The sequence below is a fragment of the Ailuropoda melanoleuca genome, unplaced genomic scaffold, assembly GCF_002007445.2.
Source record: "Ailuropoda melanoleuca isolate Jingjing unplaced genomic scaffold, ASM200744v2 unplaced-scaffold11384, whole genome shotgun sequence".
Taxonomy (NCBI): domain Eukaryota; kingdom Metazoa; phylum Chordata; class Mammalia; order Carnivora; family Ursidae; genus Ailuropoda; species Ailuropoda melanoleuca.
In genome coordinates, this window is record NW_023179820.1 from 5,409,657 (window position 1) to 5,553,835 (window position 144,179).

General features: G+C 36.7%; 1 protein-coding gene across 3 annotated transcripts; it reads right to left on the reverse strand.

Annotated features, from left to right (window-relative positions):
- Window positions 1–20,990: 20,990 nt before the first annotated feature.
- Window positions 20,991–115,144, reverse strand: RB1CC1 (RB1 inducible coiled-coil 1). Of its 3 annotated transcripts, none has more exons than XM_034650174.1 (24): window positions 115,016–115,144; window positions 90,354–90,468; window positions 89,097–89,218; window positions 87,707–87,833; window positions 87,363–87,533; window positions 81,616–81,818; window positions 79,839–80,265; window positions 73,972–74,142; window positions 65,225–65,409; window positions 64,870–65,056; window positions 64,704–64,785; window positions 64,399–64,460; window positions 63,161–63,264; window positions 62,593–62,719; window positions 60,605–62,505; window positions 48,294–48,438; window positions 45,756–45,864; window positions 45,416–45,656; window positions 36,448–36,502; window positions 35,398–35,445; window positions 30,949–31,007; window positions 28,806–28,942; window positions 23,034–23,104; window positions 20,991–22,232 (listed from the first exon to the last, which is right to left on the reverse strand). In XM_034650174.1, the coding sequence occupies exons 3-24, from the start codon at window positions 89,165–89,167 to the stop codon at window positions 22,155–22,157; spliced, it is 4,761 nt and encodes a 1,586-aa protein (XP_034506065.1). In that variant the 5' UTR covers window positions 89,168–89,218; window positions 90,354–90,468; window positions 115,016–115,144; the 3' UTR covers window positions 20,991–22,154. The 3 variants fall into 3 exon arrangements, with proteins under 3 accessions (XP_034506065.1, XP_034506063.1, XP_034506064.1); XM_034650172.1 differs by having other exon boundaries at window positions 48,294–48,459; XM_034650173.1 differs by having other exon boundaries at window positions 22,155–22,232; window positions 28,815–28,942; window positions 48,294–48,459.
- Between the last annotated feature and the right edge of the window lie 29,035 nt (window positions 115,145–144,179).

Genomic DNA, 144,179 nt, shown 5'->3' on the forward strand with positions numbered 1-144,179 from the left:
AAGGCATTGTCGAGAATGTGGAGAAATTGGAATCCTTATGCATTGCTGGTGGGAATATAAAATGGTATAGCCACCAGGGGAGACAGTATGGTAGTTCCTCAAAACAAAACAAAACAAAACAACAAAACAAAACAAAACATAGAATCCAAGGACTCAGATACATATACGCTAATGTTCATAGCAGCATTCTTCATAAATGGCAGAGGTGGGAACAACCCAAGTGTTGACAACAGATGAATAATATACAAATAATGGAATATTATTCAGAGATAAAAAAGAGTGGATGGGGAGTCACATGATACAGTTTGAGGTTTTTTGTTTTATTTATGGGGGAGATAAGTTTGATTGGTTCTACTTAACACTGACAGTTCAAAGTCATTCATTGTTTCATCATCTGCTGTTATAATTCATAAAAGCTCAGTTCAGAGCCCCATTGCTGTATGAGCTTATATTTTATCTATGCATTTCTTAAATTTAATAAGGAAGTTCTCAGGTAATTATTTTTATAATTACTTACTTCCAAAACACTCTTTTTAAAAATACTCTAGAATATCCTCAAGAGTTGGAAAAATTAAGAGTATCTGTCTATAAGCGTTGCCTCTTATCATCCAGTCAAGAGCCAAAGTGTGGGGGTAATCCCTTTACTCTTGTTGATGGGAGTTGAGTTGCTTCCCGACATGTTTGGCTTGAGTAGCATGATTTTATCTAATGTTTTCTGTCTTGCTAGGTTTCCCTTTTCTGATCCTTTTACTACATGGAACATGCTTGTCATAGCAGAACTTTTTGTCGTCTAAACTCCTTGGCATTTCTGGGTTGCTATCTTCTACAGCATGCATTTTGAGATGTGTAAGGCAAAACAGAATCACTTCTGTGTCCTGTGGCCCCTCATTGTTCTGCCTTCTCTCCACCTTTCAGGGCTTCCTATGTTTATTTTATCTATAATGCAAAGGGTTTCGAGCCATACTTTATGGTAGCAAAGAAGTGTGTTTACTCCACCTTATTCTGGAATGGAAAGTCTGTGTGGTATAATTTTAATCATGCTGTTGTCTTAATTATTTTTTTTCTTAAAGTAAATCATCAAGAGGGCTAATAATAGTATGGCTATAAGACCCTCTTCTGGATATGAAATTTTGTAATTTGATATCAAACAGGCAAAATAAGACAAAACTATTTTCCATTTGATCTGAAAGTTGCTCTAAATTTGGTTCTACTTATCACTAACACTTCAAAGTTACTCAGTTTCATCATCTTCTGGTGTAATTCATTAAGTTGATGACTAATTCAGAGCCCTGTTGTCCTATGAGCTCATATTTCACCATATTCTTAAATTTTAATAAATAAGTTCTCAAATAATTAGTCTTAAAAGTAGCTGCTTCCAAAACTCTCTTATATTTTAACTAACTTTTTTTTAAAAATTTTAAAAAGATTTTATTTATTTGAGAGAGAGAGAGAGTGAGCACAAGCCAGGGGAAAGGCAGAGGGAGAAGCAGATTCCCCACTGAGCAGGAAGCCTGATACAACACTCCATCCTAAGACTCTGGGATCATGACCTGAGCCAAAGGCAGATATTTAACCATCTGAGCTACCCAGGCACCCCTATTTTAACTAACTTTTGAGGTGCACATTAAGGTTTTCAGAATGGCCTAATATGCATTTTTTCAATTTTTCCTCAGTCCAGGAAATTAAGCCTCATAGAAAGTTAAATTATTTATCCAAATTAATGGTGAAGCTATGATGCGTAAGGTAGTTTGTGTCCATATTTGAAGGTTTTCATTATGGGACATTGTTCCACGAGAGAGAGGTATAAGCAAAACGACCTCCAACAGCAGAAGGAGTCACAAGACTGAAGAAAAAGTCCAGCAGGTCCAGCTTGTCAAGAAATACTTACTAAATGGATTTAGAAACAGAAGCATTCCTAGAGCAGCAGCGGGACAGATCTCCATAACCGCACCATCCTTAAGACCTGCTTTTATAACCCTAAAAACTGGAGTATACGCTGAGGGAGGAGGCCTGAGGCGACAGCTTGAGGGTAGGTTTGTGCTAGAGTCCTAGGTGCAGAGCAAAAGAGGATGCTGTGACCCAAAGGTGTATTTAAAGGTGTGGTTAAACAAAAGGAGAGAATGGGGGTGGGGCTGTGCTCTAGAAGGTTTCAGGTCACAGAACAGTCATCATTGCCAATTTGTCCAAGATGGCCTTGTTCTGGTTCACACAAAGGTGGGTCAGAGCTGCTCTATTTGCCTTCAAGAAGACCAGTGGATTGGTGTTACAAGGAGAATATTTAGGAATCAGAGATTATGCAAAGATAAGATGAAATGCCCTGAATGGCAGTAACTTTTTCCATTTCTGGAGCAATTCAAACATCACCTGGATATCTCTAGGGAATTCATATATATTGCAGATGAGATTTAAGCATTGCTTAAGTTTGGGTGACCATGGCCTTTATGGTTTCTGATATATTATGATTTTATACAACTCTGTTGGGGATTTAGAATACGTTTGAATTCTAGTATACCGAAGCCAAGGTCAATGTTTGAATTCATGCTTTGTATTTAAATCACAATGGAAAAGATCATATGCCATTCAAAGAAATCTTCGACTATATTTTTATTTTCCTGAGAAGTTGCCTACTAATTAAAAGAATAGATTTTAAGTCATTAATTGCAGAAAGACTCCATCAAATATTTATTGTATGAATAAAACCTGGATAATTAAACATGTACAAAAATTACATGTTTGTATTAGATTTTTCATTCATTATTCCTCAACTTACAGAGAGATTTGAGCTAGATGTATGATAAAGAGGCTTGCTGCGCTCTGCATGTGAATATTAGCCAATTTTAAGAAAATAGGGTTAATTTCATATGCTCTTTTGGTGCCCCAATTATTAAAGCAATTGCCACTTTTATAACTGGTACTCATAGATGTCAAGTACAAGAGAGGAAATAGAGTATCATAAACTTGATTACCAATAATTGAAACACCACACTTACTTTAGCAAGATAATTACTGTGGTTTTCAGTGGGACCATACTCTGACAATTGTGAGGTTTTGCCTAGTCTCACGTTCTGCCACTAGGAAACACGTCCAGGCATATTTTAGAGGAGCAGATGGGCAGTAATAATACATGTTTCCTAAGTAGATCCCTCAAAATCTAAATGCTCATTCACTTATTTATTTCCTTAGCATACTTTACAGGAGTTTAGACTACTTGGGTTTTGTGGATAGCTCTCTCAATTTCCTTTACTTTAGGCATCTCTTATCCATGAGATATTGTTTCAGTTGCTAATATGGGACCTATTTTTTTCTGACTCTCTCAGCAATTGGTGTTGGGACTTCTGGTGTACCTCTAGGTTAACATACTTTGGAATGTATATTTAAGGACTTTTTATGAATTGGTTTTATAAGAAATTAGAATGAAAGGAAAACAATCTTAAGCACTAAAGGTAATTTGGTGCGAAAATATCTTTCAATTGTGATTTATCCCTGTAAATAAGACATTTTGTCATCACTACTAGTAAACTAATTTTATTTAAGTATTATCTCTAAATTAAAAGAAAGCTTTAATAGAACCATTTAAGTATGTCTGTGAAAACTAGCTTGAGAAACACTGGCTTACTATAATTTATGTTTTAGAACATCTTTAGGACCATAAAGTACATCTTTTAATGAATAAACGGCTGTTGTTTAAATCATGTTTAACACAAACAGTTGTCAATATTAAGTTTGAGGAATCAAAATTGAATTTCTGAGACCATTTTCCATTGGTTACGAGTCATGATTTCTATTAAATCATATTTTTTTGAAGATTTTATTCATTTATTTATTTGAGAGATAGAGAAAGAGCATGAGGGTGAGGGGGCAGAGGGAGAAGCAGACTCCCCGCTGAGCAGGGAGCTAGATGTGGGGCTCGATCCCAGGACTCTGACATCAAGACCTGAGCCAAATGCAGACACTTAACCGACTGAGCCATCCAGGCACCCCCTATTAGTTCATGTTCTTAAAGTAATTGATAATCATCAGTAAAAAGTTATTAATACATCACTAAGAGGATTAAGCCACTAATACTATGTATGAATGCAGAGTAATCTTCCTAAAATATATCATAATTTATTCCTTTATTGTTAATATATATGAATTTGGGTGTAATGTGCTAATTATAGTTAAGATGAAGACATACCCAATATGTACCCGTGCTTGGATAAAGGAGGTGCATGTGGGCATACAGGGATTGTAGCTAACCACCTACCATGTAGATGATGCCAGCATCTTCCAAGCACTATGTATATAACAACTTTTTTTTTTTTTTTTTTTAAAGATTTTATTTATTTATTTATTTGACAGAGATAGAGACAGTCAGTGAGAGAGGGGACACAAGCAGGGGGAGTGGGAGAGGAAGAAGCAGGCTCCCAGCAGAGGAGCCTGACGTGGGGCTCGATCCCGTAACGCCGGGATCACGCCCTGAGCCGAAGGCAGACGCTTAACCGCTGTGCCACCCAGGCGCCCCTGTATATAACAACTTTAAACCTTACAGGCATGCTTTGAATTGTTGATACTACAACTATCCACATTTTCATCATGTAGAAGGAGAAAGTGAATCATGGAGAAGGTCACTGGTCCAAGGTCAGGCTCATACTTGGCAGAGGCAGGACTTGAACTGGGCAGTCTGCTCCAGACATCATGTTTTCAGCTTTCAGATGATACTGTTAGTTTCTTCATTCCGCATTAATTTATTTTCTGAACATAATCATCTAAACCAAATAAAATTTCACCAGTTTTGCATGTCAGGAGGCTTCTTTTTCCTGACACGTTTTAGGATGGTACTTGAGAGATTGTTATTAATTTGGCTTTCCTGTCTACAGACAGTACATTTACATCTCTGCAAAATTAGCAATTAGTTCCTTGGCTTGGCTGCAAGCATTTTTACATAACTGCTAAGATAATAAACAACTCCTACTTTTCCATAAGCAGAGTTATCTGTTGGAATGCAACTGCCACAAAAGGGCCAAAATGTTGAATGGCCAGTGATCATCTAAGAAGCAGTATTCACCTGCAAGGGCCCTCCCCCACATCCTGCAGGCAGGAAGGCAGTGGTCATTGTACACGGCCCCTGCACCACTGGGGCACATAGAGCCCCTTCTTCTGAAAGCCAGCATGCTTGCCAGGCTGCTGGGCAATCACATGGATGCTAAAGCATTTAATGAGTAGCTTCCACTTCTTTTGTTCCTGCCCTGAAGATGCTGACAAGGTAACATTTACTCATGACATGATTTTTTCATTTAAGGTCTTTTTCAAAATCTCAGTCTTCAATACATGTTAATTTAAAAATTGTTCGTAAACAGTATAGGACATATAGATAACAGGCATTCCTGCAGTGTTCTCAGTAGAATGTTCACACACAGCTCTCTTCAGTGATGCAGGAGGAACAGACATAGGCTTTGCTGATATTTAATGTGAGGACTAACTTGGACTTTTTGACACTCCTTTCTGGGCTGCTGCCTGTGGCCTCAGAGCTGGAGCAGGCCACCTTTGTTTTTTAGATCTTTTCCTCTGGAAGGTGGCAGTCATTTGCAAATGTAATTTCAGTGAGGCAAACTAGTCTGGAAGGGAAGTCTAGGACTGGATTTCCAAAGACAGAAAGCAATGAGGGTTCTGGGTTCGGCTCACCAGTTTGCTGGGAGCACTGCCGGAGGCCCAGGAATGTGAATCACTGGAATTCAGTTGAAGGGGCCCTAAGTGCTGGTACTCTCAGTTTTGATACTTGATAAAAGGCAGTTTCCCAAAACTCTTCAAGGATGATGGCCTAACAACTTGTACAGCACCAATTAATACAAGGTTGACGAGATTGCCAAAAGATTGTTGAATTTCTTAAGACACCTAATTATACTTTCTGCTATCCAAATCAAGGTTCAGAGCTCTGAGATTGCCCACAAGGAGTTGTGCATGATGTAACTGTGTAACAGTTGTGCTAATGAATCAGGTAGCTCAAAAACACTGAGTATGAAGCAGAAATGCATAGATTAGGAGAAGGAAAAAAAAAAAAAGAATGATAGGTGAACAGCAGGCTTGCATCTGTAGGTAATAAATCATGATTACTGAAGGTTTTTAAGTCACAAACAAGTAAAACTAAACATTTTGATGTAACAATTTTGATGCTACTGAAAAGTTAAATTTCTCCAGGAAGAAAAATTGAAACCTTCTGAGAAGTCAGTGTAATTAAAACCAGTAATGGAACCATCAGAGTAAATAGTCTGTGGTTTAGGCCCTGAAGAACCAACATTTTACAGCTTTAACTTTCTTTTTTGATGCATCCTTTTCAAAGATTAAAAAAATAAAATAAAATAAAACTGGTTCCAGTTTGTTTAGAGAATTTCCTGGCATCTTTTGAAGTAATTTGACCCATTCGTCTATTGTTCTTAGTAACTTTGTTATTAGCTTATATTTATTTTCAGTTGTATAAAATAGTGGACTTTTATCATATTTGTAGAAACAGCATTTCTTGGTAAGCTGCTGACCATTTTATTTTGGTTCTGACATTCACCGAAGATATTTTTATCAGCATGGGGCATAATCTACCCTTCTCTCTTTTCTTTATAATTTCTTCTCTCTGTAAGTGTACAAAGTCTTTCCCCTTTCAGGGTGGGGACAAGTGTTTAACTGTATCACTGATCTTGTTTTTAAATGGTGTCTACAGTTCTATAACTCATCTGGATGTTATTTTGGAACTAAGTTGATTTTTTTTTTTTAAGCAAGGACGATGTCTTCTCTGCCTTAATTTATGATGTGTTGGTTTGGCTAACCTGGCTTCTTTTCTCTGCTGCTGTATGAAAGGGCTCTGTGGACTCAGGTTCTCCACTTCTAAGGTGATGGTTTCAGTGATGGTTTGGCCGAGGGTAGAAAGAGGGGCCAGTGGGCTTGTCTGGGGACCAAGACCGAGGTATATACTGAGGTGCACTTGGGGTTTCATCCAGCACTAGGAGGCATCCAGACTGTGGCCTGGGGAGCCCCCCTGCAGTGTGGAGAGGTATAAGGGTGCTGAATTAAAGACCCAGAATAAATCACCCCACTCCTATTAACCTTTTACCTCATCAAAAATATGAAACTACCCTTCTTTTCATGCATACACCTTCTAGGCTACAAGCTACATCATGTAATTTGATTTAAGTTGAATTTCAAAAAAGGGCAGATCATTTGTTCTGAGAGCTGAATCATTTCTAAGGATGTTGTTAAGCACTGAAGCAATGTACTCTTTTAAAGTAAGATAATGAAAGCATGGCTTTCCCCCATTCTTTCACTTAAATTCCCCTTTTCTGCCATATTTATCCTGTGAACAGATATAAACGAAGGGTTCTGTTGTCTAAACTTGCATCAGGATGGATTTAGGCTAGATGTAAAGAACTCCAAGATGGCGACAAAGAAGTGAACTAGTTTTGGACATCTCTGCCAGGCACCTTCCTGGAATTCATAGTCTAGAGTGACAGGCGGAAAAACAGGGTAATAAATGCAAGATAAAGACACACAAAGACTTGGGGCACCTAGGTGGCTCCACTGGTTAAGTGTCTGCCTTTGGCTCAGGTCATGATGCCAGGGTCCCGAGATCAAGCCCCACACTGCACCGGGCTCCCTGCTCAGCAGGAAGCCCGCTTTTCGCTCTGCACCCCCCACCCTGTGCGCTCTCTCTCCCCGAAATAAATAAATTTAAAAAAGAGAGAGACACAGAGACAATAAGTTTAATAATCTCAAGGACATCTTCCATGTATATTGAATATCTTAAGGTACTGGTTCAATGTGATACTTACAGCTTTTGAATTTTGGAGACCAGAGGGAAGATGAGAACAGTCAGGAGGGACTGGAAAGAGGAAAGACTGGAAGCACAGCTTCTCCACACCTACCCATTGGCCCACAGTGACTTGCATATAGTAGATAATGAGTGAGGGTATGAATGAAACAACACTGCTTGTGGTTGGAACATGAAAAGCTAGGAATAGGTGTTAATTTGAGACAAGAGTATTTCCATCTGTCTGCAAAAGTTGTATTGGTAATGAATGGAAGTCATGGTCCTGATCCTGGGCTAGTCCACCCACCTCTCTAAGCATCAGTGTCCTTATGTTAGCTAGGGTGCAACGATGTTACTCAATCAGAGGGCTGAAAACCAGCCCCAGAGGGGAAGTGGGGGAAGGGACACAACTGGGAAAGAATGTGTTTTGTTTTGCAGAGCCAACATGTCCAGCCAAGGAGATACCCTGCTGTGTGTTTCACGGGAGAGCCCTGTGCTAGGTGTTTCTCACCTGAGAGCCCCTTATGTGAGCCAGCTTGAACCAGATTGTAGCTGAGGACCTGTGCAGAAGTCCCCCTGAGTTGTTCTGAAGTTACCTTTTGCTCATTAGAATACTAAGATCTCCTCCTCCGGGAGGAATTTTCAGGCATTGTTTGAGGGTACGGAGGTATGCACTAGCATATTGATATGCTGGGCATGTGCAATTCAACTGAAGTGCCTAACAGAGGTTCCTTAAGGGATGTGCAAGCTCCCTGCCCCCAGCCTAATACACCAAGTAGAAGCTTCCTGTACTAACCCGTAAGGAGACAGTGAGTGCTTTGAGAACTATTTCTGTCTTCTCCCAAGTAATTAAAAGTTCTTTGCTTTCAACATTTCCATGGGTTATGTTCAATTTAATGCACCTCAAGGATGTGGTTTTGGAATATAGGTGAGGTTCAGTGGGGTGAGGTCGGGAGCCATCAAGAAAGAATCCTTGAGACATCTTTGGTGCAAAAATGGTGGTTTATTAAAGCACGGGACTATAACCTGTGGGCAGAAAGAGCTGCTGCCCCGGGGTTATAGGGGTTATGGGGAGTGGCTGATTATATACTGGGAGTTGCGAGACAGAAGGGGAAGGGAGGTTTCAAAAGGGTTTTCATATGTTAAAGAAGACCCTCAGGATACTGGAGGCCTGGCTATATCAAGCTAAGGTTGTTATCCCTCTGGGAAGGCATTAACATTAAGATAGTCGGGAGATCCTGGAAGAATGTCACACGTATCCCACCCGGGAGTGGTGAGTGGGGGGGCGGGGAGGTTGCAGGGTGTCTGCTTGTGTTTTGTTTACAAGCTAGCCTCATCATCAAGCAATGAACCCCTTGAGTTTGGTTACACTTATGTAAAATCAGAGAGATTCAGTTCCACGTTGGAAGAGATGATGAAACTGGCTCTCTTGACTCAGTTTAATCCTTAAAATTCTAGGAAAGAAATAGGTTGTCAAATAATGTGGAAGTAAACCTCTGCACAAAAAATATGGGTAGTATCAAGAAAACAAAAGGATGTAGTTCCTTGCTTAGAGTTTATTCAGGGGAAAGGCTTTATTTAGGGAAAAGATGGATAGAAGTTTAAATAAATAAAGCTATCAACACATGGAAAAATGAAGCATACTTGTTGGTCTTGGAGATCATCACCAGAAACCTTTTTTTAGATGTACAAATTTAACCTAAGTAGAAATAAAAAGGAAGCAAGGTAAAATACTGATATCAAAAAAGAGAACTTAAGTCCTAAAAAAAATTTAAAGTAAATGTTTTTAAATAAATTCATCAATATATTTTTTATAAGAGACACTTAAAACTTAAGATGCAGGGGCGCCTGGGTGGCACAGCGGTTGAGCGTCTGCCTTCAGCTCAGGGTGTGATCCCTGCGTTGTGGGATCGAGCCCCACATCAGGCTCCTCCGCTATGAGCCTGCTTCTTCCTCTCCCACTCCCCCTGCTTGTGTTCCCTCTCTCGCTGGCTCTCTCTCTCTCTCTGTCGAATAAATAAATAAAATCTTTCAAAAAAAAAAAAAACAACCTAAGATGCAAGGATGAAAACGAAGAGATGGAAAAATGACATGTGACACAAGTGTGGATTAAAAGAATGCAAGGGTAGCAATTAAATATAAGACAAAAAAATAGTTTTAGAGCTAAAAGCATCATACTGTTAAAAATAAATAAATAAAAAGACTCAAATGGAGTTACCCGCCCCCAGGGCAGCAAACCAAGACTTCACTGTTGAAATGTGAACTTTAACCCATCCATCTGGGATTTCCTGATTGGCCATAGGGAGGTAACCTGCATGATAGACCCCCACCCTTCCCACAAATGAAGTTGACCTTCCCTGAAACAGTCTGTCCTTTTCTTTTGCTAATAACTTCCTTGTCCAGCTCTGTTTCTGCCCACACAAATCTTCCATTTTACACAGCCCTTCGGAGCTCCTTTCTGCTTGCTAGAGGGGATACTGCCCAATTCATGAATCATCGAATAAAGCCAATTAGATCTTTGAATTTACTCCACTGAATTTTGTTTTTTAATGATACAAAATAAAGAGGAATGTTGTATAGAAGGTAAAGGGACAATACATCAAGATGCAGTGATTGACACAGATCTACTTAATCATATAGTCTAAAAATACATACAGCAACATATGACAAAGTAATAAGAAATCTATAAATCAACCATAGTAGTTATTTTAAAAATTAATGAGATAAAGCAAATATCTATCTATAGATAGCCATTTAACCCCACCCTGATGAATATATAGACTATTTCTAGCACCCATTGCCCCCTTCTACAAAATTAACTTCTATCATCATTGTTCATCTGTCTATTCTTGAACTACATAAAAATGAATCATTCAGCACTTTATTAATAGCTTATTGGCCATTTGGTTTTCCTCATTAATGAAGAAACCGTTCAAGTTTTTTGCTCAGTTAAAAATTGGTTTCTTTGGTTTCGTTTGTCTTTTTTCCTATTGATTTGTAGTTCTTTATATGTTCTAGGTACTAGTCCTTTTAAAACTGAACGAACATGACTTTGCTCTCCCTCCTTGATGAATCACAGGTATACCAGGTGGAATTGTTCCACAAAGTAAACTTTATTTGCAGCAAATAAGGAGATCATGGGGAATAACTTCCAAACCCATGACTCTCTGAGGAAGGGTGAATGGGTACATTTTGCTTAGGGTGAGGATGAATATTTAGACAGGGCATACTTGTCATCATAGGCAGAGGCCAGCATAAGGTCACACAGATGCTCTAAGGAAACATGCCTATATATGCGTTGTATGTAAATGAGGCTGAGGCTCCTCCTTGTACAGAGATTTTAGTATTATAATGAGGTAAAGGTCATTGTTGGTCACGCCAGGCGTCACTCCATGGTCCATCCATGCAGGCCACAGTCGGGTTTAGCTCCACCCATCTGGGTTCTGGGCCAGCTGGAGGTCTCTTCAGGGCAAATGCTATCGCCTGAGGGGTGGTTTCCGGTTTCATTTGCCTGAGTTAAGAGGTAAGCCATAAAGAAGAGCTTAAGGAAAAATGTAAGACGGGGGTTGTGAATACAAGCAGTAAAGTGAGTACAGGAAGTAAAGGTCAGGTCTTGGGGTCTAGCTGGTAATACTCTGTTGGATATATGTATCTCAAATATCTTCTCCCAGTCTGTGACTTGCCTTTTTACTCTATTTGTGGGGTCTTTTGATGAACTGTAGTTCTTAGTTTTCAATGAAATGTAAGGTTTCAGTCTTTTAATTGCTTTTCTTGGTCCTATTTAAGAATTTTTTTGTTTTCCCCAGGGAAAGAATGGATATCTTCTGTTCAAAGAGTTTCATTACTATATCTTCCACATTTAATATCCTGATCATTTCAAATGTGCTTTCTGTGTTTCAAATACGTTTTGTGCATAGTATGCAGGCAAGGTCAAGGTTCATTTTATTTTCCATCCGGTAACTTTTATTAAGAAGCCCATCCTTTCCCTACTGAGTTGCAGTGGTACCTTTGTGGTAAATCAGGTGACTGTATATATGTGAGTTTATTTCTGGACTCTGTTTTCTTTTCCATTTTATTCTGTGAGCAGAAACCAGGACTGGATTTGTGAGGCTATAGATAGTAACTTCCCAACATGCTATTTTTAGGTTGAGATGGGAATGCTTTTGCCTTCATAGAGTTCCTTTGATTCTTTTCCCTGACTTAACTTTCCATCCCTTTATAAGGACAAAGATGGCAGTGAGCTCCAGGACATGCACCGGCAATGGTGATCCCAGAAATTTTTTACTATAAATTTTATTGCCTACTTTTTCTAATAGAAAAAAAAAATATTCCTTAACCTAATATTCAGAAAAAAGTAAAATTACATGAATGCTAAGGAGCCTTTATTTTGCATTATTCATAATTCATTTTCTATATTCTTGACTGTATATGAACACCTACTAGAAATAGTCTACAAATGTTTTTATTTTTTTTTATTTTTATTTATTTTTTTTTTTAAAGATTTTATTTATTTATTTGACAGAGATAGAGACAGCCAGTGAGAGAGGGAACACAAGCAGGCGGAGTGGGAGAGGAAGAAGCAGGCTCACAGCAGAGGAGCCTGATGTGGGGCCCGATCCCATAACGCTGGGATCACGCCCTGAGCCGAAGGCAGACGCTTAACCGCTGTGCCACCCAGGCGCCCCTACAAATGTTTTTAGATGTCAGAGAAATAACAGTGCTATAATCTGAGATTTTAACTGTTCCTGTTATGTGTAAAGAAAATTTTACATTGGTTTATCATTAATCTTGGCATTTAATATGGTAATCAGTATAGATACTGATGCAATCTCCGTATTTGCAATGTATATTTTAAATTATCTTTTAATTAGAAAGGTAAATGTTTAGTTCTTGCTTGTGAGTGAAAACATTAAGTACAGAAGCAATATTTATATGTACTCTGGCTATCATATTTCTATGAAATGAAATTCCATATATTCTTCATAAACTGACAATTAAAAAAAAAATCTCCTGATGATGAGGTCACGGAATACAAGTGAGGTTCAGTGGGGTGGAGTCCGGAGCCGACGACCAAGAAAGATTTCTTGAGGCGTCTTTGGTGCAAAATTGTTGGTTTATTAAAGCACGGGGACAGGACCTGTGGGCAGAAAGAGCTGCTGCCCCCGGTTGTGAAGGGTGGCTGATTATATACCATGGGTTTGGGGGAGGTAAAGAAAAAGGGAGGTTGAGAAAGTATTTCGTATGTTAAAGAAGACTCACAAGGTACCAGAGGCCTTGCCATTGTCAAGTTAAGGTTGTTTTTCCCTCTTGCAAGGCATTAACATGAAGATAGTTGGGAATTTCCTGGAGGTTGCAGATTATAAGGACATTTAATTTTAACTGCATTCCCTTCCGGAAGCTAGGTTAGTGATAGAAATGTTTTGTTCTTGTCAACTGCTAAGACATTTGTAAACTGAGGGACACTTAAGTCTTGCAGGATTGTGGTGTCTATAGGTTAACTATTTCTTTGTCCTTTAGGTCAGCCAGGAGTGCCTGAGGAATGTCACATACAACCCATGGTGGGGGGGAGGTGTTGCGGGGTGTCAGTGTCTGTGTTGTCCTCAGCTTGCCTTCTGTTCCCTCATCACTGATGTATTTATCACAGTTCTCTGATGCATCCAGTGGAACTAATATACAGATTCAATTCTCTGCAAGTCCTTGGTCACTGACCACTTAATGTCTTATGAAAATTTCTTAAGTCCATCTCACAATGCACCTGGCTCCAAAGACCTCAGTTTGTGAAGATAAGCCAAATAGCGCCAGAAGATACATATGTGAAACAAGTGATATAGCTGATCACTTTACCAGTTCAGTGATTTTTGAAGCATGTAAACTTGTGTAAGAAACATTTAAAAGGCAGTTTTGTATCAGTCCCGAAAGGGCTCGTTTAAATTTCAAGATAGTTAATGAACTTCTCTTGTTTGGAATGAAAAAAATAAATCTACACCTATACTTTAATCTGTTCACTGTGTAATGTGATTAGTTCTCTAACATTTTTAATTCCTATATCAAAAACAAATTTTCATAAATGTCATTTTTTTTATTATACTTCATTTAGAGAAAAACAGAATTGTTAAAATAAAAACGGCTGTTATCTAATGAATGTTTCAAACTGAAATAGGGATCAAAATGTTTAATTTGTTTTCTAAAATATTCTAGAAATATATATTCTAAAATTATTTTAATGTACAAAGTAAGGATATTAAGTAATCTTTTTTTTTTTTAAGATTTTATTTATTTATTTGACAGAGATAGAGACAGCCAGTGAGAGAGGGAACACAAGCAGGGGGAGTGGGAGAGGAAGAAGCAGGCTCATAGCGGAGGAGCCTGATGTGGGGGCTCGATCCCATAACGCCGGGATCACGCCCTGAGCTGAAGGCAGACGCTTAACCGCTGTGCCACCCAGGCGCCCCAGGATATTAAGTAATCTTTAAGTGCTGCTACACCTTTTTTTTCCCCAAGGTTTTATTTTTAAGTCATCTCTACACCCAATGCGGGACTCGAATCACAACTGTGACATCAAGAGTTCAAGCTCTATTGACTGAGCCAGCCAGGCACCCCAAGTGCTGCTACACCTTAAGTTTGGAATGGGAATTAAAAATTTTATTTGTAAGTCCTTGTGTTAAAACCTTTCTCCCAAGGAAAGATGGAAGAGAGCAGAGATAGTTTTTAGTGCTTCTTTGTATCCCTAAATACATCATAGATATCAGGGGCTACTCATGTCTGAGTCGCCACGGTTTAACTTTTGCAGGATTGTGCTGGTGGGCTGCCTTGTTTTTTTGTTTTTTGTTTTTTTTTTAAAGATTTTATTTATTTATTTGACAGAGAGAGAGCACAAGCAAGGGGAGTGGCAGGCAGAGGGAGAGGGAGAAGCAGGCTTCCCGCTGAGCAGGGAGCCCACTGCGGGGCTTGGTCCTAGGACCTTGGGATCATGACCTGAGCCAAAGGCAGCTGCTTAACTGGCTGTAGCCACCCAGGTGCCACACTTTTTTTTTTTTAACACTAAATAACAGCAGCATTGATGTAGAAACCTAGGAAGACCACCACCCTGCAACACTAGTTAGTGTTTTGAAAGCACATAGACTCTTCTTAAGTCTTTCTAGGAATGCATAAATATTTGTATGGCAGTTTTCAATATGCAAAATACTTTCACTTACTTTCTCTCATTGTGATCATCACAACAAACTGTAAGGTTTATTTCTTAAAGAAAACAGAAATTCCTACAGGGAAATTGAAGCTAAAAAAAGTTACATAGGTTAGCCAGTAATTTACTTTGGAGCCCATATTCGAACCCAGTTTTAAGAACTAGAAGCTCTCAGTCCCTGTCAGAATGTCACATTGTATCATACCCACAATTCTAAGCAGCATGATCTGCATAAAACATTGGAATTTTTCAGAGGAAACAAGTTCTCTAGATGCTTACATTTAAAAGACTTACCAAAAGAATAAGGATGGCTGTGTCAAGTCATGTGTTTTTGAGGTTCAACTGTGGATATTGATGATGTGGGGCTAGAGATAAACTTGGGCAAGGCACAGTCCTGAAATTCCAACACTAATAGAAAGTAGTTGATTGCAAGCACTGGACACAGGCAGCTTAGGGTACCCTCAGAGCGCACAGTCCCTGGAGTTTATCTTACTAGGCCTCAGCATCCCTGTGGCCTACTGGTTTCTCTGACTGGATAAGGTTCAGAATTTTTCCTTGGAGCAAAGGTGTATTTCTTTCAAGGACAAAGGCTAGATTCAGATAGAGTGACAAAGGTCAACCTTGCGAATCTTGGTTTCTTGAGCATTACCTATGAAAATGTGGACTACTTCCTGTGGTAGACAAGCAGTTCATACTATTTTAAGAGGCTTCCTGCAGAAGATAGTCAACACTCGCCTTGTCGCTAACCAACTATATCCTTGTGCTCTTAATTTGTAGAACTTTCTCCAACGGCCACAGGGACCGCTCATCACTTTCAGTGACATCCATCTTTGTTATTATAGTAACCTTGAGTATATGAGCTCCCCAAAAACTTTGAAAAGAACTTGTGGGAAAACACTGCGCAAAGTAACGGTAATAAATTCATTGATATTAGCCATCTTCCATTTCACAATTGGAGCCTTTTAAGGAATGCCACAAGTGCGTTAGGAAGCATTTTGCTTTGGCTCTTCAAACCCAAGTAAAACTTTTGGAGTTTACTGCTATGTGAATAGAATCATCTTGATGTCACATTTAATGGAGATTTTCTGAGCTTCATTCTAATCACAACCTTTTAAATACAACCTCTATAATTAACACAATTGGAAATAATACGGTAGTGAGCATTGAGGAGGTTTTTAGTATGTCTAAGTTGTTGGAATTCTCAAGATTTATATGAAAATCTGGGAATTTCCAATTCCAGGTTGGCTTATTCTAATAAACGCTACAAAGAACATATGCAGAAGGAAGTCAGATACCCCCTAAAACTTGAGTAAAATGAGGGAAGTTTAAAGAAATAATTCACTAATCATCTGGAGAAATAGTCCTACAGGCTGTGGGTGTGTAGCTGGGATTTTAAAACAATTAGTCCAGTCAAGACAAGGATTTGGTGATAGTCTCAGGGAGACACGACTAGAACTTAAATTGCACTTTTAAAAAAGCTAACACCTGAACAACTGTAAAAGCCAGCATTAACCATAGGGAGATAGGAAAGGGAAGCTAGGAAATGCAGCCGGGGGAGAAGGGTGAGCAGCGTTAAGGTGAGTCCCCCACCTTAGACTCCCTCCCACAGCCGAACTGCTACTGACAACCACAGTTTGCTCCAATTTCTGGCTCACTGTGCTGCATTTTGATAATTCCACTTCCAACAAGAGACAGAATTTCTCTGTTAGTATACTATATTCCCTTGGCAACCATATTACTGTCACAAATGACAATGGTTTTGGTTTATACTGGAATCACACCCCAGTGACATGGCCGGCCTTCATACAAGGACATGGAGTAGCACTACTGATTCATTTATGGGAAAACAGTTTGAGTGAAGATATTTAGAACACAAAGCAGCATGGGCATGCTTGTGAGGTTGTAAGTAGTTCAAATCCCCGGAAGTCAACTTTGATAAACTGTGAAAGCAGATTTCTTGACATTGCAGTTACATCCACAAGCCTATATCCACCTCTTAATGTTATGAGCTAGGAATTATCACTTAGCTTATGGTGTGAGATTTCAACTACCTTAACTGTGAATACTCTATTTATAATGGTAAATAGCCAGTTATTCAATAAATCAGAGAGGAGGGGCACCCGGGTGGCACAGCGGTTAAGCGTCTGCCTTCGGCTCAGGGCGTGATCCCGGTGTTGTGGGATCGAGCCCCACATCAGGCTCCTCCGCTATGAGCCTGCTTCTTCCTCTCCCACTCCCCCTGCTTGTGTTCCCTCTCTCACTGGCTGTATCTATCTCTGTCGAATAAATAAATTAAAAAAAAAAATAAATCAGAGAGGAAAAGCCTCTCTGATGTTTTAAGGAGTGCACAATTGTTCAATGCGGAGGTAGTTTGGGAAATCCCGGGTACCCAAGTTGGAAGGTGACTTGTCTGTTATCCCAGATCCCCATGGATAATCAGGATCAGAGTTATGACAGAATTCTTGTAGAATTTTTTTTTTAAGACTTTATTTGACAGATAGAGACAGCCAGCGAGAGAGGGAACAAGCGGGGGAGTGGGAGAGGAAGAAGCAGGCTCATAGTAGAGGAGCCTGATGTGGGGCTCGATCCCACAACGCCAGGATCACGCCCTGAGCGGAAGGCAGACGCTTAACCGCTGTGCCACCAGGTGCCCCTCTTGTAGAATTTTTGAATGCTCTTATTATATGATGACAGTATATTTGTAAGGCAACTCGAAATAGTTTAAATTATGCACAGTAGCTTTCAGGGCTGTTAAGAAGAGTCCTCTGCTAATTATTTCCAGGGTGTGAAATGGCCACAGTTGTAAACATTGCTCACTCATGTTTTCTTGCACTCTTCAATGCTACAGGCTGAAGTGTTACTTTTAAGGATCTAGTTATGTATATCGTGGTAAGAAAACATAAGGGCAGAGTATACATTTCTACCAGACCATGTATAACCTGTTTTAAAAGTTAATACCTGCATATATGGTGACAGCTCCAGAAATCATACTTCTAAGCAGGTCAGATGAAGAGATAAACTTGTAGTATGTAACTGAAATTGCTGAGAGAATTCAGGCATCATATATGCTTGGGAGATTAGGCCTTACATTTGTAGGAGTTAAGAACTCATTCTTTAAGAAACTAAGTAGTTGATGTTAGAAGCTTCAACTGGTGAAGCAGACACCCATGGGTACAGCGGAATTCCAAAGAGATTACAAGTGACACCCACATGAGCTATTCACTGAATATTATTACTGACTAGTGGAGGAATTAACTGGTGGCATTTCTAAATCAGTCTAAGAAAGGAGTATTACATCATCAACTGGAAATTAGACTGTCAGAAGCATTTTTGCTATTAGGTCCCACATCTTTCAGAACATTTGTAAAAATAGCCTCTAAAAGTACTGGAAATTCCTGACTTGCCCATATTGTAGTGATAGTTCAGTAAGAATAGAGGGATTCCTCCCTCTAGCAGGCCTAGCACCTGCTCTGAAAGAAAAAGAATGGGTGACATCTGTTAAAATGGCTGAATGGCACAGTATTTTAATGGGGGCGTAGACACTAAAGAGGCATTGCTGGGTCTATTTCTTCTGTGATGCTCACAATTATTGCTTTGATGAGGAGAGCACATGGAGAACTAATCTTGCATTTTGTAACACGGAGGCTTGCCACTTGTTTCCATTAACATGAGAACTGATATTGCTAGCAAGCCTTATTTAAGGTAGGAATGGAACAGGTGGAGCTTAAACAGAATGGTCTCCAAGTCTGAGACACCTAAGAAGTATGTAAACCAAATAGCTTACAGCTGACTGCACAGTCTCATTACCACTATGTTAAGAAGTGTTTGAAAGAATTTCCACCTTACTCACAAAGATTATAAATTATACAAAGCATTTTTAAAATTGGCCAAAGATGGCTTGTTCACATTCTGAGATTATGACTAATATCTGTAACTGTTTCTAAATATTAAAGGGCAATAGCTGTTTTGCACCTAACTTCAGAAAGAATTGTGATGTTAAAAAAGACAATTTTTATCCCCTGCTACTCCTTGGAATCTGAGTTGGTTCTGCTAGTTTGACCAAAACACAAGTGACAGAATTTGACCTCCAAGCCTCTGAGTTTTGCTGCCTTTTAGGAATGCTGCATTGCTTAGAAAGCCAGGGTATTATGACGGAGGCCACATAAGGAACCAAAGCATCCCTGAGGACAACGCTACTTAACCTTTAGACACTTGAGTGAAGGCATTATGGAGTATCCAGCCTAAGTTGAGTCAACAGGTGACTGCAGCCATGTGAGCAACTGTTTTAGAATGAATCCTTACACAACAATAAACACTCGATACAGAAACTGGTACCAAGACAGAGATGCTGCCGTAGCAAAAGGCCGGAACAAGCGAAGGAACTCTCTGTGAAGGTCGGAAAAGTAGAGAAACTGCAACTGGAAGCTGGAAAGATGATGACATATTTTGCGGTAGCCAAACAAATGGCAAAACTAACAAACGTGTGCTTCTGGCTAAAAAAAGTTTCTAAGAAATGTTCAAAGTGACAACTTACTCATTTTAGCTGTGTATAATGAAGCATGGGGAGAGATGGTTCCAAAATGCAGGTCTCTGGGAAATGTGGCTGGATGAAATAAAATATGAAGCAGCACTTAAAAAGATCGAGGCTCTGGCAACTACACAGTAGCAGCACAAGAAGAAAAAACAACAGAAAAGCTTCAAATAGACCATGGTCTGTACAAGGAAGGGACTGTAATCGTAGTTCAGGACCCTGCTCAGCAAACAGTAGAGTCCCGACAGTGTAAATGCTCATTGGAAAATAACAGTAAATTATTGGAAACAGAGCAGAAAGTTCTAATGAAATAACTAAAATTTCATATAAGAAAGTAAACTGATAAATTATCAAGTTAATTGCAGTGTAGTCATATGATTTGGCATATAAACTAAAAAAGGCTAAAAAATAAAATTTTACCTTCTAGGTGGTACAACTGGGAAACGGAACAGGGCCTTAGGAGTGTCTCAGTTTTTTTGAAAGCATGTACATGTCTTATACCACGGCAATTTTAAAAAATAAAAGTGAAGGTTTAGATAATTTTTGCTCATTCTGTTCTTAGCATATGCAGGGGTACCATTGCAAAAAAAATTATCCACATATTTCACGTGTGATGAAATTTTACTTGCAATAAAATGTGATTTAAACATTCATCCCTGGAATAAAGATACATTTCTACTAGAGTTTGAATCGTGAATTAACAGGTTTTGATTATGCAAAAAATCTTTCCAATATATATTTATTCAATATTTAATCTGTTTTTGAAATTGTTCCAAGTACTTTAATTTTCATCACTTAACCTTCAAAATAACCTGAAGAAGTAGGTCCTATTATTGCACCATTTTATACATGAGAAAACTGACATTCCGTTTGTGCAAATTGCCCCAAGTTAAGGTTAGATCTAGAAATGGAACTCAGGACTTCTGATGCCTAAAAGCACAGTACATTGACCATAACCATACGAAGGTAAGAATTCAATGAGTTTTGATTTCCAGGTTTCATTTTTCTTTTTAACTAAGAAAATTTCATTTTCTTTACATGTGTTTTATAAAGGGATATGTGAACACTGATAGGATGGATATAAAAGAGAAGAAAAACTATAAACAATAAAATCCAACATTAAAGAAGAGTATTAATGAGATGATGGCTTGCATGTGTCAGGCCACTGTGATTCCACAGCACAATGACCACATATTTGTATGTGTGAATGGCACCAAGTAAGTCAAAATGGTCCATCTGGCAGATTCATTTAGACCCAACCAAATCTGCTTAACAAAACCATTCTGTATATAAAGTAGTTTATTGCTTTGGTATTTTTTGCATTGAGATGTCATGGAAGGATTAAATAGAAACATGTGAAATCATTTGTTCATTTATTCATTAATATGTTGTCAAATTCAGTTTTCTATACACTATGGTGTTTATTCCATTTTCTGTACTATTAGATATACATATTTAAAAAAATATTTAACTTATTTTTAAGAAGAAATTAAATATTTTCTGAAAAAGAATTTTATTATTGTTCTCTAGCAACAAACCTGAAACAAGCCTCATCCAACTCAACTAACTCATTTAAATACCTTTGCTCCACAGCAATTTGTCTACATGTCTAGTTTACATAATTCTCTTCTACATAACACTGTTTAACCCTGTTACATAGTATATAGTTAAAGAACATTTTTGTAATAAACATGTTTCTCTTTTGATATGATACAGAACAAGTTTGTCATACTTCCCAGCAATCACTCAAATATATTAAAAATGTATCCTTCTTTAAAAGGCACACACATTTACAGGTTCAAATCTTTATTGTTTTAAAATTCTACATGTCTTTTACAATACAATATTTTGTTATTTAAATGACCTCTAAATGGTTAATGTACAATGAATATGCTTTTTCTGAAATCAAACCATGAATTACGATTTCATCAATATGATTATTCCAAACCAAATAATAAAGAGGTTGGGAAGGTTCCAGTGCTGCATTTGAAACTGTCAACAGCACAGACTCTTCCCTTTAGAACCCAGGTGACCACTGTTGAAAGTGCTTTCAAAGATAGATTATGGCTGATCTTAATATCAGTCTATCAAATTAAGAGTTTCTTTTTGTTTTGAAACATCAAAGGGCATTTAAAAAAATAAATGAAACAATTTGCTTTAGTAATCTACAGAGGCAAACTCAAAGTTATGATTATCTGCATGCAATAACACTCCTCTTTAAATAGTTTTGAAGAATTTATACATTTTATAAAGAATGTGTTTAAGAGTGCAAGTTTTCTGATACTGATTTCACAAAAGGACAAATGCTGGTAATAATAACTAACATTTAGTATCTAAGTTCAAGCTAATGTATATGTAACAAGCAATTAATATGGCTAACCATAAGCCACAATGCAGGGTATGCCCTTTGAGAAAATGAACTAGTTTGGTCCGCATTTCTAGTTATTTGGGTAAAAAAAACCAAAACCATTTTAATTCAGCCAAGGGTTTTGATGAATTTATTGTTCCTAAAACGTAGCCAGTTAAAAAGTAAATGGTATACACCAATGAAGTATATTGTCACGGTGACTTCTGTATAAAAAGATGGCCTGCTGTTTTGGAGTGATGAATAAGCACTGTAGGACAAATCAGAAAAATGTCACAGAACATTTAATTTCTTCCGTAAGTTATACTTTCTTATTCCACGACACAGCTTTCACTCTGTAAAACTTTGTCCCCAAAGGAACTTTAAATCTGTTTTGTGCCTAAGAAGAGAAGAAAAGGAATCACTTAAATGGTTAAAACCAAATTAAGGAGGTACTGTCCTATCATACTACTCAATGTGAGAGTACTCGGGGCTAAGAAGCATGGGTGAGGAAGTCTTTATAAACTACACAAGATCCAGCCCTTACATATGAGAGTACACTGAACCACTAACGATGGAAGAAAGAGCTGGTAATCACTGTTCAAGAATGTAGTACAAAGGGAGACATATGTCATGATTTTAAGTATCAAAGAATCAATATACAGTTTAAGTTTCATTAGCGTTTTGGAACAGAGGGGCCCCAAATTACAGTGAGTCAGGAAAAATGCTCATTAGATTCCACTGACTGCAGCAGTGACACTGCGGACGTTATAGTCAGGTACGTTTTTAGTCATCGCATATTCTGCATTATCCTTCTTCAATGGGGGTAGTATATGAAAATAGGAAACAACTCTACTACAAATAGATTCACTTTTAATCATCAGTTATGCTGTGTGTTCTTTCTTTTTTTGCACAAGAAAACACTAATAACTTGACAGTTATAGAACAGAAACTTGCACTTATTTTCATGTATAGGCTGATGAATTGTTGGTAATCTACCTACGTCTACTCTCTAAAGATAAGTAACAAATACTTATAAAATTGGTGGTTCACATTCACACTCATTAAATTCAAGATATTACTCAATCAAATGAGCTAAAGGACAAATGACTACCCTAGTAACAACTTCTATGTAAAGCAGTATGTGAATCTGAATCTTCTTGATAGTTCCTAGGTTTATATCATTTGATGTAGTTTTTACCTTTTTGGCTTGACAGTATTCCTTTTCCATTACTTTTCCAAGTACCCAGGGTCTTCTAGATGCACCTGAAGCTGTTGAATGAAATTGTTAATTTCTTTTTAAAAGTACAGGTATAATCACTCATGAAAACATAACTGCCAGAATCAAAACTAATAAAGTTCTCAAAAGTGAAAGAAGGTGTAAGACTTTTAAAACAAATCACTAAAACACAAAATGGTTTATAAATCAAAAATGAATTCATTTTACTTTTCAGCCAGTAATTTTGGCTTTACTCATTAAATATAGATGGTAAATCAAATCACAGAACTAACAGAGTTCAAGAAATACAAATAATCCAAGTACAAATCATGAACAAATAAACCTAGGAATTCTAAATTAGCTCAACAGTGCCATCTACTGAAAGTGGTAACGAAGAGGACCATGCCCATTTCTGAAAGTAGACAGTTATTCAGACAAATTTTATTTTCTAGGTTAAAGCAAAGTACTGCCCTTTTCTTTGGTTGCTTTTAACACCAGTGCTCAAGGGCAAGAGCTGAATCTGCCTCACATCTGTACTCCACAGTACCTGGAATGCAAGTGTTAACATCATCAGTGCACAAAAAATGACAGTTAAAGGGTTAAGCACAGCTATATGCCAAAAAACTAAGCAATCTGGAAGAGATGGAGGCCTTTCTGGAAACCTATAAACTACCAAGACTGAAACAGGAAGAAATAGATTTCTTAAATAGGCCAATTAACTATGAAGAAATTGAGTCAGTGATAAACAACCTTCCAAATAATAAAACTCCAGGCCCAGACGGTTTTCCTGGGGAATTCTACCAAACATTCAAAGAAGAAATAATACCTATTCTCCTAAAGCTATTTCAAAAAATAGAAACAGAAGGAAAGCTACCAAACTCATTCTATGAGGCTAATATTACCTTGATCCCCAAACCAGGCAAAGACCCCCTCAAAAAGGAGAATTACAGACCGATTTCTCTAATGAATATGGATGCCAAAATCCTCAACAAGATCCTTGCTAATAGAATCCAACAGTACATTAAAAGGATTATCCATCATGACCAAGTGGGATTCATACCTGGGATGCAAGCATGGTTCAACACTCGCAAATCAATCAATGTGATACATCATATCAACAAGAAAAGACTCAAGAACCATATGATCCTCTCAATTGATGCAGAAAAAGCATTTGACAAAATACAGCATCCTTTCCTGATTAAAACCCTTCAGAGTGTAGGAATAGAGGGTACATTTCTCAATCTCATAAAAGCCATCTATGAAAAGCCTACTGCAAGCATTATTCTCAATGGGGAAAAGCTGGAAGCCTTTCCCTTAAGATCAGGAACACGACAAGGATGCCCACTCTCGCCACTATTATTCAACATAGTACTAGAAGTCCTTGCAACAGCAATCAGAAGACAAAAAGGGATCAAAGGTATCCAAATCGGCAAAGAAGAAGTCAAACTGTCTCTCTTTGCAGATGACATGATACTCTATATGGAAAACCCAAAGGAATCCACTCCCAAACTATTAGAAGTTATAGAACAATTCAGTAAGGTGGCAGGATACAAAATCAATGCCCAGAAATCAGTTGCATTTCTATACACGAATAACGAGACTGAAGAAAGAGAAATTAGGGAATCCATCCCATTTACAATAACACCAAAAACCATACGTTACCTTGGAATTAACTTAACCAGAGACGTAAAGGACCTATATCCTAGAAACTATAGATCACTTTTGAAAGATATTGAGGAAGACATAAAAAGATGGAAAAATATTCCATGCTCATGGATTGGAAGAATTAACATAGTTAAAATGTCCATACTACCCAGAGCAATCTACACTTTCAATGCTATCCCGATCAAAATACCGAGGACATTTTTCAAAGAACTGGAACAAATAGTCCTTAAATTTGTATGGAAACAGAAAAGGCCCAGAATCTCCAAGGAACTGTTGAAAAGGAAAAACAAAGCTGGGGGCATCACAATGCCGGATTTCGAGCTGTACTACAAAGCTGTGATCACAAAGACAGCATGGTACTGGCACAAAAACAGACACATCGACCAATGGAACAGAATAGAGAACCCAGAAATGGACCCTCGGCTCTTTGGGCAACTAATCTTTGATAAAGCAGGAAAAAACATCCGGTGGAAAAAAGACAGTCTCTTCAATAAATGGTGCTGGGAAAATTGGACAGCTACATGCAAAAGAATGAAACTTGACCACTCTCTCACACCATACACAAAAATAAACTCCAAATGGATGAAAGACCTCAATGTGAGACAGGAATCCATCAAAATTCTAGAGGAGAACATAGGCAACAACTTCTATGACATCGGCCAGAGCAACCTTTTTCACGACACATCGCCAAAGGCAAGAGAAATAAAAGATAAAATGAACTTATGGGACTTTATCAGGATAAAGAGCTTCTGCACAGCCAAGGAAACAGTCAAAAAAACTAAGAGACAGCCCACGGAATGGGAGAATATATTTGCAAAGGACACCACAGATAAAGGACTGGTATCCAAGATCTACAAAGAACTTCTCAAACTCAATACACGAGAAACAAATAAACAAATCATAAAATGGGCAGAAGATATGAACAGACACTTTTCCAATGAAGACATACAAATGGCTAACAGACACATGAAAAAATGTTCAAAATCATTAGCCATCAGGGAAATTCAAATCAAAACCACACTGAGATACCACCTTACGCCAGTTAGAATGGCAAAGATAGACAAGGCAAGAAACAACAATTGTTGGAGAGGATGTGGAGAAAGGGGATCCCTCCTACATTGTTGGTGGGAATGCAAGTTGGTACAGCCACTCTGGAAAACAGTGTGGAGGTCCCTTAAAAAGTTAAAAATTGAACTACCCTATGACCCAGCCATTGCACTACTGGGTGTTTACCCCAAAGATACAGACGTAGTAAAGAGAAGGGCCATATGCACCCCAATGTTCATAGCTGCATTGTCCACAATAGCCAAATCATGGAAGGAGCCGAGATGCCCTTCAACAGATGACTGGATTAAGAAGCTGTGGTCCATATATACAATGGAATATTACTCAGCTATCAGAAAGAACGAATTCTCAACATTTGCTGCAACATGGACGGCACTGGAGGAGATAATGCTAAGTGAAATAAGTCAAGCAGAGAAAGACAATTATCATATGATTTCTCTCATCTATGGAACATAAGAACTAGGAGGATCGGTAGGGGAAGAAAGGGATAAAGAAAAGGGGGGTAATCAGAAGGGGGAATGAAACATGAGAGACTATGGACTATGAGAAACAAACTGAAGACTTCAGAGGGGAGGGGGGTGGGGGAATGGGATAGACTGGTGATGGGTAGTAAGGAGGGCACGTATTGCATGGTGCACTGGGTGTTACACGCAACTGATGAAGCATCGAACTTTGCATCGGAATCCGGGGAATGTACTGTATGGTGACTAACATAATATAATAAATCATTAAAAAAATAATAAAAAATAAAAAAAAATAAAAAAATAAAGGGTTAAGCACCAAAGTCTGGAAAGACAGTGCTTCTGTGAAGGGGAGGTGGAAAATGTGGGAGCAGACAGGATGAAAAGACTAGTCCCCAAAGAGCCGAAGTGTGACAAGCTAAGGAAAGGACTCATTCTATTTTTAAATTCATCAGAAGATTAGTTTTTAAAAGACTCGATTTCAAAAGTATTTGGCCAGTAAATTATCTGGTTTAGGCTAAAGCCTTTGAGATTCCTAAGAGAAGACAAAACTGATTTTTATTCCCTAAACATGATTTGCCAACATATAAATGAAAGACATCATGAGTAAACTATCAGAAATAAAAAATACATAGATACATCACATGATAGAAAGATAAAAGCCCCTAAACCACAGGATATGGAAAATACCCTGAAGAGTAATATAGCACTTCACAGACAATTCATGATTTCTGAAAAGAATGATCTAAAACTAAATGCTTATGTTTTATGTTTGAGGAGTAGTAAGTCCACTGTCATGGGCACAGAAAACACTCTAATAATCCCCAAGGCAATGACACAGGGGTAGGGTAGCATCATTCCCAATTGGTATCCTCTGTTCTGTATTTCTCAAAAAAAAGGGTGGAGGGGAGGGAAGGCTGGAGTTCCTTGGAAAAGTAAGATTATTAAAGAAATTCTTTTTTCCAAGACCTGTAAGAACCTTTAAAATGGTAATGTGAACTGTAAACCTCTAAGAGTATGCAGTGGTTCCTAGATTTATTTTTATTTATTTATTTTTAAAGATTTTATTTATTCATTCGACAGAGAGAGACACAGCCAGTGAGAGAGGGAACACAAGCAGGGGGAGTGGGAGAGGAAGAAGCAGGCTCCCAGTGGAGGAGCCTGACGTGGGACTCGATCCCAGAACGCTGGGATCACGCCCTGAGCCGAAGGCAGAAGCTTAACCACTGCGCCACCCAGGCGCCCCAGTTTTTAATTTTTTAAAGATTTGAGAGAGAGAGAGAGAGCATGTGCAATGTGGAGGGAGGGAGAGAGAATCTTCAAGCAGACTTCCTTGAGTGTGGAGTCCAATATGGGGCTCGATCCCAGGACCCTGAGATATGGCCTGAGCTGAAACCAAGGGCTGCACACTCAAGCAACTGAGCCACCCAGGCACCCCAAGTGTTTCCTAGATTTAAACACTAACTTTCCTATTCTCGGGAAATGCATATTGAAATATTTAAAGACAAAGATCCATGATATATATAACTAGGCTCATACGGTTCTGGCAACAAAAACAAGCACAGATTTCTGTATATTTTTGTATTTCATTTAGACATACACATATAGAATAAGGCAAATGGGGCAAAATGCTAACAACAGGTGAATCTGAGTAAAGGTAGATGGTTTTTTTTTGTTTTTTTGTTTTTTTTTGCACTGTACTTATGTAACTCTTTGGTAAATTTAAAAATCATTTTCAAATAAAAAGTTTAAAGAAATGAGAAAAAAGAAACCCACAGAAAATTGAAAAAATACCAAGTTCATTGTTTTCAAGACACAAAACCAGTAAGTTGTAAGCTTATCTTCTCATTTTTCAAGGTTATATGAAAACTATACAAGTCTATGGATATTAATCCATCACCAACAGCCATGATGGAGTGATCATGTGACATTGGTCTAGTTCAAGAGCTGGTATTTGCCTGTGTTGGTAAGTCATTCCAAACAGAAACATCAATGTAAATGGACATATATTCTTGTATTTTAATAATTCTATTTAAGCTAAGTATCCCAAGGTACCTATTCTTTAAAGATCAAAGTAATACATAATAGACACTGTAATTTAGTAAATTTTAACAAAACTTTTTTTTAAAAGCCTTAAAAAACTATCTATTGACAAATTTAACAAAAAACAAGGTAGGAACATAATAAATAGGATAGAAAAGACACTTTACGTAAGGCTGGAAAGAACATTTTTTTCTAAAATCGTTCTTTATTGCCTTCATAAATAAGTGTGAACTAAGCTCAAATAGGTTGCATTTATATGGGAATTCTGACAATATAATTCTGCTTTTGCTAGGGTATGAGATACTGGACCCAATCGTATTAAACACACTCTAACTTTGAACAGTTCACAAAATCCAGGAAAATAATCTGTATAATGCAGATTTTATAAAAAACAAACATATTAAGCAGAGTTTCTTCTTAGTGATTTAATTCTGTTATAATTAGATAAGAGGGTAGAAAAATCTTTGATATATTCTCTATACTCAAGTTTGAATATTTTAGTTATGGATATGACACTTACCACCCTCACCTGGTTTGAGATCCAGGGCAGGCAAAGACTCCGAATGCAGAAAATACAAGGTTGGACTAACAGTAAATAACACGTAATTGTCATGGCGCTCATCTAGGATGATGAGTACCAAATCTCCCACCTGAAAACTGAATAAAGGAAGATAATTTATTGTCCTCAACGGTTGCTGTCATCCTCTTCTGAAAACTTTAAGTATATATTCTGCAATGTTCAACTCTATATTCAGATATCAATGCATTATTAAAACTCACTCACATTTCCAATACTATCCATTGTTTAAAAAAACAAAACAGACGCTTGGATGAAGGGGAGAAAAAAAAAACACCATTATATAAAGTCACCAATCACAGGAAGAGGATATTTATCCTCATCTTCCATCTTAGAAGATGAAACAAATTCCAAGTGAACTTATTTATAGTTACAGTAGCAAAGAAAGACTACGTGCTATTTTTCCTGTCTCTAGGTATAGAGCTCTTCAATTTGAAAGAAAAACCTACTACGCTCAGTTCATTTCTTAACTAGTTTTAAACAAGTCAATGGAAATTACTGCTTTAGGGTGAAGGCCTGAAAGAAGGAGCAAAAGAAAGAAATGGGTACAACTGCCCATAAAATTTAATTGGTTCTGTGTCTTCAGAATAATTTTTAGAAATGTTGTTCAAAGTCTGTATGGGTCTTGAAAGTTAATCTTGTGACCTTACTGAATTTATCAGTTCTAGTGGTTTTTTGATGGAACCCTTGGGGTTTTCTATATAGTATCATGTCATCTGCAAATAGTGCAAGTTTTACTTCTTCCTTGCCGATTTGGATGTCTTTTATTTCTTCTTGTTGTCTGACTGCCGTGGCTAGGACTTCCCGTACTATGTTGAGTAAGAGTAGTGATGGTTACCAGAGGGGAGGTGGGGGGGGATGGGCGAAATAGGTGACGGAGATTAAGAGTACACTTATCATGATGAGCACTGAGTAACATGCAGAATTGTGGAATCGCTACATTGTATACCTAAACTAATATAACACTATACGTTAACTGTACTAGAATTAAAATAAAAAACTTAAAAAAAATAAAAAAAAAGAAAGTTAATCTCAGATTTCTTAGTTGTCAAGATAACTTAATTTAGTAGGTCCCGCACCTGCTAAATCATCAAACTCACTGGGAAAGCTTTTAAAGGATAACAGCTTTTTCATTAATTGCTTATCCTACAAATACTTGATGCCTACCTAACAAGACGTGGCAGGCACTGTTTTGGCTAAGTACCTGGACGCCTTCAAAAACGTAGACAGAGCCTCTCTTTAGGCAGTTAAAAAAAGTTTTTTTTTTTTTCTTTTTTTTTTTTAAAGCTCATCTCACTGTAATCTTTAAAGGCCAGAAACTGGATTTGATTTGACATACAGCTGATACATAAAAGCAGATACCAGCTAGCTTTTTAACATCACTGAGAAAAGATAAAATTCTAATGAGAAGTTGAAGGTCAGAAACCACAGATATCTACCAACCAAAAATTAAGTTGACAGATCTAACTGATTTTTGTATCTATCCTAACAGGTATAGAAGACTGACCAGTGTCCATGTGTTGCTAACAATGCTTTTCGAAAACTTTACTACAGAGACTCTCCTTTCAAATAGCCCATGCCAAAACCCAATATACTACTACAGTATAATGTGGTCCCAGAGGACTGTCTATGAAATTATTCAACTGATAAATAGTATATTATGAATTTGTAGTGTATCAATAAAATGAAGTCTGAAAAATAAAAATGAGGAAACACTGCAACTTAAAAAATCTCCAATCTAATTGACTCTCCAATCTAAAATGTAAAAGGCTAAGGTAATAAATGGGATTTAAAAGAGATGGCATTAGCTGAAAAGTGAAGTAGAGTCAAAAGGACTATCTGTGTATAAATGATAACTGAAGCTGTAATAATGACTTCAAATATAATCCTAATATTTCCAATTTAGAAAAAACTACACTTTCTAATAAAAAATTTTTACTACCAGTGGGTACAAAACACTCAGCTGAATGCACCTGAATCTGAAGAATTAGAGCCACTGAAAAATATTTTCATTAACAATTCAATACTATCCAAATCAATAAATTTATTTCACATGGAAAACGGAAAATAAAAATATAATACTTACTCTCTAATAGCTATCTTTTCAGAATGCCTTGAGGATACTGAAGACATGCTCTGAGACATCTAAAAAAAAAAATGAATAAAGCTCATACAATTAGAGCACCACATAGGTTTATTAGGTCCTTGCTGCAAAAATTTCTTTCGATGTCACACATATTCACATCTGTGTCCCAGCTTTTAAGAGTCCAAATATGAGGTTCATTAATATAATTCCTTTCCTCAACAATGATTTGCAGTGGACAAATTCACCTACATTTTTACTTATGGTATTTTCTTTTTTTTTTTTTAAAAGATTTTATTTATTTATTCGATAGAGATAGAGACAGCCAGCGAGAGAGGGAACACAAGCAGGGGGAGTGGGAGAGGAAGAAGCAGGCTCACAGCAGAGGAGCCTGATGTGGGGCTTGATCCCATAACACCGGGATCACGCCCTGAGCCGAAGGCAGACGCTTAACCGCTGTGCCACCCAGGCGCCCCTACTTATAGTATTTTCTTAATCAAATTTGGCTGCATTAAAAACTATTTAAATATAGAATCATATTTTATTTATAATTACATAGTTAATATTAAAAAAATCACAGAGTAGAAACTGACAAGTTTTGGAGAAGCATTTCCCAATTATAATACATCAGTTTCAAATCTTTCCTTTTGGTAAAAAACAAACCAAAAAACTTTTTAGGAAAATTTTATTCAAAGGTCCAATATCTAACTAGGAAAACAAATAAATACAATACTCCTCTGGTTAAAATGCTGGTGGGAGAATAAAGTTCTGAGAGTTGGTAACATCCCTCACTTACCTTCAAGGCAACTTCTGAGAACTTCAGTTTAAAAACCCACTATTCTCAGAGAACCCAGAAATGGACCCTTGGCTCTTTGGGCAACTAATCTTTGATAAAGCAGGAAAAAACATCCAGTGGAAAAAAGACAGTCTCTTCAATAAATGGTGCTGGGAAAATTGGACAGCTATATGCAAAAGAATGAAACTTGACCACTCTATCACACCATACAAAAAGATAAACTCTAAATGGATGAAAGACCTCGATGTGAGACAGGAATCCATCAAAATTCTAGAGGAGAACATAGGCTGCAACCTCTTTGACATCAGCCACAGCAATTTTTTTCATGACACGTCTCCAAAGGCAAGAGAAACAAAAGAAAAAATGAACTTGTGGGACTTCATCAAGATAAAGCGCTTCTGCACAGCCAAGGAAATAGTCAAAAAACTAAGTGGCAGCCCACGGAATGGGAGAAGATACCTGCAAATGACACTACAGATAAAAGACTGGTATCCAAGATCTACAAAGAACTTCTCAAAGTCAATACATGAGAAACAAATAAATCACATCAAAAAAATGGGTAGAAGATATGAACAGATACTTTTCCAATGAAGACATACAAATGGCTAACAGACACATTAGCCATCAGGGAAATTCAAATCAAAACCACAATGAGATACCACCTTACGCCAGTTAGAATGGCAAAAATGGACAAGGCAGGAAACAACAAATGTTGGAGAGGATGTGGAGAGGGGATCCCTCTTACACTGTTGGTGGGAATGCAAGTTGGTACAGCCACTTTGGAGAACAGTGTGGAGGTCCCTTAAAAAGTTAAAAATTGAGCTACCCTAAGATCCAGTAATTGCACTACTGGGTATTTACCCCAAAGATACAGACATAGTGCAGAGAAGGGCCATATGCACCCCAATGTTCGTAGCAGCATTGTCCACAGTAGCTAAATCGTGGAAGGAGCCGAGATGCCCTTCAACAGATGACTGGATTAAGAAGATGTGGTCCATAGGAATATTCCTTAGTCGTCAGAAAGAACGATTACCAACATTTGCAGCAACATGGATGGGACTGGAGATTATGCTAAGCGAAATAAGTCAAGCAGAGAAAGACAATTATATGGTTTCACTCATTTATGGAACCTAAGAAATAGGAAGATCGGTAGGAGAAGGAAGGGAAGAATGAAGGGGGGGTAAACAGAAGGGGGAATGAACCATGAGAGACTGTGGACTCTGGAAACAAACTGAGGGCTTCAGAGGGGAGCGGGGTGGGGAATTGGGATAGGCCGGTGATGGGTATTAAGGAGGGCACATATTGCATGGTGCACTGGGTGTTATACGCAAATAATGAATTATGGAGCATTACATCAAAAACTAAGGATATACTGTATGGTGACTAACATAATAAAAAATTATTATAAACCCCCCCCCCCACTATTCTCATCAGATGCTAAATAATGAAAGGTGTGATTGTCATCCATTTCCTCTCCTGATGAGCACAATGGAATGGGACATGCTAGCTGATGAAGAATGTTGCCTTAACTCAGATGGGACTGTTTGTTCTTCAAACAGGCTTTAATCCATTTTTTATGCCAACACGCGATACATAGGACATGTGTCCCATGGTCTTGGGCCAGAAAGGATGGCAACGATACCTATACTTTCCAAGCACAGTGGGTCCATTACACAGTTGTACAAAACAAGGACAAATAAATGGATTTCTCTTTGTTTAATAAGTCTAATTCTGATGCTCAGAATTTCTTCCACTGCCCTCTGAATATTATCTGGAATGATGCAGGGTCTCATTAGCATTTGGAAACAAAATAAAACAACAATAAATAATGAATAGAAAGGCCTAAAAGTGTAGCAACTTATTATCAGAATCATCCAAATGGTCTATATGCTGTCAGTGAAGACAAGTCTGACTATCCATCTTCTAGACCATATTCAATTTTATTTTGATGTTTAAAAAAGCTTAAGTTTTTCATATATTTATTATAAATGAGGGCTTAGATTTAAGAAAACACTGTGTGAAAACAGTTGTAAATTGTAAATTGATATGAAAGTATGCTTTCACTGAGACACCTCTCTGGGTGGGAGTGGGGTACTCTCTGGATCTGAAGGGCAAAAATCTTTCATTCATAAACACTTCCCAAGCATCAACTGTGTACCAGTTACTACTATTCCAGGTGCTAACAACAGACAAAATTGACTATAACCCTTGCCAAATACAGCCTATATCCTATTGAAATACTGCATAAAACAGCATACTGAATGATGTTTGGGATAGGCAACTCTTCTCAGTCTTTTTTGAACAACAGTTTGCTCTCCTTATAAAAACAGCAAATAGGGGCGCCTGGGTGGCACAGCGGTTAAGCGTCTGCCTTTGGCTCAGGGCGTGATCCCGGCGTTATGGGATCGAGCCCCACATCAGGCTCTTCCACTATGAGCCTGCTTCTTCCTCTCCCACTCCCCCTGCTTGTGTTCCCTCTCTCGCTGGCTGTCTCTATCTCTATCGAATAAATAAATAAAATCTTTAAAAAACAAAAAACCCCAGCAAATAGCCTTAAGATTATCTTGGTGATAAATTAATGATTGACTAGAATGACTACAGACTAATTGTCTATATGACTGATGACTGTAGAATTAAGATGTAATTTATTGCTGTTTAAGTTGGGGAAGAAGGGCCAATGAAAGAAAGCAGATGTTTCCCTACAAGACACAATCTTTAAAAAGCTCAATTCTAATCAGTACCTTAAAGCTTTTCAATCAAAAGTATTGAACACAGGCCTTAGATTATTCATTTTTGTAAATTACAACTATTAGAACTTAAAAAAAAATGAATTGCTTTATTAAAGCATGTAAGTTCAACTGTGTAACTTTAAGTAATTGGTTAAGTTTGCAGGTTAGAGTAGAACCAAGATTAATTCAGAAGACCATACAGTGTCTCATGCATGGTATCAAGGTCAAACAGTATACATAAAAAAAAAAAAAACCAAAAATAACAAAAAAAACCAACCACAACAAATAAAAATGAGAGGAAGACAAACCATAAGAGACTCTTAAGCATAGGAAACAAACAGGGTTGTTGGAGGAGAGGGGATGGGGTAACTGGGTAATGGACATTAAAGAAGGCACATGATATAACGAGCACTGGGTGTTACATAAGACTGATGAATCACTGACCTCTATCTCTGAAACTAATAATACATTATATGTTAATTACCTGAATTTAAAGAAAAAAAGGGGAAGGGACGCAACGTACTAATTATGCACACTTACATGTGAACATGTTAATTTTCAAAAGGCCTGTGAAAAGTACCTCTAACTTCGTTACCTATTTAAGAATCCTAACTTGATATTATAAATACATGTAATTATGGAATCCTGAATGATCAGCTTTTTAATCAGAAACACTGCCTTGATTTTATTGACTGATTTTAACATTAGTAAGGTAGTCCACATGGTCAGCTCTATGGCCACAGATAGTAGTAACTCTGACCCAAGGTCATCACTCTGAGAATCAATTCATTAATGACCCACATGGCCCAATGAAACTACTAGAAATAAATTAATCAACCCATACATATCTCTGATAGTATTTATAATAAAAGATAATGCAAAACATTTTGAAATGTTAACATCTATTGGGTAAGAAAAATAACTTACCAGTCTTTGATTTAACCGCTTGTTTTCTTCTTCTTTCAGCTGTAATGTCTGCGGGAGAAAAAAAGAGACCTGTGGTTTATGCCCTGTACCTTCTCAAATTGAAACTTAATAATTGTCAAAATTTCCTGAATCTTCACATTAATGTTCTGATCTAGTATGAAAAATTAGTCTTTTTTATAGGTTGTTTCCAACTGTTTTAATTATTTACAGGCTTAAGAGAGAATTAGAACAATTTTAGGTACACTTACCTAAGCCCAGAGTTCTCACAGTTTAATATGCATTACAATTACTTGTGGCACTTGTAAATATGCAATAAATAGCTGAGATCTATCCCCAAAGACTCTATAGGGGGTAGACAGGAGATAGGAATAGGTATGGCCTAAGAGGAGGATTCTGTAGTTGTTAATACACACCCCAGCTGATTCTGACAAAGGTGATCACACAACCCTTTAAAGAAAATGTAGAAAGTCTTAAAAGCCGAAGGAATGAAAAGTGGTCTATGAACAAACATATGTTAACTTTGGATCAAAATTATATATAAACTGATAGTAAAACTGGGAGGAAACCCCTTATTGCCAAATTTTTTTTGTTCAATTAATCTCTAAAAAAACCCCTTAACTTTTCTTCTTCATTATACATATTCTATTTTCACCCAATTCTAGAAAACAGTTACCTTGCTTCTGAAATACATGAAGTTCATATTTATAATGTTTTGCTACATTCTGAACTGTTATTGAATAAAACCATTATTCCATATATTCATTTTATAAAGATCACCAATCTATCTTACTGACAGAGACTTCATTTATTGGCAAGAAATGAAAATAAGACGACTGAAATACTAATACTACTGCCAAACATTTAGCCAGCTGTGTTAAAAAAAAAAAAAAAAAGACAGGATTTCTCAAAACATTAACCACAAAAGTAACCATTAAAAAAAGGATCTAATTTATAAACACAACTAGGTATGTTTTCAATATAAGGTTTATGTAACTGCATCCCCAGAGGGAACACAGCAACCACTGTAGTTCAAGAAAGCAATTTACTTACTCGTTCTAACAGCATTATTCTCTGTTTTTCTTCAGATAGCATATGAATATTTTCTCTAAAAGAGAATGATTTATTTTAGTTTCAGTTGTTTAAAATTCTGGATTATACATTTTCCAGTAAGATTTGGAAATTTAACTATTAATACAGAGCACTTAAAAAATTTAAAGGTTTGCACTAAATATTCAAAAGCAGCCTGTTTAAATTAGGATACATTTTAATGGTGTATATTCTTTGTACCAGGTCTTGAATCTAGATCTACAAACCATTTGAAATTATAAGCAAAACTTTGTGCATGCATTTTTCTAGAAATAAGGTCTTTTGAATTTTAAGTTTTTTTCCCCCAGGGATTAAGAACCACTCTTCTTCCTGTATGTGGGTTAGCCCATGTTACCAATCAAGTGTTACATCTTGGGTGGCTTCACTATTAAAACTAGAAACAAAACAAAATGCTACACGTCCTTGAGTAAGCTACAGAACTTAAAGTTTTATTTTACAAAAAATAGACCAAATACCAATGAAGACTTCAAAAATACTACTAAATGACTATAAATGTGCTAGTTACTGTGCCATGTGTGAATCTGCCCATCACACTAAAGTACTCAGAAAAGAAAAAATGTGAACAGGGTGTCGGCTTGTATTTTTACTACTATTAGGAAATAAAACTGTGAGACAAAGTATAAAATATGATTTGATATATGTACACACTGTGAAAGCAGACCTTCCACTGAGTTAACTAACAGCTCCATCACTTACCTTTTTTGCAAGGCAGGGCGAACACTGAAATTCTACTCTCCTATCAAATTTCAAATATACAACACAGTGTTATTATTTACTGTCCACACGTTCTATACATCCTCAGGTCTTATTCACTGTATAACTGGAAGTTTGCAACCTTTTTCCCTCACCTCCGGTCTCTTGGCAACCACTTTTCTACTCTGAGTTTGACTTCTTATTTAAAGAGTCTACATATCAGGGGCGCCTGGGTGGCACAGCGGTTAAGCGTCTGCCTTCGGCTCAGGGCGTGATCCCGGCGTTGTGGGATCGAGCCCCACGTCAGGCTCCTCTGCTATGAGCCTGCTTCTTCCTCTCCCACTCCCCCTGCTTGTGTTCCCTCTCTCACTGGCTGTCTCTATCTCTGTCAAATAAATAATAAAATCTTTAAAAAAAAAAAAAAGAGTCTACATATAAGGTATACTATGCAGTATTTGTCTTTCTTAGTCTGGCTTATTTTCCTTAGCATAATGGCCTCCAGGTTCATCCACATTGTTTCAAAGGGCAGAATTTCCTTCTTTCTTATGGCTGAATAATAATCCATTATATATTTTTATTCACCATTTTCTTACCCATTTTCTTTATTCATCCACTGAAGAATACTTAGGGTGTTTCCATATGTTGACTACTGTGAATAATGCTGCAATGAACATGGGAGTACAGGAATCTCTGAGATAATGGTTTCATTGCCTTTGCATGTATATACCCAGAGATGAGACTGCTGGATCATATGGTGGCTCTACCTTTAATTTCTTGAAGAACCTTCATACTGCTTTCTATAGTGGCTGTGCCAGTGTTTACATTCCCACAAAGAGTACATGAGGGCTCCTTCTTCTCCACATTCTTGCCAGCATTTGTCATCTACTGATTGTCTCTTTAATAATAGACTTCCTGATAGAGATGAGGTGACTGGTATCTTGTGGTTTTATTTTTATTTCCCTGATGATTAGTGACACTGAGCACCTTTTCATTACTTGTTGCCCATCCGCATGTCATCTTTGAAAAAACATCTAATTTTTGCCTACTTTTCACCTGGGTTGTTTCTTTGCTGTTGAGTTGTGTGAATTTGTTATGTATTTCAGACATTAATAATTTATCAGATATATATGATTTGCATATATTTTTTCCCCACTCCATAGGTGGCCTTTTCATTTTATTTATATATAGAAGCTTTTTATAGTCCCACCTGTTTATCTTTGTTGCCTTTGCTTCCAGTGAAAAACCCCAAAATCACTGCCACAGCCAATGTTAAGGACCTCGCCTCCTATATTTTCTTCCATGAGTTTTATGGTTTCAGGTCTTATGTTCAAGTTTTTAATCCATTTTGAGATGATTTTTTGTGTATGATGTAACACAGGGGATTCAATTTCATTTTGTATGTGGCTATCCAGTTTTCCCAACACAATTTATTGAAGACACCATCCTTTCCCTATTAGTTTTCTTGGCTCCCTTGTCAAATTTTAGTTGCCTAATATATGGGGCTTGCTTTCTGGAATCTCCATTCTGTTCATTGAGGTATGTGTTTATGCCACCTGTTTGATTACCGCAGCACTGTAATACAGTTTGAAATCAGAAGTGTGAGGTCTCCAGCTTTGTTCCTCTTGCTCAAGATTGCTTTGGCTACTCAGTGTTTTGTTGTTTCACGTGAATTTCAGGATTGCTCTTTTCTATTTCTGTGTGAAATGCCACATAAGTTTTGATAGGATTGCCTCAAATCTGCAGAATGCTTTGGTTAGTAGATATTTTAAACAATATTAATCTTGCAATCCATGAACATAGGATACCTTTCCATTTATTTTTGTGTCGTCTTCAATTTCACCAATGTCTTATAGTTTTCACTGTACAAATCTTTCACCTCCTTGGTTAAATTTATTCCTAGGTATTTTATTTTTTGATGCAATTGTAAATGGGATTGTTTCCTCAGATCTCTTTTAGTTCATCATTAGCATATAAAAACATTACCAATTTCATGTCCTGTAACTTTACTGAATTTATGATTAGTTCTAACAGTTTTTGGTGGTCTTTAGGGTTTTCTACATATAACATCATGTCATCTGCAAAGAGATAATTTTACTTCTTCCTTACCTATTTGGGGTTTTTAAAATTTCCTTTTCTTGCCTAATTGCTCTGGCTAGTACTCCATTACACTATGTTGAATAAAAACGGCGAGCGTGGGCATCTTTGTCTTATTCCTGATCTTAACAACTTTCAGCTTTGCACTGGTGAGTATGATGTGGGTTTCCTACATAGGTATATATAGTGCATATAGTACAACCCTTATATAGGGTTTCTTATTGAGGTACATTCACTCTATACCTACTTTGTTAAGAGTTTTTATCATGAAAGGATGTTAGAAATTTTATCAAGTGCTTTTTCTTCATATATTGCAATGATTAAATGATTGTCGTCCTTCATTTTGTTAATGTGGTGTATCACATTGATTTGGAGATACTGAGCTACCCTTGTAGCCCTGAATAAATCCCACTTGATCATGGTGTATGCTTTTTTTAAAAAAATATTTTATTTTTAGGGAGAGAGCGAGTAAGAGCATGAGCTGGATGAAGGGCAGAGGGAGAAGCAGACTCCCTGCTGTGCAGGGAGCCTGATGTGAGACTCAATTCTGGGACCCTGGGATCATGACCTGACTCAAAGGCAGACAATTAACCAACCGAGCCACCCAGGCACCCTGTATACTCCTTTTAATGTACTGCTGAATTCAGTTTACGAATATTTTACTGAGGATTTCTGCATCTGTTCATTAGGGATACTGCTCTGTATTTTTCTTCTCCCTTGTCAGGTTTTGGTATCAGGGTAATGCTGGCTTCATATAATGAGTTCAACAGAGTTCTTTCCTCTTCTAAGTTTTAGAACAGTTTCAGGAAGTTTGGTATTAGTTCTTCTTTACAAAATGTTTGATAGAATTCACCAATGAAGCCATCCAGTCCTGCACGTTCTTTCCTGGGAGGTTTTTGATTACAGATTCGATCTCCTTACTATTAATTGGCCTGTTCAGATTTTCTATTTCTTCATGATTCAGTCTTGTTTGGTTGTTTGTTTCTAGGAACGTATCCATGTCTTCTAGATTGTCCAATTTGTTGGGAATAATTGTACATAGTTTCTCTTATGATTCTTTGTAGGTCTGGTATTAGCGGTAATGTAGTGTTGTAATTTAATGTTTTAAAATTCTTCTTCATGTATAATTCCCTAATTACATTTTAAGCAACTTGACTGAGGCAGGAATTTTATCTTCTAAATGTTAATTCCTGTAGGAAGAGGATTTGCCTAACCCAAGGTCACAAAGACTTACTTGTAATTTTAGCTTTTACATTTAAGTCCGTGATCTATTTTGTTAAGTTGTCTTGCAAGGTAAATAGAAGATCCAATTTCATTCTTTTGCATGTGGATATCCACCTGTCCCCGCAGCATTTATTGAAAAGGCTATTATTTCTCCACTGAATTGTCTTGGCACCTTTGGCCATAATGCAAAGGTCCAACTGACTATAAATGTAAGGGCTTATTTCTGTATTCTCAATTCTATTTCAATACACATATACATTCACATCTATAGATATATAAACACATGTATATAGATCAGGCTACTGCCAGACTATCTTGATTGCCCTAGCTTTGTATTAATTTTTCTAGTAAGGATGTGTGTGTTTCCAATTTCATTTTTCTTTTTTGCATATTGTTTTGGTTATTTGAGTTCGCTGCATTTCCATATGAATTTTAGGACCCACTGTCCACTTCTGCAAAAAAGGCAAATTTTAACAGCAATATTGTATTGAATCTGCAGATCACAAGAGTATTGCTACCTCAACAAACTTAAGTCTTCCTTTTTTTTTTAAGATCTCATTTTTAAGTAATCTCTACACCCAACGTGGGGCTTGAACTCACAACCCTGAGATCAAGAGTCATATGCTCTACAGACTGAGTCAGTCAGGTGTTCCAAGATTAAATCTTTCAATCAATGAACATGGGCTGTCTTTTTAGGTCTTCAATTTTGTTCAACAATGTTTTATAACCTTCAGTGTATGAGTCTTGAACTTCTTTTGTTAAACTTATTCTTAAGTATTTAGATTTTAGTGAAATTTTTGAGACTGTCAATATACAAGATCATGTTAGAGATACAGATAGAGATCGTTTTATTTCTTCCTTTCCAGTATGGAATGGATGCCTATAATTTCTCTTCCTTGCCTGAATGCCCTTTATAGAAGAACCTCAACTGATCTTTTTCTTCTTGATTTTTATAGGAAAAGCATTCATTCTTTCATCACCGAGTCTGATTTTACCTGTGGGCTTTCTTAGATGCCTTTTATTAAGCTGAGGAAGTTCTCTTCAATTCCTACTTTATTGAGTGTTTAAATGCTTTCCCTTTATTGATACTAATATGGTATATTACATAAACTAATTTTTAAATATTCAGCCAATATTGCATTACTGGGATAAACCCAGTAAGAATCCCTTTTATGTATTGTTGGATTTGGCTTACGATTCGTATTTGTTGAGAGTATCTGCATTGATAGTTAGGAGATATTTTCTTAATGTATTAGAACTGAATTCGATGTGGAGTTTCTCATTCAGTAGGACTCGGAAGGTTCTCGGAAGGGTTCTAAGGTTTTAATTCCTAAAGAGTTTATTGCCAGTTCTGATATTGCTTATTTAGAAAAGGAACTTGAAGAATGACTGCTAAATTACTATTTTTAATTTTTCTAAAATAAGCAGTTAGTTACTTACACTTTAGGAAGTCTAAATAACTTTAGAAACACAAATAGAAAATTAAGGGGGAATTCCTAAAGTAGGCTGAAATAAGTAGAAACCTAGCACATTTAACAAGCAATTAGAAAAGGACCAAGTTGGCATTACCAGCCCTAGCTTCAATTTCCTTTTTCTTAGTTTCATTGAGGTATAATAACTGATACACGCAAAAATCTGCACACATTTCATTTATGCATCTTGATGAGTCTAGACATATGCATACACTCATACCACCACTGCAACCAAGGAACTAGATATATCCATCAAATTAAAAAATTTCTGTGTGTGTGTAAGAGAGAGACAGAGAAAGGAAGAGAGAAATTTTGAGTTAACACTTATTAGTTTTTTCCCTGTACTTCCTTACTCCACATTCAAAGTAGTCTACTTTAAGAAATACTGCATGTTAAAAATATTCAGTCTTTACACATCTATAATATTTTTTGGTATATAAGATAAAATATAGGTTACTCCAATGTCTCATGTCTTTTTCCAAACTGATTTAAAATGCCATTAATTTCCATACATCCATGGGTTTATTCAAGACAACCAATTCTAGTAATCTATTTACCTGTGACTTTATCAACAATATATAAAGTTAATTATCATCTATATAGCTTAAGACTATATCTTAACACCCAGCAGGATAAATTCCTACTCACTGGTATTTTTTGAAAATGTTATCAACTGTTTTTGCACACTTATTTTTCTATATGAATTTTCACAACATCAAATTTTAACTACTTATTCTGTTGAAATTTTAGTTGCACATAGATTAAACAACTGAATAAATCTGATGAGAAAACAGTATCTTTACAATACTGTTTTCCATTCATCTTTAACATTCAAGCCTTTTAATATCTTTCATAAAGTTCTACAGCTTTCTCCACAAGGGTCTTGCACATTTTTTGTTAAATTCATTATTAACAAATTATTTCCTTAAATTTTCATTGGGATCTCATACACCCACACACACATGTATACACATATACACACATATATGTATATACATACATACATATTCAAATCAGCTTTTGCTGATAAATATAAGCAAACTGCTCTATTTTGATATATTTATATATCAAATATATCTATTTGATATATTTATGACATACATTCTGATGTCTTATTTTTAATAGTTTGTTAGGTCTATGTGGTTTGAAAAGCATATTATCATGAAATTGTGACAGTTAAGACTTTACTTGCCAATCTTAATGTTTACTGTCTTGCAGAATAGTGATGATAACAGCTGGCATTCTGGCATGCTTCCTAAAATTATGGAAAATGCTTCTAAATGTTTCGACATTGAATATGTTTGCTCTAAGTGTCTTATGTATACACTCTCAAACTAAGAAAGTTCCCCTCTATTCCTAGTTTGCTAAGTTTTTAAAAAAATATTTTTAATGGGCACTGACTTTTATCAGTTGTCATTTCTGTATCCAGATAATCACATAATCCTTTTCATGTGATCAGTGAATATGGTTACACCGAGATATTCTGAGGCTTAATTATTATCGCATTCCTGAAACACTCCCTTGAGTCATAATGATCATCTTAATACTCCATTGTATCTGAAATGCTAAAATTGTCTTTTGGATTTTTTACACTTATATTCAAATGAGATTAACCTTTTTATCTTATTCTCTGTAAGTTTTAAAACCATACCTGTGGTTATGGTTCTATTCATTCCACGTATTTACTTGTACCTTCTTTTTGCTTGATATTTTATTTATCATGGCTCATGTACTTTTATCAATTTCATTTTCTAATACATATACTTCAGATTATATAATTCTTCCAGTGTTACCACCTTCATTATATCTCTCATTTTTTGGTAACTTTGTTTAGATTATTAAACAACTAAATTTCCATTTTCTTATCAATACCTATATTGAATATATAGATAATCAAATTTCCAAATGTATCAACTTCTGATTTTCAACTGCTTATGTTTAGTGGCCGGAATTATATCAATATCTAGAACTTTGAGACTTCCTTTATGATCTGGTATACAGTGAATTTCCTAACTGTTTCTCTATTGCTTTATTTTTTACTTCATTGAGTCCCGAGAGGAAGAAGTTCTGTTACTGTGGCTCTGAAAAGTTCTCATTCTAGTTTTAATCCATTTTTCATTCATACATAATTGATCAAAGTCCTATTTTCAAGCATCTACAAGTAACAACCAATTGCTTATGGTAAAATTTGCCCTCTCTACACATGAAACTTTTTCTTAAACTTGTAAAAACCTTTTGCTTTGAATGGTTTATATATTTTTTCCCTTATCATTTTTCTTTAGGTGCTTTTCATATGTAGAATTCAATTGGATACTTTTTTCCCCTGAGAGATTTTGTTGTGGTAGGTTAGTTAACTTTTCATTTTCTTTTTTTTAAGATTTTATTTATTTATTTGACAGAGAGAGAGCCAGCCAGCGAGAGAGGGAACACAAGCAGGAGGAGTGGGAGAGGAAGAAGCAGGCTCCTAGTAGAGGAGCCTGATGCGGGGCTCGATCCCAGAACGCTGGGATCATGCCCTGAGCCAAAGGCAGACGCTTAACGACTGAGCCACCCAGGCATCCCTAACTTTTCACATGTTTTGACTTATTTCTGTCATTTATGTTTTCTAATTACCATGGGCTCTCTAGACGCTTCTGCCTTGCCTTTCTGAATTAGTTTATTTGCTCTATTTTTCACTTACATTCTTAAAGCCTTATCTTTCCAAGACTCAAGTTAACCAGTTTCTACTCCTTTCTTTTAAACTAAACAGAAAGCTGCATACATTTTTACTTTTCAAAAAACTCCTCTGCCTTCCCCAACCCAATGAACACTCACCAAAATAAATATATTTATTACTACAGTAACACCTTTTCCTCCTAGGTAATGGACCTCAAAATTTAAATACTTCCTGTAAATAAAAACAGCTTGACACTACTGCAGTGATCCTTATCCTGGCAGCCTATGAAAACTTTGGTGCACATATAAAGTATGAAACAGGCCAAAGTGATTCATATATATATATATATACAATCGTATATACACAATCGGCTGTATTAAGATATTTCTCAAATTTGGGGCGCCTGGGTGGCACAGCGGTTAAGTGTCTGCCTTCGGCTCAGGGCGTGATCCTGGCATTATGGGATCGAGCCCCACGTCAGGCTCCTCTGCTATGAGCCTGCTTCTTCCTCTCCCACTCCCCCTGCTTGTGTTCCCTCTCTCGCTGGCTGTCTCTATCTCTGTCAAATAAATAAATAAAATCTTTAAAAAAAAGATATTTCTCAAATTTATAGCTTAAGCGAACTTATATGGCACAATTTTCAGAAATATGGGCAGTGGGCAACCAGGAATGCTACATATATTTCCTATCTTTACAGCTTGTAGTTTACAGAAGTGCACTAGTGGTTTAAAAGCCTGTATTACTTAAGGCAGTTGAAGACATATGTACTTACTGTACAGACATCATGCTTGTTTCCATTGCTGAATCCACTTTTCCTTCATCTTGCGTTTCCATGGCTGATCTCTCTGTTTCACCTGGGAGTTCAGGTGCACAAGCTCCATAAAGTTCTGGGGCTGCAGCTACATACGCTGAAGGAACAAAACTGCTACTACGCAACTTACTGACTTCTTCTTCAAGTTTTTTCTTTTCCTCAAGCAAACGGGCACGATCTTCAGATAGTGACTCTATCAAATCTGAAGGCCCCCCCAAGTTGAAATAACATTATAAAACATTTCATGTGATTTTATTAATTTTAAAAAGGAGTTAAAAATATATTATGAAACATTACTAACCTTTATCTCGCTCTTGCTGTTGCATTGTACTTTTCAACTTATCGCTAAGATCATTGATTATGTTTTCTTTTCTCATTTTCTCTCTTGTTAAAACAGTGTTAAAATTGGTCTGGAATGAGAGAATGACAACTACTTAAATTACCTGCATGTACACAGCACATAGGGCTAAAGAAACTAGCAAATATTTTTGCATGGTGCATTTGTATGTGGAGAAGATAAAATGCAATTCATAAATGATGTTCATTTTTTTTTTTAAAGATTTTATTTATTTATTTGACAGAGATAGAGACAGCGAGAGAGGGAACACAAGCAGGGGGAGTGGGAGAGGAAGAAGCAGGCTCATAGCGGAGGAGCCTGATGTGGGGCTCGATCCCATAACGCCGGGATCACGCCCTGAGCCGAAGGCAGACACTTAACCGCTGTGCCACCCAGGCGCCCCAATGATGTTCATTTTTTAATAAGAATGCTCTACTGTGGAAAATACAATGTAACTCTGTTGTCCTAAGGTTCCATATTAAGATATGCTCCAATTTTAATACCTTGAAAATGAATTCTATTTTCTCATTATTGTCAAAGGAAAAGCACCACCAGATGATTTTAAAATTGGGGAGAGAGGAAGGAAGAAAAGAAAAGAAAAGAAAAGGAAAGAAAAGAAAAAAGAAAAAGAAGGAAAGAAAGAAAGAAAACAGTAAGTGCTGTTACACACTTTACTTTTTCTTTAATAATCTTCCTGCTTCTGGTATCTTCATTTTGTCTTTGGCTAAGTCTTGATTACCACAGTAATATCTTATAGAGATGACTTTATCCCATTTTCTTCTCTTTTCTGGACATTTGCAATAGCCACTGCACACCTGGTTAATACTAACTGGACTTGTTACCTTTAGTTTTTTATAAAACCTTTCCTACTGTGAAGCTCATGTATCAAAGTGCCCACACAGATCACATTAAGCCTATATGGCTATTCTAACTGCAATTTCTTTTATGAAGAGTACTGAATTGTTAACAGTTTCATTTATAAGATCTCCATTAAGATCTTCTTTAAACTTAAAAGCAATAGATGAATGGTAAATAATCTAAACGGACTCTTCCCATCTGCCCAGCATTTCCAATTCCAAAATTAATAATCTATGATCCTTCAATGTATAATGCCAATAATGCTAAAAACTGGGAGACTTAATAAGAATATGGCATTTTTAGATCAAAATTAAAGATTGAGTTAAATATCATTTCTAGCCAGAAAGCATACATAAAGATGTCTCAAAAGGAACATTTATGATGTCTTTTGTTAAGCCATTTCTCTATATTTTATGTATCTATATAAAATTAATATTTATAATAGTGTGTTTCAGTCAGTTAATTCATCCCAAATATTTACAATAGCATATTTCACCTAATTAATTCGTCCCCTACTTATTTTTGGAAATGAAAGCTCATAAAAGAGCTCACAGAGAAAGCGAGTGAAAGATACATTTTATACAGAATAAATTATACAAAGGAATGTACAACCTCAGATTTTTTAAAAACAGGGACATCATTAATGATCTCTTCATTGGTAATTCTTATTTAAACTGGTTGCTACTTCACCTCCCTGAACACTTCATTTCACTGGCTTCTATAAAGCCACACTTTTCCTTTTTCTGGTTACTCTTTCTTATTCCCCTTTTCAAGCTCTTCTTTATTTCCCCAGGCCTTAAAACTTAAAATATAAAGGTCCTACAGGTTTAGAACTATATTACTATACTTTTCTTGAATTCTACTAAGACATTAATGTAATCACACCATTACAGGAAAAGGAAAATACCACCTATATTAAACAAATGTGTATATCAACTATAACACGTACCTGTTTCAGAAAAGCATTATTTGGGGTAAAAAAAGCAGGTCACCATTCTCCCTGGCCTGAGCTGTCTCAGCAGACATCCATCGTCCCCAAAGTTGCCCATGTCTGACAGTGCTCCACTCTTTCTCCCCACCCCAGCAGGCAATGCTGATTAAGTATAAATCTAATTGTTGCACTCCTTTATTTTCTCTCCAACTGCTGTCATCCAGGTACGTGAGGTGAAGCACAAGCTCCTGAATAAGGCAACCTAGTCCTTAGTGGTCTGTGCCTGTGCTTCCCTCACAAGCTTTACCCTCTCAACATTCTTCGATATTATTAATAAGGTTAATCAACAAAATTCAACAGTAGTCCATAAGTATGTACCAGTAGCCTGTCACATGGATAAAAATTATAGAAAGTACAAGAAATATTTGTAATGATCAGCATGTAATTCAAAATAATAAAATTTGAGAGCTTAGGGGGAAAAATTCAAATATCATGTGTGAAGTAGTAGAAGGACTTGCATTTTACAAAAAACTAATCTGAACAGAAAATGCTTTTACCATGAAGATATTTAATAAATATTATCAGGGTCAATGCAGGAAACTCGTATCTAAGATGTATGATGCCCTCAGTTACACAAAACATTTTTATTTGTTAATTTATGTTTATCTTCTTTAGACCTGAAATAAATGAAACTAGGGTGGGGGAGAATATACCTGTTGTTCAGCAATCAGAGATGTTCGAACATTTTGCATTTCTTCATTCTTTCTTTTCTCTTGCTCTTCAAGTTGTTCTAGAAACTTTGCTTTTTCTTCTTGAAGCTTTTCTTGAAGTTCAGCAACTAGGCTTGAAGAATCTTCTCTGGCAGATTCAATGGCAAGACTTGAAAATTACATATAGTATTAAAATTTTTTTGAAAATATCATATAATCATAAATATACCAAATATCACAATTAGGTGACATCAGAAAGGCTGTGTATCTTCCTTAAACCTAACAGTAATTAATTGTTGTTAGAGATATTTCTATGTAACCCTCCACCCTTTTTATCTACCAAGGGAAGGGAAGCAAGTAAAAGGGAAAAGTTTAACAGAGATTATATACTGACACCAACACGGTGAATGACTATAATGATTATATTTGATAAATGCAGGATAACTTGCTTCTACCAGCATTGGGAATGTTTTCAATATAAAAAATCAATATGCCTCTCAAGAGCTCAGCTTCAACATCAGTTCTGGTGATCTCAGAACTGTAATGTACACGACAGAGAGAGAAAAAAGGAAACACATAGGTGAGGATCACATACATTGGAAAGTCCTTAATTTTTAAATAGATTTTGGTTCATTTTGTTAACTAATGAACAAATAACACGAAACTAAAAGGGAAGTTAAATGTTCACACAGCAAATCTACATATTCATAATTCATATTCACTTCCCTCAAAACTAGCTACCCTCTAAGGGGTTGCTGACAAAGTACCAAAGAGGACAAGGCAAGGAGAAAAACCACAAACTCAAGTTAGTAAGTATTATAATTTCTGATACAGAAGTTAATTTTATCTGCTTTCAACCTAATAATCTTTTTACATCAAAGAAGTTTGCCCATGAAGTAGATAATTAATCCCACCAAAGGAGTTACGAATATGTTAAACCACAGGAAAGAGGCTGCCATGTTAGCAAATATTCCCAAACTATTTTAGTGACTAAGTCAATTGATTGTTTTAAATGTACACTTACACAATTTTAAATTACATTTTAATGTTTTTGGAATCAGGAGGCAGACTGAAGATTTTTAAAATGTATTTGAGAGAGAGAGAGAGAGAAGCAGGGGGGAGGGACAGAGGGAGAAGGACAAGCAGACTCTGCGCTGAGGACAGAGCCCAATGCCGGGCTGCTGAAACCAGGAGTGCAATGCTCAACCAGACACTCAACCCACTCAGCCATGGTGCCCCATGGCATCAAGAGGCATTTTCTAATCAATGTGGATACTGAACTTGTTTGCTTATATTTATTCCCAATGTAATTTCATAATCTATAAAATTATCATACTATTAATATTACAGCAACTGATAATACAAAGAATTGTTGTGATTCTTTTACTCATTCTTCCAAATTTACTGATAAAATCTAGTAATTCATATCAATTTGCTGCCCATTTTCTTCTAAGGGATGGTTTTATTTTTTTTTTTTTAAAGATTTTATTTATTTATTTGACAGAGAGAGACAGCCAGCGAGAGAGGGAACACAAGCAGGGGAGTGGGAGAGGAAGAAGCAGGCTCCTAGCAGAGAAGCCCTGATGTAGGGCGTGATCCCAGCGCTCTGGATCACGCCCTGAGCCGAAGGCAGATGCTTAACGACTGGCCACCCAGGCGCCCCTAAGGGATGGTTTTAAATGGCCAAACATGAAATATGCAGTTAGAGACATACTACCTCTATCAAAGTCTGAGACTTCCTAGTTTACAGAAAGGTTTCAACTGTGGAAACACCTAAATCCTAATGCAGTAGAAAGGATAAGGTAAAATATTTGTTTTCAAAGTTTTTCCTTTAGGGCTAGAGGAGAAATAATGGCTACCGAAAGTAAAAATCATAGAATAGATGGAAACCTGACAAGCTACTAAATCAAAGTGTTACTCAGGAACTAGAATATAAATATGGACTCAACATACTAACAACGAAGTGTTAAGGATTAAAATTGGTATAGGCAGAGTTTATGCATTAGGTTTTCTTTATTTTTTATTTTTTTAATATTTTTTTAAAGATTTTTTAATTTCTTTATTCGACAGAGATAGAGACAGCCAGCGAGAGAGGGAACACAAGCAGGGGGAGTGGGAGAGGAAGAAGCAGGCTCACAGAGGAAGAGCCTGATGTGGGGCTCGATCCCATAACGCTGGGATCACGCCCTGAGCTAAAGGCAGATGCTTAACCGCTATGCCACCCAGGTGCCCCCATTAGGTTTTCTTTAATACTGTTTGGCTAATGTCTACCTTTAGCAAGTAAGAGAGATATTTTGAAGAATTATCCCTATAATTAACAGGACAAGTGAACTGTTACGGGAAAAAACAAAAAGCCAGGTTTCAGGCAGGTAAGCAAGGTGACCATAGTGAGGAATGAAGTTAGAGAAGCAGTGGGCGAAGTCAGATCATGAACAGAAAACATTTTGGATTTTATTAGCAGTACAATGTAAAGTCATTAAAGAATTTTGTCTAGAGAGAATGACAGACTATAAAATTTAGGTTTGTAAAGGACTGTTGTGAGGATGTTGGTGAGAATAATGGAGCACAGTAACAAAGTAAGGAGGATAGGTTTCAGCATGAGAAAGGATGCTAAGAATCCTGTAAAAGTGTGGTCTAATTGTGTGTGTGTGTATGTGTAAAGACGGGTAGTATTTATAATTTCTAGGTGTCTTGTAACTTTGGGTTGCTTGGTGCACCTTGGGGAAATGTTATCTTTACTTCAAGGGTCAGTGGCTGTGCTAGGATGAGGCAGGTAGGGGAAAAGATATTCTAGGCACATAAGAATGTATCTTTGATTGTATCTTTGTAAATCCACAATCATTCCAAATACCCAGAATGAGCACATTAAATGATTAGGTATATGCTGACTCATAAGGTAAAAGTCTTTTGGTAGCAAAACCAAATAAAGGAGAGCTTAAGACACAAAGAACAATCAGTAATCATACTGTGTTGGGCACAGGGATTTCTTGTGGTTATATATGCTATGTCACATTGTTTGAGGCTCCCATTAGAAAAGGCCCCAGGGAACTGTTAGCCACATCATTCTGTTGTATTTTACACTACTCTATGATCTCAAATGGCTCTGTCATCAAGGGGAATTAACCCTAGCAATGGAACAGTAATGGGTAAAGTTAAGTTTTGTTTTTTATAGCACCATGGCCTCACTTTCTTTGGGGAGTAAAGAGATACCTTGTGTGCTGGGTGGGAGGGAAGGCATGCATGAAGAAAAGGTTACAGTATCTCATAATTAAGAATATTATTTGACCTAGCAATGCTGGCATAGAAACCCAAGAAATTTATCAATACAGGTTTGCTCCCCTTAATCCTGTCTTATGTTAATACCCTAAAAAGGCCTGGAAATTAGAACTGAAGGAAGCAAATACATTTGTTATCAGGTGGAAACTTCCATACCCTTATAAAGAACCTGATGTAAATTTTATCTGGTTAATAGGTTACTCCACTGTTAATAAATTAGTGTATGCTAGCAGAAAAGATTCTATTATACCCAACATTTCTAGGAACTAGAAAATCTGCATTGAATACAAATTAGACCATCATGATGCCTGAACTATCTCCTATCATTAATTATATTAGATTTAGGCCTAGTAAACAAATACTGTTTTTTGTGGGTTTTTAAAAACGTTTTTGAGATTAAAATTATAAAACTGAAATGCTCCTCCTGTACTCACCCAGATCTACATCGACTACTCCATGGAGGCACAGCTATGAATAGTGTAGTAGGTAGATTTGCAAACAACACACACTCACACACACACTCTCACACACACACACACACAAACACACTGGACTCATTTTCTTTGTACTCAGGTGTATGAGAAAGCCCTCTCCCCATTAAAAATAATGTATACTACTGATTTAATTTTTCCTAGTTATATAGGAAAAAATGTATCTTACTTTAATTTTGCATTTCCTTAATTCCAGGTGGACTGAAAAGCTATTCACATATTGGTTATTTGTATTTCTTCATTGATCTGATTGTCCATTTTTCTAATGAATACCCTGCCTTTTCCTAACTGACTTGTGGGAGTTCTTTAACATTATGGATACAATTAATATTCTTATTTACATCTTGCTGGTGCTTCTCCTGTGCAGTTGGGTCTCTCCATGCTGCTTCTGGCATATGCACAACCAACCAAGTGGTGGTAAGCAGGGAGGTGTGCTGGACCATGTCTTCACCTCAGCATCATTTCTTCTAAAAGATTTCCTCATTCTTTTTCAAGTATTTCTTCTGCATGACAGAGAAGCCTAGAACTACATTGCCCAGAACGCCCTTCCCAATAAGTTCTTAGTTGAACTTTGCCAATGAAAGATACCCACACAAGATCTGGAACGCTAAGAGAAAGAGAGATTTTGTCACTTTGTAGAAGTGGCTACGACCAGCTATGTGGGCTGTTAAGTTCGTGAGGGGTTTCCAAGTGAACTACCTGCACTGGTGTCACAGTATACAATTGGGCGTCTCCAAGAAACTGTGGCAATTTTCCGATTAGCCACCCACTTCTGGTGCTTCAGACAGCTTTGAACCTCCAGATTTCCAGGTCTGGCAGCAACTCCTTTACAATGTCCCTTAGGTTTCCCCAAACTCACAGAAGTTCTAATCCTAATATTAAATCCTTTAATCCTGGAGTATTTAAAAGAGATTTTTTTTTTAATTTTTTTTTAAAGATTTTATTTATTTATTTGACAGAGACAGAGACAGCCAGCGAGAGAGGGAACAAGCAGGGGGAGTGGGAGAGGAAGAAGCAGGCTCACAGCAGAGGAGCCTGATGTGGGGGCTCGATCCCATAACGCCGGGATCACGCCCTGAGCCGAAGGCAGACGCTTAACCGCTGTGCCACCCAAGCGCCCCGAGATTCTGTTTTCTATAATCAATCCTGACAGATACAAATATGATCCTTGGGGGAAAAGCATAAAGACAGGAATCTGGAATTGATTCTCTGATCTGCTTTGATGTGAAGGCAGTAATGACTTCACTGTCAGTGCAACATGGAGCTCTGAAGATTAGATCATTCCATGGCAGAACGGCTGATACCTATAGCTGTGTGCATCAGGTGACTAAAGGTGGCAAGGTTTTAGAAATGCCACAGCTGTCCCTGCCTAAGCATTCCTTGACAGCAGCAGCAGCCACTACTCCCTCATCTGAAAAGATTAGTGTCACCTTGGCTGTGGTTCCCATCTCAACAAACTGATCCTTCTCCCTGGCTCCCCTATTTAATTACTCCCAACCCAGCTCTACTTTCAAATCCCCAGATCCCAGGGGAGTTGAAAATCTAACCAAGGAGGAATTGCAACGGCAAAATTTTCTATTTATTCTGGTAGCAATACAGGAAGTATATATGGGGACAGATCCATTTGGAGTTAGGAAAGGAAAGGCAAACATAATGGTAACTTGGGCCAATATTATCTGTATGGATACAATAATCAGAGACTCTAGATTCAATGTTCACAGTTTGCTAGATTTACTGCCTGAAACCTGGATCTAATGGCCAACATTAAAAGAAAATAAGATGCAAAGATGAGATTCTAGACCACACACAGGAAAACAATGGCCTACAGGCCAGATCCAGCCTTTACCTGTTTGTGTTGAAAGTTTTAATGCAACACAGCCACACCCAATCATTTATATTGTCTCATTTCTCTCTTGCTAGTTGAGTAGCATGGATAGAAACCATATCACCGACAAAGCCTAAAATATTTACAATGTGGCCCTTCACACACAGTTTGCCAACCAGTCTCTGTTATCAGATTCTCAAAGAGTGATCCACAGAACCTTGGGGGTAAGACTAGAAACACTTTCAAGGGATCAATAAGACCAAAACTATTTTCATAATAATACTAAGATATTTGCCTCTTACACCTTGTTGACATTTGCACAGATGCTAAAATTGCTGACACCTTAACATAAATTAAAGATGACAGTGCCAAACCATACTTTCAGTCATTGTTTCTTTACATCAAGGTACTCAAAGTGTAAAAGAAAAAGGCAGGTTTATTTTGGAATACCCATGATGTAGTAAGAATTGCTATTTTTACCACTAAGTATGCACCTTTTCAGTATTCAGTGTGATGAAATGAGTACATATAAAGTACTTTGTCTCACAGAAAAGTACTTGTATAATTGCTTTGCTGTGTGCTGAATTTGCTACTTTTTTCATGCTCTATTTCTTTCTTTCCTTTTTTTCTCCCTCCCTCCCTCTCTTTCCTTCCTCCTCCCTCCCGCCTTTCCCTTTTTCTTTCTTTCTTTTCCTTTTCTCTCTCCTTCCCTCCCTTTCTTCCTTTCTTTTCTTTCTTTCTTTTCTTCTTTTCTTTTCTTTTTCCTTCAGATTTTATTTATTTGACAGAGAGCCAGCGAGAGGGGGGACACAAGTAGGGGGAGTGCGAGAGGAAGAAGCAGGCTCCCAGGCAGGAGCCCAATGTGGCGCTTGATCCCATGAATCCGGCGCTTGATCCCATGAATCCGGGACCATGCCCTGAGCCAAAGGCAGCCGCTTAACGACTGAACCACCCAGGTGCCCTATGCTCTCGCATTTCTATTTGAAAAATGACAATCCTTGGTTATTTGGATTTGGGTTTTTAACAGACACTTTCTCAAAAATGACCAATGTGAGCTTGTTACTTCAATGAACAAGTGACAGAATTTGTTACCAATGGTAAAAAGTGACTCTCTAAAAATAAATTAAAATTTTAGAAAACCTGAGGCACCCGGCCGACTTAGTCAGTAGAGCATGTAGATTCTTGATCTCAAGGTCATGAGTTCGAGCCCCACACTGGGCACAGAAATTACTTAAAAACAAAACCCAAAAAACCAAACAGGGAAAAAAAAAAATAGAAAACCTGTAACTGCTACTGTGTTTGGGAGTTTTCCAGTACTTAAGATCTTTCTCATAAAATTGGTAGGTATACTAACACATCTGATTTTTCTGTCAATAAAATATGTCAGGACTTACCAGATCTGCGTAACTCAATGAACTAGTGTTTTTCAAATGGCCAATTTGTTGTGCTACAGAATTATGCAAGAGTAAAACAGCCACTCAAAGTGCAAGACAGTTCAACAGATATTAGCATAAACAGCATGAAAAAAATCCATTTGGCAGTTTCATATTCCATACTGAAACTAATGTTTAAGAAATTATCATTTGTTGGATTTTGATTTAGTATCAAAAGTATCCGAAAAAGTTATTGAAATATTCCTTTTTTCTAATTACGTGTAAGTGAAAGGCTGAATTTTTATCATACATTAATCAAAAGATATTGCAATAGACTTGATGCAGAAGCAAATATGAGAATCCATTAAGCCAAACATTAAAGAGATCTGCAAATATATAAAACAAATGGCACTATTCTCGCTTATTTTCATTTTAGAAAATAGTTTTTTAAAGAACACATTTACTGATCCTTGGTCTTTGAGGAATGCATCCAAAGAATGATGGTGATAGGCACAGTGGAAGAGATTTATTATTTATATCCTGGGAGGACCCAAAGAATATGCCCTTCACCAAGGCTTTAAGAAATTCAACTTCGAAAAGCTCTGTAGGACAGGGATAGCAGAGGGAGATGAAATCACTGAAATTCAGTGAATTAAATGGGAATGACAGGATTCTGGAGTGGTAGAGGCCAATTAGTGGCACTTAACCAGAGACATGATCTGGTACTATTACAGGCAGCAGATCCAGAGCAGCGATCAGAAGGTATAACCCAGAAAAATCTTTGGCACTGGCTAACCACAGGGCCATAACAGAATGGGATGATAAAGGATTATTAAAATTTTTTTTTAAAACTGTTTTTTAAAACCTCAATATCTAGTGCTCAAGAGAGCTAATTTAAATAAAAAGAGTCACCACCCCTCACCTAATCCCAAGCTCTGAGTCAGTCACCAACTACGGTGTCAAAAGTTTTATAAAGTTGTCTTCTTTATAGTCTTTAGCATAGGGAACTGTGCCCACTGCTCAGGCTGAGTATGTATTCTGGAAAAGTAATTAACCAACTTTTGGGGGACAAATGAATACTGGCTCTGAGGGGGCTCTAAGGCTACTGTGGTCCACCAGGAGATTACTGATAGCCACGTGATAAATGGAGTTTGGGTCCAGTGGGTCCTTTACCATAGACAAGTAATACAATACGCCCCTACCTATAGAATCTCTAGTGGAATACACATAGAAGCAACTGTGGGAGACTCCTTATTGGTTCCTTACTCATGGAATGAGGAACTATTATGGTAAAAAAAAAACAAGTAAAATCTCTACAACAGTTTCTCATTTCACATGATGTAAGGGCAATTTCTATAACGTTCTTATTCAACTTAAGTATATGTCCTGTAGGAAACATACAAAAATAAGCAATGGATTCTCATTAATTTAATCAGGTAGTGACTCCAAGAAAACTGTTACTTCACATATGACCTCTTTTCTGGAGTAAATCAACAAGGCCACTACTGCCTGACGTGGAGCTAGTGACTTAGCGATTTCTTCCCTCTTCATAGCTATAAGTATATACTAGAGGCTGACAAACATTTTGTAAAGGGAAGAAGATCTTGTAAACGTGTTAGTTAGTGTGATATCTGTCATACCTACTCAACTCTTCCAAAAGCAACCACAGGCGACAGGTAAAGGAAAGGGCATCTGTGTATTCCAACAGAGATGTGTTTACAAAAACAAGTAGTAAGCTGGATTCCCACAGGCCAGTCTATCAACCCCTAGTACAGACCACAAGCAACAGTTAGATTCTACCTACAGCAACAGCAACACATTTCCAACGTCTTATTTCTGGATTATACCAGTTCTCTAGTTCTCTGTTAAAATCTAGTTGGCAGGGATACTGCTCTTCTTGCTATTCCTCAAGATATCAATACCAATCTGAGAGAGGGGGGAAAAGGGAAAAAAAAAAGGTATCATATGAATCTAATACATTTAGGGCATTTATGCTCGTTAGGCCGAGTAAACAGGAAGTAGCAACCACCTCAGCTATCCGGGCAAGACACATGAGTGCCAGAGGATGAGCAATAAAAACCATGGAAATTCAGGAGTTTGTCAGCACAGTGAAATTTCTAAGTATCCAGGGGTCCAGTCATATGAGAAATCCCCTCTAAAGTGAAGGGACAAGCTGCCTGTAGGTGAGCATCTCTGACTTTTGGAGGCAATATACATAGTACACTTGGGAATGCTGCTCTCATTTATGAAATAACTCCCTGTTCTATGTAAGGCCCAGAGCAACATGCAAATAGCTCTGCCCCTTGAGCCATACTTCCCAGAAGATGCTTGAAGTGTCTGTAGCAGAAATGAATACTGTATAGAATTTTTGACAAGTCCTACAGGAGAATCATAGTTAAAACCCTTGGAATTTTGAAGTGCATAACTATTTTCCTGTTGTAAAGCAGTTATGGCTTGCTACTGGGTCTGTAGAGATTGAAAGACTGACCACAGTCTCCCAAGCTACCGTGAGTTCTGAGCTGCCCATCATAAAGTGAATGTTGTCTAAGCCATCAAACCATAAAGTTGGGTATACACAGCAATATTCCATCACAAGCTAGATGTGGCATACATTGAGACCCAACAAAATATGGCACAAGTATGGTACAAACAGATCAAGAGATTCAGGTTCCCAAGGTGCTTTCTCCTCCTACATTGCCTCCTTTCTTTCCATCACGACTCTGATATTGAGTATGAGTGAAAAAAACTGTCAGGCCTGGTTTCATCATGATTCTGCAAAATATACCGACACTACTCAAAAGTACAGTTGAGGTATTAGAGCCCCACCGAGGAGTGGCTCTAAAGAACAATAGTGAAGGGAAATCTTCCTAGTGGCAATTTGTCAAGCAGTGTACTTGGAATTACTAGGAGGAGAAATGGTCAGGGGCAAGGCCTGAGCTGAAATCAAGAGTCAGACACTTAACTGACTGAGCCACTCAGGCACCCTGTCATTTTGAATGGCTAGGGTAAAGAATGCAGTACATGCCCTAACCAGATACTACTATGTGAAACTAATTCTCCCAGTTAGAATATGTAGGTTGGAGAACCAAGGATAAAAATTGAAATAACACGTTAACTAGAATTTAAATAAAAATTTGAAAAAAGAAAAAAAAAACTGGAATAATTTCAATGAGCCAACAGCAAAAATTCTACTTCTCTTCTCTACAACTTTGGACTGTGCCAGTTTAGTTCCCCCGAAAAGAATTCCTTTACCAGGAGATACAACCAGGGTCCCACTCAGCTGGAAGCTTAAGCTACCACAAAGATACCCAGGGCTCATCTCAGCACTGAATCAACACACAAGGAAGCTGCAGTATGTATTTATATAACTTAGCTATCAATGAGAAACAGTTGTTCCTACACAGTAAGTCAGAGGAATATGCCCCGAAGTCAGAAGCTTTTCTAGGGTGTCTCTTGCACTGCCATGTCCATTGATAAACAGTCAAGTGAGAAACTACAGCAAATGTATTACAGGAGGAATCATTATTGGCAGTCTCTTCAGGTCAAGTAAAATCAGCTGAGGTAATGTCTAAGGTAAAAAATAGAAGAAAGCTGTAAATACCTACTAGGGCTATGAGACTAGTTACAGAAATAAAGACTACCACAATTAAGCCTATACATATGGATGAATTTATCTTTATCCCCTTCTCTCAGTATCTTAGTATGTAATAAGTGTTGTGACAATTGTAATTAACCCTATATTTCAGTATTTAACCTAAGGAATATCAAAGAGATATTGTGTCTGTGCAGAAAGATAAATGAACAGAGTTCAAGGACAGCTATAATGACATTAGTTTGAGGCTCACCTTTGGAAGAGGGAGAGGCTAACTGAGGAGATATGAGAGACATAAGCTGAATCATGTCCGACAGAAACGACATTTTAAGTGTCTTTATTTTGAAGTTCAATATGGGTAAAAGAGACTTGAGAGACCCCTGAGTCGGAAATGGGGGAGGGTATATACAGTGCTGGACTGTCATCATCCAGCCACTGCTCTCATCCCTCTTCTAGAATCTCATCTGCACTGTACTACAGAGATGCTTTATTTTCCAGAATCCCCTTCTAACTGCAAGTTTGCCAATAAAAAGAATATGCACAAGATCAGGAAAGCAGAAAAGCAGTCCAGGCTTACTCCCTAAAGCTAGGTGCACCCAGATGAAATTTCACAGGAGCTTCCTGTCAAGTAACTGAGAACTTGCAGACCGAGCCACATTACTGGGGCTTTGAACAGATTCTTGATTGCTACAGCAGCTTTGCAGTGAGCCATGAATAATTCTCAGCTTTCGTGGGTACTTCAGCATCTGTTTTCCTGATATTTCACTCAGAGTTTTCCTGGTTTTCAGAAATCATTCCCTTGACCTTAGCTCCCCCCAGCTTTGTAAACATTTGTGCAGGCCCTAATTCCTGTATTAAACCCTCCAATCCTCCCAGAATACATAAAGAGTTCATGTCTTCAAAACCGAGTGGGAGGTTTAACTGAATACTATACAAATATTACACAGCAGAGAGTCTATCACAAGAGATTATAAAAGTGAGAAAGCAAGAAACAGGTTAAAGTATAAGGTGTACAAACCTATAAATAATTCACTCAGAAGAATTAATGACAAAACAAATTGATAATGTTCTAGAAGTTGTTCATTAGGCCATTAAACCCCTTACTGAAGTTTAAAGAGCAGAAACGCTGATCAAAAGGTAATAACATCAGACAGTCACAATATTTAAAATGCAAAAAAAAAAAAAAAAAGAAAAAAAGAAAAAAAAAACCCACCACTGTATAAAACCCGGAATTTAAAAACATTATCTTTTGAGCCACTGAGGGAATAACTAAAATTGTAATATCAAGGAAATAACAGTGATGAAACATTTAGCCCCAATTTAGATTTTACTCTTTAAAGTAAGCACTGCTCAGATGAAACTGTTATCTTTCATATACATGCAATTTTTTAAAAGAATGGTAAAAAGTAATTTCAACAGAAGAAATTAGGTAAAAACTTCAAATAGACCAAAAGAAGGAAATTAATGAATTAAAAAAGGAAGAAAACCTGAAAGACATTTGAAATTTTCAAAAAATCATTTCTCTGGAAACCTAAGAAACTCATCCATTTTTAAAGCCACTAATGAGCTTATGTAGTCTGTTATTTTTTAAATGTTTGAAAGAAACACTGACTATAAAGTAAAATATTTTACTTCATAAAAATACCAATTACTATATTGGCCTAAGTAAATCAATGTACTGTGATTATATACACAATTAAAATTTGAATCACCAGTATTTTAATTTTATAATTACAGACTTTTAAAGTAATTCTTACCTTTTTGCTATTTGATTCTCAAGATGTTTAACTTTTTCTAGTAACTCTTTCTCAACAGTTTCTCTCTCCAATTTAAACTCTTTTAGGGCAGTCTGAATAGCTTCTTCTTTTTCAAAATTAAGCTTCTGAATTAACTGTTCTCTGTCTTGTTCCTGGCTCATGACAAGTTCCTCTTTGTCTTTCTCAAGTTTCTGGATAATAGCTTCATACTTCTCTTCCTGTTGGGTGAGTTTTTCATCTTTTTGTTTTTCAAGAGCACTCAATTCTGCATCCAATTTACTCTGCAGTTCAGCTATTTCTCCTTTCAGGTTTTTTTCTATTTCAAATGCTTGGTGATGCAATGACGTTACTTTGTTTAATTCAGCTTTAAGAATATCAGATTCTTCTTCATGTCTACTAATTAACTCCGAAATGCACTGATCTTTTTCAATTGTCATTAAAGTTCTTAGTTCTGCCAAGCCCACCTGATAGTTTTCATTATTATCCTGAATCTTTTGCTTTAGTTTACTTATCTCTGTTCTCAAATTTTCTGTCTCTTGTTCAAGGAGAGATTTTAAGGTCTCCTTCTGCTGGGCTCTGCTTTCTTCCAGCAAAATTTTTATTTCATCAGTTTCTGCTTCCTTCAACGCAAGTTCAACCTCTAACTTACATCTCATGTCTGACAAATCTGAAACCTTGAGTTTTAATTCCTCTAGCTGTTGTTCTTTCTCCTGGATAACTGTGGCGTGAGACTCTTGTATCTGATCGATTCGCTGTTGATTTTCCTTTTTTAATTTCTCCAAAGACACTCTGTGGTCTGTCATAACTTTCTCAAACTCCTGTGTGTGCCTGACATGCAGAGCATCCTCTAACTCCTTTAGATGACTTTGCTCTAAGCACTGAAGTTCTGTCCGCAACAACTGCATCTTCTCATCATTTTCAACATGGAGCTTCTTTAAGTCTTCTAACACTATCTCTCGTGATTGTTTCAGTTCATTAATTTCACAATTTTGAGTGTGCATTATATTTTCCATCTCTAACAATTTCTGATCCTTTTCATTTTGCAAGCAGATGACAGCTTCTTTTTCATGCTTAACCAAAGCAAATTCATTATCTTTATTTTGTAAAACCTCCTCAAGGCACACCAAGTCTCCTTTCAGCTTTTTAATTTTGTTTTCATTTTCCTCACTTTCCTTTACTAATGCATCAAGTTTGCCTTCATATTCACTTTTTAAAGACTGCAGTTCTTTTTGATGTTTTTCATTTAGTGTTATTTCCAGACAACATTTTACTTTTTCAATAATATTTCTTATTTCTAATGCTGTACATTTTAAAGAATTTGAGAAGTCACACTGTTCTTTCTGTACAAATGTTCTGAAGTGACAAAGGTCCTCCTTGATGGTCTGTATACTGAAATGTGAGTCTTGGGCAACAACTCGACATTTTTCCAATTGGACATTTAGAGAAGTATGATCTCCTAAATCCTCTTTACCACAGACATTTGTATCCTGCATCCGTCTACTGTCTATTGCGTTGATAACAGATGAATAGAGTGATTCCACCATCATTTCCGGACTCTGTGGATCACTTATAGGATTAGGAGATGACAAATTTTCTTCTATTACAAACTCATTTACAGCAGACATAAAATCTGATTCAGGACTTTCTGCTAATGAATCCAAGTCTAATGAAACTTGGTGAATAGTCTGTTCTATGTTTGGATGGGGGATAGTTTCAAAATCAAATGTATGTGCATCGATGCTATCTGGAGATAATTCTTCTAAGGGACATACTGCAGGAAATAAGGGATCCTGAACAGTGAGTGGAGGAGGAGTTCTCGGTGAGGTAGTAGTTGCAATTCCTGTTGCACTTTCTATCCTTGGTGAGGAAGCCGACTGTGGGGATGTCTGACTCATGGATGCCTGGAAAAGAGAGGGATAGGCTTACAGAGCTGCAGCAACAACCATTTTACACTAATGAAACAAACCATCTAAAAGAACCAAATTTGCCTTTTGTTCACTCAGTAGATCTGTAATGGTCTGTGACATTTCATCCAAACTTTGTGCTGCTTTTACCAAATTATGTAGAGCAAGTACATGCTGGTGTAGAGGTTCAAAATCACAAAGTAAGGGGACCCTGAAACAGAATGCAACCAAATTAGATTTGTGATTTACACAATGAAAAGATGGATACCTACAATGAAATATTTCAATCTATGTCAAAAAAACCTACAGTACATTATCATCCCCTTTCAGTCAACACCAGAAATAGCTTAAGAGGCCTAAGACATAATCATTAAAGTGATGAATTAAAAATTTCCTACGGTATACAAAAAAATCAGAGTAATCACTAGAAAAAAATTAATTACATGTAAGGCACTAATTTCCTTTATCTTTATTTTCTGATCATTTGCACATTCCCTAGAAATTTCCTAAAGCAGCATAGGAAAGTCAGTCTATCATAAAATATTTCTATATTCTGGCATCTCCTGAGATTATTGGTGCTACTTTCCACAGCTCCAAAATAATGAAACATTTTACGATGGTAACTAAAGTAAAAAATACTAATGATATTTACCTGAGGAGTGGCTGAACTTCTGAAGGACAAAATGACTGAAGAAACTGTAAATCTTTTAATGAAATATCTGGAAGTTCACAGTCAAACTTTCGAGGCTTCTGTGTCTGTACCAAAAACAAACAAACCCAAAAAACATACAGGACAAATTTATAAATCCTTTTTTACTATAATTAATTTCAATATGACAAAGAAGCAAAAATGCTACAAGTAATTTACTGACATGTAAGAAACAGAATAAAATAAAAATGACCAACATGGCATACTATTTTTCTGAGTTGTAAATGACTGGGAACCACAGCTGTTGGTGATCAACTGATGTGACTTGTTCCTCTCTTTCTCATCAGCTTTTTAAAAATGGAGTAGTATCCTGTCAACATTAAAGGAACCCATTTTTCACCAGCACATAGGCTATTCTCAAATTTTTCTTTAACTTATAACATGACCATGAAAATCTCTCTAGTCTTAGCCCTTTGTCTATTCCTATCAGTTATTAGGATGCCTTGTTGTTTTAATATGGTAAAAAGTTTTTTTCCTATGTAACAGGTCCTTCCCTGCCTTTCACTTGATCTTTCCATTATTTTAAAAAATACAAACTCTAAGTCAATTTCGGCTTCTTAAAAAAAAAATTACCTTGTAATTCCTACCATTTCTCTGTAATATTGCCAAGAAACAGAACTTTTAAAGTAACTCCAATTGTTTAATCATTACCGAAGCAGATTTAGAGATGTCAAGATGCTCTTCATTAAACAGGGGTCCTAGATAAATGAGTGTGGGAAACCCTATTACATTGCTCATTCTTAGATGTTAAAAAATACATACATTTATGGCCTAAGAAATCCTGCAATACAGAAACATGTTTAATAGCTAAGCAGCGCATCTGAAGAGAAAACAAACAAAAAACCTACAAAAGGAAAAGAAAGGACAGGGAGGTGGAGAGAAAGGAGGAGGGTAAAGATAAAGAGAATGAGAGAAGGGTGAAGGACAAAGACAAAATAAGAAAATCTACTCCTACCAATCAACAGTTTAACAGAGTAATATGGCTTATCCTCCTGTGTTATGAAAACTCTTGATCAAAAACTATGAATATACTTAAATATAAGTTTCATGACAACTGGCTTTTAAAACCAAAAATATTTTTATGTTAATAAAAAAAATTCTATATGCTTCTGAAAATAAGGTTCTGAAGTAAGGTTTGAACACATACAAAATTTACTCATGGTTAGACAATTAATACATACACAAAAGGATGAGGGCCAGGAGTCCAATCCCCTAAATAGACGATTTCTTAAAAAGGACTTCCCTGTGTAAAGAAATTAACAATATGGTTATTTTATAACTTTATATTTCAGGGGGAAAAAATCTCTGGTTTTTGAAAAACAAATTAACAATTCTTCATGTTTAAATTTTAACAATGAATTCAACTCTACAGACCTTAAAAGGAATGTTTCTCCAGATTTCAATGGTAAATATAACATACATGCCATTTAAGAACACATTCATATCTACAAACAGCTTTTTTCATTAAAAATAAAAGAACACTTACTAAATAACTTCCCAAAGGATTCCCTTTTTGACTTTTCAGCTTCATATAATCGCTTTCCATCTTTGACTAAAGCACCAGCCCACTAAGAGGAGGAAAGCTTACATTAATACCACACACCAATTCATTAAGGCTTATCCACAATGAAAAGAGAATTCAACTTGCATACCTCCCTGTAGTGTTTTATGAACATTTTTCTCCTTACAACCTCAACAACAGCTAAGCAGTACATCTGAGGAACTGTACTAAGAGCTTCAACAATTTTGACTCTTTCTAACAGTTCTATTACAAGGCGGAGCAAAGCTTGCAATTTCTCTCCATCTTGATCAGCATGAAGCATTACAAAGCAACACCACCTACAGAATAAAATTGAGACACACAAACTATAAAAATAATCTAATCCCAAATTAATCAACCAAACAAGTATTTCAGTATAATGATAAGAGAAAATGACTCCATTACTTGGCAGTAATTTAAAAAATCACTTCTAAACATCCAAAATTAGATGTAAGAGAATCACTTACTTCAGTCTGACATGTAGGTTATTTGCTAGTTCTTGTTTGGCAGTGGTACACTTCTGTTTAATATCCAACAGTTTTCTATGATTTTGTAACATAATCATCAACTGATTTGCATGACTCAGGCACAGATCAGGTAATACAGATGCATCCTTCAAGTTTTCAGCTCTCATCTGATTAGCTAAAAATCCCTTTGAGAGAAAATATTTTAAAAGACATTAACTTTGTTTCATGTAAGACATCAACATTCATTTAAGAGGAAAATCTTTGTTAAACATGAACTGTTCTTCGTGAAATAAAATGAATGGTCCCCAGTAATCCTGGTTTAAAAACACACTTATTTTTCAGGGTTTCAATGAAGATTTTAAAATCTACTACCCTGAATGTAGATATGCTCATGTTGGGGGGGGGAAAAGAAACCAACTGGGAAGATAGAGTAATTTATCCAAGAACACACTTAATAGTCAAATTAGAACTAGAACCTATGTGTCTAGACTCCTACTACACCACGGGTCAGTCAGAGCATGTGACATCAAATAAAATACGGTCATTGATTTTAAGCCATGAAATAACTGACTTAATCTAACCAAAGATATTCAATACTATTTTGTACCCTTCCCCAAATGAATAACAATCAACTGACTGCACAGAAGTCATTCCTTTCTCCAGTATTTCTGGACTATATTTTGTTCCACTATATACATGTATCAGTGCTCAGATTAGAATAACTTAAATGTGTAATTTTACAATACATTTTATTATTTGGTAGGAAAAATAACTATTATATTTTTTCTTAGCTATCCTAACTCATTTATTTTCATAGGTGAATTCTGAATCATTCCGCTAAGCAGGGACTGTGTTCAGGCTAAAAATTAATTTAGACAGATCTGCCATATTTAAAATAAGGTGGCTGTGTGTAGAAAATATTAAAAAAAAGAACAGCGAACACTTAAAAAAAAGGTCCAAAGACATTTTGATGAGGTTATTACTAAGTATTTTTATTGTATTTATAGGTTCTTTCTCCTACTTTGCTTACTAAACAGTTATTGTGCTATAGAAGTTTTATAATTTGCATGTCCATCTGACTGCCATACTTGCTACTGTAAATAATTATCTTTCTAGGAACTTAACAATATGGCCAGCAATAGCATGTCTTCTAACTTTTTGGTAGTTCTCTCTCTCCTTTCTGTTTCATGTCTTCTTAAATTCCAAGAAAATATTTAAATTTAAATGGCATGTATTAAAGTCAAAATCATTTAATATCTGAAAATAAGATAATTTCAATAGGAATTTTCTATCTTTTTTTTTTTTTTAAAGATTTTATTCATTTATTTGACAGAGATAGAGACAGCAAGCGTGAGAGGGAACACAAGCAGGGGGAGTGGGAGAGGAAGAAGCAGGCTCATAGCAGAGGAGCCTGATGTGGGGCTCGAACCCACAACGCGGGATCACGCCCTGAGCTGAAGGCAGACGCCCAACCGCTGTGCCACCCAGGCGCCCCAGGAATTTTATATCTTACTTCCTTTTCAATGTGCTATATGCTCTACTGTGGCTATATTTTTTCTGAATTTAAAAACAACTTACTGCTTTTAAATTGTGTTAAAATATTAATAGATTTCCCACTACTTTTTACTGAATCCAAGAAAAACACATAATCAATTGCCCAAACTAAATTCCAAACCATTAATAAGGAATTTCCTGACACCAAAAGCACATACATCCAAATGTTGCCAAAAGAAAAAAATGTAAATCTGCTTTCAATAAAATAAATTCTATATTTGTTAAACCACCCTTAGTATAATATTTAGCCTAAGTAGACAAATCCCTAAGAAGTACAAGCTTCTTAAAATAAGTCATAGGAATGAAAAGTACAGCATAGGGAATATAGTCAACAATACTGTAATAATGGTTAATGGTGACAGATGGTGATTACATTTATGGTTGAGTAATAAGTAATGTATAAAATTGTCCAGTCACTATGCTGTAGACCTAAAACTAATGTAACACTGTATGTCAACTATGTTTCAATAAAAAAAGTTTAAAAGTAGAAAAATCCCCGATGTCATTTAGTATTAATATTTTTTATGTGTAAGGATAACTACCTGATGTATAAAAGAAAATTACATAACTGACTGAGTGAAGATGGAAGGCAGAACTTAAACTATACCACATCCTAATTCTGAATTTCACTAGGTTATCTAATAAGAATTAAATAATCATGACAACACTCAAAAGAAATCTAACTACTTGTTACTTAGTACTTACAACTCCCCTCAAGATGTATTCTGTGAACTTTTGGTTTAGGAAGCAGATTCCCTGTTATTTTCTTATTTTGTTGATGATCTTTAAAGATAAAAAGATTACTAGAGAAATAATACACACTGAATACATTTTCAGGGCTCCAGGGTTACCAGTTCTTCACAGGTCTGGTTAAGTTTCTCTGTCAGATAAGGTAGGATAGGGTCTATAAACCTCCTCAGAAGTGTTGTGGTTTAAAAAAAAATGACTCTCTTAAAGCTGCCTGAACTGGTCTTTATCATATATTTAGGCAATAAATCTCCTTCCATTGTCTTTTCCCGTCTTCTTTTTTTTTTTTTGAGAGAGAGAGTGCGAGAGAGCAAGTGGGGGGGGGGAGGAGCAGAGAGATGGAAGGAGAGAGAGAATCTTTTTTTTTTTTTTAAGATTTTATTTATTTATTTGACAGAGAGAGAGACAGCCAGTTTGAGAGGGAACACAAGCAAGGGGAGTTGGAGAGGAAGAAGCAGGCTCGGAGAGGAAGAAGCAGGCTCCCAGCAGAGGAGCCTGATGTGGTGCTCGATCCCACAACGCCAGGATCACGCCCTGAGCCAAAGGCAGATGCTTAATGACTGAGCCACCCATGCGTCCCGAGAGAGAGAATCTTAAGCAGGGTCCACACTCAGTGCAGAGCCTGATGTAGGGGCTCGATCTCACAACCCTGAGATCATCACCTGAGCAAAAATCAAGAGTCGTACACTCAACTGAGGTACCCAGGTGCCCCTTTTCCCTTTTATGAGTGGTTAGAAGATTTAATTGCTATGTAGCTAGAATGAACTACACAAAATTGTGTTTATATAAAATCTAAAATCAACTCCTCAAATAGATTAATCTGAATTTATCTACTTTCACTGACCACATTCTGAAGGAAATACTGATAAAAAAAGAAAATATCTGCAATGGAAAAAAAATATTAGCTGTAACAAAACTAACAGATGAGACACATGCAAATAATGAAATGTGAAAGATTTCAGACCACATTAAAGAGAAGTCAAACATTTCACAAACTCAAGGCTACACTAATTCAAATTCTTGATATATATATATATGCTTTTCTTTTTAAGGGGTGGGGAGAGGGGGAGAGAGAGAATCTTAAGCAGGCTTCATGCCCAGCTTGGAGCCCAAAGTGGGGCTCAATTTCATGATCCTGAGATCATGACCTGAGCCAAAATCAAGACTCGGACCATAACCGACTGAGCCAGTCAGATCCCCCTCATTCTGTTAAGTACAGACTGTGTACTTACCACAGGTCAGAAACCTGTAAGGCACTGTGAAATAGGGCAGTGAGGAAGAGAGACTAGAATCCTGCTTTCTTGGAGCTTATGTTCTTTTCTTTGTTTCTTTCTTAATTTCTATACCCAACGTGGGGCTCAAACTCATGACCACACGATCAAGAGTCACGTGCTTTTAGGACTAAGCCAGTCAGGCACCCTGGAGCTTATATTCTTAAAGAAGAAATCTCATTTAAAAAAAAAACAACCCACATAATCACTTAAATATGATTATGACATAGGCTAAATACAACATGCTAAGAGGAAATAAATCTGATTTGATAAAGATGAAAATCAGAGAAAACTTGCCTGTGGAAGTCATGTCTCAGTTAAAACCCTTGCCTCTATACATCCCTTGGCAGCCAAACACCTAAAAATACAGGAGTGAAAAGTTGCTCCAACAGCCACATATCACCTAACTTAAACAAGTTATCCCTCGTCTCTCATGAGCGGATTTAGAATTATCTTATTATAGCCAACTTCTCTCAAAGCCATTCACTCAGGCAAGCCCAGGTGACATCTATGGATCTTAGTGCCTTGATGTGCATCTATTTTTGTTCTGAATATGTAACACACTTATATTAAAACGTATGTAGAAACATCAAAAAAATATTCACTGAAGAATAATTAAATGAGAATTGCCTCTCAATGTCAAAAAGGACTATACTACTTCACGTATCAATATCAAAGAAAAACATATATTTTTTAAAGATTTTATTTTATTTGAGAGAGCGAGAGAGAACGAGCTGGGGGGAGGGGCAGAGGGAGAGGGAGAAGCAGACTCCCTGCTGAGGGGCTCAATCCCAGGACCCTGAGATCATGATCCGAGCTGAAGGCAGACCTTAACCGACTGAGCCACCCCAGTGGCTCATGTTAAAAAACATATTTTTTAAAAGTAACAGTATTATATTTTAAATATTAAATTCTATAAGCTACTATAGCTTAAAACATTAGCAAAAGATGGGAATAACTTAGGGGGAAAGAAGATGGTTAGACAGGGTACTTCTATGATCACAGGATGCCAAAAATTAGTTTTGAAATTTTCACAGGAACATGTCTACTAAATTTTTAACCCCGGAAGGGTCAGCCCTGGAAAGCCAACAAAAATACAGAAGCAAACAAAAAAGAATCAAGAAATGCTTCTTCTATTTTTTAAAGAAAATAAAAAAGTACTATTAGCTCCTTCATCAAGGAACTACACTGCCAGAAAAATGACTTATCCTTGCATTACACAACTCCATTTGCTGAATCCAATGCAGATGAGAACATCAGCATCACATTTTTTTTAATGCAACCAAATATAAACCATTCATCATAGCTGTCTGACTGTAGAAGAAATAAATACCAACCCCCCTCCCATACCCACACGCTCCCTCTAAGAGATTTGAGAGCAAATGAAGAGAGAAAATAGATTATCTAGATAAGAAAATTGGAAGTCCCAGTTTATTCAATCAGAGAAAGAGTTATAAAGAAATCTGGAGATTTTAAAGGAATGATGAGTTCATAAAATTAAAAACAAAAAAATTACTAATACATCTGATTACATCACAATTTACAATTTCTATGTAACAATCTTTATAACACTATCAACAAGGAGACAGCATCTGTATTATTTACAACAGACAAAGGATTATCCAGATTATATATAGAATAAATTCTTACAAAAACATAAGGATAAAAAAATTGGCAAATGACAATTCAGAGGAAATAGATGGCAAATACTGATATAAGGGAAACTGCTCTTCTCATTAATTACTGGGAGTGTTGAATGACTTTTCCTTTATGTAGGGTATAACATTACTAATTAATATTTAAAATGCACAAACACCCTAGTATAGCAATTCCATTACTGGAGATTGTCCCTAAAGCAATACTAGAACATGCACGTAAAGACAGAGATGTACTGGGATATTAAAACAATGTTTTTAAGAAGAAAAACTGGAAGCAACCTAAATGACCATCAAAAGAAGTCTGGTTAAATAAATTATGTTTGATTCACTCTACTGAGGGTTAAAAAAGAATGACACTGGAAAAACAACAAAAAAAATCAGAAATTCAGAGCTGTCTCAAGTAATGGAAAACTGTAATTTAATGGTAATGCAGACCAAGCTTCCTGTGGCACGAGTTACTAGAGACCTAAGAAAGCAGTGAAAGAGAAGGGCCAGGATCTAGAAGGAGGAAACCTAGGGAGGCCAGTTAAGCAACTACGAATGCTTTGCCCTAGAGACAAGTGCTGATTCCTAAAGAGGAGCCCAAAGTTAAGAATAAAAAAAAAAAAATCCTTCTGACATTCTCAAGGAGCTATGAAATAAAAAACTTGGAGATCAGTGCCAGCCAAAGGAAGTCGCGATGGAAAACACTTTGTATTAGTACCCCAAAAAGCTCTATCCTATGGAATAAGGGTATACAAAAGTAGACTGGCCATCACAAGGACTAGAAGACCAACTTCCCATCACCTAAATCCCTGACGTTGGATTAAGATGATGTAAGATTGTGACAGACCCTACCACATGCAAACAAATTCTCTCTAGAAGTGTTATCCTAAGTTTCGTATTTCCTGGGGGGTTTTTTTTGTTTGTTTTTTAAAGACTTATTTGTCAGAGAGATAGAGAGAGGGAGAGAGCACGAACAGGGGGAGCAGCAGGCAGAGGCAGAAGCAGGCTCCCCGCTGAGCAAGGATCCCAATATAGGACTCGATTCCAAGATCCTGGGATCATGACCGGAGCCAAAGGCAGATGCTTAACCAAATGAGCCACCCAGGCATCCCCTAGGTTTTTCTTATCAAAAATAATTAGGCACATGAAAAGGCAAAACCACATGAATTTAAACTATAGAAAACATCCACAGACAAACAGACACAAGTAATGGAGTTAACAGATACAGACTTTTAAATTACTATATGGTTAATGTAATTAAGAGATGATGGATGAGTCTGAGTATCTTGGTAGACAGTTTGAAACTATTTAAACTAAAGAAACAAATTGAAATTCTAGAGATAAAAACTAAACAAAAACTATAAATCAATAAATGGATTTAATAACAGCTATTCACAGCTAGAAAAAAAAATTAATCTGGGTGGAAAGAAATTACCTGGAATAAAGCACAGACAGATATAATGATGGGAAATACAGGAAACAAGGGTAAATGGAAAGAAATGAGATGAAAGGTCTAATACATGTGTAACTGGAATCAATGAAGGAGAAGGGAAAGAGTAAGGCAAAGGCAATATTTGAAGAAAAATTGATTGAGAATTTTCCCAAAAGATATGCCACTAAGCCACAGTTTCCAGTAGTACTACAAGCCCAATGCACATGAAATACAAAGAAAACCACATCTTGTCATGTTATAGTAAAACTGTTAAAAACCAACCAAAGGCAATATGCTAAAAGTAAATCACTGACAGCCTAGGTTCTAGATCCAGAAAAACATCCTTCAGAAATAAAGGTGATTTAAAGAGATTTTCAAATCACAAAAACTAAATTTGCCACTAAAGGATACTACAGGATGTTCTAATGCATATCAAATTTACAAGGATGCATGTGTTACTTAAAAGGAAAAAAGCTAATATGGAAGCTAGAACAATAAATAATTTTTAATAATAAACTTTTAAATGATTTTTTTTTTTTTAAAAGAGAGCAAGGGACTGGGGTGGTGGGGCAGAGGGAGAGGTGGCAGGGCAGAGGGAGGAGAGAATCTTAAGCAGGCTCCACATCATGCACGGAGCCTGATGTGGGGCTCAATCTCACAACCGTGGTATCCTGACCCGAGCCAAAATCAAGAGTCAGATGCTTACTGACTGAGCCACCCAAGTGTACCCCAAATTTTTAAATTTTAATTTTAAATGATAAAAATAATCCAAAGGGCAAAAGCAGAAGGTATATAACTGGAAGAAAAATTGGAAATAGTAGATTTAAGAATAAATAGTAATTATAGTAAATAAATGGGCTAAATATTCTAATCAAAAAATTTCTCAACTTACTTTGAGGCCATCATATAAACTTGATGCCCAAACTTGACAAACACATATTAAATGAATAATACACACATAATATAATGCAATTTGCCAAAATGTTAAACTAAACCCAGAAATACATAAAAAAGACAACATATTATGACCATGTTGAGTTTATTTCAAGAATCCAAGGATGGTTCAAGATTAGAAGTAGACTACAACTTGCTTAATCTGATAAAGGGTTTCTATTAATACAAAGAGAAAAAACTACTAGAAACATTCTAAGTGTGAAATATCACTTTCTATAGATCAGGAATTAAACAAGGACACCTACTATCACATCCTACTCAGCACTGGTACTAGGATTCTAAGTCAGTGCAAAAGCATAAGATAAAGGGGTTCAGTTCACAATAAGGTGGCTGGATCCAAAATCAGGAGAAAAAAGAAGAGAGTCTGGGAATTACAGATGAATTCAATTAGGAAACTGTAAAAATGCAATAAATATTTAAAATTTATTTAAAAAGAATAAAACAAGGATAGCCATGTTTTATCTACCTACGACATACTGTACAATGCCATGCAGGTAAAATAAAACATTCATACCCATTTGTATGTTCTAGTGTTAAGAACACATTAGAAAGGAGGAAAAATACTGGCAGAGGAACATTAAACTAGAAAAGTATATGTTAGAATCAAGACTATGCAAAAGTCAACTCTTTCGCTGTTTTGCCAGAGTGGATGGAGGGCAAAGTCACTAGCATGGCAGTGGCAATTCCATCACTGTGTTTTGGTTATAAATCTGAGAACAGGGTTCTTGGAAAATTGCATTAAAGTAGACCCTAAAAACCTAACTATTAGTAATCCCTAAGATTTCATATTTTCCTCCTGTCCTTTACAAATCTCATGTATTCTTTTTTAGTTTTCTGAGGGGGGAGCAGGAACACTCAATGAGTGCTTTATCACGTTCTTTCCACATGTTTTTTCCCTAGCCACTGACAGCATCTTCATGGTTTATCTTTCAGTTACTACCTAAAGTGGCCTCAGCTCACTTTATTTTATCAAACCTGAACATTAAGAAGGTGTCTTCTTCCTTATTACACGGAAACAATACTATTCATCAACAATAATCAAGGATGAGGTAAAATGATGGTGTATACCAAATTGGTATTACATATAAAATACTGGTATAGAGAAATTACAAAGTGCTTTTCCTGAGAGAAGTTTGAAATGAGCACCTGAGCGAGTTCCTTCTGTTCATTCACCAGTCTGCTGCAGCTAGCGATCATCTGGTCCAGGGCATAGAGCCGGTCTTCAAGTCCTTTAATGGCTTTCATATTCTGATTATCAAGTTTGGCAATAGTTTGACGACATTCTGCTATAAATGGTCGAATAATCCTTGGATCAAGCTAAATGACAACAGAACATATGAATGAAGTTTTCAGCAAATAGTTTAAAATATATTTTTCACTATTTTGATACACAGCTCAGAGGGAAAAAATTGAAAAATATAGAAAAGTAAAAGCATGGTTATACTTTCACAAAACTGAGAGCAAGATAATTAATAAAAAATAACTGATTATATTAGAATACATAATTAGGGATATAGTGCCAGGACTTATAACCTTCCAATCAGAGCCATAATTTAATGAATCCTCAGTATCACACAGAAAATGTTATTTTTAAGGTCTTATAAAGTAAAGCAGAGTTAAAAACACATTCTTTGGTCATTAATTGTCTTAAAACTCTAATTTCCCTCAAAACATATCAACATCTTCAAACTGACTTCCCTCCTGGAGGCATCTTTATTTTCAGTCTCTGTCTCCTACAGGAATTTGCTTCATCAACCCAACTTTCTTACTCTTCAATCGCTCCTGTTCCCTGACTTTATTTCCACAAATTTTCTGGAATTCATGGACCCTAACAAAATTTCTCCCAACACTGTTCCCCTTCCCTTGAAAGAATACACTGGCAGTGTTTTTGCATGTAGTCTCCATAAAAACCATTCTGCCAAAGATCACCAATGACCTCCTTCATTTGAGGCTCTTATACACAAGACAATCTTTCACAAACTCTGGAAGCTTTGGGGCATTACCTTACTGGTTCCTCCACAGTACCCTTCTCTGGCTCCTTTTCTATCTAATCCATAAATACAGATAATCCAGAAGGACTACACACTTAGCCTTACTACTTCTTATATGATTTCATCATTAAGCATTTCTATGGAGCTCCCAACCCTTTGGGATCAGTAATCCCTGATCCTTCTCACAGATTTTCAGCTTGTGTTTCTGACTACTTACTAGTATCCCCATGTGAGTATCAATCACTTTATCTTCTATTATTTTTAACTCATTATAGTTGCCTTTTGTTGAAATCCCTAAATGGCTTCCTTCTGCCCACAATGACATCCAAAAAACAGAGCATACAGTAAAAGCTTCAGTGATTGGATACCAGTAAATCTTTCCAAGGCCTATCCTCTTTTCAAATTGAATAACCCATTACATCCAGACAAGCCCTGTGGTTCTCTAGCTCTCATCTTTCTTCATACTGATCATCCTGCCTAGCTGTTTGAAAGCCCATCTTTGCCTCTACGTTAAGGGTCCTAGTCAAATACTGTCTCCTTCATGATGCCTTCCCTGATCTCTACAATCAAAGGACCATAAAAGATTTAATATAATGTTTGGTACACGAACATAAAAAGGCAGTTAAAACTCAACTATTTAATGTTATTATCAATAGTCCAGTGTAATTAGTAAGAGGCTGCATTTGCAACACTACAAAGACGTTAACAGAGCCACTACTTAAATAAAGGCAGCAGCTGCCCAATATAAATGAGAACCTCATATATGTTAACATTTTCTCACTTTTCTTGATTTCACAGAAACGGAGTCCAAACTGCACACATTTCTGATCCAAATTATTATACAAACCAAAGATTGGCCATAAATCATTAAGGTGATAAAGGGCTAAAAAAGGGGATCACAATAGATTCAAATTTTTAGCTTGTGCAAAATTACAACTACACATGCCCTTCACATAGCAGTGATTTAAAGAAGAAAAAACAAACCCCAAACCAGGGCTCCTGATTGTGATAGCTCTGAATTTCATAATTCACTGAACGTATAATACAACTACACTGACAACATGGAAGAGTATTTTGTAAATCACCTGAGTAGCAGTTACACAACTTGACTTCCTAAAATCTTATTCTACTTAGTATTTTATTTCATTTGTCCACAGGTAATAAAAATTTAAATTTCTAAATGGAGTCGCTGGAGAGTTATTTTTTTTTAAAGATTTTATTTGTCAGAGAAAGTGAGAGAGAGCGCGCGCGCACAAACAGGGGGAGCAACAGGCAGAGGGAGAAGCAGGCTCCCTGCTAAACAAGGAGCCCGATGCGGAACTTGATCCCAGCACCCTGGGATCATGACGCAAGCCGAAGGCAAACGCTCAACCGACCAAGCCACTCTGGCGTCCTTCTGGAGAAATTTTTAAAAATATGTATTTTAAACCACAGAATTCTATTAATAATTATTTAGGAAATTTTCAATAATTGAACACAGTGCTACACTAATATTTTATTTTTGGGCCTTTCCATTGATATCTAAAAGGATTAATATTGTTACCTTAGAAGAGAAGAAACTAAAAATTTTCTTACCCTCTCCATTTTTCCCATCCCACCTCTAAATTCATGCCCAATGCAGAGCAAGCAATATTTCAATAACATCACAAAAATCCTGAAATACTACAATAGTCAATAAATTATGCTGGTATTAATCTGAACAACTTAGAAATGAGCTAAATGCACATATTTCCAGTTATTAATCATCAGATATACAAATGTTTGCCTTTTATAGTATAACCTGAACTAGAATACCCAAGATTCATTCTAATGGGAACATACTACAACCTAAGAAAATATCTGAGTACACAAAAATGCAGCAACAATTGGTATACAAGGGAGAAAANCTAAATTTTACTTGGTATACAAGGGAGAAAACTAAATAAGTCATGAAAACGCCATCTATTAACCCACCCAAATATTATAAAACAGAGGATTTGAATGATGTATGGATGACATGAGTAATAAATGAATGGCAGTGCCAGGATTTGAGCCCTTATGATGCTCAATCTTAGGCAAGTTCCATAATGCCTATGTCCTGACTAGTTTCCTGAAAAAGATCTTTGATTTATACAGTTAGAAATACATGTTACAAATACTACTGAAACTGGGATTAGTATGTAAAAATGATGGCTTTAAACAGGATTTGCTTTTATAAGAATAACATCAAACCTTGGCATATTTTAAAAATTCACTGGCAAATAGCACTACTACTATCAGATAATCAAGTAGGTTAGTTGTTATGGGTAACTATGTAATAAATGTGAGATAAAAGGAAGGCATCTCTGATGAGAGAGAAGTCCCATATTCAGTTTAACCTATCTTTAGAAATGCCATTAGTGGTATTAATAATAATACATAAACTACCAAGAGGAGGAAAATATTAATCTAATAAAAAACCATGACAAGTGCTACTTATTATGCAGTATATCCCATTAACACAACATTCCACACTGTAAAATACACGCAGAAATATATAAACAAATATATAAACAAATTCTTCAGAATGTATTTTCATTGCTTTTGAACAAATTTTTTTTAATCTAATGGGCATGCACAACTGAAAGCGCTGTATTATACAGTATTTTAATTATTATTATACAGCATTTAAATTATTTATTACTGTACTATACAGTATTTTAAGCTATGCTAACTCATTTTTGTAACAAGTGACTATAACCAAACAAAAATTTATATATTGCTTTCACAATGGCCATATAATCTATCACAAAGACTTCAGATACTCTTGTTATGTACTATGAAAGTAAATATTAACTTAGGTCAGTAATGTGTCACCCTAGTAATAATATTATAGCTAACTTTTCTGTAGATATAAATTCTTATCACTTTTTATTAAGCCAGAAAAGGATCATTGTTTTTGTTTTTTTTTTTAAAGACTTTATTTATTTATTTGACAGAGAGAGACAGCCAGAGAGAGGGAACACAAGCAGGGGGAGTGAGAGAGGAAGAAGCAGGCTCCTAGCGGAGGAGCCTGATGTGAGGCTCAATCCCAGAAGGCCGGGATCACACCCTGAGCTGAAGGCAGACGCCCAACAACTGAGCCACCCAGGCGCCCCTAAAGGATCGTTGTTTCTTCTCTCTTGTCATGTAAAGTGAATAAAAATTATATGGCTGTGCTGGATTTCATTTAAACGTGCAAATGCAAAGCCAATTTCAAATCCTTTTAAAGGGGATTCTCCTCATAGTCTGCAGCCCTGTTCTCTGACTCATACAAAATAGTAAATTTTATATACATACATACATATATATATATATATATATATATATATATATAAAATAGAACCCTAATTACAATCATGGACTTGCCACACGCATGAATTAAGAATTTTTAGGCTACTAAAATGTCAACATTTTAAACAGGAACACTAGTTTTCGTTCCTTTTAGGCAGTAATCTTTGCATAATATATTACATACTTCCATGTCCTGGCAAATGTCTTAATTGAAGCTTTTTCTGATGACAAATAATAAAACGGCCAAAAAGAAATGCCTCCTTTACAGGATGTCATGAAGGAAGTGGAAATTTGAAGATTTAAGAAGAAACCTAGAATTTAAGTTTTCCATTTTGAAAGGTATGTGCTATTTCCCAGGCATCCCAGACAATGTATTGCCTTTCTCAATACTCAAAGAACAAGTCTCTTTCCCAATTGAGTGCCCTTTTAAAAAAGGTTAACGATCCTGCCCATTATCTTTAGACAACAGCAGCCTTCAAATTACTACTTTGTTATTTCTGTATAAGTGAACCATGTGCCCATCAACTTCCTTTGACTTCAAGATTTTCTATCAGCTTATGGATCATATATTTTTTAAAAGATTTTTAAAGATTTATTTATTTTAGAGAAAGAGAAAGTGAGAGAACCTAAATTAGTGGGGAAAGTGGGGAAAAGGGGAGAGGGAGAGCAAGAATCCAAAGCAGGACCCTGAGATTGCGACCTGAGCCGAAATCAAGAGTTGGCTGCTTAACTGCTGAGCCACCCAGGAGCCCATGGATCATATTTTAAGAGCTATTTATTCCCCAGTCTAAAAGATTTTGGAAGTATATTTGAAGAAGATCTTAATCCAAAATACAAGCTGACTATAATTACAAAATACAAATGAACACAATGTCAAAATTTTGAATTTGAAAATATCTCAGGCAGATACAGTATTTAAAACTTCTTTTAAAAGTCAGAAGTTCCCTCTAAAGGGATGGTGATTAGGAAGATACACACAGGATTTTCAGGGAAATGAAAATGCGCAGAATTTTCTTTTGGGTCATGGTTACTCTGTGACGTAACCACCCAAGAACCTGTATACTTCACTGAATGTAAATCATTCTCACTGCTAAAAAACCTTTTTTTAACTATAAAAAACCAAAATTTTATCTTTAATATTTTCCAAAAGACCCTGAAAGTTCTATAGCATTTGTAAATGTGAACAACTGATCCATTATTAAATTATCTTAAAAATACGGTGGGCTAGAGGTGGCCAAATGTTACCATTTACCTATTTACTTAATATTTAGAGAGTGTTCCATTCTTATGGAATAAGAAAGAAAACATTAAGACTCCTCAAGTTTTACCTACCAGATGAAAAAGCCTAACTGTTTTGGAACAAATTAAAGGATAGGAGATATTAAAACATCTAAGTAATATTACAAGGTCAGAGAAAAATATATTTCAAAGTACTATCACCAAAATCTATACCATTCGAGTAGACACTTCAAGGCTCTACACTGCAGTAGAAATTTTACGTATATGACCTCTAAGAGTCTTCACAAATTTACTATCAATTCATAAATAAGGTTACTAGTGAAAAGATTTGATTTGTCTAAGGTTGAATCCTTGTTTATAAAGTCTCACATCAAGGCTCAATATTTCCACTATAACGTGTTACCATTCTCCCATTATATAAAACATTTAGTAACATAATATAATTTTGAGTAGTTGAAATGACCCAAGAAATATCAAATTAACATGACTTACTCTGCTCATGGAATCAAAGCATTTCCTGACCAATGATTCCACATCATTAGGTCTATCTTGAACATTTATCCAGTCTAACAAAGAAACATTAAAAAAAGGCAGATCACCGTCTTTAGCATCTACTGAAGTTTCATCCTGCTGGACAGTACTTTGACAAGATTCCCTAATTTCTTTTCCATTTTCAGCATCTGTGGTATCTGGGGCTATATGTTCCACTGACTTGTGAAATGAGGTTAACAAGGACTGGCTAGTTGTTCTAGGCATATCAGGAGAGAGCACCAGTTCAGTGGAGGTTTTCATTTCAGCCTTTTCTGAGCCTTCATGTTCAGGTAAAGAATCCAGTCTTCCCAAACATTCCCTGTAACTATGCCTGGTTAGGCACTCCAACAGTGGAATCTTGGCCATTACTGAAACCGCAGTTCCTAAACTTAAAATACAAAAGATCTGTCAGTAAAATTATGGGACCACTTTAGAGATTAACATTTTGAAAGAAATACCATTTAATTATTATACACACAAATATTATGACCTATTACATTATGCATATATAGTCTATGTTCTTTAAAAGAAACCTAGTTAGACACAGAAGGGTATCATTAACACATTAAAATACCACTCTCAAGTAAAGGGAGCCAGCTTATACTAAACAAGCAGACACGTGGCTTATCAAACACTATGATATAAAAAATTCAAATAAAAAAAAAAAGATTTACCATAGCAGTTCCTTAAAGTATGACTTTAAGTCAATCAAATATTTTTTGATAAATTGAAAGCACAGAATAAAATTAATAATCCTAATAAAGATTAAGGTAACTCTCACATTCATTACACCCTATAGACAGGTAGATGTATGTTGTCAAAAGGCATGGGGAAGATGAAATATTGATGATTTGATTTCTGCAGAACATTTGTGAAATGACTCAGCCTCCTACGAGAAATTAACATAAAAGAACTTCCCAAACATTAGTTACTTGAAAAGGTGGTTGTATAAACTCCTTCTAGTCTTAAGTAATTATTCCCTTCCTTCCCAAGATCAGTCCCATTGGCAAGGCCAAAATCTTCTAATTCACACCACAAAATAGAAAAATTTTAATTAATGAGGTTCGTTTCAATTAAAAAGAAATGTTACTTCCTTCCAATTTAATTCAAAGTAACAAAAATGTAAAACTAAAAAATGAATGTAAAAATTGAAAGCGCACACACAGACAACAAAGGGCTATATTCTTGCTGAATTATTGCTGTATTTCTCCATTCATTATAGCCCTTTTCAAAAGCTACCACTCTCTATCAGATGTGCTTATATGCAAAGCACCAGAAAACCATCTAAATGGCTTCTTTCCATCCTAGCAAGCCTACATCATATAGTAATATTTAAAAAGGAAACTAAAAACGTCCTTGATTGCTGAATGTTTGAAAACTTTTTCATTTCTGTTCCATTTCTGTTAGATGTGTTATGTTTACATTTTGCCTTTAATGTAAAATTGGTAGCAGGGTACAAAGGAGACAAAGATCCTTGGGTTTATAAATGATTTAGAAGTACTTTGAGCGCTTTACATAAAGAAAAGGTAAGAAAAAGAAATGTGGGAGATCCATAAAATAGGTGAATAAAACTGACCACAATTAAAAAATTTTAGAGTCTACAAAAGTCATCATAAAAGTCTCAAAAAATGAACAATTATAATTAACAATTATTAGAAATGAAATCACATTTACTGAAAACTGATAAATTGCAAAGGTATTTTAAAAAACATCTTATCCATTTTAATGGCAAACATACTGAGTAAGTTTTAACTTGATGTCTTCTATGGACTGCAGATAATTTGAATAAATACTTTCAAACTTGAAAAGTAGTTTTTGGTAAGAATTTGAACAGTCCTCCAGATTGGCCATGATTGCAGCCCAGCCTTGGTGTTGAAGATGTTCATCGTGGACCAGACCTTCACAAAAAGAGCAAAGTTTCTTGGCAACTTCATACATTTCCTGAAAATGAAGAAACACAGCAAAAGAAGGTAATGTTTGTGTGCATGTTAGCATATGTATATTTACCTATATGAATGAGTGTAGTCTAAATATATTATAAACAAAGCACTGACAAGAGAATGTTTTAGTTTATTTTAGTCTTCCTATTTGTTGTTGTGACATTGAAAAGGAAGAAAAGCTCCTAATTTACTGCTGCCAGGAGATTACACTGATGGAGCACCTACAGAGGGCAATTCAGCAATAACTATCCAAAGTAAAATGACATCTATTGTTCGGCAGAGTGATTCATCTTACAGAAATTTACCCTATACAAGCTTAAACAAATGAACAAAAAATACTGAAAAGTTCTTTATTTCAACTATAAAACAAAATGGAACCCACCTCATTGTCTATCAAAAAATTATGTGCATCTATACAATGGAATTTATCTAGCATTAAATAATACATATATATTCAGAAAAATTTAAGAAGATCAATACACAGTAAATTTAAAAGGTAGGCTGGATTCATAAAGTGAATTTTCCATGTTTACTACTATATGAAAAATCAGTGATCTACAGATCTCAATGTAAGATATTTTTAAAAAGGGTAGGTAGAGGGGAAATTCTGGAAAATAGCAAAGCAGATATACACTAGGAGCCCTACACTGGCTGTTCCATCATATCTCTGAGATAAGCATATGTTTCTTAAATAAGATCCAAGACAAAGACTATCGATACACTGGACATTAAACTAAGAATTTTAATTCATCACAAGACACCACTAGTGGAATGAAAAGGCAAGAGACAGAATGGCAGAAGATATTTTCAACATTTAAACACAGAGTTGTATAAAGATTATATAAAGACAACTAAAATCAAATACAAAAAGATTAGCAACTCAATAAATAAGAAAGTAGAATAACTTCACAAAAAGGAAATGCAAAGTCTCATAAATGAATGGAAACCTGTTCATCCTTATTAACAAATATAAATAAAATTAAAATGGCCTACCACTACACACCCATCAGAATGACTAAAATTAAAAGCACCAAGAAAACCAAGTATCTGTGAGTTTGCTGGGCAAGCAGAACAATCATACAGCGATGGTGGAAGTATAAACGAATACAACCACTTCAAACATTAGCAGCATGTAAAGTTAAAAAAAGGCATACCCAAGAGAATGCAAAAGGTGCACCGAACAATGTGCAAAGATATTCACAGCAGCCTTAGTCACAATAGTCTAAAACTAGAAAGAATGTCTATCAATAGTTAAATGAACTGTAGCATATTCATACAACGGAATACTATGTAGCAATGAATACAAACTATTAATTCATGCAATTACATGAATGACTCTCATGAACACAATGTTAAATAAAAGAGGCCAGACACAAAAGAAAACAATGATTCCAATTATTTAAAGCTGTAAAAGAGGCAAAGTAATTCATGGTTTTAAAGTCAGGATATTGGTTGATTTTATGGAAGAGGGATGCTGGGTACCAACTGGGAGAAAGCATGAAGTAGGGCTTCTGGGGTGATACTGTATTTTAAAATTTCACCTTATGAAAATGTGTCACAAACAAATGTGCAATGATTTGTACATTTTCTAGTATGTATCTATCTCACTAAACAAAACTCTATTATTAATTTCACTAATAAAGGTATCTGAATCCAAGGAAATACTATAATTGCGGTGACCAAATTTAAACTCTGGTGATGTGACTCTACAAGACCACGCTCCTGCCACTGTTACAGGGCTTCTAATTCCTTATAAAACGCACTGTATGACATATTCACTGTTTTGGTTACTGTAGCTTTTGAGTATGTTTTAAAAGCTGAGGAAGATACATTATTCCCTCTACCTTCCATTCTTCTTTCTCTCAACTTTCTTAACTATTCCTGGACACTGATCCTTTAACATAAACCTAAAGTCCATTTTATCTAAAATAAACTAAACAAACAAGAAAATCAAAGTTCCTTCTCACTCTCCAAAGCAAAAATGCTTTTTTCCCTCACACCGATGCTTTTCACGGCAACTTTAAATGCAATTCACTAGTTCATGAATATATTAAGATTGACTGTGAATATTAAGAATGATATTAAGAATGTCTTTTTTTTTTATTTCAGAGGTAGAATTCAGTGATCCATCAGTTGCATATAACATCCAGTGCACATTACTTCAAATGCCCTCCATAATGCTGATCACTCAATTATCCCTTCCCTCCACCCACATCCCCTCCAGTAACCTTCAGTTTGTTACCCAGAATCTCTTATAGTTTGTCTCCCTCTCTGATTACTACTTGTTTTACTTTTCCCTCTCCTTCTTTGTGCTCCTGTTTTGTTTCTTAAATTCCACATGAGTGAAATCATATAATTATTGTCTTTCTCTGACTTATTTCACCTAGCATAATACCCTTTAGTTCGATCCACGTTATTGCAAATGGCAAGATTTCATTCTTTTTGATAGCTGAGTAATATTCCTGTATATATGTGTGTGTGTATATATATATGCATATACATATGTACACATGTATATATATGTACCTGTATATGTGTGTGTGTGTGTGTGTATACATACATACACACACTCCTTCTTTATCCATTCATCTGTTGATGGACACTTGGGCTCTTTCTGTAATGTGACTCTGATTGATAATGCTGCTATAAACATTGAGGTGGATGTGCCCCTTTGAATCACTATGTTTGTATCCTTTGGATAAATACCTACTGGTGCAATTGCTGGATTGTAGGGTAGCTCTATTTTTAACTTTCTGAGTACTCTCCATTCTGTTTTCCAGAGTTTAAATGTATGTCTTTTCATTGGCTTATTACTTATGTTTTTCTTTTTTTTAAAGATTTTATTTATCTGACAGACTGAGCGAGAGAGCACAAGCAGGGGAAGTGGAAGAGTAAGAGGGAGAAGCAGGCTCACTGTGAGCAGGGAGCCTGACGCGTGGCTTGATCCTAGGACCCTGGGATCATGACTGAGCTTAAGGCAGATGCTAACCGACTGAACCATCCAGGTGCCCCTATAATTTGTTCTTGAACGGAATTTTATTTATTTTTTGTTACTACTTAGATTGTAATACATTTTACATTTCCACTCTAAAGCAGGGCCCAGTACAGAGAAATGTGAATGTTTATGTATTAATCACATACCCAGACACCTTACCAAAATTCTTCCTCATAGATTTTTATTAAATCCTCTTGATATTCCAAATATACAATTATACCTCATCTAAAATGGATGCTTTTCACTTCTTTCCCATTAATTTTACCACTTACTTCATTTTCATTTTATTTTAGTAATTTCTCAGAAGTTCCAAAAGAATTAATGAATAGACTGATTCTGATTTATGCAAAAATGGCTCTAACATTTCGTTGATTTGAAAGCTGATTATCTTCTATATTTGGTCAAGTCTATATTTTATTTATTTTGTTTCCTTCTCGAACTATTTTACTTATTAGGAATAGCTGCTACAAGTAATGAATCATGGAACATCACATCAAAAACTAGGGATGTGCTGTATGGTGACTAACATAACATAATAAAAAATTATTATAAAAAAAAGGACTAGCTGATAAATTTTAACATATACCTCTTCTGAACAATTTAATATGACTATGTCTTCTCCTCGAAAGTACTAATAACTGAGGCAATTAATTATGTTCATACATTTCCAAATATTGAGCCACCCCTGCATTCCCATAATATATCCTCTTTGCTATTAATATATTACTTTTTTTTTTAAAGACTTTATTTATTTATTTGACAGAGAGAAAGATAGCCAACGAGAGAGGGAACACAAGCAGTGAGAGCGGGAGAGAAGAAGCAGGCTCCCAGCAGAGGAACCCGATGCAGGGCTCGATCCCAGGGATCCAGGATCACGCCCCGAGCCGAAGGCAGACGCTTAACGACTGAGCCACCCAGGCGCCCCAATATATTACTCTTTTGATACTCTTCTGGTTTTATCTGTAAGAAAAACTGAGTATATTCTGTATTTTCAGTATACAAAGTATTAAATACAGCCTGTAAGAGCTTTCTGATGAGACACAGTAAAATCTCCCATTTTAAAATTATGATAAATACACATGAAACTCACTATTTTAACCCATTTTAAGTGTATGATTCAGTAGCATTAAGTTTTTCACATTGCTGTGCAACCACTACCATTATCCTTCTCCAGAACTTTTTCATCATCCCAAAGTGAAACTATATCCAATACATAATTAACTCAACCTTCCCCTCACCCCTCAGCCTTGGGTAACTATTCTTCTATTTTCCATCTCTATAAATCTGATTCTTTTAGGTACCTTATATAATTGAGATTGCACAACATTTGTCCTTTTGTGTTTGGCTTATTTCACTTAGCATATCTGTCCTCAAGGTTTATCCATATTGTAGCTCATATCAGAATTTTCTTCCTGACGAGGTTAGATAATATCCCATTGTATGTATATACCACATTCTGTTTATCTATTCATCCACCGATGGATATTTGGGTTGTTTCTAACATCTGGCTATAGGAAATAATTTTGCTATGAATACTGGTGTACAACATTATGTTTTATTAAGTTCTCCTGCAATTATTATCATTTAGCCTGTGTTGATAGGAAAATACAGATCTGAATTCTCTTTCTCACAGATTAAATCTTTTACTATAAATTTCACTTTGTTCTGTTTAATGCCTTAACATCCACTTTGTCAAATATGAATACTGCCATTTAAGGTTTTTTTACGTATTGGAAAGAAACTTTGTTCTCCTCTAGGACCTAAATATGATATGGAATAAAGAATCACATTTTTAAGAGTTATTTAAGTTTTTCGTTTCTGTCTACTCTAACACAGGTAACTTTACGGATTACAGCAATGTTCAGAAGTCATTAATTACAAACCATTATTTAGGAAAGAAGTTGAACAAATCATGTTTAAAACTGCTTTTCCACTCTAAGATCTTATAACTCTTTGTAAATGCAGAGTGACTAACAACATATGAGTCTGAGAATTTAAAAACCAGACATATTAACCAGCAAAATATTTCCCCCAAAACTTTATTTTTATGTTTTTTTTTATGCTTTCTTCAGACAAATTTGCTAGCTATTTATTTATTTGAGTATAGCTGACCACACAATGTTACATTAGTTTCAGGTGTACAACATTGTGATACAACAACTCTATACTTGGGCTATGCTCACCACAAGTGTAGCTGCCATCTGTCACCATACAACGCTATTACAGTATCACTGACTATATTCTTTATGCTGTATCTTTTATTCCCATTTATTAATTTCCAAAACTGGAAGCTTTATCTTTCACTCTCCCTCACCCATTCCCCTCCTTCTGTCCCCTCTGGCAACCACCCATTTGTTCTCTGTGCTATTTAGATTTGAATGCTTTTAGGAACTATCAATTTGTTAGAACTTTCACTGATGCATAAAATAGGCGAATACTTCATGAAAATATTACCAAGTATATGAATAAGACATCATTTTGTTAAGTAATCATTTTTAAATTGTACTAGATGTAAATAAGTATAATCTCAAAAAAGTATTTTTATCTTACCACTGCAAGTTGTGTCCTTGAAGCAACAGTGTGAAAAACTGCAGGCATCATAAGAGACTCTTCAACTTTTATTTCCATGTCATTTTCTGTTGAAAAAGTAGTTTTCGGAATAGCAGGTGGACGATCACATAAGATCATTTCTTTGTTAAAAAGAAAAATTGGATTTGTGTCCTACAGAAATAAAAAAGCAAAAGAAACTGAACTAAAATGTTATAAATATTGAACATGCACACTGCCCTCAATATATGAAGCAGATAAACCTTACTTTCGAATGCTGAGTTCCCAATTCCCTATGTGATGTGAAATTGGAGCACGTGTATACAAAAGGGTTTATGAACACATACCGTCCCAGCACTGTAGGTGCACACTCTTCGATCTGCAGCCATGCATTCTCCTCCATTGACCACCAGCACCTGATGCTGAATAGCAATCTTGTATTTGCTATGAATGGCATGCTTGAGGTCTGCCACACTTTAAAAGGCGTGGGGGTGGGGCAAAAAAATTAGTTATATTTAACTTCCCAACGACAAACTTTTTTTATTAGCAAAGTAACACTGTGTAAAAATATTTGATAGATATTAATTTCACTCTAAAAGTTCTCCCCAAAACAACAGTATAAAATACAAACTTCTTGTTTCTGGAATCAGATTCCATAATCAACTGGCTGATCTTAGGTGAATAAATCACCCATGTGGCACATCTGAAAGGCAGTCTATAAAATACAGGCAGTAGACATATTTATTTCAGTGCTCTTTATATAACATAGCAAAAGAATATGCTCAAATTAGCATCAGGTCTGTTACAATCCTCAGAACACAGATGTCTGTTAAAATCCTCACATCACATTACACAAACTGCATTAAGTATAAACCATAAAATCGCTTCCTTTCCCTATCTTTTAGAAAATCATTCCTTTACAGGTAAAACTGTATTTAATAAAAACCAGAACTTTAAAAAAAGAAAATAGTATCAAATTCCATTTTTAAAACTAAGATTATTAATTCCACAAATAATTTATAATATTTTCAGTATCAGATTTATTTATTCTGTATTGCTATCAAGTCTTTGCTCTTAGGTCTGCTACCAAAATATAAACAGGAATAGTTGTTACTATTTCCTTCCTTGCTGTTTGGCCTCAAAATATATCCTCCCTCCCCCTGACACTTCTCCCCACATTTCGAAATGTAAGGACATTCATTAGTGATATATTTGAATTCCCTGCAAAGCTGGAAAATTATTAGATAGTATGAGTCCTACAAACTTGGTTAAAAATATTAAACTGATTGTATTCTTGCATCAGCAAAAAAAAAACTAATACTACTGACTTTATTCATACAAGGGAATAAAAATTAATCACCAAAATACATGGACTAACACATGATATATTATATAGCCAACAATAATTTCCTTAGCAATGTCCTGGGAAACTTAGAAGAGCTATCAGCTATGAAAACTTCTTATGTTCGATAGTTTTAATTTGAAATCAGTTCGTTTGTTTACAGTTAAGTTTGTTCATTGTGAATAAAATATTCACATAAACAGAACAAAGCACAACTTTATGAACTTAACTGTAGCATTTTAGTGAAAGATGACAGCTATATACGTAATATGCTAAAAGATTTAAGATACTGCTACTTTTATTTAACAAAGGAATAGTTTTCTCCAAATCAAATAGTTTAACTTTTTGCCTATATAAAATGCAAAAGTAATGAGACTGAATGAAATACAACTTACGTTTGCACTGTAAGTTCAGTGTCAAATGTCAGGGTAGTTCCAGTGTTAACCAGAAATACATATAACTTCATGATGATTTCTCTGGATTCTGTGAGCTTATTCCTCACACTCTGATCTGGTTACTAAAAGAAACAGATAAGAAAAATGGTTACACAAACACAACTACAAATACAAATACCCTCACATAAGACATGTTTTTCATGTAGTACAACTGTGCCAAAAACAAAAAAAATAGTTTTTGGTGTCTAAGATGGCTAACTGGACAATCTGGTAAGCTTGTTGCTTAAAAAATAAATAGTAATAAGACTAGTGAAAAGCATAACTCTTCCACATTAAACAATTTTGTTTTCAGGAAGAGGTCAGCAATTAGAACAAAAATTATGTGTATATTTCACACTGTTCTCATGTACCCTTCTACATTAAGAATTAAAATAAAAAATTTGATCTTCCTAACTCAAAAAGTTCTTCCCTGACTGCTTCCGTATAGCAATAAAAAATTGTCTTGAGGTTGAACTCACTAATAGCAAATAAGAGTGGCCACTACTCGCAAGTTAGAGGAAATGAGTTAGTTCCAACTGCTTCGACCAGCTGTCTCTTAATCTAAATTCCACCTCCGCACCGAGTTAGAAATGCTCCATAAGAAACTGTGACCCTAACAGTTATATTATCTTGTTGAGCAGTAGAAAGTGCATAGGTCTAGAAATCAGAATTATCTGAAACAACTGCCATTAACTAGCTGTCCAAGTCAAAACCTTATATATAAAATAAACTTCTTCAGGGCGCCTGGGTGGTTCAGTCGCTTGAGCATCCAACTCGTGGTTTTGGCTGGGGTCATGACCTCAGGGGTCATGAGATCAAGCCCCAAGATGGGCTCCACCCTCACCGGGGAGTCTGCTTAAAATTCTCTCTCTACCTCTGCCCTTCCCCAGCCCTCAAGTGTGCATGTTCTCTCTCCCTCTCTAATAAATAAATTAAAAAAAAAATAACATAAAATTCCTCATCTACAAGAAGGGACAGATTTCAAATCTAGCATTTTATTTTTTACAATTAGAGGTAAAAAATTCCCCAATTAATGAAAGCAATGAAAGACAAATTAACAGACACTAGGATATATCTTTCTTTATACTCCTTCCAATGAGCTTTAGAGTAAAAAAAAAAAAGGAGAAGGAAAAAATAAGGTCTTAAAATTAATGTTTCCAAAATCATTTTTTAAAATGCATTAGATGAAAAACTTACGAATTTAGAACTGTGACTTACCGTCAGGCACTGTGAAAAGGACTACCACTTTTCTTAAAAAGCAGATTAAAACTGGCTTATGTTTGCTTTGCTTGATATTGGCAACTGAATGGCATTACTGGTTAAACTCAGTGAACTGGAAAAGAAAAATTTGGATTATCACAGAGAGAAATAATTCAGTATGTGACGACATATGCTTATTGTTCTTTCTTTAAAAATTCCCTTCTGGAAGAGTAATTCCTACTCAATCTCTCTTCCTACTGGCACATTCACTGAAACTACAAGAGTATAACTTTGACCCATGCCACTCCATTAAAAGACACAAAACAAAAGTCTCTAAAAAACTCTCCAAAACTGCCAAATTCTACAGCCATTTCTTAGTTCTTAAAATATAATGGTAAAAAAAGAGCCTGGCTGTGGAATCTGACTGCCTCAGGGTTTAATTCTGGCCCCATTACCCATACATGATCTTGGGCAATTTACTTAATGGTCTTGATTTCTTGTTTTGAAAAATGAATAAAAATGGTAACTGTAGCAGGTAGCCTCTAAAATAGCCCCTCCACCCCTGGCTGTTCATAACTCCAGTGAAATCCCCACCCCTACTGGGCAGGGCCCGTGATCTTTTTCTAACTAATGAAATAAGGTGAGATTAATGAAATGTCACATGATTGTTACTCAAGATTACAACTTTCATCATGCCAGCTTTGACGAAGTAATAAGCTGCCATGGAGAGCCCCATGCAGCAAGAAATTGAAGTGAGCCTCAGCAAGAAGCTTAGAGTCTCAGTCTGACAAGTTTCAAGGAGCTGAATCTTGACAACCACCGCTGAGCTTGGAAGCAGATCACTCCTTGGTTGAGCTTTAGACAAGACACCAGTCCCAGCAAACACCTTCACTGCAATCTTCTAAAAGACCTTGATGCAGACGATCTATGCCCAGAAAATGTGAACTAAAACATTTCTTACTTAGCAAAAGATAATACAGTACCCCACACTGCAGAGATATTATGAGAATTAAGGGAGAAAAAGTATGAAAAAAATTTAAATATTAGCCTCATGCTTGGCACGGAATAAGAATTCAATAAACAACCCTAGCTCTCCTTCTTGGGCTCTTTTTCCTCTACCAACTCTCCAGTGTTTTCAGTGGGACCTCACCACTATGCCCATACACTTTATCCTACAAGTGAAAAGCAGTTCTTCTGTTTTCTGAAGGAAAATGGAAGGAATACAAGGAATACTGGTAGCAGAAATGATTCATTCATTCATCCAAATAAAACAAACACTTATTGAGCTTATACGTCAGGACTGTATTTTGTGAACAAAACAGAGATGGAGATCACAGTCTTGAAGTAGAAAAGAAAAAGAAATTAAACAGAAAGAAAACAAAGACAATATAAGTTGCAAAAAATGCAATGTAAGAGGAATGGGGTAGTAAGAAGGACCTACTTTAGATTTGGGTGATCAAAGTAGGCCTCTATGTGGGTTACATTTAAATAGGGTCACAGGAATGAGAATAAGTCTGTTCTGTAAAGGTGGGGTAAAGCAGTACAAGAAGATACAACATTTGTGAGCCTAAATATAAAACCTTTATAATAATCACTACTTTATTCTAAGTTTTTACTTTTATTTCCCCTTAAATACTATTTACCTGTTCTGTTTTGGTATAACTTCACACTTAGAAAAAAGTTACAGAAATAGTACAAAAAACTCCCCTGCACCCTTTACCCAGTGTTACCAACTACGTACACTGTGCTCCATTTGCTTTATCATTTGGGCTACTTAATGCTCCATGCCTGCTCCTTTCTCTTTCTCTGTCTATATACATATACACCATACATACAAGACACATTTTTCCTGAACTGAGAGTAATCTGCAGACAGAATGTCTCGTTATCCATAAATACTTCAGAATGTGAGTATCCTAACAGAAAGGATTTTTCTCATCTGTGACCAAAGTACATTTATCTAATCATGAAATTCAACACAGATCCATATTACCATCTAATCTATAATCTGACTCAAATTACTGCCCCAATAATACCCTTTCAGTCCCCCCCCTCAATCTAGGATCCACTTCAGGATAATACATTGTGTTTAAATTGTAAAATCTATTTAATTTCCTTCAATCTGGAACTTCATCGATCTTTCTTTTTCTTTTCATGATCTAGGTACAATACTGTTCTCAATCCATCAGAAGCTTCAGAAATTATTATAAGGATGGACTCAGTGCCATTCCTCTGCTCTATAATACTTACAGTAAAGGAGAGAAACTGATAAATGTAGCAGCTACTATGTGCCTTTAAACAAATACCACTCTCTTCACCTGGTGTTCACCCTAAGAAACAGCTCAACCTAAAAACCACAGTAATTAACAATGCGTACAAAAACAGCTGCATGAACAAAGTTTATTTGAAAATTAGTCTGTATATATAATTCATGAATAATGTAAAACAATCCCAGGAACAGTTCTAATTGCTGTACCTCTAGAACCTAGGTTTTTGATTCCACTATACAGGCACACTTGATACTGTCATTTAGTTCATTTCTTTCTTTTTTATTCATTTAGCTCACTTCAAACAGTTCCCAAGTGATATTAATGACAGCATCATTTGGAGAAACACCTCCTGACCTACCCTGAGATAGCAGCCCACATTTTCATCCATTATCTATTGTGAGAAGCCATCACATTGGCAACTTTAACCAGAAGCCGCCTTCTGAATTAAGAGAAAAATTTAGTAAAATGAGCCATCATTGCCCCATGGGTCTCACTCGCCCTGGTGCTCTTTGAATAAATGTCAGCCTAACGGTAATCCTAAAATTTGTATGGAACCACAAGAGACTGTGAATAGCCAAAGTAATCTTGAAAAAGAACAAAACTGGAGGTATCACAATTCCAGATTTCCAGATATTCTACAAAGCTGTAGTAATCAAAGTAGTACGGTACTGGCACAAACACAGATCTAAAGATCAACAGAACAGAATAGAGAGCTCATAAATAAACCCAGGATTGTAAGATCAATTAATCTTCGACAAAAGAGGCAAGAATATGCAATGGGCAAAAGTCTCTTCAACAAATGCTGCTGGGAAAACCGGACAGCTACATGGAAAAGAATGAAGCTGGACCACTTTCTTACACCATACACAAAAATAAACTCAAATAAAACACGAAACACTAAAAACTCTATAGAGGAGAGCACAGGCAGTAATTTCTCTGCCATCAGCTATAGCAACTTTTTTCTAGGTATGTCTCCTGAGACAAGGCAAACAAAAGCAAAAATAAATTATTGGGACTACATCAAAATAAGAAGCTTCTGCACAGCGAAGGAAGCAATCAACAGAACTAAAAGACAACCTACTGAATGGGAGAAGATATTTGCAAATATATATCTGATAAGTGATTAATATCCAAAATACATAAAGAACACAAGAAAGTAAGTGTTGGCAAAGATGTGGAGAAAAAGGAATCCCTATGCACGGTTGGTTGGAATGCAAACTAGTGAAGTTACTGTGGAAAACAGCATGGAAGTTCCTCAAAAATTAAGAATAAAAACTACCATATGATCCAGTAATTCCACTACTGGGTATTTACCAAAAGAATACAAAAATATGGTAATTCGAAAAGATATATGCACCCCTATGTTTATTGCAGCATTATTTACAATAGCCAAGATATGGAAGCAACCCAAGTGTTCACTGACAGATGTAGGGATAAAGAAGATGTGGGGTGTGTGTACACACACACACACACACACACACACACAGAGACACGCACGCGCAGACTATTACTCAGCCATAAAAATGGATGGACTCTTACCATTTGCAACAACATGGTAGATCTAGAGAGTATAAAGCTAAGGGAAATAAGTCAGTCAGGGAAAGACAAATACCATATGATCTCACTCATATATGGAATGTAAGAAACAAAACAAGAGAACGAAGAAAGAGACAAACCAAAAACAGACTCCTAATTACAGAGAACAAACTGATGGTTACCAGAAGGGAGGTGCATGGGGAGATAGGAGAAATAGGTGAAGGGGATTAGAGAGCACACTTATCATGATGAGCACTGAGTCATGTGAATTATTGAGTATTATACACCTGAAACTAATATAACACTCTATGTTAAGTATACTGAAACTGAAATTGAAAAACAAAACCAGAAACATAAAGTAAAAAATAAAAGGGAATAGCAAAAACAAAACAAAACAAAAACACATGAAAAACAAACAAACAAAAAAACACCACACAGCCTAATGGCTTCCATGGCCTCAAAACACTCATATTTATTTCCCATGTCCCTAGAATATGACACATAAAATAATAATCAGTAACACTTACTGAGTGATTCATTATACGTCAGTAATTATGCTCAGTAGTATTATATGCAATAGTTCCCTTATTTTTCATAACATGTAAGATAACCATACTATTACTGTTTCTTTTTGGAGTTCAGGAACTAGATTCAGAGATTACTCAATTTGCTTAATGGTAGAAACTTAGCATATAAGAGATCCGAGAGAGTTTGAACCCACCTCACTTTACAACATTTATTCAATAAAAATTTACCTGAGAATCTAGTATGCCCTAGGCTTTTTTTTTTTTTTTTTAGTTTCAGACATAAAAGAGCAAACAATATGATAAAATTGCCCATTCTCATGAAGCCTACATCTTATTGGGCAACCTATACACAAATTCCATGATATCTACTTTCAAAAAGAATAGCTACAAAAATGCAATTATTTGTAATTAAAAATAATTCCAAAATATGTGCTTGCACTTTTCTACGTTTTATTCTTTAAAGATATGGATATTAGTGACTTAACAATAACCACTGTTAACCCGAAGTAAAAACCATACCAGGTACATATCCTCACAATTTGTACTGTGAGAAAGGCTATTATTATCTCCATCAATCAAATGACAAAACTGTGGTTCTAAAAAAGTTCAATCATCTCTCAAAGTTATATAGCAAAAACAACCAGAGTTCAAATCTATGACTGAATCAAGAAGGAAAGAACACGAATGTACTACTAAACACATGTAGTAAGTACATCCCATGACTTACCACTTGTTTTTCCCCACCAATTGTACCACTTTTAAGTCTTCATTTTCTTAAATGCAATATACGTCCAAAATCTATAAAGAACTTACCAAACTCAACACCCAAAGAACAAATAATCCAATCAGAAATGGGCAGAAGACATGAACAGACATTTCTACAAAGATGACATCCAAATAGACAACAGACACATGAAAAAGTACTCAACATCTCTCGGCATCAAGGAAATACAAATCAAAACCACAATGAGATACCACCTCACTCCAGCCATAATGGCTAAAATTAACAAGTCAGGAAATGACAGATGTTGGCGAGAATGCAGAGAAAGGGGAACTCTCCTACACTATTGGTGGGAATGCAAGCTGGTGCAGCCACTCTGGAAAACACTATGGAGGTTCCTTAAAAAGTTGAAACTAGAGCTACCCTACAACCCAGCAGTTGCACTACTGGGTATTTACCCCAAAGATACAAATGTAGTGATCCAAAGGGGCACATGCACCCCAATGTTTATATAGCAGCAATGTCCACAATAGTCAAACTATGTAAAGAGCCTAGATGTCCATCAACAGATGAATGAATAAAGAAGATGCAGTAATATATATACAATGGAATATTATGCAGCCATCAAAAAATGAAAATTTTGCCATTTGCAATGACCTGGATGGAACTAGAGGGTATTATGCAAAGTGAAATAAGTCAATCAGAGAAAGACAATTATCATTATGATCTCACTGATATGCGGAACGTAAGAAACAAAGCAGAGGATCATAGGGGAAGATGAAATCAGAGAGGGAGACAAACCATAAGAGACTCTTAATCTCAGGAAACAAACTGAGGGTTGCTGGAGTGGAGAGGGGTGGGAGGGATGGGGTGGCTGGATGATGGACATTGGAGAGGATATGTGCTATGGTGAGTGCTGTGAATTGTGTAAGACTGATGAATCACAGACCTGTACCTCTGAAACAAATAATACATTATATGTTAATAAAAAAATAAATGCAATATAAAAAAATTCTAAGATTAAGTAAGGGGGGTGGGATGGCAGAACACTTCAAAATTTGACATGGTAAGGTTTTCAAATGAAAAATAAGTCACCCTCTGAGAACTGGTGTGGTCCTAGGTTATGGGAGAACAAGATTCCCTTGGGTACATAGATAACATGGTTCCTTGCATGTGGCAGACTGGAAATTCTTCCTGTGGGTCATCTCTGCATGGTGGGATTCTCTGAAAATTTCACAACTAAAGAAATGTACACAGGACTTACATATGGTAGCCAAGAAGAACATGGCTGAGTGAAACACTGAAAGTGGCCTTCGTTGCTCTGCAGCCGCTGGGCTGTGCAGGTATTGTTCTAAGGGACAAGTGGAGTCACAGAGACCCACTCCACTCTGAGTGCTGCCTTCCACTACCCAGGGTACATGGTGCGGGGCACTGACATGTCAGGACTCCACAGCTTCTGCTGGCAACAAGGAGTAAAACCAGCCCTGGAATGGAAAACCCAGAAGCTCACCCGCCTCCGGCCACACTTTAAGGAAGAAAGGCAACTCAGGATCTGGGAGTATCTGGACAGAAAGTACAACTTACTGTCTTGGCCTCTATCCCCAGCCTGCCAGGCCCATATCCGCAGGTCCCTATGTGTCCAGAAAGAAGTCTCTAATTGATGTCAGTTGAGCATAAAGCATGCCCACCACCCTGGATGGCCTGGACACAGGGGACAGGGCAAGGTAGAAGTTTTTTCTCTTTTTATGTAAACACCTACATAATAGCTTTGATCTTGCCTCTTAACCCGCAAAGCCTAAATACTTATTTGGTCCTTTACGGAAAAAATTTGTCAGCTTCTGCTCTAAGGCTTGAGCAACTGCAGCCAATTCAGTGAGAGCCTGCACATACCTTGGGTTATCAACAGGCATCTAACAGTCAATAACTGAAGCCTAATGGTGAACCCATGCTGTTTGCAACTGTAACACTGCAAGGCAGCACACAGGAAGCCCTCCAGGAGACAGGCTCAATTTCCCAGCTTTCTTTCTAACAGATGACAGGATTCTGGATAGGTCACAGGACTTACTCATTTTCTGACTTATGGGGGAGGGGAAAGGGGAGAAATCCAAAAAAGGACGAATCTTTCCATTACCTGTTTCATCATTTAATCCAAAAATCAAAAGTCAGGATCTGACTTCCTCCTCAAAACTGGTAAGTGGGACAGTATTACAATTGATTAAGGGTAAACAGCTTAAAAAAAAAAAAAAAAAAAAGGAGTTCCTATGAATTAGTAAGAAAATCACAAAAATCCAAAATAAATAGTGCAAGAAAAAGTAATTCAAATAGTTAGGCAATGAGGAAAATACACGAAACCTCTTCAGTAATCAAAGAAATACAAATCTGAAAAAAACATTATCTTCATCTATTAAATGAGCAAGAGTTTCAGTCTAAGATTCCTAGACTTCCAATCTAAGAGAAAAGAGATACAAAAAAGTAAAAAAGTACTTTAGAGATTTGAACAAAAATTTTTCTCTTTGCATAAAACACATATTCCACGGCCCCACTGAAATAAAGGCACTGACAACCCTAGAGCAGTCAGTATCCATTGTTACTTGAAAAGAACTAACCTTATCCAAAGAGAAGTCTGGACTTTACCCTTGGCTAAGAGGACGGGAACCTGAGGTCTCTGGAATGTGCTTGATAGGAACTGTCTTTGGGAGCTTTACAACAGTCTAACAATGTGATTTATGATGGGGCTTTAGGACACACAATATCAGTTCTCAGCTCCAGAAGAAATGGAGACTAAAAATATTAGTTGGACCTCCAAGAAGAGCTAGAGACTAAAGGTCAGCTACCATCTAAAGATGACAGGACCTTAACAAAAACTCCAGACACCAAAGACTCGGTAAGCTTCCCTAGTTAGCATTACTCTATGTACTGTCATACGCTCTGGCTAAGAGGAAGTAATGCTATCCATGAGTCCATGGGAGAGGGCAACCAGAAGCTCTGCATTTCAAATCCTTCCAGACTCTACTCTGTGCGTATCCTCCTTTGACTGCTTTTAATTTTTATATCCTTTGCTATAAAAAAAATCATAATTAAGTATAGCATTAAGGTCTGTAAACCATTCCAGTGAATTCTCGAACCTGAAGGTAGTTGTAGGGACCCCAAATTTGTAGTCAGCTGATCTGAAGTGAGGGTGGTCCTGAGCATCGCCAAACAGGTGGCTGGTATCCAAAGTGAGAGCAGTCTTATGGAGATTGTTCCATCTAACTCTAGAATCTTTGTACATCTATCTCTAAAAATCACTGCATACCCATGTTGTGGTTTCTAAAAGGAACCTTTGGAGAAGTGGCTCATTCCAAAGGTCTTAAGTAGAAAAATGTACCAATCACATAAGCCTGGAACATTAAGATGTGCCATTAAGCAAAGAAGCTATCAAAGACTAATTAATAAGACCATGTCAAAAGGGCAAAGAAATCACCCAGTGGGCTTTCATGACTAAGATGGGGCAGTCTGAGCACTGAAAGAATACTTAACAAATAGTTAAATAGTGTAAAATCTGTAAATATTCATGTTCATAACCATACAAAAGAGGAAGAAACAAACCCTCAGTGAGTTAGAGTACCAACCTCTTACGAAACTAAAAAAGGAAAGGATTTAAGGATTTTTCCTCTTTCCTACATGAATTATACTTCAGGATAACCGATGTAATGAAGAAATAACTTTTTATTTAAAAGCTCCATCTAGGGACGCCTGGGTGGCACAGCGGTTAAGCGTCTGCCTTCGGCTCAGGGCGTGATCCCGGCGTTATGGGATCGAGCCCCACGTCAGGCTCCTCCACTATGAGCCTGCTTCTTCCTCTCCCACTCCCCCTTGCTTGTGTTCCCTCTCTCGCTGGCTGTCTCTATCTCTGTCGAATAAATAAATAAAATCTTAAAAAAAAAAAAACTCTCATCTATTACTACAGACAGAATACGAAGATGACAATTTTGCAATGAAATAATGGATCTAGACATCAACAGACATTAAAATAATTAAAAGAAATGAGACAGATTAAGCTTGTTGACAAACATGAACATACTGATCATTGTCACACTGCTACAACTCATGTCTCTGTGTTTCAACTGAAAGTATATAGCTTATCTATAAAATATTCTTGCCTACCTCCCCCCCAAAAAACACAAACCCAAATTTAATAAAACCTCTCCATCTACCTACAATTACTAGTTTATAAGTAACATGGCATATAGAGAAAAAACAAACGATATTATAAGAAAACGATCGGACAAATCCAGAAATAAACATTCTATAGGACAATGACCTAGCTTAACAAGCGGCTTCAAAAAGAGAGGAAGAATTCTATCTATTAAAGAAGATATAAGAGACATAATAATCAAATGTAATGTGTGGACCTGTTTGAATCCTCAAACTACTATAAAAAACACTTTTAAAGTAAGTGTGGAAATCTAAAGATGGATTAGGATTAGAATTACTATTCCTTTTTGGGTATGATAGTGGCATTTTAGTTATAAGATAATGAATTCTAAAAAATTTTAATGTGTAAATGGTATTTGAGATGTTTTAAAACAGTTCAGCAAAAACGAAGGCAGAAGGGGGAGAGAGCAAGGGAAAGTAAGTAGGGCAGAAGGACAGATAAGATCAGCAAAATACTGGTAACTATTAAAGCACATAGTCTGGACAGATTAGATTCACTACATTATTTCTCTACTTAAAACAAACAGATGGTTACCAGACGGGAGGGATGGGTTAAACAGATGATAGGGATTAAGGAGTACACCTATCCTGATGAGCTCCAGGTGCTGTTTGGAAGTGCTGAATCACTATACTGTACACCAGAAACGAAGATTGTATGTCAACTAACTGGAATTAAAATAAAAACTTAAAAATATATATATTCTCTCTACTTTTGTATGTTTACAAATTTCCACAAAATAGTACAAAACTTATCGTAAGTATTTTGATAACCATATTCAACATCCATATATTGAGGTGGGGAGCTACTATAAATAATTATGACCTTTTGGGAAAAGCATTGGTGTTCATGGGTAGGTAAGTGAAAGTTCTATAAACATACATCTCTCTTAAACTAATAATTGTACCACAAAAATTTTCTTGTAGAAAAAATTTGAAGTATAGTTGAAGTATATACAAAACACTACTTGTGAATAGTTTTAAAAATACTTGGCTACTCATTAATCTATTCATATGGTAAAACAGGTTATAAAACAATTTTTAACAAAGCTTAGGTGTTGAGTGAAAACAGTACATGCAATATGATTACAAATGTGTAAATAGAATAGAGGAAAAAAGATGAGAGAGAAATACAACAAAACAGTAAAAATAAGTACCTCTAGTACTGGAATTAGTAATAACGTTGTAAAATAATTAGCTGCTGCCGAGAATGCATCACCTTCCTAGTTATAATCTGACCTAAAGTGAGGGAAAAACAACTGGCTTTAATGGACCTGGTTTAAATTTTTTAAAAATTTAATTTTATTTAAGTATTTTTGAGAAAGAGAAAGCATGCACGTGTAAGCGAGCAAGAATGGGGAGGAGCAGTGGCAAAGGGAGAGGGACAAACTTGACTCCCCGCTGAGCTAGGAGCCTGAGGAAGACCTCCATCCCAGCACCCTGGGATCATGACCTGAGCTGAAGACAGATGCTAAACCAGCTGAGCCACCTAGGCACCCCTGGTTTAAATTCTTACTCTGCTGTTTATAGGATGAGTGAGTTGAGAAAAGTAAAGAAAACAATCTCCTTGCTGGGCTATTGTGGGTATATCTGTTCTTCAAAATTTACAAGACTACAGTTGCAAGAGAAGGGGAAGTGGTGGCAGGAGCTGTGTGTGTGTGTGTGGGGGGTGTCATGGCACATAACTGAAACAAGATTAGGTCATGAGATAACTGATACAAAATGATGGTTACATATGGCTCAATATTTCATCGCCTATTTGTGTTAACTTCCATAATAAGTAAATATAAAAATACAACAAAATAAAACTTACAGAACACCTCCAGAGGTTCCTCAACCTTGCAAGAGAAGAAAAATAGTATAGCTAAAAGCTTGGCTCAATAACCTGGTTTTTCTGTATTTTGGTTATGTTTTTGTTTTTGCTTCTTTGAGCAATGCTAGGAGTTATTCACTAAAACAAGTCCATTCTATAAAAGGCTGCTGTAAAGAACCCTGTCTGCTCTGAAACCAAACTCCTGACAATGCCTATATAAGGGCGACATGCAAGTTAGAAATTACGTGTCCCACACATTCATATTTTGTGTCCCGCCATTCATACTGGACAAAATTTTTTCAATTTCCCCCCACACCTAGCGGTCATATTTTCTCATGTTAATAGCAAGTTATTGAAACACTTTCTGAAAGCAGCTTTTCACTGACTGTGGTAAGACAGTGCTAAGAAAATTTCTTTTCCATAATTTCTCAAAGAGAACTGTGAACTTAAGTCAGTCTGGACCCAGCATGTATCAAATCTCAGCATACTATATTCACAGCCAGTCCACAAACAAGACAATATACAAATAATGTATAATATATGGGGGCTTTGTGAACAATAATTGCAAATACAATGAAAATCACAACTTCCTATAAGTAAGCACATATATACAGAAATATACAAATCAAACTCCCATTTTATACCAACACCTAATCAATAAACAATATAAAGGATATGCAGAGCTTTTTTTTTTTTTTAAAGATTTTATTTATTTATTTGACACAGAGAGAAGCAGCGAGAGAGGGAACACAAGCAGGAGGAGTGGGAGAGGGAGAAACAGGCTTCATGCTGAGCGGGGAGCCCGATGCAGGGCTTGATCCCAGAACACTGGGATCATGACCTGAGCTAAAGGCACACACTTAACCGACTGAGCCACCCAGGCACCTCTATGCAGAGCTTTCTTACTCTCAAACTAAACTCTCAGCTTTTAATTTTTTCAGCCAAAATCACCACAGACATGAAAAATAAAATTTACTTCCAAGTTAAGAGTTTTCCTGTACTATCACTGCAATGAAAAGAAATCTGACCTTGAGGACACTCAAAATGCCTGGCTATTTAAGATTCTACAAGATAAAGCTTATGTACAGGACTCAAGCCATCTATTTAAGGAAACAACAAAATTCAATCTCTGTCTTGAAGGGCTGAACAATCCTCTGAGGTTAACAAAATGTAACTAACAATTCAAAAAGCCAGGTGTAAAATAAATAATAGTAAATGTCCTGGAATTCCATCACTCTTAGATGAGCACTCTGTCCTGTTTGATACAAAGGGATATCATATAGATCACCATTTTTCCATCACTCAAATCTCCACATATACCTGCCTGACCTTAAGTTCTCTCTTCTGTACCTTAGCTCCTAAATCATTAGAGTCTTTTCTAAAAATTCTACTTCTGTCTTTAGCTGTTACTTTGACCCTGGATTACTAATTTTTAAGCTTCATAGTTTCACAGCAAGATTTCTTTGGTTCAAAAAAGATTTTATTTCTACATTTAATTTTTTTCCATATTTCACATACTGGACACAACAGGATGATGGAAACGAATTTCTGTGTATTCTAACTGAAAAGTATGGTTTATAAAAATTATTAAATGCTCTAAATGGGTAACAAAATAACGAATTTATTCATAATGTTTTAAATTCTATTAAAGGAAATATAAAACTTCTATAAAGACTAATTTTGTGCAATCTAAATCAGTTATAAAATTTTACTGAATTACATTTATTGAATTACAGACAATCCATGAGCCACAAGGCTTTATTATCAATTAAAAACTTGTAGAGTTAAACTTTCTCATCACTACATATCTAGATTTCCATTTGCATATGTAAAATAGGAATGTTAATGATACCTGTCTTGTAAAGCTTTTTGAAAAATAAGTAAAAATATCTATGCAAAGAGCTTAATATTTAGCTCAAGGCCAACTACACATTACTAACTCCAAAATGTTACCTAGGAACAGGCAGTAACACTTGCAACATAAGAGAAAGTACTCAAGAGCATCTATTGAGTGAATAGGCTCTCACAAACAAAAGTACTCTTAGGATACAACTTGCAGTAAATAAATAATAAAACAGAGTTCATATAGTTAACTGAGAGAGATCTCATCCACCTAGCTAACTTTTGGTAGTTTCCTTAAAGCCAAGGTATTCCAAGGGTCTTTAATTAAAAAAAAAACAAAAAACCAATAATAATAATAATAATCTCTACCTTAAACATCTCCAAAGTGTTTCTCCTACTGACCTTTTTGGGTTCACCAATGGTAATCAACTTTGTTTAACATGTCATACGTAAGTACTCCTTAGTCTGTGCACCCCTCATGTCCACTTATTCCCAATTAAGCTATCTAATTCAGTGCTTACTACTGCATACCCAAGCTCTGACAATAACCTGAGTTCCTTCTACCCAGAGGATTTCATCTCAAGTCAATCCTGGAATATACCACAAACTAAAAAATCTGAGGTCTTTTTTTAATGTCACTTTACTTCTCCCCAATTAAAAATGCTTCATAATATCTATTTAATTGTCTAAATACCTTAAACAATCCGATATTGCTTCTTTGAGCCTCATTACATGAAGCTCCTTATCATTTAAAATGATCTCCTGATGAGAGATGAATAAGCTTTGGTCTTCCGTGCCTTTACTCATATAATTTCATTGCCTCCATTTTGTTTTTTAAAAGATTTTATTTATTTATTTGACAGAGAGAGAGAGACAGCCAGTGAGAGAGGGAACACAAGCAGGGGGAGTGGGAGAGGAAGAACCAGGCTCCCAGCAGAGGAGCCCGATGTGGGGTTCGATCCCAGGACTCTGAGATCAAGCCCTGAGCCGAAGGAAGATGCTTAACTACTGAGCCACCCAGGTGCCCCTCATTGCCTCCATTTTGTAACCATGATGTTACAAACATCCTGTCGTAAAGTCTTCACCAATCTACTAGCTGCCAACAATCTTCCTTAAAGCACTTAAGGCCCACAACTTCAAATTTCAACTACCAAATCATAGTGTTTGTATCCAAAACATAAATAAATGTCTTGCTCTACATTTTTCCCCATGTGCCAAATGCCTTACATTCCCCAAACTGTATTGCAAAAAGCCAGAGAAAACTTGGCCATGCCTTACACCTCTCTTCAAAACACCACAGTGTCTTGTACACCTATACTACCAAGACATTAGACAGTGAATAAATGGGGTCAAGTCTATAGAAAAGGACTAGAGCAAGAACCACAATTGTGAAATCAGAAATACAAAATGGCTCAAAGAGAATCCACAGGAATACTTTATTTATAAGAATGTACAATTTATATATCCTATATGCTTGCTACCAAAATAAGATGGCCCAACAAAGCTGAATTCACTCCTTGGTATGTAATCGTTAAAACATTAAGCAAAAAGAGGCATTAGTAACCAAGCAAATCTTTGGTCGTCCTGAAAAAATATGGAACAGAAGTAAAATAGATCTGGGTTTAGTCCTAGATTCACATCTTTACTACTGTGACTTTGAGAGCCTAATTTCACCAAATCTCATTTCCTCACCTAAAAACTGAAAAGGGTATACTGGCTAATTCCCCCAAGTTTTTATAAAATGCCAGACTGATTTACACTAAACTCAGTTCTAACTTATTTAATGTGCAAGTTTCTAAAGATTAAAAAAAAGAAGAAAGTATATGCTATCTCCCTTCAAGGAGCTTAATCACATAAAAATGAACATGACACTACAATACAATACATAATATTATAGAGAGATATGCAAAGGTTGTATCCAGAAGGAATGGGCAAGAGTTCACATAAAGAAGATGTCATTCCAAAAAATACCAAAAAAGGATATGTAAAATTGAGTTCCTAATAAAAACCAATGATTTACCCTCCTTGGTCACATTTGCTAAAATTTAAGAGGATAAGCTTAGCAAATCACTAATTTCCTTGAAAAAAATCAATCATTAAAAAGACCTAACCCCTTTATCAACTTACGAAGTTGGGATTGCTAATTAAGCACATTTCCCCCTTAACTTACATAAAATCTATCAAATTTCTAAGTGCATTGCATCTAAGTGATCTAGAACTAAATTCTTACATGCAATGGTAAAGTGCCACCACATAAGTCAACTGCTGCTGAAAGAATAAGAAATTAACTTTATGCCATAAAATGTCAGCCTTAGTATATAACGCGGTATTACTTTTCGCCAAATAGTCAAGATTTTCTAAAATCTGCCGCAATGCTCATTTTCTATATAAAATTACTTTTTATAAAATGAATCATACTTAGCATGACACAAGCTAACCCAATTTTAAGTTAAAAGCAACTCAGGTTAGTAGGTTAGTAAAGATTAGTAAGTCAATAATGACACAAGACTTCCTTAAAATCATTATGTGGTTCTTTGTCTAAACAATGTCTTTAGTTTCTGTCCATTGAGACAGTAACTATTAAGTAACCATTATAAATACTTATATATGTATATATATCTACATATGGGGAGAGAGAGACAGAGACCCTTTAGGAGAGAGCATTTATCAAAACATGTCAAACATAGTCTAACAGTTATTAAAACTAGGATTCTGGCCCATTAATAGATAACTTACGAAACAAAACAGATACAAATATATCTTCATATACACACATGCAGATAAATAATAATAGAACTTCAAACTGGGGGACAGGATAAATTGCTCAAGCAATAAATAGTACTATACCAAATGGCTATCCATTGCATATAGAAAAATAAACTCTATCAGAAATGTCATCATCATTTTTTAACCTTAAGGTTACTTCTAATGACTGAAATGAACAGTGTTGACTCTTGCTATCTCAAAACAAGCACACTGGCAGTTCTGACAAGAATAGAAATCGGTACAACTTATAAGGAGATTTAATCTGGTAATATGTATCAAAATTTAAATTGTGTAAATTAAAATGAACAAACCAGCAATTCTACCTTTGCAAATATATTGGAAGCAAATAAACAGACAAGTGTAGAAAGGTATATATCCAATGAATTTTTATTTTTAACAATGAGAAATCAGAAAGCTATCTATCATGATTGGTCAAATAAATTATGAAGCAGCTGTATGACATTATTTAGACATTTAAAAATGTTAGCTCTATGCATACTGATTAGTGATGTATTTATTATTCAGTAAAAAAGTTACAGTATATGTGATTCTGTTCGTGGATTTTGTTATTTTATTAACTAATGGTGAGGGAGTACATGTGTACACAAGCATTAAAAAAATCTGGACCACAGCAACTTTTTCTAGATGTCTCCTGAAGCAAGGGACACAAAAGCAAAAGTAAACTATTCGGACTACATCAAAATAAAAAGCTTCTGCACAGTGAAGGAAATAATCAACAAAACTAAAAGGCAACTTATGGAATGGAAATGACATATATGATAAAGGGTTAATACCCAAAATATATGAAGAACCTACAAAACTCAACTCCAAAAAAAAAAACAAATAAAATAAAAATGGGCAGAAGACATGAAGAGACAATTTTCCAAAAAAGACATACAGACAGCCAAAAGGCACATGAAAATATGTTCATCATCACTTACCATCAGAAAAATGCAAATCAAAACTATGAGATAATACCTTCCACCTGTCAGAATGGCTAAAATCAAAAGCAAAATAAACAACAAGTGCTGAAGAGGATGTGTAAACAAAAGAACACTCCTGCACTGTTGGTGGGAATGCAAACTGGAGCAGCCGCTATGGAAAACAGCAGGGAGTTCCTCAAAAAGTTAAAAATAGAACACCCTACAATTCAGCAATCACCACTAGGTATTTACCCCCCAAATATAAAAACAGTAATTCAAAGGGATGCATGCACCCCAAGTTTACGGCAGCATTATTTACAATGGCCAAATTATGGAAGCAGCCCACATGTCCACTAACTGATGAAAGGATCAAGATGTGGTGTACATACACACACAACACACGCAAGAATATTATTCAGCCATGAAAAAGAATGAAATCTTGCCACTTGCAATGACATGGATAGAGCTAGAGAGTATAATGCTAAATGAAATAGGGAAGGACAAATACCATATGATTTCACTCATATGTGGAATTTAAGAAACAAATGAAGATAGAGGGGAAAAAAGAGAGGAAAATCAAGAAACAGACTTAACTAGAGAACTGATGGTTACCAGAGGGGAGGGAGTTGGGGAGATGGGTTAAATAAGTGGTTGGGATTAAGGAGTACACTTAATGTGATGAGCACTGCATGATATATGGAATCGCTGAATTACTATATTGTACACTTAAAACTAATAACACTATGTTAACTAACTGGAATTAAGAAAAATTTAATATCAATCTTTTTACAATGGCTGTTTCTGGATACAGGATTTTCACTTTCATTGGTCTCCTTAAAAATCACATTTTAATCAGGAGTAAAGATACTTATTTCCAATTTGAAAAAGGAAAAAAAAAAACACACCACTTTATCCATCACAAAGAAATAAAGAACCTGAAATATGCTGCCCTAGAAGAGTTGGTCCAACTAAAAGAACAAGACAATGACGCCCATCTGCTGCCCCCATTCGAGCCCGGAATCTGCCATCCCAGTGTAGCTCTGCCTTCCCACTCTACCATCTTCCCTATGTGGTCATTCATATTTAGTTTTCCAACTGTTATCTTTACATACATGTAAGAGGGAAAACAGAACTGTGAAAAGAACATGAGATTTGGAATCAGAAGACCTATATTTAAGTCCTATCCCCACTATTGACTGTGTGACCCTGACTAACCTCATCAAACCTAAATCACCCTTTTTAAGATTTTTTATTTTTTTATTTATTTATTTTTTAAAGATTTTATTTATTTATTTGACAGAGTTAGAGACAGCCAGCAAGAGAAGGAACACAAGCAGGGGGAGTGAGAGAGGAAGAAGCAGGCTCATAGCGGAGGAGTCCGATGCGGGGCTCGATCCCATAACGCCGGGATCACGCCCTGAGCCGAAGGCAGACGCTTAACCGCTGTGCCACCCAGGCACCCCAAGATTTTTTATTTTTAAGTAAGCTCTACTCCCAACATGGGGCTCAAACTCACAATGCCAAGATCAGGAGTCAAATGCTCCACAAACAGAGCCAGCCAGGTAGTCCTAAACTTAATTTTGACTACAAAAAGAAACTCCCTATGTCACAGGGTTGCTGTGAAAATGTAATGAACCTACATATAAACAGAAGAGTTATGCAAACCGAAGTGCAATACAAACACCAGTTACTGCTGTTTAACCCAGATCTCTATCCCCAGGCACAGGACTAGCACTCAACTGATGCTAAATATCTCCCACTAGCAATCATGCTGTTACCACAAACTTTACATACCCACATTTCAATTCACTACTTTCCTTCAAAATTATTCCCTAACTTCTTTTGTCAAAAAAGCTATCATTCTCCCATTTTTCAGAACTTCAGTTATTTCTAAAGCCTATCCATTTTTCCTCTAGAATCCAACCCTTCATTTACCAGTGACATAACCCTTATTTTAGAGCCTGGAAACTCTTCTCGCTGCCTTTAAGTCTCCATCTTGCTCCAAGTCTTCCTGAACATTCCCACCAAGTTACAACCACTGTCATCAGGCTGCATTCCTCCTCAAGAATCTTCCCTAGAGCCTCACAGCTGCCTGCAGCAGGACACAAATCAATGGCCTACTATGCTCTGTAACTTGTTTCTACAGCTATCTCTCCTGTGACCTCAGTATAGTACCTCACAGTTTCACTGAATTTCACTACCCGTCTGCTCCTTTAAGAATGTGAATTTGCCAACTATGGCTTAAAGCTACATTAATATTAAAAGGGCAGACTTTGAAGCAAGATTTACATCTATGTGATTCCCATCTCACCCAATGAGGCTCAGATAACCTGTACACATCAGTCTACCATCCATAGACTGAAATGATACCTTTTACAGAGTGTATTTCAGACTCCTTTACTGCGCAAGGGCTATAATAAAAGCTCTAAAAATGGTGGCGATTGTAACTTTAACTGAACTCCAACATTCATGCACTTTATAATTAAGCCCTAGTTTACCTTTCTAGAAATATCTCTACTCCTTTACATGGAACTTGAATTCTCTCACTTTATATAGCCCCGCCAGATACAATTCCCCCGATTTCTGCTAATATGAATTTTACTCATCCAACTATAGTCCAAAAACATGGTTCTCTTAGCACTTCTGGGAAGTTTTCTCTAACCACAGGTGGCCCACAAGTACTTTTCCCTCTGAATTTACAGAGCTCTTACTAGCTGTATAAGGTAGTAGGAATTATCAGAGGAAAAAAAAATCTCACAACATAAACGGACATTTGTTCCACCTGGATCCTCTTGGGATACAGTCAGCTATAAATGAGGGAGAGAAAGGAAATACAAAACCATTTCCTATACCTGTGAAAAACACTGTCTACCCAATATATCAATTGGAGATTAATTTACAATTTCCTCTTTGAGAAACTGCCACCATAATGATTAGGTCAGCTATTCCAGTTTATTGTCAACTCAAATTTAGAACTAGTTTCTTGTGGGGGAAAAAGGGGAAAACCTCAATTTCTGACTTCCCAAACTGAATATATTCAGTCATTATTCATTCTCCATTTGTTAAATATTCCAGCATAAGGCAGAAACTGTGCTAGGTGTTAGGATTACAAGTCCCCACGAGTTGTTTCAGGTCTAGCAGAATTCACAAAATTTGGATGAACTAGATATGTTGGACCAAAAGTTCCAAAGAAAAGAGTAAGAATTAGGAATAATTTTGCCTGACTTGTAATTCTGCAAATTGTAATTTGACCTCATTGAGGGGTCAGTGTGCTGCACCAATGAAAATGTTCATCACAAACAGAAGTCTAGGTTACCCAGGGGACTGAAAACTGGACTTCAAACCCTCCAAATCAGATTATTTCCATCTGATCTTACCCTTTTTCTCTGCCAGGAGGAAAAGAAAAAGAGACAAAGAAGAGTAGGTCAGTCATTTTCCTCACACTCCTCCAAAGAGAACCTTTTCCACAAAAGTTCAGGGCCTCCTAAATGAAGCTACAACTAGACAAGCAACTTCATATAAGATAGCACCAAAAGAATGGAGACAACAGGAATACTTTTAATAGTTTGGCTTCAGGTTTTTTCCCTGTGTATATAGAAAAAATGTGTATGTGTATATATGGACAGCTTGGTTTTATAAAAATGAGAAAACATCATGCATACTGCTATACACGTTTGAGATGAATAATGTAGGAATCTTTCCATCAATACATATAAATGTATTACACATTTTGCTGTCCTGCCATTCATAAAAATTATATAAAATGCATGACTTACAGATAATTTGAATTTGGAATATTAGTAAACAATCTAAAAAACAAAAGTACCAGTACAAAAAGATCATTAGATTTGTAATTTTAATTTAGTCTCATTCATAAAAACTTGATTCACTTTGTACTGTTGCATTTAAACATGTTTTTTCATTTACGCTATGTCATTTGACAACTTCTGCTTAACGGAAATGCAAAAAAATCATTAAAATGAAGTTAAGTCAAGTTTGCTAGAAAACAGCTCTCCTGCCTCCAAATTATACCAAGTATGGAAGCCACATCCATTTTTTCTGTATTATTGTCACCAGCTGAAATATAACAACCATGGCTGTGCATGGCATAATTTTTAAGGGATGGCAAGATCAAGTTGTGACACTCCCTCTAAATGTGAATTCAGGTTTTCTCAACTCTTAATAGTCACCTAATTATGTCTATAAACAAAAGTGTTACAGTTCTCTACTTCATTTTATAATAGTTACTTAGTTTAAAAATGAAATCAAAATTATATATAGCAAATACTGAATTAGTTTTGTTCCATTAAACTATATGTAAACATACAGCAGTATCAAAAAAAGGATATGCACAACTGGAATTTGCAGAATAGCGGCTAAAACAACCATGGATATATTAACAGTATGGTACTGATCTAATATTTCAATGGGTTTTCTGGATAGCTGCTCATCAATTATTATGTGTAGAATATGAGGGAAAAAAATAATGTGTATAGTCCCAAACCAAGAACAAAGACATGGAAATGGGTCACAATTATTTTCATCCCTTAACATAATTACAAGTTAATAAAATATGAGAATTCAAAAGAGAGCAAAATCATGGGAGTGAGAAGGAGGCTGGGGTATCACTCCATAATCCTCAGGGTACTCACTAAACAGCTGTGAAAGAAACAAACCAATGAAAGAAAGGGTGCATGAAAGCACTCACATAGAAAAAGTAATTTAAAAGGACTTTACTGAGGGATGGAAAGAAACGCCATCCTCTCAGGGACCATACAACAGAGGTCTACTTACAGGCAATTAGGTTTATTAGGCCCACAATAATAAACAAAGCAGAAATGTGATCATTAAAATTCACAGACTTTTATCTACAACAGTTACACATCTTCAACCTAGCACTCTACAATCTGCTTCTCTAGCATTATTATCTATTCCAGTGTCTGAAAGCAGCCAACATTTGCAATTTAACTTCTTTAAAATTTCCCATAGTTCAAAATTTCCTACAATCTTACTTACAAAGCTTACATACAAAGTTCTTGTTCATTACTCATGTTGCAGGAGCTAAAATTGTGTATTGCAGGAGTTTTAACATTTCTTGAAAACATAAATGAATGTCAGAACAAGCTGCCTTCTAGCCTTGCTGGGTTTCCTGTGACAAACCTCTGTGCCTTTGCACATGCAGGGTTAAGTATATGACTGTTTCCTTACTATTACCCCAAAACCCTGAGTATCTGTAGAGCCCTATCACCATTGTCAGAGCCCCCTCATTTCTATTAGTCCACCCTCAGTAATCTTTTCACTTTTTCTTATATATGCCAATGATTTCAGAGCCTTCCCATTTACTATTCCTGCTGCCAAGGATGTTCTTGCCCCAGATAGTCAGTCACACAGTTAGCCTCACTTTTCCTCCTGGGTCTTTACTCCAAAGTTACCAACCAGTGAGGACTTCCTTGGCCACTTTATCTAAAGTTTCAACCCCCTAATCCTGATACTCATCTCCTCCCTTCTGTTTTGTTTCATTTTTTTCTCTTCCTAGCATGTATCTCTTAGTCCACATTTTTATTGCATGAGTACAGGGATTTGGTTTGTTCACTGCCAAATTCCCAGCATTCTTGACCAGTGCCTGGCACGTAGTAGGTACACGATAAATCCCAAGCCAAAATTTGTTAGGTGGCTAGGACATCTTCTTAAAGAAAAGTGAATTATCCATATGCTTTTAAAAATATCCCCCTACACTCCATAAAAACCCAAATACCCTTTCATAACATTCTTTCAATCTTGCAATAATGCTCTAATATTATAATTATATTTATATAGGGCTCCAATTTCCTATTATAAGGCAAAAACAATTTCTTACATATTCTTATATTCCTTGTAATAACTGGTTCAATGGTCTGTCTGTCATAAGTAAATAATAACTGTATGAATGAATGTGTGTAGAAATGGACTACTAGATTTTCACTTGAGTTTCTTCGGTTACTGTTACCTATACTACAAACGAAAAAGCTTAATTGGGGTTAGAGAACAGCATTATCCAAATAAGAACTACTAGATATTCCTGTTTAAAAAAGCATGTGGGGCGCCTGGGTGGCACAGCGGTTAAATCGTCTGCCTTCAGCTCAGGGCGTGATCCTGGCGTTCTGGGATCGAGTCCCACATCAGGCTCCTCCACTATGAGCCTGCTTCTTCCTCTCCCACTCCCCCTGCTTGTGTTCCCTCTTTCGCTGGCTGTCTCTATCTTTGTCAAATAAATAAATAAAATCTTTAAAAAAAAAAAAATAAAATAAAAAAAAAAATAAAAAAATAAAAAAAGCATTTGTAAGTTACATACATCTGCAAAGGAAAGCTTATAGGAGGTGCTCAAACATTTGCTGAATGCATGAAAATTTAAAGTCAGTCTCAAAATCAGAAGCCAAATAAAGCTCTTCTCAAGTTTACACAATAAAAAATTAGGATCAGAAGTGTGGCTTTTCAAAAACAAAGGTCTTGTGTCCTCTGCCCTTTTGGACCTTATGAATTTGATTTGCTAAAAGTCAATCTGCAATGCATTCTGAAACTGTATTTGTTAGAAAGGGCCAGACAAATTTTCTGAGACAAGATTACTGCTCACCATCTTCCCTGTCATCCAACAACACCAGAAAAACTAGGCCAATAATTAATGCCAAATTTGACTAACAAAAAAGATTCGAAATTGAATAACTAAAATTACTATTAAAAAGTGGTCTGAGTCCGTATCTAATTTCCATCAACAGATATTTATCAACATAAACACCAACATAAAGCATCTCTTTTATAAAACTATTTAGGTTTTAAACACAACACTAAAATTAAAAAAAAGACAGGAATGTTACTGAGAAAATGTTCATTTAGGCCACATTCTGTTACAACACTAAATACAGAAAGCAAAAATATCTTCCCATCCTTAGCTTACAAACCAAATGACCCCCAAAATAAAATCCTTATGGTACTTTTGCTTCCCATTGTAATATATTATCAGAATGAGAAAGACCCTCTTTGTATCAAATACCAAAACACAATAATGTGATTCTTGATTAAACACAGATTTGTCTATTTAAATTAAAAGTCGTCTCCTCCTAAGTTGCTAACTTTCCAACCCTTGGGATAAATTGTACAAGCAGCATCGACAGACAAAAACCTAGAAACTATACAATAAAATGATAAGCACATTTTCATAGGGCCCAAATCATTGCTCTATGTACCGTAAACCTGAGGCAAACATCGTTATCTAGCTTAATGACTTGTGTAGTAATGAGGCTCTATCAACAGTGAGCACATTAGTCTTCCTTGGCATCCAGGCACACACCACTTCGTGGTATGACCACACTTAAAGAGTCATGATGGAAAAGACTAGATTACGAAACCATAAACAATAAACATAGTACATCCACCAGGCGGTGGAAGAAATTATTCCCCTTAAAAGCTGCCATTTCTCCTGTTGTTCTCCTGCTTCTACTAAGGAAGTTGAGAAATCCGCAAACACAACCCATCCCAAATCTATCGGTGGGGCTGCAGGAGGCTGAGTCATTCCTAGGAGTAACTTTATACCCATCCTCACACTCCGGGGTCGGGACAAAGACATCTCTCCGATCCTCCCGCTGTGCGCTTCGTTTTCGGCCTCGGTCCAATTCCACTCTCCGGTTTCTCAAGTCAAAGACAACATTAGGGCTAAGCCCGGCAGCGGTGGCGACGAGGGAGGATACGTCGGGGTGGGTTCGGCGTCCCTCGGCCACTCCCGAAATTCGGCCCGGGAATGCCTGGGGCGCGTACAGGGAGGGACTCCGGCGGCCCCCGCTGAGGAAGCCGCAGGTAGGCCTGCACCGGGCGAGCCCGCCCCACACAGCCCAGTGGGGACTCGAACCGCGTGGTTTCCTCAGGGGTTGTCATACCAGGGCGGCAGCCGCAGGGCAACACCTGCCGCGGCCGGATGCGCCGGGCCAGCCGGCGCACAGCGCGCGGGCGGCGCTCGGCCCGGTGGGGACCCGGGCGTCCCCGGCCCACTGTGCCCAGGTTCGCCGAGCGGCCCCGGTGCCAGATGGGGGAAGGGGCCACGGGCGGCGACGGTACTTACCTGGCAGCACCTCCTCCTCCGCCGGCGGCAGCAGCAGAGCCGACAGCCCCTGGCACCATCTTCCGCCGCCGCCTCGTTTTCGGCGGCGGCTACTAACCGCCCATCGGGCACCGCCAACCGACACAGCCGCCGGCGTCCCAGGTGCCGGTCGCGGCCCCGAACTCCGGGCGAGAGGGAGGGGTCGGGGCGGAAGGGGGACGCTGTCAGGCCCCTCGGCTCTGGGTCGGAGGCCGGGGGTTAGCAGGCCGCGGCCAGTCAGAGCCGAGGGGCCGGAGCGACTCGGGGACCCCAGGGCAGTGCCGAGGGCTCGGCAGGGCCGCGGACTCGGCCGCGGTTGGGTTTGTTATTGTCGACTCCGTCCCTTCCTCCGCGGAGCATGCCGGGAAACGGTGGGCGGGGGGAGGGGTGCGCCGGGCCTCCCGGGCGGTGCAGAGAGGCGTGCGCAGGTCCGGAAGTCGGCAGGCAGCTGGGAAGGGGGGGTGACTCCGCCCACAGTCGCTGTCGGCAGGCCTGTGACTTGGCTGTCCTCTTGTGACCCGGGGAGACCGCTGGGGCGGCGTGTTGCGGTGGGAGGCTTTGCCCGGGCGCACACTGCCCCAAGGTGATCTTGACCTTCCTTGCTGCAGCGAGTTGGCCTGGGCTGGGCCGACCCCGCCGAATTTTGGATTAGCCCCAGGTTAAACAGTTTATGTCTTTCAACCTGTCGCGGAGGAGCGGAGGTTCCACTGAGGCTCCGTGTCCTCGTCGCCTGCCTGCACACTGGGCCAAGGTCTTTAAGACGATGACGTACCTGGCCGTGCCGCGGGCAGGCTAGACTGCCACCATCACCATACCCCCACCGCCAGAACTGCGAGCAGCTGATAAGTGTCTCGGGTAACTCTGCAAGTGTGGGGCGGCACAATTTTTCTCAAACCAGGTAAGGCAAAGAAAACGTCCAAGAGACAAGAGAGTTAAAGTTTGGTCGATTGGAATGAAGGTGTAAGCCACAAGACCCATCAGTTTTCAGCTTTATAAATACTGAGTTTGTTCTCGAGTGGATTAGCATGACTACTGTAATGGACGGGAAACAATTTCGGTGGAATCCTGAATTTGTGAAGATGATCATTCACAAGCCACAAAGCTTTGAGTATTAAAACGTGGTTAGCAGAAGTTGCACGTAGAATAATTATATAATACTTTTAAATTCCTGTTATATCCAGATATATATGGTACGAGTCAAAGTTTAGAGGTGCTACCAATGTCTGAGGGCTCTTGAGTTGGGTTTGGGAAAAAATGAGTATTAAAACAGTTTTCAAGAGCACCAATACAGAATATACTATTAGGAAGCAAAGTTTGCAATCCTTCATTTGTCACGTGGAAACTGACTTAAAACAAAACATTGAACGACTGGTAAGCATTGAGGATTTTCAGTTTCCTTCACACTTACTAGCTTCTGAAAGTTACGTTTTAGAAGGGTTTATTTTTACCACTTTGTTTTTAATTTTACACTTCTGCTTATCCCAGAGGGAATCTTGTCTTTGGCAAGTCATTTCACTTGTTTAGTTTCTTTCAGCTAGAGTTTTATACACCCAGCAAGATACGGTGAAAATTGAGAGACTAAATTGTTCTTATGCTTTGGGGGGAGGTACAAACTGGCAAGACTGAAGAAGGATGCTGATTTTATTAGTCACTGCATAATAACCAGCACACCGAAAATAGGTGGTGGAGAGATTTTGCCAGAAAGTTGGTAAGCAAAACGAATTATTAGGCCTGTAAAGAATATAGGGCTGCTTAAACTTCTCTTAGTTACCACTGACATTCATCATTACAAATACAATACAGCTTAGAATGTGAAAACATCACTGAACTATGTAGGTGGTAATTATTAAATAATAAAATGTTTTCAATGTTATTTGTCTCTCTGACCTCTTTCTTTGAGGGAAAAAAAATTCAGTTCTCATCTTCTCTTAGTCATAGGTTGAAAGAAATGACCAGAAGTGATTGGTTCATACCTTAAAAGTTTACATCTTCTCCAGAGTATAGAGGTTAAGAGTTTATATGCTTTCAGTGTTGTTTCTTAGTGATAAGTATAAATGTGTTAACATTAGCTTTGTTATGTATATGCAGATATCTGGAGTAAATACTATTACAAGTTACTGATAACTGCTTATGTCTATAGTAATAAGTTTCAGCAAGTTCCATTTTCTTTCCTATGGAGGATATTGAAAACCCAATGTACTCTCCCTTCCTTAGTAAATTAAACCAACAAAAATCCCTCATGCAGCATTACTTCCTATCAAGAAGCTGGGTAGAGAAGTCTACAATCTACAACCTCATTTCTGCCTACTGTTCTTTTCTCACTGAAATTGCAAACAAGTTAATAGGGGCCTCCAAATTATTGGGCTAAATGGACAGTGCTGATACTTTATTTGAACTTTCTAAAGTATTTTCTATTTCACATTATTCAATCTTTAATTCCCTTCTGTTTTGCAGTGTCTCCCTCTTTGCTCTTTATCTATGCCCCTTCATTCCGTCCCCTTCCAAATTCTCAATTGTAATACGACGTAAATGATGCAAATATTCTGTATGGAAGAAGAGATGAGAGACTTAATCTTGTCCTCATTACATGATTATTTTTTAATTTAATAAACATTTAAGTCTTTTAATAGATTTATAGTGAGGGCAAAAGAAACTCGTTCTCTTTAGGAGTATGTAGGGATTACACAGAGTCTACACAGAAACACTGGAAGTACTTCAACTCAGTTCAGATCTTTAAAATCCTATTTTTCCTTCAGGTCTCCCATTTCAGCATCACTTTATCTGTCTATCTATCTATCAGAGAGAGAGCACACAAGCAGGGGGAACAGCAGGCAGAGGGAGAAGCAGGTTCCTCGCTGAGTAAGGAGCCTGATGCCGGACTTGATCCCAGGACCCTGAGATCCTGACCCGAGCCAGAGGCAGACGCTTAACTCACTGAGCCACTCAGGTGTCCCTCAGTGTCACTTCTCAGGGAGTCCTTCCCTAACATGACTGTAGTTCTTCTAGATTATTAGATCTTTTTCTATTTGTCTAACATGCTGAAATGTAAGTCCTTTCTTAATAGAGGGACCGTTTCCCTAATACGTGGTATACAGTTATGTGCATACAAACATTTGCTGACAATGTCCTACACTTTTTTTCAGGCCTTCTTTTTTAACATAGAATCTCTCCATTATGTAACAACCCATCTCTCCAGCTATTGCCCTTTACACCTCCTCCAGGAATGTTCATCCCATCTTGTTCATTTTTCAAACTCATTTATTTTATTTTATTTTTTATTTTATTTATTTTATTTATTTTTAAAGAGTTTATTTATTTATTTGACAGAGAGAGAGAGACAGCCAGGGAGAGAGGGAACACAAGCAGGGGGAGTGGGAGAGGAAGAAGCAGGCTCCCAGTGGAGGAGCCTGATGTGGGGCTCGATCCCAGAACGCCAGGATCACGCCCTGAGCTGAAGGCAGACGCCTAATGACTGAGCCACCCAGGCGCCCCTCAAAGTCATTGTTTAGAACAGCTTGGACATCAGCCAGCTTCTGACTTCTGGACAATGTAGTGATCCACACATCCTAGCACCTCTGCTTCACACCACACAACTATAAATGTTTGTCTCCCCTCTAAGTCTATGAAACTCTTAGGTTTAGGAACTATGAATTATTAATTTTTAAGTTCCTAGAACTTTCTAGAGAGCTTGGCACATAGTTAGCAATTAATAAAATACTTATATTGAAGATTGACTAAGAAGTTACTATGGAAAATTCCTGCCCTCAAATATTTCAAAGGCTTGTACAGGGGACCATTCAAAATCACTGTAGTGACAAGTTGAAATGACATTAATTCCTTATCCAGAGCGTATCAAGATATTGGGGAGATCACAGTATACAGCTTAATTTTGTTAACTCTGCCTGATTTGAGATTTTATTTTGCATGCATTAGATATTTCCCAACGTAGTGTCATTACCCTCATTTTCTTTTAGGTTATGTTCAAACAGCCAGCAACTGCGATTAACATAATTTGATTTTTTTCAAACAATGAATCAGCCATTTTTAAAGATTAACCCCTTTTAAAAAGTTTTGGATTTTGTTTTTAAGATCAGCTAATGATGTATGAAACATGGTCATGCACTACTTAGAGGCTTCTGGCACTATGATTATTAAGTTAATGTTTTTAGTACCATTTACAGACGTTAAAGCTGCCTTACTTGATCTGTTGGTACTCACATAATGATAATGATGGTAGTAAACTTAGGAGTGTTTATCTTCAAAGCTAGTGATGAGCTTGAGCTAGTGAGCAACACTGTTTCTAATGCTGCAACACATACAATACTTTCAGCATGCTTAATTTTCCAACAGATTTAAAGCAACAGATTGAGACAAAATATTTTTAGTCACTTTTCACATTAAGTTCTTGTCATTACTTTGAAGAGCTTTTTAACAAAATGTCCAAAGATACAGCTGGATTGTCTTTTTTTTTTTTTAATATTTTATTTTTTACTTGAGAGAGGGAGAAGGAGTAAGAGAGAGAGAGAGAGAGAATCTAAAACAGACTACACTAAGCACAGAGCCCGACTTGGGGCTCAGTCCCACAACCACGAGATCATGACCTGAGCCGAAACCAAAAGTTGGATGCTCCACCAACTTAGCCACCCAGGCACTCTTCAGCTGGACTGTCTTAGAAGCTTATCAGTTCTGCAGATATAGATTAGACTGAAACATCAAGTGGTAGTTGGACTTCAGGTGGTGTCTTTCAAAAGTCTTTTATTGTGACCCACGTTAAAAAATACATTTTAACATTGTGACCTGGTGTGTACATACAGGCCTTTATCAATGAAACCATGTTTTATGAAAACAATACTTGTGATGCACTCTGATATTTTTTTTCACTGATATTTTCTATTCTATTTTTGTCCCAGTGTTAGTCTTTAGACCCACTAAATTGATTTTACCACCCTCCAGTGGCTTGAAAGATCTTAGATTTGGTGATATAGACCCCAAAGCTTGAGATTCTTTGCTTGTGATTTTTCCATCAGTTCTTCCTGTTTAGACTACACCCCTCTTCTTGAAGTTTGTGATTATGTTTATTAAAAAATAATAATAGGGGCGCCTGGGTGGCTCAGTTGGTTAAGCGTCTGCCTTCTGCTCAGGTCATGATCCCAGAGTCCTGGGATCGAGTCCCACATCAGGCTCCTTGCTCAGCGGGAAGTCTGCTTCTCCCTCTACCCCTCACCCCACTTGTGTTCTCTCTCACTCGCTCAATTGCTCTCCCTCTCTCTCTCAAATAAATAAAAAATCCTAAAAAAAAATACCCTAACTGAAGCCAGTGTAACACTAGGGAGTGTATCTTAGATGACAAACATGGGCTTTATGTTTATATACCTATTTATTTGTCTTAATAGCTCTATCCAGTTTCTATTAATTTTCCTCCATATTTACAGATAGGGAAATGAGAAGTTAAGTTACTAATTCCTTCTAGGTAATGTTCTTCAGCTAGTAACTCTTACGGCTAATATATGAACCCAGCCAATTCGACAGGCTATATCCTTTTTTTTTTTTTTTAAGATTTTATTTATTTATTTGACAGAGATAGAGACAGCCAGCAAGAGAGGGAACACAAGCAGGGGGAGTGGGAGAGGAAGAAGCAGGCTCATAGCGGAGGAGCCTGACGTGGGGCTCGATCCCATAACGCCGGGATCACGCCCTGAGCCGAAGGCAGACGCTTAACTGCTGTGCCACCCAGGCGCCCCGACAGGCTATATCCTTAAACACTATACTATGCTCTCCCCTAATTTGGTGGACTCCTGAAGGAGGGAAAAATTGAAAAATTTTGAGTCTGTCAGTAGGCTACAGAATCTCTGCACTCTTAGCATTTTGGGCCAGGTAATTTGTTATAGGGGGGCTGTCTTCTATATTTTAGGATGTTTAACAATATTCCTAACCTCTACCCCCTAGATGCCAATGGCACCCCAGTGATGACAACCAAAAATGTCTCTGGACATGTTGTAATGTTCCCAAAGGGACAAAGTAACTCTCTTCCCAGAACCACAGGCTGAAGCATGGTACATCTATATGATGAAATGCATTGCAGTCTTTAAAATTGTATTTTAGAAAAATATTTAATGACAAAATGTTCTAAGTTATAAATACAGAACTACTGTACTCTTTTTAGGGTGCACTATTTTTTTCCCCCATATTTTAACATCTCTGAAATTTGGGTGCATTTAGCAATGGGTAGGGTCCTACAGTCTTGTTAACCAACTGCCATTCATTACCTGTTTATTCAAGATAGCAAAAAAAATAGCTTAGAAAAAAAATAAAACCCTAAAAACAATGGTGGAGCATTCTTTTGAACACAAGGTTTCACATAATTTGACTTTTTTCAAAGAATGAGTCAGTTTCACAAAAGTTTGTGGAGAGGGGTTGGAAAGATGATGAATCAGACGTGTTGAACAGCATAATGAAAGGCAGTCCAAAGCATGGTCTGTCCAAGGAATTGCAAAGCCAGTACGGGAGTCTGGCATCATGACTTACTCCCTTATGGATTCACAGGAAATACCTGTTGCCAATGCTTTCCATGGTGAAAAGGATGAATTGTATGGAAAAACCAATGTATTTTATTTACTTATATTACTTGTATAATATTTACTTATATGTTCCTTTTTATGTATGCACAAGAGCAATGATAATAAGTAAAGTCTAACAAAGGTTTTTAAATAAGTAAAAATTATAGGTGATGTTTCCTTTCTGTGTGTACATATTTTTGCATTTTCCAAACAGCAGGGTCCTTAAAAATGTATACTTACTCTTTCAACTTAAAGTGGTTCTATATTGTTTATTACACAAAATTCAAGATTTTCTAATTTGCTGAAGTCCATTTATTTTATTAATAGCATTATTTTTTGCTACTACTTCCTCAGATCATCCTTTTTAGTTAAGCCTACATGCTGTCCATGCATGCAAAAACACTTTTCCCAGTAGGCATTCTTTTTCAGTGTGGTGTATTTGTTTATTTATTTATTTATTTAGAGCATAATTGACACACAATGTTACATTAGTTTCCGGTGTACAACTTAGTGATTTGGCAAGTTTATATATTATGCTATGTTTACCATAAGTATAGCTATCATCTGTCCCATTACATTTCTATTCAATGTGGTTCATTAAAAGGAACACTGAACTGGACATCTGGAAACCTCAAGTCCAATCCTGCCTCAGCTTTCTGTGCTATGTTTACCTAGTGGCCGGCTCCTCCTACTCTCAGATTGTCTGCATTGTTCTTAAATCCCTAACCCTTACCCCTTTGTAATTCTCTCATTCTTGGTAAATAACCTCCCTTCATACCTCACTGAGGAAATAGAAGCTGTGAGGAAAAACTTGTTCATCCTTCTGCCATAAAGTCTGCAAACCCATCTGCACTTACTTAGTTTCCCCTCCAGTCACTGTTCTGTCCCTTCTATGGAACATAGTCTTGGGCTTTTAACTCCATCCCATCATCTCTTTGTGTCATTTTGTGGGACTACTTGGTACATGCAAAATTTAGTTCATGCAAAATATTTTGCAGAATTTAAAGAATATCTTTAAAATTGGATTTATCCTTAATTGCTTATTGTTCCATTTAATTTTTTAAAAATCAAGAAATACATCAGCAATATGATTTAGTAGTTACCTAAGATATCTTTTGATGTGCCAGTTTTATTAACTTCTTAGTTACTAGACAATTATTTACATAAAATGCCATATTGATCTGTTAACAAGATCAAAGTTAAAACTCTTAGGAAGTTATAAAAGCTATTGAAAAGTGTTTTTCTTTTCCCCTTTGTTTCTGTAATAAAGTTATTTCTTTAACTTTTAATTTCTGACTGCCTCGATCACATGAAATCTCTTTTCTTTCCCCAAGTTTTTACTTAAATTCCAGCTAGTTAACATACAGAGTAATACTAGTTTCAGGTATTTCTATACCTTATGAAATTTAAAAAAATTTTTCACTGTCTCTTCTGGCCATTATTATTGTTAGTTTCATGATTGTTACTGAAACTAATTTTATTGTATAAAAGAGTGGAGTGTTAAAAAAATTCTCCGCTTTGAGTATCAAATACACTATACAGTGATAAGGCCCAGGACTNCTCCACTTTGAGTATCAAATACACTATACAGTGATAAGGCCCAGGACTCACTTTTTAAATAAGCTCCAGAGGGAATTCTAATGCAGACTTGGCCTTGGGAAACAAAAGGCTAAAGCTATAAAGGATCCTTTTAATCCTGCTAAGTCTTCCTTCTTTAAATGCATAGTTGCCAACCGTTCTCAATGAAATCAACAGATAAATCCTAATCTACTCAGCACTTTCTGTATCTTTGTACTGTTACCAAAAGATTACTTTGAGTTTGTCATTCTCAAACATGCCTTAATTCTTTTGGAATTGTGTACATTGTTTATACAACTAAATTATAAGGTTGTTTACATACAGGTGTTGGAAAACCTGAGATCTCATTTGGATTTAGACAATCACTTAATATGTATGATTTCAATTTCCTCCTTTTATAATGGTGTTCACAATACCTATTTTAGCTTTCTCACATTATTATATAGATTAGGATGAAAATTGCCTGTAAAATGTATTGCACTTTGGACATTTTGTATGGCCCCAAAATAATAACAATGGCTACTCAAACCTTTTGAAAAATGCAACTCCATCAGTTCTTAAAATTAATAAAGTGTTTGTATTGTAGTACAAACATCTAGTTACATTTAAAACAGAATTAATTTTATATCTTTCTTGTTATTTACATTCATATTACGAGTTTTTTGCCTTCTTTCCTTCTCCCCTTCATTCCTTTATACCTTTGAAGTTCTGGAAACTGATCAAAGAGATGGTTATGTCAAATGCTCATCTTTTCCTTTCTATATTTAAAGCACCCAAGAACATTTTGCATTCCTGTTTCAATACGGTTGTCTTTTTGAAAAAATCCAACATCACCAAGAAATAAGCTGAGAATCATAGGTTTCCTGAAAGGAAGTTCATCCAGCCTTTGAAAAGAACTTACAGTATGTATGTCTTCAACTTTGTGGATAGTACAGATTCAAAAGAAGCAAACATCTGTATTAAGTTATTAAAGACATATATTCTTTTTTTTCTATTTCATGAAACTCAGTAGTAGTAAGTTTTTACACAAAAACATTTTTATCATATTTCTGTATACTGGCAATAAACAATCCAAAGCATGAAATTGAGAAAATTTTATTTACATAGCATCCATTTTAAAAGCATATAATCGGAATAAACTTAACCAAAGAAATGCAAGACTTGTACACTGAAAATTGCAAAACATTGTTGAAAGAAATTAAAGAAAACATCCCATGTTCGTCAATCAGAAGACTTACTGAGATGGCAGCACTTTCCAAATTCATACGCAGATTCAGCACAAGAAATACAATGCTATAAATTTAAAGTTAATTGATTTTCAAAAAAGGGTACCAAGACATTTTAGTGGAGGAATAACCTTCTCAAGAAATGGTGTTGGGGGGGCGCCTGGGTGGCTCAGCGGTTAAGCGTCTGCCTTCAGCTCAGGGCGTGATCCCAGCGTTATGGGATTGAGCCCCACATCAGGCTCTTCTGCTATGAGCCTGCTTCTTCCTCTCCCACTCCCCCTGCTTGTGTTCCCTCTCTCGCTGGCTGTCTCTATCTCTGTCAAATAAATTAAAAAAAAAAAAAAAAGAAAGAAAGAAATGGTGTTGGGACAAGTGGATATCCACAGGAAAAAGAGTAGGCTCCTACATCATACTATATACAAAAATTAAACTGTGTATTGAAAACCTAAATGTAATAGCTCAAAGTTTAAAACTTAACAGAAAGCATAGGAGTAAATGTTTGTGACCTTGGATTTGGCAATGGTTTCTTAGATATGACACCAAAAACACAGGCAACACACACATACACACTACAGATAAAATCTATTCAAAAGACACCACCCAGAAAGGGAAAAGACAATACAGAGCGTGAGAGAGTGTGAATTACCTATCACATAAAGAACAAGTATATATAATGAGCAGAATATATAATGAGCTCTAAAAACTCAATAATAAAAAGACAACCCATTTTTTAAAATGGGCTTAAGATTTGAACAGATATCCTTAAAGATGTAATAAAGTAAGTAAGCACATGGAAACATTCTCAGTGTCAGTCACTATGGAAATGCAAATCAAAATCACAATGAGATACCACTCCACGTCCCCAGGATGGCTAAAATCAAAGACAGATAATAACAAGGATGTGGAGAAATTGAAACTGCTATATTGCTGGTGAAATTATAAAATGGTGCAGTCCCTTTGGAAACCAGATTGGCAGTCCCTCAAAAGAGTTAACAGGGTTACCACATAGCCCAGCAATTCCACCCTTAGAGAAATTAAAACATATGTCTCCACGAAAACTTGTAAATAAATGTTCAAACTGTATTTTTCATGACAGCTAAAGAAAACAAGCTTAATGTCTATCAGCTGATTAATGGATGACCAAAATGTGGCATATCCATGCAATAGAATACATGTGATGCAAAAATGTCCATTCCTTAGGGTAAGCAGAATTACCACATGACCCAGCATTTCCATTAAAACCTGTGTTCACAGAAAAATGTCGCAAATATTCATAGCAGCATTCTTAGTAGCCAAAAAACATGGAAGCATGCCAAATGTCAACTGATAAATGGATAAACCAAATGTGTCCTGTACATACAACTGAATATTATCTGGCAATATAAGGAAAGAAGGGCTGAATCATGACACAACATGGATGAACCATGGAAATATGCTAAGTAAAGGAATCTAATCAGAAAAAGCAACATACTCTACAATTTTGCTTATATAAAATGTTCAGAATAGGCAAATTCCTAGACAGAATGTACATTAGTGGTTGTCAGGAGCTGGGGAAAGGGATAAATGGGATATGACAGCTGATGGGCATGAAGTTTCTTTTGGAAATGTTGAAAATGTTCTGAAATCAGCTAGTGGTGATTTTACAGTCTTACAAATATCTGAAAAGCCACCACATTGTACACTTTGAAGTGGTCAATCTTTGGTATGTGAATTATTTTTCAGTACAACTTAACATTTTAAAATTATAGTTTAAAAAAAATCTAATGAGGTAAGTAACAGAAGGTGAATAGCCCCATAAATCACCTTAGTTCATTTAGCCATCACTGAAGTGGTTTAAAAGTATTTTAAAAGTAAAAGTCTGATTTAATCCTTACTTGAGGTGGCAGTCCTTTAGAAGAAGAATCTAATAGAAATGTCATAGTTAGCCCTGGCTGCAGGCTTAATAAGGTAGTGCTTGTCTATATAACTGTTTAATAAATAAAAAATGTAACTGTCATCAGCTTGCTTTTATTATCACCATGTGCCATTAATCTTAAACAACACCAATGAAAAAATACTCCCTAAAAATTCTTTTGTTAATCCAGGTCAGGGTTTATCAATCTGGTCATTTGGGGCCAGATGATTCTTTGTTGTGGGAGACTGTTGTGTGCATCTTGGCATGTTTGGCTGCATCCCTGGGTGCCTACCCACTTGATGTCAGTAGCACTCTCTTATCCACAGTTATAAAAACCCAAAGTGCCTCCAGACATTGCCAAATGTTCCAGAGGCAAAATCACCAAGGCAGAGAACCACTGATAGAAATTCCAACTAAATGCTGTGGTTTCAATTAAATTTTAATAACATATGTAAGCCTCAAAAATAAGTAATTTTTAATATCTTTTAATAAACATTGTATTCTATGGGGAAGTTAATTCATGTCTCCAACTCCTGTGGTACAATATAAACCCAACTTTTAAACAGTAGACTCAAAATATACAATGATAGTACCATAATTGTAAAAATTCCTAAACAGAAATGGAATAATTTAAATTCTATCATTCTGTATGCAGATTATTCTGTAAACCTTAAAAACCCTTTTTGAAGCATTTTTTTCCTTTTTAAAAAAATTTATAATGAAAAGGATTACTGTGTTTTTTCCTCTTTTGTATCATAATTTTATTTCAACTTTGCATTTAAAAAATTTTAATGGCATATTTTTCAATGTTTACATTTCTGTCTGGCTCATATAATTTTATTTCATTTCAAGAGTAATAAAACCTTTCTCATTCAGAGGACGGTGTTAAGAATGATGTATACCAGGTGTTAAATGTGCTAGATACACTACTGATTTCAGAGAAAGAGTAAGTAGCTAACAAAATTGAGTGAGCATGTGTGAGGTATCATGCTAGGTGCTTTATATGTTATTTAATCTAACACGACAAACTGCCATTTATATATGAGGAAATAGAAGCTCAAATTTAACTTTTTCCTCAAATTCTATTTAAAATTCTAAATAGCACGAATAATTTATATTGGCAGAATTTTTACTATCTCAGTCTTGGGCTGGTTATTGCTCTCTCAAAACCAAATAATATACTATTTGTATAATATAATTAATAACTTAAAAAAACCAGGTGTATCTGATACATAACATTATATTAATTTCAGGCATATAACATAATGATTTAATATTTGTGTGCATTGCGGAATGATCACCACAATAAGTCTAGTTAACATCTGTCACCTTACGTGATCACACACACAAATCTTTTTTGTGATGAGAACTTTTTAATATCTACTCTCTTAGCAACTTTCAAATATGCAAAACATATTATTAACTTAGTCACTATGCTGTACCTTACATCCCAATGACTTACGTTCCTTTTGACCCCCTTCACCCATTTCTCCCACCCACCACCTTTGGCAACCACCAATCTGTCCTCTGTAGCTATGAACTCTATTTTTTGGTTTTGCGTTTTGTGTTTTATTTTTGTTTTTTAGATTCCACATATAAGTGAGATCACATAACATGTCTCTGACTTATTTCACTTAGCATAATGCCCTCAGGGTCCATCTACATTGTTGCAAATGGCAAATTTCATTTTTTAAAAATGGCTGCATAATATTCTATTGTGTACATATACTGCATTTTCTTTATCCATTCATCCATTGGTGGACACTTAGGTTGTTTCCATATCATGACTATTGTAATATAATTAGTAATTTTAAATTTGTGCACTTTATTAGTTCTTAATTTAGTAAAAATTCCTTTCCAGGACATTAGTATACTTAGTGGCAAGACTATTGTCTTAAATTGTGGAGCTATTAGTATATACACATATTTTAAAAGGAACCTTTTTAGACTGGAGTACTTGCATCTCTGGTAGATGCCTAGTCTGGTATGCATTTAATTAACCCTTGTTGAATGAATAAGGGATTAAGTTTGTGGCTTGCCTCGTCAACATGAACTCAAAGAAATATTGTTCAAAATGTTTCTATCAAGAGGATGTGGAGAAAGGGGATCCCTCCTACATTGTTGGTGGGAATGCAAGTTGGTACAGCCACTCTGGAAAACAGTGTGGAGGTCCCTTAAAAAGTTAAAAATTGAGCTACCCTATGACCTAGCCATTGCACTACTGGGTGTTTACCCCGAAGATACAGACGTGAAGAGAAGGGCCATATGCACCCCAATGTTCATAGCAGCATTGTCCACAATAGTTAAATCATGGAAGGAACCGAGATGCCCTTCTACAGATGACTGGATTAAGAAGTTGTGGTCCATATATACAATGGAATATTACTCAGCTATCAGAAAGAACGAGTTCTCAACATTTGTTGCAACATGGACAGCACTGGAGGAGATAATGCTAAGTGAAATAAGTCAAGCAGAGAAAGAGAATTATATGGTTTCTCTCATCTATGGAACATAAGAACTAGGAAGATCGGTAGGGGAAGAAGGGGATAAAGAAAGGGGGGGTGATCAGAAGGGGGAATGAAGCATGAGAGACTATGGACTCTGAGAAGCAAACTGAGGGCTTCAGAGGGGAGGGGGGTGGGGGAATGGGATGGAATGGTGATGGGTAGTAGGGAGGGCACGTATTGCATGGTGCACTGGGTGTTATGCGCAACTAATGAATCATCGAACTTTACATCAGAAACCAGGGATGTACTGTACAGTGACTAACATAATAAAAAACATTAAAAAATGTTTCTATCAGCAAAGCCTCAGTACACAATTTTAATTTGAAAGATAGGTTATAATAGCAAATAAGAAGAGGTAGAATCATAAAATAAGTCCTAACCTAAAACTTAGGATGGGAAAGAAGCAAGACTGGCATCTTTTAAGTGAATTATATTTCTAGGGCAGAAAGCTAAATATCAAGAGGAAGTATGCGTGGCATTTTGCTTGGGGATAACAAATTTCTCAGCGTGGCCTCAGTAAAATTAAGGACATTAAGTGCTCCTTTGCCCCAGCCACAAAATGCAACATATCCAAATATTAAATAATGTCCTATGCCCAAACTTGCCATTGGTGGTTAGTCAGCGTTATAAAGTTCTTACATAGAAGCTGCCCTTGTCATGATATGAAAATCACCTGGGGAATCAGAATTTATGAACTTGAGCTTGAGCTTCAAATAATTGGTTTGTCCTTTTAGCAACAAAGCAACCTAGCCAGATCTATTCTTAACTCAGTAAATACAGACAGGGTGTGGTGGCCCTTAGCCAGCTAGGTGTATCTCTGCAATTCAAAAGATGACTAATGAAGTACTGTTTACATTTAAAACTAGAAAAAAAAATTATCCTTAATGTATACTGTTTCCTTGACTAACTGGTGATTGAGGCTATTAATGCAAAGTATGAAAACTGAAAAAGTCCAGAGTTTAAAAGCAATGAAAGGCTATTCTTCCTGAACCCCTCCCATTTACCTCTAAGGTCTTAAAATGACGAAACGACTGGGGTTGGATTTCTGTGGGTATTCAGCTACTTTGTCTATGTCTTCCCTTGGACACTATGATTTATAGTGGGGAATATCAACTATAGTCCCTCACAGTTCATACCGGCATGTTTAGCATACCTCCCAATCAGTTGCTTATTATTCATGGATTCATTAGTTCATCCATTCACTCAAGAAACATTTATCATGGGGGTGCCTGGGAGGCTCAGTCGGTTAAGCATCTGCCTTCGGCTCAGGTCATGATCCCAGGGTCCTGGGATCGAGCCGCACATCGGGCTCCCTGCTTAACGAGGAGCCTGCTTCTGCCTCTCCCTCTGTACCTCTGTTTCCCCCACCCCGCCTCACGCTTTCTCTCACATATGTGCTCTCTCGCTCTCTCTCAAACAAGTAAAATCTTTAAAAAAAAAGAAAGAAAGAAAAAGAAACACTTATCAGGGACCACGCATTCTAACAAAGATAAAGTGACATGAGACAAATGTAATTGTCCATCAGTGGGTGTGTGGATAAGTAACTTGCAGTATATTCAATTTATACAACTGAACACTACCCAGTAGTTAAAATTGCATGAACCGTGGCTAGGTGTGCCACTATGATGTCTCAAAGACATGATGTTTAAGTAAAAAATAAAGACATTTGATAATATGCAGTATTGGAAAGGGTGTGAGAAAATGGGCAGTTACTTCAGGGATGTATGATATATTACAACCTCAAGTAAGGACGATTAGCAACCCATTATAATTAATATTACCATAAAAGTGTCAACTATAATTTATTCTATAGGTATATCTTGATGTATGGGAACTGATATAGGAACAAGAAAAGTTATTTCAATATTATTTGCTGCAGTAAAAGATGGATTGCTCATTCATAGAGGACAGGTTAAATAAATGATGTCCCAATGCATCTGGGACAAAAGAATAAGGAATCTCTTTGTACACTTTATGTAATTATCTCTAAGATGCATTGTAGAATGAACAAACAATAGGTGCGTTAACACATGCTACCTTTTAAGAAAAAACAAAACAAAACAGGAATATCTATGTATTTGCTTAATATGCATAGAACAACTCTGAAAGAATACAGAGGAAACAGGAAACACTTGTTTCTTCCAAGAAGTGAAACTGGGTGTTTGGGCACCCTTGTGGGAAAGAAACTTTTCACTGCATACTCCTTTGAATCAGTTGAATTTTGAACCATATCTAATTGTAAAAGGAAAAGACAATTGCACGTTTTTAAAGATAATGTTGAGTGGGGAAAAAACTTAAAACACAGAAAATAATATACAGATAATCCAAATATAAACACACACATTGTAATGAAATATATACCATGAATCAGGATGGTGAGGTAGGAGAGGAGTGAATTGGACTAGAAGAGGTTGACCCAGGGAGCTTCAGTTATATACGATGTTTCTTTTCTAAAATAATCTGAAATACATATAGTCATATGTTAAGATATGTTAAATGTGGGTAATGGATAGATTGGGTGTTCATTATGTTAGTATCTATCCTCTTGTGTTTGTTTGAAATATTTTCTATTTTTAAAGGGAAAGTCGTGATCGGATATCCAGGACATATGAATATATATTCATACGTATTCATATTAAATATTTGTTGGCATTATCAAGGATCATAAAAATAAGGAAGAAATGGTTCCTCCCTTTTAAAGATTTAATCCCGATTAAGAGGAATAAGAATATTATTAAACAGGCTACACAGCTGATAGGAGAGCAGAGAACCTCACCTCCTGGAAGGGCAGCTCACCTTCTCTTTGGAGGGGAGAGACATGATGAATTGTAACTTCTCACAGTGCCAAACTTTAGGTGAACTTAACCTCTCACACCGCTGGACAGTAGATGAAGAAACTGGCCCTTCCACTTTAAACTTATGATGTCTCATCTGGCCCAAGTAATGCCTTACTGTCTACTCTATTTTAAAGTGTCCTTAGGTGGCCTTTTATGTCCTTCAAATGAAGATGATGACCTACATGAGGGAGAATTGTGGGCACACTAAGGACTCAATGTGGCTTTGGATCCTGCCAGTGCTTCCTACTGGCTGGCTAATCTTGAGCAAGTGTCTTATTCTGTGACTGTTTCTTCAACTCTAAAATGAAAAACATAGTAGTACTTTGTCAGCACAGTGTGAAATAACACTTGCGAAGAATTGAAGACAATACCTAACATGGGGTAAGTGTTCAATTAATACTGTCTGTTATTATTCATTCTAGATATAATCTTCTCCCTTTTAGCTTTATGCCTTTGCTCAGGCTATCACTTTTCCTGGCATTTTCACTGGTCACCTGTCAATACGCTACCAATTTTTCAAAATTCTTTTTTCCTGGTCTGCCCAACTGCATGTCATTTCTTTTTTCTCTGAGCCTTCATGGAACCGCAAAGCTTTTATGGTACTTCTATTCTGCCTTTCTGAAGTTATCTGAGAACTTGTCCCCTTCCTATTTTATATACATATTATCTATCTATCTATCTATCTATCTATCTATCTATCTATCTATCTATCATCTATCATCTATCATCTATCTATCTATCTATCTATCTATCTATCTATCATCTATCAACACACACACACACACACACACACACACACACACACTAACAGGATTCTTGCTGAAGGCAGACCAGGGTGATCAGACATCACCTGGGGGTTGGTAGAAGTGATATATATATATATATATATACACACACCATATATATATACCATATGCCATATATATATATATATATATACCATGGTATATATATACACACACATATATATGGTATATATATACACATACATACACATATCACATACATACATGTATCACTGGACAGATTTTATTTAATTTCTTTTATTGCCTTTAATGTTTTTTACTGCCTATAATGGTTCTATGTACTTTCTCTGTAAGCATCTTTGCCATAGACATCTTTGCCTTGAGCATTTTGCCAAGAACATTTTTGCTGCATAACTAATTGGCTGCAAGGCAATTTTGCTATAAGAGATAAAAAAATAACTGGTATGACAGTTTGGTTTCATCTCTCCATTGATGCAGTGCTCCCATTTTTATATAAGTGTCAGCGCTCTTAATGGTCTACACAGTGGTGCAGAGTTTGAAACCCACATTTCCCATGGAACTTGGGAACATCTATCAATAGACATGGGACAATATGCCAGTAACAAACAGTGCAGAAGGCTTTCACAATGCAATACTAAGCTCAGTTACAAATACACATCCTAGTATTTGGAAACGGATACCTCTGAATGAAGGAAGAAATTTTAGTGGAAAAAGAACAGAGTGTAATGCTGAACAAGGAGATGAATCAACAAACAAAAAAATGTGTAATACTGTGAGAGGTGAAATAAAATGGGCTAACTTGTGACAAGGAGTTTTAAAATGGAGCTAGGAGGACATTAAGGAGATGGGCCTTATGCATGTCTCTAGCAGTGGAACCATGAACTTTTGAACTGGGCCAAACTGCAAATGTTCCAAGGATTCAGCCTGGACACCTGCAACTTGCTACAGTAAAAGATTTTGCTTCTTGACAGCCTTAGCCACCAGTTATATTCAATCAAGATCAGCTTGCTGCCATCAACACCAATCAAAAATTCTTTTGTAAGCAACATACGTAAGCATTACCTTTTTGCTTTAAAACCCTTGACTTTTGCTCCCTAGTGGGACACTATTTGGGCTGCAACCCAAATCTGTGCCCAGATTGCAATTCTTTGATCCCCCCAAAAATGTTCTTGCTTAATTATTGCTTCCTTACAATTTTAAGTTGACAATACTATGAACAAAAGACTTTGAAGCCAAGTGCTTAGGTACAATCCATAAAATAAGTTATTTGCAGTTTTGCCATGAATCTACACACATTTTAAATGTATTCAAATATTTTGTATTTTGTGATATCTTTTTAATTTTGTTGTTCATTTTTCACATTTTATATGTCCTTTTTAATGTCCTTTTATTTGTGTGTGTGTGTGTGTGATTTTATCTTTTACAACAAAATTGCCTTAAGACCAGTTACGTGGTGAAAATGTTTGCAGAGAAAATATTTGCAGGAAAGATGTTTATGGCAAAAATACTGCACGTGCTTTGTAGTATTCTATCATATGGAATATTTCTATATGCGTTTGCTCCTACAGTTTGCAATCATACTATTATGTGAAAACATATATGTTTTTTTTCTCTCCTTCCCTTTTCTCCACATTAAGTCATGAGTAAACTCCTATGCACAATAAAGGTTTTTCCATATAACCAAATGTCTTAGGTAGAGAAAAACATTTCTATAATTTCTGTCGATGAGGAACCACCATCTGAAATACTATTTAGAACACATGAGTGCTTTTTATACTATTTCTCCGTTGGGCAAGTTGGTGTTTGGCCATATTTGGTCTCCTTTTACTTGCCTTTTTGGTCCCTGTGACTTAGCACCACTTGTCTCCTTTTCCTTGCTTCTTGTGTAGTGTTTTTCATAGGCCTAGCTTTAGGAAATACATGTAACAAAGTTGCTATTGCTCCCAGTTTTTGTTTTCATTTTTTTCTTTCTTTTTCTTAACCTCCTCTTTCCTCTCTCCCATCCTTCAGTTTCAGGCTCTTAAGAAAGTGTAATCATAGACTTAGTAAAAATATGTGCATTTTACATCATCTCTTATACTTTTAGTAAGAACCTTGTGTTCTATTACAGGTTTTAGGAATCATCTAGCAGAAAGTACTAGCAGAAAGCTTTTGGGCTGTGGAGTGTTCTTATGATCCTAATTTGAGAACATAGACCTATTTGCACGTTTTATCTTATTGCTGGGCCATAAGCTTTACACATCAACTTACCAGGGCTGTGTCTCTCCAGGAACTCTATGCTACCTCTATAGTAGGCATAATATTTTGCAGTAATATAGCTTTACAATTCCCACATATACGGTCTCATTACAGGGCTAGTTGATGGTTAAGCCAAATTAAAAGAGATCCTGGCTAGGAGCACTACACCCACTATGCTAAACACATTGGCCAGAATATATACATGTTAACTTATTTATATTCTGCATAGTTTTAGTCAATCAACTTTAGATAGGTTAACAAAATTGCCCATATTTGACGACCCTTTGACAGAGCCTCTCCTTGACCAAATGTTAGACTCTGAATCCTCTTCCCAACTAGGCCTCAACTTTTGGTTCTTTCATGTTTGTCTCTGCATTGTCCCATTTTAGCAGGAATCCTGTTGAATTAATTTAGCCAGTATCACCCTCCATATCTGACCACCCTCCATATCTGATTGGGCTCCTAATTTTCTAGCATGCCTCAAGTGATATCTGACCATCCTGGCCTGCCTTCAGCAGGAATACCGCTAGGTCAGTTTACCTAGAATCCCGCTCCCTTATCCCTGAGGAGTCTTCTTAGTAATTTTCTACCTGCTGACCCCTACCTTGCTCATTTGCTATCCATTCTCACTTTTCTTTGTGGCATTCAGAGTTTAGGCCAATCTCTCTCTCCTATTGCAAACTTCACCATAGCAATCCCTATACCTATCATAGCAGTCCCCCTGAATAAAGTCTGATTTACCATCCTCTAACAAGTGTCATTGACTAGTTTTTTCTTTTAACACCTTTCACCTCTTCAACCTAATGTATATTAGGCATTACAGTAGGCCCAGTGCACTCAGTGGTCATTAAGTGCAAACTCTCAGGAGGCAATAGTCCACTTAACATATGTTGTTTTCTCTCCTTTTCCTTCCTACCTTTCTTCTCTCTTTCTTGCTCCCTCTTTTTTTCTTATTTTTTCCCTCTCTTTGTCCTTCTCTCCTTTTCATCCCATCACATTCCATGAAGGATGTGAGGTGAAAACTTTGTTCTCATTACAATAGCATATTTAGAATTAAATGTTCTGGTGTAAAGCATGAGTTACCTAGATTTTTGTCTCTCATATTATTATTTAGAAAACCAATCCTTAAATTTGCCATTCTTGGGAGAACACATAGTTCTGCATAATTACGGATTTTAAGACACTTGGAAGCTATCTTTTATATGCACCTTTTTTGGATAATGACTTCTATTACATTAGGAGATAGATAAGTTTGAATGCCAATGATCACTTTCCTTTTTCAAATTGCTTTAATGGTTCAGATTTGACAAAAGGAATGTAGTTCCCAAGTGGTTTTATTATAAATTTTTACAATAACATGTATAGGTATTACCTAATATATTACTTTTTGTATGTTTAGTGCACAGAATCTGATTTCTGATGGAGAAATTTGCTCTTTACCTCATGGACTATTGGGAATAAACTGTTTTGTAGAGTTTACCCACTCTTAGCAGAAACTATTTCTTTTTTGGGGCTGGGGTGGGGGAGTGGGAGAGATCGAATCTTAAGCAGGCTCCATGCCCAGTGCAGACCCTGACATGGGGCTTGACCTCACGACCCTGAGATCATGACCTGAAATGAAATCAAGAGTCAGGCACTTAACTGAGTGAGCCACCCAGGCACAGTAGGAACTATTTTTACACAGGGTCTTAAAGATGAGAGAGATGAATAGCATACTGCATGTTTTTCAAAATAACACCAGGGGTCACTGTAGGCTAGAAACCTTCAAACACATTTAGACAAGCTGTGTTAACGTTAATCACAGGATTTTTATCCGAATACTTGCTTATTGATGAGTTCATTGTTAATCCCTGGTTTCATAACAGCCCATATTACCTTGAATTATCTTTAAATTGTCCAATTTTAATTCAACTGAAAAATAAAAACCTCTTCCTTTAGAATGTTTAGAAGCTCTGCCACAATCAGATCAGTAATAACTATTATACTTCCAAGAAAGTTGGGAATTCCTTTTCTTCCATCAAAATTTGGTATGATAACATAGTTCAGTAGATAAAGCCAGATTTAAAATCAAGAAAGATGAATTCTTAAATTTGATGCATGTAGCATAATCTTTTTGCCTAAATTTCCATTTGGTAGGAAGAGGCTAAGTTAGAGGATTTCTAAAATCCTATCCAGCTGGTAGTGTTGTGATGGACACAGTTCAATTTGAACATCTATTGATTTCAGCATTCTAATAGTATACAGAAGGTCACAGAATTTTCCTCATGTTCAAAGAGGGTCATTTTGCCTAGTAATAGGCTTGGGAAAAACTGAACTAGACATAGGGCTATTTTAGAGATTTAAATCCAATAATGAGACAGTTCTAGGATTCATGAGCAAAGGGGACAACATAAAACCTTTCCTTGAAAGGAGCCAAATCTCCACACAGCCTGACTCTAATGCTTTCCTTCAGATCACATGTTCATACATATCTCCATCTTTATTTATTTATTTGTATTTATTTACTTAAGATTTCTTTTCTTTTTTTANCACACAGCCTGACTCTAATGCTTTCCTTCAGATCACATGTTCATACATATCTCCATCTTTATTTATTTATTTATATTTATTTACTTAAGATTTCTTTTCTTTTTTTTTATTATTATGTCCAGTTAGCCAACATATAGTACATCATTAGTTTTTGATGTAGTGTTCAATGATTCATTAGTTGCGTATAATACCCATGCTCATCACAACACACGCCCTACTTAATACCCAACACCTGGTTACCAGATCCCCCACCCCTTCCTTTCTGTAACCAGTTTGTTTCCCAGAGTCCAGAGTCTCTCATGGTTTGTCTCCCTCTCTGATTTCTTCCCATTCGATGTTCCCTCCCCTCCCCTAAGTCCTCCATGCTATTCCTTATGTTCCACATATGAGTGAAACCATATGATAATTATCTTTCTCTGCTTGACTTACTTCACTTAGCATAATCCCCTCCAGTTCCATCCATGTCGATGCAAATGGTAGGTATTTATCCTTTCTAATGGCTGAGTAATATTCCATTGTATATATGAACCACATCTTCTTTACCTATTTGTCCGTTGAAGGACATCTTGGCTCCTTTCACAGTTTTGCTATTGTGGACATTGCTGCTATGAACATTGGGGCAGNCAAATGGTAGGTATTCATCCTTTCTAATGGCTGAGTAATATTCCATTGTATATATGAACCACATCTTCTTTACCTATTTGTCCATTGAAGGACATCTTGGCTCCTTTCACAGTTTTGCTATTGTGGACATTGCTGCTATGAACATTGGGGCAGGTACCCCTTCAGATCACTATGTCTGTATCTTTGGGATCAATACCTAGTAGTGCAATTGCTGGGTCATTGGGTAGCTTTTTTTTTTTAATGTCCTGAGGAACCTACATACTGTTTTCCAGAGTGGCTATACCAGCTTGTATTCCCACCAACAGTGTAAGAGGGTTCCCTTTTCTCCACATCCTCACATCTGTTGTTTCCTGTCTTGTTAATTTCTACCATTCTAACTGGTGTGAGGTGGTATCTCATTGTGGTTTTTGATTTGTATTTCCCTGATGGCTAGTGATGTTGAACATTTTTTCATGTGTCTGTTAGCCATTTGTATGCCTTCTTTGGAGAAGTATTTCTTCATGTCTTCTGCCCATTTCTTGACTGGATTATTCGTTTTTTGGGTGTTGAGTTTGAGAAGTTCTTTATAGATCTTGGATATGAGCCATTTACCTGACCTTAAGGGAAAAACTCTCATTTTTCCCATTGAGAATGACATTTGCTGTGGTCTTTTCATAGATGGCTTTTATGATATTCAGGTATGTTTCCTCTATCCCTATACTTTGAAGAGTTTTAATCAGGAAAGGACGCTGTATTTTGTCAAATGCTTTTTCTGCATCAATTGAAAGGATCAAATGGTTCTTGTCTTCTTTTGTTTATGTGCTCTATCACGTTGATTGATTTGCAAATGTTGAACCACCCTTGCATCACAGAAATAAATCCCACCTGGTCGTGATGGATAATGCTTTTAATGTACTGTGGGAGCCTATTGGCTAGGATCTTGGTGAGTATTTCAGCATCCATGTTCACCAGGGATATTGGTCTGTAATTCTCCTTTTTGATGGGGTCTTTGCCTGGTTTTGGGATTAGGGTAATGCTGGCCTATAGAACGAGTTTGGAAGTTTTCCTTCCATTTCTAGTTTTTGAAACAGCTCCAGGGGAATAGGTATTATTTCTTCTTTAAATGCTTGGTAGAACTCCTTTGGGAATCCATCTGGCCCTGGACTCTTGTTTTTTTGGAAGGTTTTTGATTACTGTTCCAATTTCCTTACTGGTTATTGGTCTGTTCACATTATCTATTTCTTCCTGTTTCAGTCTTAGTAGTTTATAAGTTTCAGGAATGCATCCATTTCTTCCATATTGATTCATTTGTTGGCATATAGTTGCTGGTAATAATTTCTAATAATTATTTCTATTTCCTTGGTGTTAGTCTTGATCTCTCCCTTTTCATTCATGCTTTTATGGATTTGGGTACTTTCCCTTTTCTTTTGGATAAGTCTGGCCAGAGGTTTATCAATGTTACTAATTCTTTCAAAGAACCATATTCTAGTTTCATTGATTTGCTCTACTGTATTTCCGGTCTCTAATTTATTGATTTTTCCTCTAATCTTTATTATTTATCTTCTCCTGATTGGTTTAGGCTTTATTTGCTGTTCTTCCTCCAGGTCCTTTAGGTGTAAGGTTAGCTTGTGGATTTGGGACTTTTTAAATTTTTTGAGAGAGGCTTGGATGGCTATGTATGTCCCTCTTCGGACTGCCTTTGCAGTATCCCATAGGTTTTGGACTGATGTGTTTTCATTCTCATTCATTTCAAAGAATTGTTTAAGTTCTTTAAACTTAAACAATTAAACTTAAACTTAAAACAATTAAACTTAAACTCTGGTTGACCATCCATTCTTTAGCAGGATGCTCTTTAATTTCCAAGTATTTGAGTTCTTTCCACATTTCTCTTGTGGCAAAGCACTGTGGTCTGAAAATATGCAGGGAATAATCTCAATCTTTTGGTATCAGTTGAGACCTGATTTGTGATCCAGTATGTGGTCTATTCTGGAGAAAGTCCATGTACATTTGAGAAACATGAGTATACTGTTGTTTTAGGGTGGAATGTTCTGTATGTATCTATGAGTCCATCTGGTCCAATGTGTCATTCAAAGCTCTTGTTTCTTTGTTGATCTTCTGCTTAGATGATTGGTCCACTGCTGTGAAAGGAGCGTTGTGGTCTCCTATTATTAATGTATTTGTTATCATCAATGTTTCTTTATTTTGGTTATTAATTGGCTTATATAATTGGCTGCTCCCTTTTGAGGGGCATAGATATTTACAATTGTTAGATCTTCTCGTTGGATAGACCCTTTAAGTATGATATAGTGTCCCTCTACATCTCTTACTACAGTCTTTGGTTTATTTTATTTTATTTTTTAAAGATTTTATTTATTTGACAGAGAGAGAGAGAGACACAGTGAGCTCACAAGCAGGGGGAGAACCAGAAGGAGAGGGAGAAACAGGCTCTCCCCTGAGCAGGGAACCTGATGAGGGACTCAATCCCAGGGCCCTGGCATCATGTCCTGAGCCGAAGGCAGATGCTTAACCGACTGAGACACCCTGGTACCCCGTCTTTGTTTTAAAATCTAATTTGTCTGATATAAGAATTGCTACCCCAGCTTTCTTTTGAGGTCCATTAGCATGGTAAATCATTCTCCATCCCCTCACTTTCAATCTGGAGATGTCTTTAGGTTCAAAATGAGTATCTTGTAGACAGCATATGGATGGGTCCTGCTTTTTTATCCAATCTGAAACCCTGTGTCTTTTCATGGGAGCATTCAGCCCATTTTCATTGAGAGTAACTATTGAAAGATGAATTTAGCACCATTGTATTGCCTGTAAAGTCCCTGTTTCTGTAGATTTTCTCTGTTTCTTTCTGGTCTGTGTGACTCTTGGGGTCTCTCTTTGCTTACAGAATCCCCCTTAATATTTCTTGCAAGGTTGGCTTGGTGGTCAAATATTCTTTCAGTTTCTGCCTGTCCTGAAAGCTCTTTATCTCTCCATCTGTTCTGAATGACAGCCTTCCTGGATAAAGTATTCTTGGCTGTGTGTTCTTTTCATTTATTACCCTGAATATGTCTTGCCAGCCCTTTCTGGCTTGCCAGGTTTTTGTGGACAGATCTGATGTTATTCTGATGTTCCTCCCTCCATATGCAAGGGATCTCCTCTTCCTGGCTATTCTCAGGACAGTTTCTTTGGCTGCAAAATTTGCAAGCTTCACTTTTATATGACAGGATGTTGATCTATTTTTTTGATTTTGGGAGGGGCCCTCTCAGCGTCTCAGACTTGAATGCTTGTTTCCTTCCCCAGATTAGGATAATTCTCAGCTATGATTTGCTCAAATATACCTTCTAGCCCTCTCTCCCTCTCTTTCTACCCCCTAGGGGATCCCAATAATTCTGACATTGGAATGTTTCATGGCATCATTAGTCTCTCCAATCCTTTTTTCATGTACTACTAGCAGCCTATCTCTGTTTTCCTCAACTTCCTTCCTTTCCATCAGCTTATCTTCTAGATAACTAATTCTCTCTTCTGCCTCATTTACTCTTGCTGTTAAAATATCCAGTTTAGACTGCATCTCATTCATAGCATTTTTTAGTTCAGCCTGATTAGATCTCCTTTCTGCTTTTAGAGATTCTATATTGTCACTAATGCTTTTTTCAAACCTAGCTATTGACTTTATGATTGCTATCCTGAATTCTGTCTCTGACATCTTGCTTGTATCCATATCCATTAGTTCCATGACAGAGAACATTGTCTCTGTTTCTTTTCTTTGTTGAAATTTCCTCCTCCTAGTCATTCTGTTGAGGGATGGTTGAGTGAATGATCAGAGTCCAAAATATTAACCCTAGCAAGATACCCTAGCAAAATCCAGAGTGGTCAGAAGCCACCACCAAAAAACAAAGCCAAAATGAAACACAAGAATAAAATTATAAAATTAAAAAAATTTTAAAAAGTGTGGGGGGCGGCGGAGAGAGCTATAATCTCTCAGTGTGGACAAAGCAGGCTGTTTCAGTTGTTCCTGAATGTATTTTGGTCTCTGTGTTAGAGGACACTATGTCCCAAAAATTATAAAGAAAGTAAAACTTGTATATATTAAGGTAAAATTGAATGGAGTGACAAAAGGACTAAAATAAAGCGTATATCTATAAAAAATATAGGTGTGAAAAAATAAAAGTTGAAAAGTGACTATGAAATATTAGTTGATATAATAAACATCTGGCTGAAATGAGGAGAAAGTAAAAAGAAAAAACAGAGAGAAAAAGTATAAGTAAAAGAGGAAAAAAAAGAAAAGGAGAATTTTATCTGAAAAATAAGTAAGTCATGGGTCGCACCTGAAGCTCAATATACAATTTTCCCCTGGTGTTGGGATTTTACGGTCTTGTGAGATCCATAGGATTGTCATCCACCTGTTCTTCTAGCCCCTCTTCTGGGGGAGGGGCCTGCCCTGCTGTTTCTCAGGTAACCTTGCCTGTGTGGAGTTGCCCCACCCCGTCATGGGGATGGGCTCAGTGGCAACCAGTCTTCTGTGTAGCTTTTGTTATCTGTGGACTTTCTGTGCCTCTTCAGAGGATGAGAGCAAAAACGGCCACACCCAAACCTCTGGCCCAGAGCAGAAAATTCAGTCTGTCCTCTTTACTAAACCCTTCAGGACAAACAGTCTCCACTTCTGTATATGCCACCAAAAACCGCAGCCTCCCACAGTGTGGGCCCACAGCAACTCTCTCAGAGGTAGTTCCGGGGGCCTGGGAGTGCCATTGCCCTTTGTGATTCTAAAACTCGAGCAGCAGAGTGTTCATGTGCACACCTGAAGCTCCTGGATTATGACTAGGTGACACTCTAGTCCTTTCCAGGCTACTACCACTCTGTGAGATTTTACCCGGTCAGGTGCAGGTTCCAGACTTCTTCAGGCTGCTCAAGAAAAGAGCGATTATTGACTGGCCTGGCTCATGGTTTACGGCAATCTGAGCTGAGAGTCCCTTCCTGGGCTTGCTGACCATTACCTGCTTCCTGGCTCCACTACTCAGGCACTCTACTGGTTCAGGAACCCCTTTTTGCTCTGTGTTTCCTTATATCCCGAGACCACAATGCCCTACCTAGAATTCTGCCCTTTCATTTCCAGAGTCCCTTTCAGAGAGGGATGTCCCTCATTAGAGCAGATTTCTGTGGGTTCCAATTTTGCACTCTGGTGTTATATCACTTTCCAGGAGTCAGCTTATGGATGCTCCTTCACCCTTCCATTTATCTTCTGATATCTCCCTGCAGATTCATGACTCCACACATCTTACCTTGCAAAAAGCAATTACTTTTCTGCTTGTAGAGCTCCAGATATATATTCTTATGTCTCAGGCTGATTTCATGGGCATTCAAAATGGTTTGATAGATATCCAGCTAAATTCAGGGGACCAGTTGAAATGGGGTCCCCTACTCCCCTGCCATCTTGCCAATACACCTTCATCTCAATTTAATAAGATATAATTCCCACACCATCCGGCATGAGGTTGCCCTCTATTCCCCAGCAACTCCTTGAACATACTCAAGCCAATGGATAAAATCAATGAAACATTTCTCTGCATCAAGGTCTTGAACTAAGGGCTTTGGGGGACTTCCTCAGGTTTTGTTCAGCTGTGTCCACAAGCTCCTCCAACTGTAGGTCTTTGCTTAAGCCAGTCCTACTCCATGGAACTGTTGCCCTACATAAATTAATAAGCCACTTTCATTTCCCTGCTAATGCTCATTCCCTCAAAAAGCTTTTTGGTCCTTCTTTATTACCTATTCTCAAAGCACAGAATCATGTGTTTAGTGAACACTCACAGCAATTAGTGTCACTAAGCTATTGTCTGTGCCCTCCACCTTATCACTCTCACATGCATTGTCTTGCACCTTAATCTAGTTATTATACACAGGTATACATGAAAAGCGACCAAGTCACATGCTATAGCACAGACCCTCAATCAACAGCCTAGCATAGAACTACTTTCAGAGGATAAGTAAATTTGGAGGGCAGAACAAACCATAATTGTTTATTTTGACCTCATAGGACTTGTGGATTATTTATTATATCAATGACAGAATTTTCCTGCTTTTTGGCCACATATAATTTACCTCAGTGTTACTTAAATCTGGTTATATACTTCTTTAGCATTAGATCTCATAAACCCCAAACACTTCTCAGTTTTTCAAATGCATAAGGACTAAGTGAACCAAAGCCTATACCTGGCAACATATTAGTCTAATAATGTATTTAAAAATAAAGAGAATCACTATCAATCTTACAATGCATATTTCTTCTTATTCTTATCTAGTTAAAAAAATGGGGTGGAGGAGTTATTGAAAAACTAACAAATCATCCTTAAGAATATCTGGATTTAATTATGGGGAGTCCACAAATCAGAGGAACACCTAGAGCTGGTTTCATTCCAGCTGCA

Coding starts and splice junctions, on each gene's coding strand:
- RB1CC1 (XM_034650172.1), bottom strand. CDS start 89,167: ATGAAGTTATATGTATTTCTGGTTAACACTGGAACTACCCTGACATTT. Junction 87,534..87,706: donor GCACCTACAGTGCTGGGACG/GTATGTGTTCAT, acceptor TTATTTCTGTAG/GACACAAATCCAATTTTTCT. Junction 35,446..36,447: donor GAATAATGCTGTTAGAACGA/GTAAGTAAATTG, acceptor TTTCTCCCGCAG/ACATTACAGCTGAAAGAAGA.